Genomic DNA, 144,179 nt, shown 5'->3' on the forward strand with positions numbered 1-144,179 from the left:
GAACGTACCAACCTTAGACACACCTTTCCATATGAGCGATGAAATAACACTTACACTTTTCACCAACTGCTTCCTTCAAGAACTCGACAATAACATTCCTATACCATTGAATTTCAACTATCTGACCCCTCTCAAGTCATACCAGCAATTATCCAACACGTTACATTCCGCTTTTGCTGCACTCTTTTGATTACTCATTACAATCATCATTACTAATTAGATTTCTCAGTTTTATCCAATTCCAACTCTCTTTACTCATTCATTCCAGAATCCTTCTTCATCATACATGGTACTAATCTACCATTTAGCAACACTTACTCGCACTAAAAAACAAAGTCCTGATTTACTTCCTCTATTTAAACATTCTAACCATCAGAACGAGTACACACAAGTAATTATAATCACACTCATCAGCCTTAATATACCATTGCTTACAAAATAGCTCAAACCGAGTCTCGCTCTTCTCTAAAAATTAAATCAACTTCGTTCTTCATAGAGTATAATTCCTCATTATATCTGGAAATCTACAATAATACCCTACAACAGTACAAAATTATTATAGCATCATATAGTATACACTCATCGCCTTAACTTCGCTGAATACATACTCGTTAACTAAGTACATCCACAATAACATACTCATCATCTCGGCAATTATTCAAAAGAGTTCTAATTCTCTAGCACGACATCCTTGCATCCACTAGATTCTAAATCTATCATATAGATCAATTCATGTTCTCTACGTAGGCTCCCGGCATATTAATTCCTCACTGCCCACGAGTAGTACTCGTACACTACTCCTCATCACACTTTCGCTGTGCGACTCTGATTACCCGTCTTAACTCACCGTCCAATATGTTGCACTCTTTCATATTCACTTCTTCATAAATTCACACAACATGGTGAGTGATTATTCTCACGGCTTAGTATTCATCATATCCTAAACCATTAAGGTAACAAACAAGCTCATCCTATCTATATGATTCCGTCTACTATCAACAAGAGATTAAGGGTGATCAAGTCCTCAATTTGTCAATAGATAGCCGACAACCATATTTAAGCATAAACCGTCGTTACTACATAATAGTGTCCTTTTCCGAGTTTGCACTCAAACTCATTAACATCGTCATAGTCCAATAGTTCACTCTGAGTCGTTACAGCTCGCACACTTCCCTCTCAGTGTATCTTGTCAGTGAGATACCAACATTCAAACATTTTACATAATTTGCTTCATGGTCACTTAGCATCACACACCTGTTAAGTACTCCCAACTTCATAATCACTAATATACTCGTACTTTTCTAATTATCTCGTTCTGAATCAAAATCCTCATCTAGCAAAAGACCGTGATAACATTCATAACTCGTGGTTCCACTCTAAATCCCATGACATCTTTTGCGTCCAAGTATCATTCCACTCGGAATCTCAACAATTCTTCCTCTATACATGTCGTTACTTTGGTATCACAAATACGACTTCAAATGTTCCCGAAGTTTGTTCCACCTTTCCTACTAATTCACTCCTCACTAAAATCCATCGGCACTCAAATCATCTTTATTACCGAACATCTCATCAACTTATTCCTCAACAACATATTATACTCAATTTTGTTTCAAATAATCACGGTAGTAGGCATTCCTAATCAACAAGTTTCACGCTTCCTTAACCGACTTCAGAATATCTCCTCATAGGATCAATCTACTGTATTTATAACTCTCTTATAAGTTATAACATAATCTCTCCTCTTTGTAGGTTTAAACGGCACGTTAATCCGACACTCAGAACTCAAGATATGAATTTTCCAATCGTTGTCCGAAATTGTAACACTGACGCCATGCAGCGACGCCTTAAATGATATTTCCAAAACTCCTCAAATGGTACACTTAATTCCTAAAATTGCTTCTCAACAAACCTTTTAATTATTTCTTCAATCCGCTCAACTCTGATACTGATATCCCGTGTAGTACCAACAAACAAGTTTAGTTCTAAGAGCACGCATAACCGCAACTTCACCTCTTTCCAACATCATCCTCTCACAATTAAATATGTTACAGCTGCTGCAACCATTTTTATAACAAAGTTCATCTCTTTAGCTTTCCGACGCTTCAAACGAAACTCAAATCGGATGTCCAGAATTCCAATTATGAATTTTCGAAGTTCTGCAGCTATTCAGCAATTTTCCGGCGTTTTGCTTATGAAAATTTCACTCCAAAACTCATTCTCTTCAACTCGATCATATTCCAAACAGCCCCTTATCATATCTCCTCACTTCCAAACATTCTTATAACTTGAGCAACACACCCCATTGCCGAAGTGCGATTTCTGAAACATTACGACAACAATCCTCTTTGCAAACTTGCAACTGAACCTCTTCCGATACGCACGACTACTCAACTGACAACTTTGCAGCCCATCAGCAGAGCTGATACATTACAACTTCTTAATTTCCTCTCCTACAAATAATCATCAATTACATCTAATCATCCTCCTTCAAGATACTCCAACTTAATTACCAGTCAAGTCTTAATTCCAAGTCACCTTCGATTCGGGAAATAACAACTCCAACAACGCTTGCACTGTTGCCAACAACATCCTACTGAACCAATCATCTAACAACCGAAGCATAATCGGGAAGTGAAGCTTCTTCCCCACTTGTTTCGAACCAACTCCCGCAACAAACAACCAAATACCGACAGTGATTCACTCACATGTCGCATACCAAGGGATAATATGCGGACAGTATTCAACTGTCGTGCAACTCAACTGACTCTACAATTGGCCAGAAGGACCGACCTGCTCTGATACCACTATTGTAACACCCTTCTAAAACCCCTACGAAAAATATAATAAAGATCAGAGTAATTATACAACAAGGATGTTACAATTAATATAATAAAGAAACTCCAAGTCGTTTGTCATGCTTTATTAAGAATAATCCAAAAATATCAAAACACATGTCCAGCACAACGGAAACTCATTCAACAGTGTTAAAAAAAAACATATTCAACAAAATCAATGGTACACAATCCAATAATGGCAAAACAGTGTATCACAAGCAACTCTAAGACTATCGATCCTAGTGTTACAAATCAGAGCATGACCGACACGACCCAACATAACCGGATAAACTCTACGAGTCATCCTCACCGATCGCTTAAGCCGCTACTTCAATTTGAAATCATCAAAGTAAGGGTGAGACTACATCATAATTAAATAGCATTATAAATCATCAGATATAGAATTCATAAGCAATTATCCACCCTACTTAGCATATTCAGATTTATCAATTCATACCAATCACAAACACAAGTCAAAATTATGCACCAATAACACCACACAATCATAACACCGGATTTCATCCTGACATGTCACAATTTATACAAAGACCATGCAGACTCTTATGCATGTGGTACCATACATGGGCTAAACCCATCCAACTGGTCTTTTTCATCACCAAGATACAGTCCAACCAGCACAAATTCCTGACAATGGGAATTATGCCCACCATTTTGATCCACTTTCATCACCGAGATCCATCACCAAAATGCGTATGAATGAATGCACACATATGACATACTTACAACATCACCAATCCGATGAACAACATCGTCTCACATAACTCAACGTAGTTATCACCAATAAGTATTTACATGTTTTAGCATTCATACAATATATCACATGCATACATGTAAGACATCACCCAATAAATATTATAAACACGATACAAAACTCGGACCTTACGTCCATATCACCTATTCATCATATATAATTCACACCACATATAACGTCAAATCACAGTTATATCATTACAACATCACCACATTGTCACATTAACCAAATCATGCACACAATGTACAAAACACGCCATAAACGAAATAAATCAAGATTTTCAAAATAAAATCAAGTTATTGTTGTTTTCTTTACTTTATATCGTAGAGTATTTAATTTAAGAAACAACGTCCAAAACGGCGTTACGGTTCAAAAATTAGAAGCTTTTAAAGTTAGAATAGTTTTCAAAACGTGCTGCTGGAAATTGGTACTGGAACCCGGTTCCTCCCACATGGAAACCGGTTCCTGGACCCAAAAATGCTGTTTTTAACGCTCTAACACAGTGGAACCCGGTTCCTCCCACATGGGAACCGGTTCCCACGAACCTAGTAGCTGAAAAACATGATTTTTAAGGCTTTTATGCATCCCAAACACATACCAACTCATACCATTACGAAATTGATCATCAATAACATCAAAATACTCCAAATACATGATTCTAACGCACAGACAACATACCAAAACACCATGTAACAATACTACATCATCAATTGCAGTCAATTCATCAAATCATGCATGTCAGTGTTGGTATTTCACAAAACCTAACATCCCAAATAGAGATTCTAATTCCTTAATTCAATTCTAACATCATCAAAATCATAATACCATATAATTAGAATAATCACCCCTTACCTTAGCCAAAGATTCTTGATTAGTCTTCTTCCTCTTTGTTCCTCTTCACGTATCAGCTTCCCAATCTCTCGTCTCTTCTGTTCTGCTTTTCACGTTCCTTTTTCCTTTTTCTCCCCAATTGGTTCTTTTCTTATTTTATGAAAATAAAATAAAAATGAATATAACTTAGTAAAATGCCTAACCAATTAGCATCCCTCTTTTACTAACATCACACCACAAGCCCAATAGCTCTTATTCCATCATTCTCCAATTAAATTCAAACAAAATACTAAAATTCCAATTATTTAATTTAAATCCAAATTAAATTAATAAACTGAAATTATGGGGTGTTACAATGTGCTTTTAAGAAAAAGTGTATTGTGTTTAATTGGAAGTGTGTTCTTCTATTTTTGGTCTTTTGTTATTATCATTGAGGTGATTGCAGGAAGTGAGAGGGGACTCTCATATCTATGAGGTTCCTAGTTGGGGTATACATGGATAGATTTGAGTTGAATTTAGCCAAAACCAAAACACAACCCGTACATGATACACTGGTTTGGGTGAGGTAAAATAACCACCCACAATATCATTGGGTCAATTTGGATAAAACAATAAATTTATGGGTTGGATTGGGTTGGGTAGTGAGTTACCCAATTTTCTTTCTTCCTTATATAATTAGTAATGATGTGTCACATTTTTTCTTAATAAATAGTTTAACATATTACCGTTATTTTTTAAACATCAAATGTCTAAATGCAAGATAAAATTTATCATAAACATATTTGCAAAAACCAAAGTTACATTACAGTAATACCGATAATTGCAAAATACTTTCAACTTACAAGAATTAGCATCAAAATAATCAAAGTGTCACATCCTAAATAAGTTAAAATCATTACTTACAAAATAAAAGATGTTCAAAAGGTCGAAATTGAAGCAACCAAGATTAAAAATATCAATTATAAAAAATAGCTAAAAAATAGTCACTCAATAAACCATGGGTTTTGTGAGTTAGGTGTGAGTTTACCCATAACCCAATTATTTAGAATGAGTTTTCATTTTTAAAAAACGTATTCACATAATAACTCGACCAACTCACTTTTTTGGGTGGGTTTGGATGGGTTTTAATGGGTTTATTGGGTTTACCCAAGCCATGTACACCCTTAGTTCCTAGGTAGAAGTTACATAGGTAGTGATAAGTTGTAAGTTAGGGTTGTTTAGCTTTGAACTAATACTATCTTAGTGGATTTTCTTCCTGGCTTGGATGCCCCCAAAGTAGGTAATGTTGCAGTGAACTGTGTTAACAATTGACTGTGTCTTTTACCTTCTGCAATTTACTTCTACATAATTTATTGTTTGGTAAAATTATTATGTCAGCCAGATGATGTCTTGACATTTGTATTGACACTGTGGTTTGGTGTTGTGACATCAATCTCAACATTTATTTGAAAGTGCCAAAATTTCAATTCGTTATCATTTTAGCATGCATAAAACAATGGTTAGGTTTGAATTTGATCAAGAGGTTTTTAGTCATTTGCATTAGTCGGTGGAATATGAACTTTACATGTTTTTTATTTGAAGTAAGTGAAATATAAAATCTCAAAGTACTTTTGAAAACATAAAAAATTGAGATTTTACATGTTTGATTCAAATCATGAGAATCAAACCCATTTTATGATTCAAATCAAACACATTTTCTCGTGAGGAATTTCATGTTCATTTGTGAATTTATGTGAAATCATCTCTCTCACTTTGAAAAGCCCAAATTTATTGCGCTTAAATCTTTTTCTTCTCCAACCTCAGTTCGTGTTTCATATCTTATTCATGAGAGATCTATGATTGATTAGGGAGGACGTTGTCTTGAAACTAATCATTGTTGGATATTGTTTAGGTCGTTGCAAGATTGAGAAGTTGTCACTGGTGCTGACAAATTCCGATGAAAAGAAGAAAGTTCTTCTCTTTAGATTGCCTTAGTAGTAACTGTGTGGAAGGCTACATATAAGGCGGAGTTCTTTTCAGATCTTCAAACAATTCAATGCTTAAGGAATCAGTAGGATAAATGATTGATTGCTCCAAACAAAGGCTTGGAGAAAAATGGTGATATTGGAAGATTCTTGAAGAGTCAATCTAGTAAAGATTGCACAAAAGAGTTTAGCATGGAGCCGCATACACGTCAAGATACAGAACTGAAGTTTTATTTTCTTCACCATTATTGTGGATAACAGATTGTATAAACACTTTGAATATTTGTCAAACTAATTGAATTATGCATGTACTTTCAAAAGTGCACGCAGACTCACGCGAGAACGGTAGAGTTGAAGCATCTTTGTGTCATCTCTCTACATTCTACTCTTGTTGAGTTAAAAATTTGAATATTGATTCATTGTATAATCATCTATGGTGAATTGTATTGTGGTATCAATTGAAAACCTAGTGTATCGTCATTAATTCAAATTTGTGTTTGTTTTACATTGAATACACGTTTATGTGTATTAGTTTCTATTCAAGTATATTCACTATATTTTGCTCTAAACTTCCGCGCGCATACTCTAAAAAACCTCATATATTTCTTTGTCAAAAAATTGGTTGATTTGATTTTGAAAAGTATATCCGCCCCCTCTAGATTGTTATCTTACACCATGTTCTCACCCAACACGACTATCCCACAACTTTGTATACCATGGATCAAGTTTAACACTGCGGTATGTGATCATCATGCTGATACTATAAAAGATCCACTAGTCTCTATCGATCTAGTCGCTCGACACATATCATAATTCTACGATCTTATTCAAGGTTAGATGAATTATAACTAGCCTGAAATATAATCTACGACACCCTACATATTTATTCACCTAAATTGCCTCATAGCGTAGTTCTATGACTTAGGCATGCTGGAATAAATAAGGGAATACAATAGCCAATTCTATAACTTAGTACATATGATTTTCCCGAATTGGACCTCACGCTCAGGTTTTTCCTATCAATACTTAGTTTCTGATACACCACGGGTAAGTGTAGAATTTAAGATGATTGGAGAACTGTTAAACTTTCACTCACCAAGTCTAGTATAAGGGGTCTATGATTCCAATTAGTACATGGTAAGACTTGTGTCATTTTATGGTCATAGTGTAGGAGTCATAACATTTACTAACGTTGTCGACCCTTTACAAGGCCATCTTCGTCAATTAGAATACGATCTGATAGAGTCAGAACCTAACTCCTCCTCTATTCAGGAATATCAGGTGAACCAAAAAGTCTGGTCTTTCTACCTCGACACTCGACAACTTTTTATTTGACCAACATACCCCTCCAATTATTATCCATAATTGGTAACAAATATTAGATAAGGGATCTTAACCGATTCAGAACTGAGTCTCTTAATGAGATCCTCTCACAAACACCTTTTTTATTATTCGCTTAGGACAATTCCTTGCCAAGTGACTTGATTTTTGGAAGTAGAACATTTCGACCATTCAGTCTTATACCTCAAAGTGTTCTTATTTCTAACAAATTCATTTTCCAGATTGACCATATGAAGATTCACCTCATCCCAATGGAAATTCTTGAAAGATCCCAGTTCATCGACTCTTGACGTGTAGTCTGAGGCCGTTGACTACTTCGTGTCTGATGCACTACTCATGCCCTGAAAATTCTCAAAATTCCTTTACTTAAGTGGTATTTTAGTGAACTTAAGTTTCCTTCGATCTCACGCGTCTTCATGGAGGTCTTGTCGCGATTCTGCCTATCACGTATGCAATCAATGAGTTGATCAAGATCAACAATTGACTACCATGACACTAGAATCAGGCTAACAATAAACACTTATGAGGAATAAGATAATTGCAAGTGATGTATCATGGCATGGTCGTATCGAACGACACCCATTCAATCAGTAGGGAAACATCATTCAATATGGTTTATGAGGCTGACACCATGTTTCTAGTGGAGTTTCACACGCCTACCTAGAACATGAAGATTTCAATAAGGAAGAGAATGAAACATGAGTAAAAATTACTTTTGACATGATTGATGAAGCCAGACAGATCACACATATCCACGAGTTCGTAAAAAAAAGAAAATAGTCGTTAAGTGATACATCTCCAAGATTGCCTAGTTGCCATTGTTAGTTATATTTGCGCCATGGAAACATACAAACAAACCTACAGTGGGACAAATATTTGAATCCTGCAAAGTTTCAAATGCCCTGATAAAGGCCCATTCATTGAGCGTCAATTAAGACAGGGGCAACATCGATAGTTTTGAGCATCTATGACTCAAACACGGTGAATATAATTAACACCCACAAATACTAAATTATAGGAAGGTACAGGTAGAAGAAGTCTCCATCAAAATCACTAAATGGCGCCATGTGGATCCTTTCATATTTAGAGTAAAGACTTTAAGATGATGTCCTCCTCATCCCTTTAGTCGGACAAATTCAAGCCCTTACGAAAAGGAGTTAACCTTCCCTTGCTTGGTATACAATGTATCATAATCTTGACCCCTAATCTTTTAGATTAGCTAGACACCAACCAAAATCTTGAAATTTCTAAGAAAGTAGAAAGAAAAAAAAGAGTCATTATCACTAATATAATTGAAGGTAATCTTATAGATCCCAAACATCCTTGTTTTGAAAAGCCATTAATCAACCATCACATTATCACGCCTAGAGTTTTTTATACAATATTCCCACATCTGTGTGAGCTTTTTACTAATGAATGTTTCAATTATATTGCCACTTTCATCGAAATCTCTTATAATGACCATAACTATAAAAGGGAATGCGAGGATGAAGGAAAAAAAGGAAATAATATAATACTTGAGTTTGAGTGGAAGAGGGAGGAAGACGCGATCAAGTATGGGAGAAATTTCTAAGGAAAATTCTTGATGGGAAGACGTAGAGGGGTTTAAAAGTGACATGAAAAAGTATGACGTGTAATATGAAGAAAATTCCTATGTCACGTAGGCAATAATTGCCCTAACGTAGGTGTGCTCCAGCAGTGAGAGGGCTCAAACATCAACAATTGTGTATGTCTGCATGGATTTGACTAATAATTCACAACGATCGCGCCTTCTCGAGACTATATCCAACGTGCCTAAGCATTAAAAGTTGCACACACCACAAGCAACTTATAAGGGACTCTCCCCAAGCATCGCTTGAGGGATTCACTCTAAGCACCACCCGAGGGAATCACTTATAGCAATTATTGAAGTCATATCAATAAGATTGCCACCCGTGTTAAGTTACTAACTTCGTCATTTCTAGGTCTTTTGTTGGAAGAAATATGGACTGAGATAATTTTATTGGGACTAAAAAAGGGCAACCCAAACCAAGTATAACATTACTAGGCGGGTGCACTTTAGGTCGTCTGATTGGGCTTGGGCCACTGAGCCAAAATCAAGATCCATGTTTCACCTTTAATCACATTACGCCTATGAGTTGTCCAAGGAATAACGATTTGAAGGATTGTAGTCAAAAGGGAAAACGTATTCTCCATGATTTAAGGAGGAACCCGTCTTCCCTTATTTCCACGCCTTCATGGGAAAACTATGGAAAAACCATTATTCTCTTTCTTATCCGACCCAAGGAATCCACCATAAATGCTCGAACCTCGAACCTCGAACCTCAGGACTTTAAGATGAATTCACTTTCCATCAATTTGTTGCTATCTACATGTGAGCTGACTCTCATCAACCCTTATTGTATGTACAATTTTAATTTCAAATAAGATTGATCCTCTCTCATTTTTTTGGCACTAAAAGTCGATGAAATACCAATTTATTAACATATTTTTTTATCTATAAAGTTATACAAAATATTTCTATACGACAATTTGATATGTTTCACATGTGACCCATTATTTAAAAATTGACACATAATCACTTTTTAATATAAAAAGAGAATAACGGTTTAAATCCCGTAAAATATCACAACAAAAAATGTATTTAAATCAATAATTTTTTATTAAAAAATAAATAATTACATGTTAAATTCTTATAATTAAGTATATAATTTGATTTAATAAACCTAGACTAAAAGTATAAATTAAGTTTTTATAATACCACAAAAAAATGTATTTAAATCAATACATTTTTATTAAAAAATAAAATAAATTACATATTAAATTCTTATAATTAAGTATATAATTTTATCTATCAATGATATTTGTTTGAGTATAAAAAAATTGGAACATTGGTATGAAATAAAAGATCTAAAACTTTATTGTAATAGAGAAATCAAAATAATGTTCAATTAAGTATAGGATATAATAATATTATTTAAAGAAACTTGAAAAAGAAAGAGGCAATTCACGAAACAAGTAGAAAAAAAAGTTAAAAATCATTGGCTTCGCCCGGGTTCGAACCGGAGACCTTCAGTGTGTTAGACTGATGTGATAACCAACTACACCACGAAACCACCATGCAAATCATTTTCCGAAATTAAATATAATTTTTAAATATTTTCCAATCTTTTCTATCCCTCTATATTTTACTTATCTCGTGTCTTCTTCTTTCGCTTCACCGAAACCCTAATCTTTCACGTTTGTTCCATTCAGTCTCAGATTCTTCCTCTTCCTCACTCCCTCTCGTTGAACTCTCACCACACTCCAAAATGTCTGCAGCTCTTGATATGACACTCGACGACATCATCAAGAACAACAAAAAATCTGGATCCGGAAACTCCAGAGGCCGATCCAGACCAGCACCGGGTCCTGGACCCGCTCGCCGGGCTCCTAACCGTATCTCCAACCGTTCCACACCGTACTCCGCCTCTAAGGTAACTTGCTTTCGTATATTCTTTCAACAAAAATTGAATTTTTTCTCGGCTTGGATTTTTCAAAACCCTAATTTTTTTAATTTGGATTTTAATTTTCTCGGTTTTAGGCGCCAGAGACGACGTGGCAACATGATTTGTATGGAGATCAGCATGCGGCTGCGGGTTTTCCCGCTCAAGGTGGTCGTGCACCTTCCATAGAAACTGGAACCAAGCTCTATATCTCTAATTTGGAATACGGCGTTTCCAATGATGATATTAAGGTATTCCAATCCCTCTCTTTTGCAGTGTTTTTTTTTTTAATTGAATTAGTGAATTTGTATCTGGAATTTTGTTAGGGAATTTGGTCTTATGATTTTACTAGGGTTCATAGATTCAGAGATCCATTTTTAAATTAAAGGGTATTTCAAAAAAACAATGTTGGGAAAAGGTATTAAATAAAAATCACAGCTTTATATTAAGGTTTTCACTTTTTTTTTCTTTCTTTTCCAGAGCTATTTATTTATGTATTAATATCAGTGATTAGTGAAGAAATATCTGGAATTATGTTATGGCACCTGTCTTGTTTTGTGAAATTGCATGAGATTATGTGAGGAGAGTGGGAGTGAGAGCATGTTAGAGAGTTTTTCTTTGTGAGTTGAGAGTTGGTTTTTAAATCAATCTGGTTGAAAGTTGGTAAAATCAATCTGGATGTGCTTAATATCATAACTTTTCTGTTGTTGTACGCCCAACATTTTGCTTATTTGCTTGTGAAATTAAAAAAAGATTTTTATGCAGCTGTAGCTTATAACATTGTTTTTGCATGTGAAATTTGATTTCTAATTAGATTTTCTTTCTTATCTTGTAAAAAAAAAAGTTTAGAAATATCAGCTTATATTTGTCATTACCGGCATCAAAACACTATTTAGTACAAAATTTCTCAAATAGCTACTATAGACTATAGTACTATTTTTTGCATAGAGAAATTTTAACCACCTGGTATTTTCTGCTATCTGCTATCTGCAATTGGCAACACTGGCTTATGTTCAATGTTGTCAATTGCGGATCGCAAAAACTAGTAGTTTGTTCAATTTCCACTATGGCACCTAGCCTGAGGGCCTTAAGCACACCGTTTACTACACTGATCTTTCTTCCTTCTACCCAGAACTAAAACTTAACATGCTAGTTTTACAGGCTCTGAATTTTACAATTAATGGTTAGATTTCAATTTTCTTATTATGCAGGAATTGTTTTCTGAAGTTGGTGACTTGAAACGACACGGCGTTCATTACGACAGGAGTGGCAGATCAAAGGTATCTTGTCCAGTTGCTTAGCTTGGTCATTCTGATCATTTCTTTGTCATGCTATAGTTAAGAAAAAAACTTCTTTTTCATAGGGTACTGCAGAAGTAGTCTTCTCACGGCGACAGGATGCTGTTGCTGCTGTAAAGAGATACAACAATGTTCAACTAGATGGGAAACCAATGAAGATAGAGATTGTCGGAACAAACATTTCTACACCTGGCGCAGCTCCTGCTTTAAATGCCGCTATTGGAAATTTTAATGGAATTCCCTCAAGGTATTCACTGGCTTGACTGTGCTATAATGATTATCTATTTAATCTGTTCTTTAAGAGTGAACTTTTCGTACTGTCCACTTGCTTCTCATCTGGCTACTAATTTGTGGACACTTGAATAGTGATTTTGGGGGTGCACACATGTGTGATTTAGTTTTGCTGCTATACTGGATTAAGTCATGCTTTATGATGATTGCAATCAGTTGATATCTATTATTAGTTGTCCTTGTTACCAGGAATTTTCAATCTTTAAAATGCTTGAAAGCTTTTGAATTCAATTTTCCGAGCCAGTTTTTTTTCCTCATCCTTTGACTTATTGAAGTCTCAACTTTTTTTCCCATCCTCGCAAATTAATTCTGGTTGCTAGTTAGTTCTAAATATTCGATAAATATGGATGGTGAGTGTATCATGTTTATTTGTTCTTAATGCTGTGTTTCCTTTTTGGAGCTTGCTTTTGAGATTTTGAGTTGAAGATTTTTGACATATGATATGAGGAAACCATCTGTGGTTAATGAAGAACTTTTGTTTGATCAAATTGTTAAGTTAGTATTATTTCTTGCATTAAAGATGACTGTAATTTATGTCTCGAGCAGCGGTCAAGGAAGAGTTGGAGATTTTCGAGGGCAGGGAGGAAGAGGTCAAGGCATTCGAAGAAATCGAGGACGTGGAAGAGGTAGCGGTGGAGGTCGTGGTGGTGGTCGCGGTGCCGGACGCGGTAGAGGTCGCGATGAAAAGGTATCTGCAGAAGATCTTGATGCTGAGCTGGAGAAGTATCATGCAGAGGCCATGCAAATAAATTAAAGGAGCTATCTTGTTCTGTTTTCTTGCTTTTACATCTATGGTTATTAGGGGGGCATTGTGATGGATAGCCACATGTTTATGTATTTGGAGCACTATGTTTTAGAGAAGGGAAAAAATTACTCGAGTGAAAACTGTTGCTTCATATAATGGAGTTTGGGCTTCTGTTGTCTAAAATATTCGTATTACTCAGGAATGTATGAACTATGAGTTAACAGAAGTCAGCTTGTGCATTCTAGGTTGCTTTCATTGACTTTAATAATTTATGGATTAAGGAAGTGGGAGGTGGGAACCATGCTGTCGTCTATCAATGCACAGAAAAATCTCTGGCTGCAAAACGTGGGATCCTGCAGATTTTACTCACCGCCGCTTTGTTTTGATTAAACATTTACAGTGGAATCTTCAAATAAGGTAGATTCCCAGCTACTCCTCCCACAATCCTAACTCAAAAGAAGTGATGTTTTATCTTTTGCTATTTAATTTTACCTTGGCCTATGCATGTTTGATATAATCTTTTATAATAAGTTCAGTGTTATCTCGAGCTGTTCATATTTGTTATAGGGGAGTACATCTTTCATGACTGGTAATTTTTGGCATACATTATTTAGCAAGATGGAATCTATCAACTGTTCTGTTACGCAGACTGAGTGTGCTGTTCAAGATTCAGGTCTACTAAAGGGGATAACACTCCCAGCTATGGAATCCCAAAATATAGTTTGATTAAGATTGAATAGTCTATATTTCAATGTAGATATTTATTTTAAAATATAATTTAAAATGAGTTCAAAATATAAATAAAACATTTTATGGTTGAATGCTTGGATTCACAACATTGTTGACTTATTTAATTTTGGAAGGGACTTGGAGATGACTTGATTGAGGCTGGATTTGTAGTAATCAGAGATTGTTTTAGCTATGTTTAAATGCAGTTTAATTCGAAGACAACACAAATACTATTGATTACTCGCTAGGGAGGGTAGCTAAAGCTTGGTTAGTTTCGACATTTGTATTGCTTATCTCTCTTTCTCCAGCCTTAATTATTAACAAAATCAACTTTCATATTTATAAACAAAATCAACTTTCACATTTTTAAGAGTGGTAGTAGTTTTGAAATCAGCGCATGGCCAATCTATTTGAACGATAATAACGCATTAGATTCTTCCCTTCCCCAATCTCTTAAAAAATCTTGCAAGATTTTAATAATATTTGTTGGATTTTAGAATTTTAAACATTTATAAGTTTTGAATTTTAAAATTCAAATATTCTTAATGTACAATATTTTCTGGACTAATCGAATAAAAATGTCACAATCCATTTGCCTAACCCAACAAGGCACCTGATTAGCCGACTAATAGGCGAACTTTCACTACATGACCCTGTTCTCTTCTCAACCGTTGATATAATTAAACAGTCACTCGACATTTCATGCTGATCAATTGAGAACGTTTATGATCTTATACAATTATGATTCCGATCTGAGTTATGCCCAAATATTCAATCACTTAGATTTGCGACACTTTTGTCTCTCAAATATTATTTTGAATGTTGTAATGTGAACTTTACAAACACCTCTCTAATCACCAGGGGTTACAATTACCGTATCAAAAGCCTTTTCGCAGTTGTCGTCTTTAGCATGAAATACAACATGTTATAAATTAGGGTTTACATTTCATTTTGTTCTCTCTTTAAAACTCAAACATCTAATTTATTAAGATGACGAAATTAAGAGAAATGTATGAAGCGTGTTCCATTTTTAAATTCAAATATTTCGTTTGTTTTATTTATTGTTTATCTCATTATTTGCTTTTGTTAATTCAATCGCTTTTACTTTATTTCTTGTGTTATTTGCATTAGAAATTCTTTCAACATCATGCCATTCTCTCAACTTTTTTATTCAAAGTATCGTCTAAATTTTTTCCGAGTTTAATCCTACAAAATTAAAACTCATGATTATTTACTAAAAACATCCATAAACACCCTCTAATTAAAATCAGACTCTTTCCACAATTTGCTCTACATATCACATAAGTGCGTAACCATTCTTTGAATTTAAAGAGTATGCGCACAGTTAAAAATAATCAATAAACAGAAGTCGTAGTTATGCGCACAGCCACCACGATAGCGAATAACATAACTCTTCTTCTCCAATGTTCACCCTTACCCTTACCTCAATTGTTCCTACGCGTGCGCCATCATTCATCTACCAAATTGTTCGTCGCAGGTTTCCTCTTCTCCAACAAGTTTCATTTCTTGTTTTTTTTTTTTTTTATGTGATTCCAGATTTTCAAATTTAGTTTTTGGTTTTGTTTGGGACAAAGGGCTTTCGTATAACACAAATGAAACGGTCCTAAGAGACACATTTGAACAACATGGGGAAATCATTGAAGGTAAAACTAAGAATCATTTTTCAGCTGTTTTAGATCCTAAATTTGTTATGTTGCAACTATCTAATAATGTTTCTGTGTAGTTAAAGTAATATGTGACCACAAAACTGGGGAGTCAAAAGAGTATGGATTTGTTAGGTTCAATTCTGAAACTGCAGCTGCCACGGCTCGCAAAGAATTGCACGGAAAAGTACTTTTGCTACAAATTTTGCTTTTGCTTTCATTTTTATTTTCACACTATGATATGTTATGAATCTTGTTCTGTTCTTGATGGTTTCACAGATAGTGGACGGCAGAAGAATTCGAGTGGGTTATGCGCACAAAGGGTGACCACCAAGTTTATCAAACAATTCATAATACTCCCAGAGCTACAACAAATTTAAACTCTAATTTGATACTCTGATTCTGTTTTAGTTTATTATTGTATACGAACATCTGGGTAATTATTATACAAAAATCAGAAACTCGTCTTTAAACTTATTTGTCAAGGCATGATTCAAAATCATAGAGAAATAGTCTCTCTTGCAATATTTAAAGATTGGACTTGTGAAGTTATATTTAGTTTTAACATAGAATTTTTCTGTATTTTAACAGAAAATACAGTACTGAAAATATATTTGATTAGATTTAAGCATATAAAAAAGTGAATTGAAAAACTGTCTTCTAACATATCCTATTGAGCCTATTCGCAACTCTCAATTGAAGAGACAATATAGTTGACTTATACTCATAGCAGAAGTCCGGATTCAGACACTTCCCATTCGTGGTGATTCTCTTATGAACAAACTGAAATGACGGATTATAAGTGACGTAGAGGATCTAATAATGAGGTGACAGACAGAGTTACTATGATAAACTTTATCCTCGCTAATCTACCTGTTTATTATTTATCATTTTTTAAAGCTCCAGCTAAAGTGATTTTGGAAATTACTAGTATCTATTTGTAAGGATAAAAAAGAGGTGGAATAGGAATCAAGGATGTGGCTAGCTTCAACATAGCATTGTTCAGCAAATGAATTTGGAGGTTCATCAAGGAAGATAGGGCAATTTAGGTGGGGATTTTGCAGGAGAAATATGGAAAGCTACACAGAAGATTGTGGTTTAATGAAGGACCAAGAAAAATAAAATAAAAGAATCACTGATAGAGAGACTTGATGAAGTTTGAAGGCTTTAATGTGGCTGATGGGATTATGCACATGTTAACATGCAGGCTACGTGATGGGGAGAGTATTTCATTCTGGTCTACTAAATATTTGGGACAAACTTCCTTGGCAAATCAGTTCCCAAACTTGTATCAAGTCTGTACTAACAAAGTAGGCAGTGTGAAGAGCACGGGTGAGTGGAGTGGTGGTCATTGGCAGTGGAGAATAGGCCGGAGCATATCAGAGGAGGGACCTGTTAGAGAAGGAGAAGAGGCAGAAAAAGAAAAATCGCTAGAAATTTTATTAGAGATCACTCCTAGTAATCAAGGAGACTTGGTGGTACGGTCATATGGAAATGAAAATACATTCTCGGTTAAATCCTGCTATGTTAAAATTATGCAGGGGCCACGAAGCGCCCAAGGAATTGCGACTGCTCGATACCGGCCGATTCCTGATTGAAAGGTATTTGGATGGAGATTTTTCCATGACAGATTCCCAACAAGGATGCAGCTATCTAGAAGGGGGAATACTTATAGTTCTCATGAAAAAGTATATGATAAAGTATGTGTGCTCTGTTTCAGACAGAAGGAAAATATTGATCATGTAATGTTAAATTACCCTATGGTGAAAAAAATGTCGGATAAGATTCAGATTTATCTGGGTAGACATTGCTGATGAAAAAGATTGTTGCAAAAAAATGTCGGATAAGAGTCACTTCTTGAAGGTTGTTATGATTGTTATGATGTTGAAAGGGCTACGTAACAGAAGGGTGGAAGTCATATTCAAAGTAGTAGGAAATTCAGAAGAAATTGCAATAGGCTAACTCAATTGTAATTTTTATGAGTGGGGTAAAAATCCACTTGATTATCTTAAATTGTATTAAAAATTTCCTTGAATGTATGATTCATTATGCGTTAAGAGTACCCTTAGTATCTTCTATAAATACAAAATTTATGACAAAAAATCAGAAGATTAAAATCATTCACAACTATTGAGACAATCACACAGTAGCTATGGCAGATAACAAATGTACAATCTTAAAATCATACACAATCTTACTCTCAAAAGCATTGTAGAATAGTGTATACGAATCGCAGTTCCTTGTTTAGGTGTTTTCAGTGGTCTTTTCACGTTATATTATATTACTTGGATTTGTAAACCTATTCTAAGCCATAGTGAACAAATTGAACAAAATATACATTGCATTAACAAGCTTGCTTTATACACATCACATTGGGTGAAAAAAGGAAATATCAGAGGGTCAAAAAGCAAGGCATTCGTGCTGGTTGGCAAAGATGACTCGGATTCTGAATTCTATGCATGTACTCCAATACCCTTGGAACATATGGACATTTATTGGGTTTTTGGCTTGGCAAATTTTTCCCACGTAGAAAATAATAACCCCAGTAAGGAGTAAAAGATAGCCCGAATGCACGAAACCACAAAGTTCCAACAAGAGGATGGCCAATACCATGGATAAAGCAACCTGAAGAACAGACTTATGAGATGCCGAGGGTATTGCCCAACCTGCATCATAGCAGAAAAACAACATCAATATTTGTTTATCGGACAAGTACTTGGTGCATGCATGAAGCTCGTGCTTATGAATTAAGGTGTTACACATGTTTACCAATAGGGCTATATTGTGATCTTAACTATGAACTATATGGCATATACATTAATATAGGGCTATATTGTGATCTTAACTATAAACTATATGGCTAAGTAGAAAAAGCTAAAAGGGAAAAATGTGTCATCTGTGTGCAGATTCTATGATGTCATTTAAAAAACCCATCAATGTTTCCCTTCGTCTATTGGAAATTTAAACAATTTAATAGTCATATAATCCCACCTTTTAAAGCATAAAAAGCTTTTAATAGAAGTCAAGTATTTAACAATGATCGGACCGAGAAATATTTACTAATGTGAAAGAAATGTTATTTAGGACTGGAAAGGACAATGTTCTTGTAATTTGTTATAATTTGGTTTGGATACTAATTATTATGCAAAAATAATACTAACCGGAAAAAGAAAATCTAGTGCTTCCCAGGCAGCATGACGAACAGCTCTGGTTGGGTACATTGGACCACCAGGAGAAGTAAAACTATACAAACAAGTTTTCAATCTCGTACTTGTCGTCATTCTCAATTCCAAACCTGAGCAATTAACATAAACAAAAGAATGACTTAGCTGAGTCAGGTTGAGAGAAGAATATTCCATGTCCAACTATTGCACCTGAATGGTTGGTGTAGTACCCTGAAGGACCTTGATTTCTGAAAGATAATGCAGCAGGACAGGTTCCACCTTAAGCTTTTGAAGCTGTTAAAAAAAATCAACAATTAAAGGTAAGTAACATAATTTCTTTAAATAAAACAGAGGATATGGCTATCAATTGTGAAAAAAGGTGATTCAGATGTACCTGATCCGTGAGTTCATTCACAAATATATCTGCAGGACTGCCAACTAAGAAGGCAGTTTGAAAAACAGGGCATTGTTTCAAGAAGCTGTCGATTTTGCCAGCTGCAAAGAGGGTAATATTAGATTTATAAAGACTATTGCATCACTATTTATAGGCTAATAACTTCTCTGAATGGCTACCTGAATTGTAAAATAGAATGAACCTTGAGAGCAAAAGATACATATCTCGCTGAGCCTGATAGTTTAATAAAATGTAAAGAATTTCAGAATGCAATTGCTAGCAACAAAAGTAGACTAGCTAAATGTCCTAAAAAAACTGTAGGCCACATTTATAAAATACAGCCAAATACTAAAACTGATAGGGTATACCTGAAGAGGAATCTTATTCAATCTACTGTGGTGTAATGCAACATCATCCAAGAGGTACTGAATTTCAGGGAAACACATGGAATATGCAAAAGAATTGGGAAAAAAACATTAATTATAATATTATTCAGATGATACATATCAGTCAAACTAAATACAGGATCCAACTAGAACCCTTACTCGGAATATAGACTGGAAACGCTTTGTATTTGTCTGAATGTCGATCCTGTACATGGCACCAAAAATGATTAGTGCAATTCTCAGATTGATTTTCCAAATATGGTATAACATCCACTCTATCATAGTAGAGATTCTAGCCCATGAAGAAACTTTTACTAACATTTTCCAAAATTGCCATTGCTTTCTGTTTTGTTATTAAAGAATAGGATAAGGTCAAATGGATTGCTATTAATGACTATGGATAAAATCTGGTAACGAAGACAAATATTTTTTTAAAAGAAAGATGATAAAGAGAGTCCACACACATTCTTCTTCCTATTTAGGAGTGGAGTGGAGCATGATATGAAGTTCATATCTTTTCAGAGCATGGTTTTTGAAAGTGAATATATTTTTAACTTACAAATGCCAATCAATCCAAATCCACCTGGTCTTTTTGCAAGTTAAATCCAATTAAGTAATATTTTAATATATAACAGCTTGTATTCATACCAGAAAACATTTGTGGCACCTTGAACCAGGGCAGATGAATACCGAAGGAGCACTTCTGGATTATCAAGATGAACTTCAAACATCTGCATCAGGGTACTAAATAGTTATTCACAACAAAACAGGAAGCTACTGGAAATATGTTTTACGATATACCCCAATTAAAACTAAATAAAAGAGATTTCAGTGGTTCTTAAATGTTAATTAGAAAACAGGAACTTGAATTTCTTTAGGAAATACGGAGATTAACTCCTTACAACAGAGGAAAGTTTCTGCAACCCCTCAAAAACAGAAGGGAAATAACCGAAATGAAATATACCCAAGAGGCAAAAAAAAACATCCCATCTCATTCTCAAATCAGTACTAGTAAAAAGCAAAAACACAAAATTCTTATAACCAATTTTAGATCATGCTTAGCTCAAAATTTATTAAGATGTAATATACATTAGTTTATGATTAACTATAATATATAAATCTCAGCACTCTTCTCATTTATACATAATAGTATCATACATTATATATGTCACTCACGTTATAAAAATGAAATAATTATACTATATACTATGTCACTTATCTTACACACTACATATTTACAATAGTATGTATTGGGTTCCTAAGGATTAAATGTAAAACCTATTTCAAGCATTTGACAAAATAGGTGCTATGTAGACAGAAATTTTGGACCAGTATCATGAAAAGCATGAGTTTTAAAAACCCTTGATGAAGATTCTAAATACTTATAAGCATTTCAAAATTTGAATAAATAAGAAGAAATGGTAGAACATTAATCAGACAAGGGATGTATATCAAAAGGTTAAACATATTGTGAGTCAAGTGAAATGGGGAATTGCCACCCACTCTATAACCAGCTAAGAGAAAAAGGGAGTTGCGAGCTACTCCATATATAGCCATAACCAGGTTCAGAGATAATGTACATGCCTCATAATATCATTAATCAATTTGAGGATATTCATATTTGTCAATGTATCCATGTCATTAAGAGCGACTCACTTTTTTTGAATTGTAAATGTTCAAATTCAAAACCAGTAATGAATGACCATACTAATACTATCAAACTAAGTAAAACCTCCCTCAAGTGAGGGAAAGACAATATGGCAAAGACAAGGTTACATACCCATTTGTGAAACAAGAGGCTAAAAATATGCGAAGCAAATGACTGGCTCCAAAGTTGGACAATCAAGTCAAGGACGGGCTTCCCACTTTCAGGCACACTTACAAAGTAATCAGCAAGCACATCATAGAAACACAGCGGACCATCAATGACGTCATTTGCGGGAGAAATGATATCTTCTTCCTTGTGGAAAATTACATCTGTCATTGTGAAAAAGAAAATCTACATTTGGTAACTTGTTTTCTAAATAAAAAAGAGAAAAGACACTATTCCCCATCACACCTATGAAGAAAAATAGGTTATGACCCCCTTATTCATATTTAAATACACATTTTGTCAGTTGTGAATTCCATTGTTTGCAATGATTATCAAATTGAGATTCAAATCCTAAATCAAAAGAACTATTTTCCAAATCGCGAATGAAATCTTATTATGGAACATTACCAATAAAAACATGGCATTTCTAAGTAAAAATCAAGTGACATAGAAAAATTAAGTTGATACTACCATATACAAACATCACAGACAAGCTAATTACAACTAATTATGTTTGGCAAGAAAAGAGAGGCAATCCTATACACGTTCTTCATAAAGGATAGTTATCCTTACATGAAAATATCATTTTCGCCAAAATTATTATCATCTTCCAAAAATGAACTAAAAACCATAAGCATGCAAACAAGATAAACCACCCGCTTGAAGCACAAGTTGCCATCTGAATCATTAAACTCAATTTTCTTCTGAGAATGAATCTTAGTACTATTGAATCAATAGATATACAAATAAAATCAAATTCAAAAGCTAAAGTTACCTTTGGCTCGATCATCAACCTCTAAAGCAATATCAGCAAAGAGCTCCTGCAACAAATTACGCCTCTGCGAGGAACTAGCCAGCGCCTGCAGCATCAAAGACCAAAAAACAAAAATTAATCAAGTAAAAACAGAATGCATTTTTCTCGCTATCATAACAGAGAAAAACAATTGAGAAGAAAACTCACCCTCTGAAGCTTCTTGTGGATCGCTTGAGAGAGAGCATCGAGATAACCGGAGGTTCGAGGTGGCGAATTGGTTTCGGACATTTCCGATCGGAATCTGAATCAGCCAAAACCCTAAAGTCCTAATCCCGATCCAGAAACGCCTTAATCATTTTCTAGAATCTTCGAAATTGAGATTTAAATTCAAATTTAGATCGAAACGAAATTATTAAAGTGTATGAAAAACGGTTAATAAGGTTATTTCTTTCAATTCTGCTGCAGTTTTGTGTTCTTAACCGAACGGAACCGCTAACTTTTTCTTCTTCCTTTTTGATGTTATTTTCTTTTACGGTAAGGGATAGATGGATTGCGTAGAAACGTGAAAAATCATAAAGTGGTGGTTGAATTGTTGTTGGGATGAAGCGTGGCCGTTAGATAGAGTGACACGCTCCGACTAAAGGATGCGGTGGCGCGGTAGTGTGATTTGGTATTTGGATATGGATAATGAAAATGTGGTGACGTGGCAGTGCGTGGAATTTATGACCCTACACTTGACTTTGTTTTATCGGGTATTTGTTTGGTGTGTTGTGAATTTCACTGTAATTGTGAATTGATGAATGAATGAGACATATGTAACCGACAGGATGATCGAATGATTAGAACGGGAAATAACAGAGCACTTGATGTTGAATTTACGAGAAGAAAGCGAAATGCACCGGCTGGGTAGGGCTTTTTAGGAAATGGTTAAGTTGATTCGGGTTAAAAGGTGGTAAAATGGGACCAATTTGTTGGATATGACCGTTTGATTGACCTACACTTAGTGTGGGGCGCATTAAAGATTTTAACTCCCGTCTTCTAATGAGTTTGTCTCGTCCCGTTACATTTTTTCAGGCTTTTAAGTATGAACATTAACATAAATTTTATATTTTTAGGTTTAATAAGTGTAATGTCAGCAGGCCCACGCCTTCACTTTTAGTGCAGATCAGTGAGGTAAGGTTTTAGATTCACACCTTTAACTATGTCCGTTATGGCGTCATCCTTATTTTTTTTGCGGGACAAACTTGAGATGGATATGCCTATTTGCCACCTTAGTTATATATTGAATCAGATTATATAAAAGCGTATAAGTAGGGATGAAAATAGGTCAGATCAAGTCAGACCTTCTACTTTTAAGACCCGAGTCTCTCTATGTTCTATTATAGGCTATTTTTGTCGGCTTGTTTGCCTTTTTTTAAAAGTCTGGTCTCACATGAAAACTTACCTAAAAGTTTGTTTCAAATAGTTTATTTTATCTTTTTATTTATTTATTTTTACATATACAATAAGTAGGGATGACAATGGGTAGGATTTGGAGAGAGTACTATAGTACCCGTCTTCATACCCGCAATTAAAAAAAGTTCTCATACCCAAGTCCATATCCGCATGGACACTAACATTTGTACCCATATTAGTATCTTATGGGTACCTAAGTATCCTTTAACATATTCATATTTTTAATTAAATAATCAATTAATTATAATTTATTTGAAAAATATTCAATAATGATATTGTTGAGTTGAGAAATAAATAAAAGTTTATATTAAAGTGTGTACAAGTTTAATAGTGATGTATTTAATAAAATCAATAAACTAACATGTGTACATAACAATACAATTACACATATATAAATATATATTATGCGGCTTTGAGACAAGGTGGATACTAAAGTACATATACATATGTCCATACCCGCTTAATTTCACGGGTAAATGTCTATGCTCGTATCCATTTTGTGAGTTTTTAAACTATCTGTTGCGGGTAACTTTTGCGGATACCCAATAGAGATGAGTCTAGTTATCATCCCTAACAACAAGATATTTTTTTATATTATTTAACCTATTTTCTAATTGATATACATGTATAGGTCGACTTATAAGATTTCAAAGGCTTTCTCAATAGCATAAGCATGACCTATTTAATAAAATAAATTTTAAGAAAAGTTTAAGCCTAACATTTTTGTTAAAAAGGTCAGGTCATACAAAACATAAATATGTCAGACTATATGTCCATGTAGCCCGGGCTGCCCTATTCCAATTTATTGGTATAAGTAGGGGTGGAAATAGGTTAGGCTAGACTTTAGAAGGCCTGAGTCTGACCTACGATACACTTAAAATGCCTGAGTCTGTCCTATGGTCTATTATATGTTTTTTTTGCTTGGCCTGATCTTTTTAAAAGTCTGGTCTGGTCTGAAAGCCTATTTAAAAGACTGTTTCTCATTAAAGTTTCCAATTAATTCATATTACTTAATAAGCCTTATAGGCCGACCTATATATGCATATATATCCGACATATTTAGCTTTTGTTCTAATATATATGCATATATAGGTCGACATATTTAGCCTTTTTTTTCTAATATATATGCATATATAGGTTAGCCTATTGTTAATTTCTTTAAAAATATAGAACGTCCTATAAGATTTCATAGAGTTTTTTTAATAGTCTAAGCCTCGCATATTTAATTAAATAGGCTTTTAAAAGTCTAAGTCTGACCTTTTTATTAAATTGGATTGGTTTGACCTAACCTTAAATAGGTTAGGTTATAGACCCCTATTGGTCGGCCTGACCTATTTCCACCCATATGTATAAGCATGTCTATTTGATTGTATTTGGATAATAATTTTGGGTTTATCGAAAACGAATCCGACTGAAGTTATGGCATATATTGGGGATTACTTTTTTCACCTTTAGTGGTAGACAGTCACTATGTTGTTAATAGCGGCTGTAGCGGCCGATATCGCGGCGCGATGCGAATTTTCCGGTGTTACCAGTACAGCGCGATATGAAGAAGCGGCTTGAGCGGCCGCGAAATTGGGTCTCGGAGCGGTTCGGATGCGGCCCGAACCGGTCGCTTTTCCTATTTTCGCAAAAAAGCCCAAAATTATGTATTGGGCCGTGTCGGTTAAAAAATTAGGTTAAAACGTAAAAAAAAAATCCTAAATTTTGTATCGCTCTCCATCGTCCATCGCTCACACGCCTCTCTTCTTCTCCTTCGCACATCATCATCATCTCCACGCAGCTCTCCATCGCCCATCATCATCATCGATCTCCATCTTTCTCTTCTCTCCATCCCACATCATTAGCTTCAGGTATTTTGGTTTTGCACCATAATATCTTTATTTCTACTTCTTTTATTTTGATTTTTCTTCTGTTATATGATTTCTGCCTCTACGAACAGCCATGTCAACTCCTCCTACTACTAATTCTACTCAACCATCATCATCCAAGAAGAACACAAAAGGAAGGCAAACAAACTTGAAGGCAAGCATAGCTCATTTCTTTTATCGGAATGGAATTGATTTCGACGTTGCAAATTCAAGAAGTTTCAAAATGATGGTTGAAGCTATTGGTATGTATGGTGCAGATTTGAAGTACAATCAAATGTTGCAAGAGTTGGTTATAAAGTATAATCAAACTTTGAAAGAGCGGTTTGAAAGTGATGTTTTGATTGATCTTGTGGTCATGGATGGTGATATTGATAACAATAACCCATGGTTGTGTGGAGGTGAAGATCAAGAGGATGAAGATGATGAAGTTATAGATGCTTAAGTGTTTGTTTTCTTGAATTTTATTGTTATTTGAAAGTATGTTTCAATGTTTTGCTTAAGACATATGCTAATATGTATTTGGAAGTATTTAATTTCTAAGACTTAATGAAATTTGAGTTTTTTTTTTGGATATTTGCTAGTATGCTAATATATATTTGTAGTATGTTTTCAGCTGAAATAGTGCCTGCTCCGCCTCCCCGCTTCCGCGCCGCTCCCATTTTTGGGTTGACCGCGCCGCGCCGCTTTCCAAGATTAACAACATAGGACAGTCACCAGTCACCCTTATAAAGTCCCAAAATGTCATTCATTTGTCTGGATTTTAAAATTTATACACATCATCTATTACACACCACGTCATCATCGATAAAAAAACCCACTATTTGTCCAAAAATAGTTTACCAATATCCAAAACACCAAGTGAAAAATTTAATACAACACCAAACGTGTATGTATCATATCATCATTCTTGTAAATTCTACAAAAATCTCTAAGCTTATCTTTGTGATTATGCAAAAATCACGGTACCATGCACCTTAGCAGCTTCACAAGAACATGGTGAAAAGTGCTTTGAACGTACGGTAGCGGTGAGTGACCGCTTTCCCAAACAAAGACATTTTAATCTGAAAAAACTTTTAAAATGAAGATGAAAAAAAAAAAAAAAAAACTAAAATCACAACTACGACGCAAACGCATTTTCTCTCAATCTAGAATTAACCTATCTTCCAAAAATCAAACGTTAAAGTTGCAATGAGTTGATCATCTAAATATTAGAACACAGAATGTACTCTAAGATTTTTTCTTTGCATTCATATGTAAGCAGATGGATACACACGTTTTCCCATATGGAAGATATATCAATCTAAGTGAGAGTAAACTTCCACACACAAAAAACAACTTGAATTTACAAATTAATGGTCAAAATGAAAGTAAAATAATCTCAACTACTTTTCTAAATAAAATAATAGGAATTAAACTTGATAGTCTAGAGTTTACATTACTCGTGCATACCAACCATTTGTGTTTTATCAGATAATAGTCTCAACAATTTATCTGTAGCAAAAGGTCAATGTTAACTTTTCCTAATGAGGCTTATGTAGAATGAAAACACGATGATGCCCAACACGAGTCTCATTAAAACGGCCAAGGTGTCGAAGAACCTGCAGAACGGAAAAGAAGAACTTGATATGTCTACAAATCCTTCACAACAAAATCCACAAGGAAAAACTCATTCGTTCAACCAGCGTGAGAATTCAAACTTTAAATCAAATATATAGGAAAGACAGAGGGTAAGGTTCCAACAGATAACTAAAGCATCTGTGCTCTTATTTAAGAGATAGACCAACGCTTAATATCTATGGATAATAACTAATATCCATAATCATAGCTGAAGGATAGTCCTAGCTCCTAAGTCTTACTGGACCTAATTCAACTCTAAAAGCCATTTTTACGATGATAATTGATCAATACGAGGTTTGAGTTTTCTCAATACAGGTCCCTCATGCTCAGCAGCACTATCGAGCCTAGTTCAAGGATATGATAAGTGTTTGAATAACCTAAAAACAGATCTAGAATAGACTTTAATTTCATTGTAACTCAACTCCCCAAAATCAATTTGTATTGTGAGAATTTAACAAACTTTATAAGCTCTATTTTAGGTCATATCAGTAACCAATGAAGTACTTGTGTTTTTCCAAGAAAGTTAGATCCAAATCATTATCCATGCTTTATTTAAATGAAATATGTTTCTTTTTTATAGTATTAAAGCCATACAACTTATTTATTGCAAAAACTAACTAGTAAAAATCAATAACACAGTAGGCATTGGTTATAAATGCTTTGTATTCAAATGCCAAATCTAGATGAAAGGAAACAAAGAAATTGTAATGGACTTGGGCATCTAGTATAACTACATAAGTTTAGATACTTGCTGTGACAACTAATTCATGAACAAGTTTAGCTTCCTCAAAATAATGTGAGTTGAAAGACAAGAATACTTACTGTCAATATTGCCTTTCCAGTGTTGTCAAGTTTAAGTGCTGGACCTTTTATATCAGCTTCAAGGAAAAAGTGTTTTCCTTTAATCCCTTCCATTGTTGCAATATCTCTTATTTCCTACGTTATGAAATCAAGTGACAATCTTTTCTGTTATTAGCCATCCTTTTTTTTTTGTTGAGAACTTAGTTGTTTAAGTGAAAATAGAGATTTCACTCACCAGAGCTTTTTCCCAAAGATTTTCTGCCAACTTCATGATCAAACAAAAACAACTGTCAAGAAAAAAGGAAACTCTTACCAATGTAATGTATACTTTAAGAAGAAAATGTTCAGTTACCTTCTTTTTGGGAGCTGCGATAAGCTGAGTATTAGCTTCCGCATAAGACGCCATATCTGTGATTGCTGCATTCACCTTCTCTAAAGTAAGTCTACCCCTCATATATCTGTAATATCAAACCTACTGTCAAGCAGTGATATATACATAATAGAGTCGGAAGTTTTAACTCTCTTGTCTTTAACTCAGGTCGAGATGAATTTCATAACCAAAGAAGTGAAAATGGAAGTTATTGAAACTCCTGTCAATGTCTTAATGATAAAATCAACATCTCTTGAAACATTTCAAATGATACACTTGCTTGCAAATTTTATAGATTTCCCAAACATGTTCTAATTTGAGCAAAATTTGCTAGAAAAATTAAAGGAACCAGAGCTACGGGTACAATAGAATGAAAACACAATTTTGAAACAACCTGAATCTGTGAATGTTTTGTTGACAATATGTGTTTTATAACCATTTGAATATGACCTAGCTGAACTCAGTAATATTTAACAAAGAAAATAAAAAAATTATTCATAGTTACTTACGATGACAAGGAATCTAGTTCACTTCCGGTGACATACCATGTTGGTGGGGGACCACGGCCTTTTTTCTCCTAAAAATGAAAGCAGAAGACATTTAGGGATCATATTTTAACAATGCATCTACTGAGGTTAAGAAAATAGCTACGCTTCATTGAGACCAGGGTAAAAATTCTCAAGAGGGTTACAGATTGAAGAGAAACGAAAGATAGAAACATGCAAGAAAATAGAATAACTCTAAACTCTCACCACTTGGGAAAGATTGGGGAGATAACATCAAGAAAAAGTTTAGCGTAGCCTTATCCAATTATGTAATGCAAAAAAGTATCAACATAATTCAAGAAAATTTTACAGCGATCAAGTGTAAAAAGGATCACTGCCAAGTTTATTACTAGTGTTTATCAGTCAATTTCAGTGCTTCATTAGGTACTCAGGCTTTGAGTATTGCAATTAGAGGGACAAAGATCTTGTTAGACATGGAACAAAACAGCAATTGAAAACATATTTAGATTACCTTAGGCAATGCAACAGGCTCCACATCAAGTTTTGAAGCCTCAAATGATCCAGAGTCTAGTCCAGAAAATTCAGGAAACAAACTGAATACCAACAACAATAAAGCAATATGATATCAGTCAACACTCATTAAAAACCAAGCACAAAACAGGACTAAAGCAAATGTAGTTACACTCTACTGGTTTCTGAATTTGACAGTGTAGTTTTATCAGCCATTTGGGAAGGAATGTAAAGAGACATATTCTGCAGTTTCTTTTGCTGCTGCATGCATGCATCGATACATTTCTGCAACAACGTCAAAAAACTAATGGTCATCCATCATCAATTAAAAATTTCCTAACCAATCATTCAAATTTCCCCAAACAGTAAAAATCAAATTATGTTTGAAAGTTTGAATTTCCCCTCCCAAAAACAAATTAACAAAAATCCATCAATTATTTTCTAACATATCATGAATGAATGAATGAATGACCTAATTGACAGATTATTTGAATAATTTTAGGGTTTGGTTAATTTCATGAATCAAATTCCACAAACAATTGATTCACCAAATTTAAACCAGCAAAAACATGGAGAATACCTTTGCTTTAGGAATAGCTTCCATCTCATTGCGAAAGGAGTCCTTAATGGTTTGCACCTGAAGCTCCAAAGCACTCACAGCAGCATCAACATCCGAAAGATCTGGAATACTGCTCGCTGGATACACTGCAAAACACAGATACAGATTCATATAAATTGAATTCGGTATATAGAATATAGAGAAGAAATGGAAAGGTGAAGGGTTGATAGAAAAACTCACTGTTTCTAGCGATTACGAGTTGTTGAAGCTCTAGAATGCGAGCATTGAAGGAAGTCATCAATGCATCCAGTGATGAACCAGCGTTCTTCGGGTTCGACGAATTCATCTCTATGTTTCTGAAATGGAAAGTGGTTTTTCGTGTTTGCGAAAACTTTTGATCTGAATTTTTGAAAAAGATAGTGTTTGAAACTTGTTTTGGCGGCAATTTTTGAAGCTACACCGCGTTTTTATATTTCATTTTGGCGAAATAGCATTTTGGATGCAAACTAAACTAGTAGTATTAGTTACTTATCTTATGGTTTTTAATTTCGGTGAATCTATAATATAAGAAAATTATATGATCTGGAAAATATTTTTTTAATTTTTTGTTTTTGTTCGCCACTTTATCATTTTAGTAGAGGTGTTTGCGGACCGGTTTGGTTTTGAGAGAATCTGATATCCAAACCGATTAAAATTAAATGGATTGGTTTGGATTGGATTTACAAATTTTTGCGATAAAGCCCAAACCGAACCGATCCGAGAAACAACGGATTGGTTTGGGTTGGATTGATCGGGTAGATAAAAAATACAAAAAAAAATTTAAAAAATAACTTATTTACAAAAATTAATTTTTCATAATATTATAAAAAATATAATATTAATAGTGTTCAAATTTAAATATTATACTAGAAATTTTTCTCTAATAGATCCAAAAATATCTAACAAGAAAAATATTTAAGATTAAGACTTTTGAATCTATAACTAGTCACTTGAATTAATATGATAATGAATGTGTTTCATAACTTTATATTCATTTATGATATTACACTATCAATTTTCTAATAACAAATTAAAATAGCATAACTTGTCCACACACAACAATTTATTTTTTTCTTATTGAAGTTGAATGCTTCGTAGTAAATTTTATGATAATTAATTATGGTTGGTTTGGGTTGGGCTTGCGGGTAAAAAATTGAAAATCCGATGCCCGAACCGATTGTCATTGGATTTCATTGGTTTGGTTCGGTTCTTGCCCGAACTGAAAAAACATCCAACCCAAACACTATGGTTTGGTTCGGATTCTGGTTTGGTTCGGATTTACCCGAACCAATGAACACCCCTACATTTTAGAGATATTTTGTGTCTAAAATTTACTTTTTTAACTAAATTGTACTTTTGATTCTAAATTGTACTTTTGCAACTAAATTGTACTTCTGATTCTAAATTTTACTTTTGCAAATAAATTGTATTTTTTGTTCTAAATTATACTTTTGCAACTAAATTGTACTATTTTAGAGGTATTTTGTGTCTAAAATTTACTTTTTGTATGTGTAAAATAATTATACACTTTCGATGCATGATCATTATTCTCTTTTTTTAATTCACAAGTAAATTAGTTTTTAAAATATATGCTATTAGTCTAATTATGTGTCAAATGTTTGTTATAGGTCAAAGTCAAATTCTATTATCAATCTAAATATTTCTACAAATGATGCCTACAAAAAATAATATTTGTGTACGGGATAAAATATATTTGATCCATGTATTTTTATAAACGGTGTTATTTTTATATAAGGAAAAAATCAATTATTGATCCAAATATTTTTATATACGAAAATTTACTATTGATCCATATATTTTTGTAAATGATACCTAAACATCAGGGCTAACCCAATCAATCCAGAGACCCTATTCGAATAAAAAAAATGGACCTTATAAAAATATTTACACTGCGGATATATCGACTATGAAGTAAAAAACACATCTTATTCATAAATAAGATTACTTACAATCCGATTTAATTTAGGATAATTAGATAAAAAAGAAAGTTCTATTCAATTTCATAAAATTTAATTTAAATTAGCTTTCGTAATTTATTTGGATATGTTTGACACCCCTAATTATATTGTATATTACTTATAACAGTTAGTTTGTTTTAGATTTATAGTTCTACTGTTTGCACTTTTTCCAAATAAGTTCTACTGTTTGCACTTTTTCCAAATAAAATGTATACTTTTTAAATTATATATACTCCGGAAGTATATCATAAATATTACATACTTTTGAAATTTTAAAAAAAATTGTATACAATTAATATAAGAAGTTTTCTTAAATATTGGAATATTAATTTTCTTAAATGTAGCTTTAGAAATATTTGGTGAAGTTCCCTTTTTGATATATTTTTTTTTTATAACAACATACTTATACTTATATCAGTTCTTATATATGATAGTAACAAGGCTTTTTTTATTATACTATTAATAATATTAACAATATAGCAAATATAATATATTTATGTTATAAATAAAAAATTTAACTCTAATATTATTTTTTAATATTCTAACCTTATTTTATTTATTTTTAATTATAAAAATTGTTTTATTGGGTTAGATGAATCATAAGATCAGATAATGGTTTGATTTGCATTGAAGATATATAGTTCAACTAATGTGTGTTGTTGTTTACGGTTATATTATGGTTTATGAATGAACAAGTTTTTATTTGGTGAAATTTACTCAATACTATTGTTATTTAGAATTATTTTTACTAAGCACAAATAATAATATTATAAGGATAAAAAGGTAAATTGATTTTAAAATTCCTCCCCTCCCCTTGTGAACCCAACATACTTGTTGTTAAAAATCCCTCCTCTTCTCTTCTTTGAACCAAACATATATTTAGTTAAATTCCCTCCCCTCCGTTGAACCAAACGGACCCTAAAACAAAACAAAACAAAACAAAATAAATAATCAAACAAATAATTAAATAAATAATGAGTTTAATGAATATGCACGGACATTAACAGTGCAAAGTAGTTTTATATTATTGCTTAATAAAAAATATACAATCATATTATTAAAACAAATTTAAAATAAAAATATGATGTGACAAAGTTCATGGTCTCCATTAGTTGACAATGTAACATTAATTTACACGGTCAATGCATCATTTTTCCCACAAATAAATAAATAAAACAATTATTGTTTCTTACATCATATATCGTGGATGTCAAATGGTTGTATACAAATGTATACAAATTAAAGGGTGTATCAAGATCCCTATAATTATTTACTAAGATATTTATATCTACTTTAGTTTTTAAACTAACGGAATACCGGCGCGTTTGTACGGGTATTGATGTAGTACGCATGCTTTTGTTTTTAAAATACAATAAAAAATATAACTAAGAAAAACAAAATTATTTTACTAAAAAAGTTAATTATTTTTAAAAAGAAGATATATTTATAAAATAAAAACAAATTGTTTTTCATGAATAAAATATATTTCAATTTTCCATATATTATTTTAAATAATATTATATCTTAATAAAAAATAATTTTATAATAAAATTAGTAGTAACATAAATAATTAAAAAAAATATATTTTTCTCATGTTTGGATTCATATATTATTTTTTTATTCTTTATTAAATATATTTTAATTATATACTTGTGTTAGTTGCTCCATAACTTCATTTCCTGTTACTAAAAATAATTGTTTTGTGTATTATTTTATTTTATAAAATAAATAAAAAATTATCTTTTATAAATATAGATTAATTACTATCATAATAATTTTTCTTTTTATAAGTATGCATTTAAATGACACAATTAAATGTTAAATAGTACCCTACATACTATTATTACTTTAGTTGATTTGACTTAGGCTAAGGTTAAATGGGAGGATTTTGAGTTTCTAAAGAATTTAGTCGATTTCTCATTAACACAATAATAAAGTTCAAAAATTCAAATAATTAATTTTAAAATACTATGATAAATTTTTAAAAAAAACTTAATTTTAACAAATTACTATTATTTTGTTAAGAAAATATTGTATCTTAAATTAAAACAACTATAATATCTTTGATAAAATATATTTTTTTTTAAGAAAAACTTAATTTTAACAAATTAATATTATTTTGTTAAAAATATTGCATCTTAAATTAAAACAACTATAATATCTTTGATAAAATGTACTTACTTTTTTTCTCGTGTTTGAATTTATAAATTGTTTTTAATATGTTTAATTTCATTTTATTTAATTGCACAAAATTATATTAACATTGTATACAAGTTTAAAATTCAATACCAATTATTATGTTTTAATGATTTAAGCAAAATAATAATATCTAAATAGTTATTATTTTTAAGTTTAATACAACTAAGTTATTTTAAATGACACATTTAATTGCTTTAAATGGTAGTAATATATAAAATCAACTTTTTAAAATGTAATTCCTTACCGGACTAAACATATCATTTAAACATCCTTTTTCAATATTAGTTTTATTTTCTTAGTAATACAATTATAATATAATATATAATTAATTGGAATATATTAATAAAACAACTATAATATCTCTCATAAAATATACTTATTTTTTTCCGATTGGATTTATACATTGTTTAAATATATTTTATTTTATTGTACAATTTAAGGTAGGGTGGGTTTGTTAAGGTTTCAAATTATATTCCTTTGAATAGTATTTGGTAGAAATTAAGGTTTTCTAGAAATAATTGTAAATTTGTTTAATTTAAAATTATAAAAAAAGTAAAAAATAAAAATAAATGTGAGTAGTAGTGGAAAGTTATAGTTGGTTGAAATTATTCCCACCCTTTAAACCTTGGAATAAAAATAAAAGAATCATATGTAGATAAGATTTTTTGGAATAAAAAATTCCTTGGAATAATTTTTTTAAACTTGAATCAAAGGAATCTTAGAATTCCCATAGTCCTATTCCTGAGAATATTTTTTCTTACCTTGAAACAAACAAACCCTTATATTAACATTGTACACAGTTTTAAAATTTAATACTAATTATTATGATTTAAGCAAAAACAACAATATCTAAATAGTTATTATTTGTAAGGTTTAATACACCTAAATCATTTTAAATAAACATTTAATTGCTTTAAAATGTAGTAATATATAGAATTCAACTTTTTAAAATGTAGTTCCTAAAAGTATTTTTAAATATATAATTTATTAGTAGTTTTAACTTTTTTGAAACTGTAAAAAGTTATTGTAAAAATATAATTTTTTTAATTTTATAATTGTAATAGTTGATCCATAAGTTCATGTTCTCGTTACGACAAACAATTGTTTTATATTCAAATCAATGATACATTATTATTTCAATAAATTTCTTCACGAATTTAAAATTTTTAAATTTTATTATAAAATATTAAGAAAGAAGAGAAAAACTATATTGTTTAGTAAAAATTCAGAGATATCATAAATAATAAAAAATTATTCCTCAAGCCAAAGTCAAGTTTGTGTATTATTTTATTTTATAAAATAAAAAAAAATATCTTTTATAATTATAGATTAATTAGTATCATAGTTTTTTTAAATATTTTTACAGTTTTAATTTAGATCTACAACCTGAGAAAATTATGTTTTTATCTTTGTTCCAATAGATTTACATCCTGAAAAAATAAAATAAGTGAAAAAATGTTAAGAAGATGAAAAAGAGAAAACTTTTATGTTAAAACTTTCACTTTTAATATATATCTTCAACCTGAAAAAGTTATGTGTTGGTCTTTATTTCAATAGATTTACAACCTAAGAAAATAAAAGAAGTGAAAAAGTGTTAAAAAGATATAAAAGAGAAAATATTTATGTTAAAGTTTACACTTTTAATATAGATCTACAACCACCTTAGAAAACTATGTGTTCGTCTTTGTTAGATATACAAACTGAAAAAATAAAAGTGAAAAAAACATTAAGATAAAAATGAGAAAACTTTTATGTTAAAGCTAACACTTATATTATAGATCTATAAATTGAGAAAACTAAAAACAATAAAACTTACACTTTTAATATTGTTTTAAACAAAAAAGAATAAGAGAATGAAGAAAAATGAAGAAGAAAATAACAGAGAAGAATGAAAAAGATGCCGTAAATAAAGAGAGAGAGATGGAATACCCATGATGGAGAAGGAAACATAGAGAAGAAATAAATATATGAATTTTTTTTTGGGCATTATACACATTTCTTTCACATGAATGCATAAACATGAATAATTTGTATTTGTAACAACCCATGAATGCATAAGGAACATGCAACGTTACAGGAAGAAAATAAATGAATGAATGAAGGGAAACAGGAAGGTGGAGTCCAAATAAGAAATTGGAATGAAGAGACACGTGACATAGTTTTGGAATAGCAACGTGGATGGACGTGGAAAGAGTAGAATGAATTTTCTTATATGATAGATTGCAATTTAGAATTTTAAGTTTGACTTCTTAAATTATTATTATGGCGTATTTTAGAAAAATATACATGGTTAAATAATATTTTCTAAGGTGGTAAGTTAAATCTTTATAAAAACTCTAGTTAACATACTTAAGTTAAATATGCGTATAAGTTTTGATTAAGGTTATTGAACCGAGCATGTGTAAAAGTTGTGGTTGTTAGTAGAAAGTTTAAAGTTATTTTGTAAGATTGTTGAGTTGATCATGTTCAAAAATTCAAGTTTGTTTTACTAGAAATCTAAAAAAAAAAAACTCTTGAGAATTGAAGTGAATCAAGCGATTTAAGTAGAACCAAAATAATTTTTTAGTATGATATTTCTACTCTTATCTCTTTTAATTTTGATATTCTATTTCTCTATTCATTCTCTTTATATTATTATGTTATTTTATCCTTGTCTTCCCATCTCTTCTAACATAAATGATCATAAATAGTTTTAAATCAAAATATTTTTATAAATTGATTTTTTAAAAATTTGAATATCATGATTCCCATTTCTCTTGCATTTAAACACTTATTATATCAGTCCATTAAACTATTTGATAAAAAAAAAAAAAAAAACTATCAACCCAATTACATCTATCATATCATTCTTTCTGTTTGTTTTTTTTCTCTTAAAAGTGTAGAATGGTCTTTGGTGTCTGAAAAACTATTTTTCTTTGATGTTTCTATGTACAAAAACCAAGTTGAGGGAACGACAAAGCAACATGAGAGTAGGGTAATAAAACGGACTTAACTTTGTCATTTAACCCATTATTTTTGACATGATAAATATAGAGAGATAAATGCTTAATGTTAACCATTGGAGCAAAGGCATACTGGGGCACAGTGGGAATGATTTAATAGTGAGATAAGAACTCAAATTGGATCGTTTAAATCCTGACCATTAGAAATATCATAAATGAAATGGTTTAAGTTTTATAAAATGAAGTTCAGAAAATCACATAAAACTATAAAGAGAAACATAAAGCAGAAGCCTTTTAGATAAATGTAATCTGAACAATAATTCCACAAGCAAAAATTGAACAGACGTGCTGTATTCTTGTCAAACAAGAGCTAGCACGTCTCTGATACTCTTGGAAGCTAAAACTTTAGGCACCCCAACTTCCTCAGTACCATAATTATGTAAAGTAAAAAAAATATTAAAACGAGAGCAATCCATCCCACTTATTATCTATTGACATGTAATAAAAAGAACTCATACAACTTAGATGTTCTTCTCAACTCCAAGCCTCAAACGGAAATCTCCTTCCATAAGAGGAAGACCTTCGCTCAGCTTGACCTTTGGTTCCCAGCCAAGCAATTCCTGTGCTTTGGTTATGTCTGGTTTTCTCTGTCTTGGATCATCAGGAGTGTTTTCCACTATCTTTATCTCCACATTTGGATTAATAAGCTGCAAATCAAAGACAAGGTATGCTTTTAAGAATATCTCCTAAGTTTAGTTTTAGATAACGCTTAACTTAGTTATTCGTAATTTTACACGAGTGTAAGCGAAACTATGAGAGGGCAATTGCTCTTTAAAAAGGATAAAAGATTTAAACTGACCTCCTTCACTGTCTCAGCAAGTTCAAGCATAGTGAATTCACCTGAAAAGGCAAAGAGGCTCAAGTGATCAAATACGTGAAAAGAGAGTAAAGATATTATTATAACAATTCGAAAAGCAAAGAAACTCGTGTGTAGAAAGCTAACCCGGGTTTCCAAGATTGATTGGACCGGTGTCTGATCCTCCCATGAGACGGATAAGGCCATCAACCTAGGGGATATCAGAATGTGCAAAATCAGCGTACCACTAGTAATTCGATGAAAAACAAAAAACAACAAATTGAATGGGAGATATTACCAGGTCAGAGACATAGCAGAAACTGCGAGTTTGCGTTCCTGGAGATTGGACTGTCAAGGATTCACCACTAAAACACACCAACAGTTGCATCAGAAAAGACGATTGTTGAACTGATAAGCATCACTTTAGAAATGTGGAGAGCATAGAAGAAAAAATGTTAGTTTAATTACCGCAACGCTTGAGCAATGAAGTTGCTGACAACACGTCCATCATCGATATTCATGCGCGGCCCATATGTGTTGAAGATTCTTGCAACTCGTATTTCTATGTTGGAAACAATATAAGCTTGGTTAAATTATTAAGGAAGACATCTACAGGCTATATCTTACTCTTACAGAGAATGAAAGGAAATTAAAAGGAAAGGAAGACCGGGAATCACCTATTCCATGCTGTCTATGATAATCAAACATCAAAGTCTCAGCCACACGTTTCCCCTCATCATAGCAGCTACGAACTCCTGTTATGGACAAAATTAAGTTCTTAAACAGGTCTTCAAGGTTTATTTTGTACAGGTATCTTTCAAAATCGCAGCAACATATATAATTTCATTTAAGGCCAATATACAGGTTAGAATGACATAAAAGCACATACCAATAGGGTTAACATTGCCCCAATAGGTTTCAGGTTGAGGATGCTCAAGAGGATCCCCATATACCTCGGAAGTTGATGTAAGCAAAATCCTGTCAATAAAATAAGAACTAAGACTCCGCCAAGAAAAAAAACAAAGACCAGCTGATGGTGGAAGCTGAAGTTATTAATCTTATTCCCAAGAAAAATTCCTAACCTTGCTCCAACTCGTTTTGCAAGCCCAAGCATGTTCAGAGTGCCTATCACATTTGTCTTGATTGTCTGTAAATCATTTATTTCCTTACACATTAGATAATTTCTCAAGGATTATTAGAAAAGAGAGACCTATGAATCGGTGGTGCAGCATATATAAACATACTGCAGATTGCAGAATGTGGCGTTATGCATGTGGGTTTTATGCACTTTTGTATGAAACATCCAATTTAGTGACAGTACAATGAATGGATGATTAAAGTAATATTTGCAATTGTTGATACGACTGTGTCTACTTGCTAAGTAAACAGTATGATTAAAGACAAAATGAGACACTGTCATACCTTCACGGGATTATATTTGTAGAAAATAGGCGATGCGGGACATGCAAGATGGTAGATCTGATCCACCTCAAGCATCAAAGGCTCAGTGACATCTATAAAGGGATCAGAATGACAATTTCATCAGCATTACTGAGTTACTAACTGAATTGAAGGCACGCCGAACATTATATACTAAGAGCACAATTTATATTGTCACAATTTTCAGCTTTTATAATGCCAGCTGATCAAAATTGCGATTCATATAGAAACAGATTTTGTATCCTTTTAATTTAAGGGAAACCATTTTACAACCTCGACACAAGTCTTCAGAGATATACTACTAAATAGAACAAAAAATATATTACCATTCAATGTGATACATCAACAAAAAATTCTATACATAGATTGTTGAATAATAAATAAAGATAGACTTTACCATGACGGATAAGCTCAAATCTTGGGTGACCAATCCATTTTTTGAGGTTGTCCTTTGATCCAGTGAAGTAGTTATCAGCAACAATGACCTGATTAAAGATGTTGATATTAACAAAGTTGATCAGATCACACTGTATTATGTATATTTTATCAAATTTAGGGTGATAATGTTGCGTAAGAAGAGCAGAGACAATGAAAGAAACAATACAATAACTCCAAAATCATAAGAAAATCGAGCCGACCTCATTCTTTTCATTTTCCATCAATCTATCGACAAGGTGAGAACCAATGAACCCAGCTCCTCCAGTAACCAAGATTCTCATGTTAGACTATTGTCAAAAAAATGAAAGAAAAGTTAGTTAATCAAGGCATCGAAACAAAACAAAAAAATGTTATGCGGACTAAATGATTCTGACAAGGCCACAATCATAATCATGTAACAAATTTCAGCAAACAGTTGGATTTGGATTCCCTGCTGTAATAATACCACACAATTACACTCGGCAACCTATCTCGATTGTTGATTTGAGATTGGACGAACCAGACTACACACTCGCCAAATCAATTTTAAAAGATCTCCACCATTGATTTAGATTGGACTGTCAGATCAATAACTACATCACACAGTTACCAAAAACTACATCACACAGTTACCGCAACAAATCTGTTTTCAGATAGCTAAACGGGAAAAACTCAGTCATCATCCCCCAGGGATAATAAATATGATGCATTCAAGGATATAAGTTATAACAATACGGTTGTAGTAAGTAGTAAGCTTTGACGGTTCAATCTTTTGAAGCTTTGACACTAACTTGCAAGCACTAAAGAACAAACTCATAAATAATGATAAGTATTCATAGTACTTTTTCTTATCATAATTTAACAAACTCAAAAAGTCAAAGCTTATGTAACATCGAAACTTCAGATTGAAGACGTGTCTAGTGTCCACTAACTAGATACCAACACATGTGCCTACATACAATCACTTCAATTAGTGCTACTTATTACAAAACTAAGGGAGGGAAAATGAGAACAAAAATAATTAAATTAACACAGTTTCAAATCAGATGATCTAGAAAACAAAAGAGAACAACAATGTGGCAGAAAATTCATTTGACCTGAAAGAACTTGGAGAAACGCAAGGGAGATGGCAATGGAGGTTGCTTAGCTGTTGTTTGATGATCTCCATTAGACGAATTCGCAGCCATTGCAAGAACCTCTGAAAAAATTCAATTCCTGCATCAATTTCACAGCGATATCAAAATCAATTCACCGATCAGAAAAATCAAAATTCTCACAAACCAAAATCAAGTTAAGCTAAAATTGGGAAGATAGAATGAACCTGATCGCGAGATTGAAAACAAAACCCTACCCACTCTTGTGACCTAATAACACTGTGATTAGAGACCAATTTATATATAGAAGACAGAAAAGGAATTAGATCCAGTGAGAGAATTTTTAAATCATTCACCAAACGTTTATTCTATAAAAGTTTTTAAAAACTAATATAAAAAAGAAGGGAATTAAAAAAATAAATTTAATTTGGAAGGCTTGAAAGTCACGTAAAGTTGAAGGAAGTAATGAAAGCTCCTGGGTAACGAACGAGAAGAGTAATGAATGGATCACACCAAACAGAACATGTAAGAGAAGAAGAGAATGAAATTGGATTAAGTTAAGTAATTAATTACCTAACTTATTGATTATTGATGTGGATGGAATGGGTCCAAGTTGGAAGTGGATTTTGAAGGTTGAGTAAATTTGGGAATGAAATTGATAGAGATAGATGATTAATAATAATACAGATAATAATGTATATATGTTTGTTAGAGATTGAATTTAATATGTGAAAGATAAAATTCACGTGAAAGATAAAATATAAAATATTATAATGTCTCTCGAGGTGAAGTGGAGAATAAGGAGGATTGGTGAGCTTGTTTGGGACGATACCGAATATGCTGGCGCTCGTGTATGAGATTACCAATCATGGAGTGACACGTGTTGTATGAAGAATTGCATGTTGAATTTAAGTTGGATGGACAAAAAAGACAGACAAGAGTGTGTTGCAATCAATGTAATCTAACTAACGTAAATGTAACCCAAACGCTTTCATTATCTAATGCTATGTTTACTTATGTGATAAATAACTAAATCTTATTCTTTGAATTTGTAAATAATGAAAGGAGCATAAATAATTATAAATAATTATGATAAGTTCATTCCTTTTTATTTGGACTATCAAATTACCATTTAATTTATTATAGTCGTACGAATTAAAGGATGTTCGAAACTCAACCGGCTCAATAGAAAATTGTTAATCAGGTTGAATTAAATCAACAATTATAAAAAATTATATTTGGTCTGGATGTATGTTAGCCTGAATTTTCGACATCATTGTGTTCGACATATGAGAAGGGAATCTAGAGAAATATTTAGCGAAATCGGGGTATATTAAGGAACATTTTGACATAGATATTTTTTGACTCAAGAGATCGAAAGAGGAGGTCGAAGTCATGGTTGTAAGGTGGAAGAGAGGACTTGGTATTTTTCTCACAAATGATATATGTTGGACTTGCTTCAAGCAAGTTAAGGGCAAATAACTTTCTTTTGGTCTTATCCATACCAAGGAGACACATGGAAGCAAGTCTGAAGGCGTGAAGCATGCAGCAAAATACGTGTCGATTTCCATGGAGAAATTCGTTGTAGAGAGTTAATCTTCTATTAGTATAAATAAGGGTTATAGCGTTAAAATTCAGAGGTGTCGAAATTCTTTATAAAAAACTCATATACTCAAAGCACCCAAGCGAAAAGTGAAAAACGAGTTACCTGAGCAAAAATGTATGATTCTAAACACTATTTTCTTTACATTTAAGCAAAACATCTTCTACTTTAACTTGTCTTGTTTTCCAGCAATTTCCTTTATCTTTTACATTCTTATTTACCAAGATTTTTTACTACGTCGAAATACTTTATTTTTTGCAACTTTACAATTTCAATCGTCATAGGAATTAGAGTGGATTTCTATCTCATACCATACATTCAAATAAAATTACAAGAGTTTATGCACATATGTTCCAGAATTAACTAGTCGATTCTGCAAGTAACCTTTTTAAAGACTATCGTTTGTTTGCTAAAATTCACGGTAAATGAATTGGCACGCTCAGTAGGACCTTTTTGTGCTAAACTATCAAAACTTTATTTTTTTTTTATCATTGTGTGTTTCTTTGTGAACTGTTCTTCGTGCATAAAATATTCTTAATATTTGTATATGCATGCGTTTAAGAAGTGGAAAATCTTTACCTAAAATGACACGTCCAAATATGGATAACTCAACTTCTAACCCACAGAACAATCCTCAAAATTCAGTGGAACCACTGGTCGCGTCATTGACTAGAAATGCGGTTGTTTTGTCCCATGTTCGAACAACTGCACCTGCAGTCGATGACAACGATATCGTCAATTCCCCCCACAACAACCACGGGACTGAAGGGAAATTGCAATCTAATGCGCAGCGAAAAACAAAAATTTTCCTTTAGTGATCATTATGAATGAGCATGATCAGTAATAGAAATGGTTACCTCTTGTGGCGATTAAAATCTTTGGCGTAGAATCGAATGAGAGATCACAAGCATTAAATGAAGAACAACGCCTCTACTCAGTCCGCACTAACAGAGTGCCTTCAGTCTTAGTACTAGCTATTACGATTGAAGTTTTGAGTGAGAAAGAGAAAGAAAATACGGGTAGGGTTTTACAGACCAAAATTTCATCAAGTAAGAATGCTTCTGCACAAGGGTTCTAGTTATAGAACCACTTGTGTGGGTTGTAAGTTAAAAAACCCACTTAAGTGCACATGCACCATACCTTATGGTGTACCATATATCACTTAAGCATGTGGTATCTTACCAAATTCCATATTCTACTTAAGTGCATTGTACCTTATGGTGTTCTACAATTCACTTAAGTGCACCATACCTTACGGTATTCCTTATTTACTCAATCTCTCATTAATTTGTCCTTATGTGTGTGACTCGGTAGGTTCCCATAACGTTGGCAATTATATAAATCACGCATTTAACATAATAAATAGCGAGCGGTATCTAGCAACACATCACTTCTACCCAAGTCACGAAAATGTCATATGACATGACAAAACTTTTTCCGCGATATGAACACAAGGCATGAACCGTGTCGCCCTTGTCCAGTTCAATAGTGAGCCCTTATACATTTATCCAGTTATCCTGTTACGCATGATGGGAAAATTCCATCTAGGTCACTGATAAGTGCCAAACTATAGTTACTTTTGTATATAGTTTTGCGATACTTATCGATTCTATTTCCTCAACTTCTGCGTAAATGTGTAAGTTTTCGTTATATTTGTACATATTGTGCTTTATTTGAGTTTTGATTCGTTTATGTACCATTTGAACATTTTTTATTCATTTTATAGGTATTGGTGCATATTGGAGCTTCGAGCAATAAAGTGTCGAAGACACGACTTCAAATTCGCAATTTTGGAGAGAATAAGGTCTGAGCCCGTTAATACTTTTCTAGCAAAGGTTGAGCCAGCTTTCGAAGTCCGCTTAGCACGGTCACTTTTACTCATCCAGATATTTTCCAGAGGCGGTTTAATGTGTTAAATAAAGCCAGCCTGCTAAGCTCGATGAGCCCACTTAGCGCGACTGCGAGAATTTTGTTTATATCTTTCTCATTTCAACATAGTTTAGGTCATGGTTTCAGGGGTTTTTTGTCCCAATTCCATCAATCTCATTCTTAGGTTAGATTAGCTAAGAAAACAATAATCGGGTCTTGCATGTGGATGATCGGAGGTGGATTTCTCATCAATCGAAACTGACAACCCGTGAGATGTTTGATTTATTTCTCTTCTTATTTGTGTATTTCTCTTTTATTGGGTTTTGTTTGTATATTTACTCTGAACATATGTATATTTTTTATCATGGTGTTGTATAAAATCTGCTTTACAAAACAATATTGTTGCTTTCCTTGATCTTTTTGTATTTATGTTTGGATTTGGGATGTTATAGAAATAGACATCACAAGTCTCGATTAGGGAAGGAAATATGTTAGTTTCTCGATTCTAGAGATAGGGTCAGAGCTAACAATCACTTTTGTATTGAAGCTTAATGCTTTCGTGTTTGAGTTTCGTGCGAGAGATCGCCGACGCAAGAATACAGTTGTTCTGGAAACTTTGTGTTAGACATAAACTTGGTTGTGACACGTCTCGTAGGTGTTGCGGAAATGGGCACTGATGTGAGAGATACACAATGATTTTGACAAATATTGTAGGTTGAGTGCAACTGATTGATAGGTTTAAGTTTGTGACGATATATATTCATGCCTGATAAGTCATTCTCTCCGAAGAATATATTTATTTTCCTGTATATACTTTTTACTTTTAATTCATTTTAACCCAAGCTCAGAAACGCGAAAATCGTTGAATGACATTCTTTCCCTTGCATCGTTCTCTATGGACAAGATAAATCCCAAAATACTTCCAATCTTTCGCTTGCCGCTTTACTACGTCAACAGTCACTCATGTCCCTCATCATGCTTTGTGGAGTACCCATCAACTGTCTTTATGGTCATCTAGTTACGAACAATGTTTGATCAACAATAAAGTACTCGACTCTACATCTAGGGTCCATAGTGGTTTCAAGTTGAAGGGAGGTATACACCAATATCACCATGAAAATAACTTATGACATTTTGCATAACATTATATGTAATACTCTCATATCGGGTCAATCCAATATAAATATCAGTCCTACTATTGATACCTACGTTAAGAACTGATAACTCCTTATCCATGATCCATAAGATGTGATAATCAGTCTATATCCATAATAGTCTTAATGCTTTAATGTTATCTCACTGCCCAATAAAGCTCGATTAGAGATACTTTAAGCATAATGTCCTTATGTTTAATGGAATCTCACGATTAAGTCATACTTAACATTTCATTAAATGGACTAGCTATTCTAGGGAATTTATCATTTTGGAAAAACAAACATAATAAAGAAATGTCTTTTATTATTAATAAATAATTTGATACAAGTACAAAAAGTATTGGCCTCTCGGGCTTACTCCAACAGGAACCTCCCTGTCAATCATGCAGTTACGAGACCTATTTTGAGCGAACCCAGGTCACCATTTCCTCTTGGTTTTTCAATGCCAACGGATAGCAAAGAATACATTGTTAGTTCCATGGTTTTGTGTTGGCATTAATTTTGCTAAAACATGGTTCTCAACTAATGTTGAGCAAGATGTTGAAACATTTTGACCAACTGTCATAACAGTTTCAACTGTTATGTGTTTTGACAAATGTTCTGCCAATTGTTGTGACATCCTATACCAAAACATTCTGACAGTTCAGACTGGATTTTAATCCTTAAAGATTTGATTAAAAAATATGAGATTCTGGAAGATTCATAAAGTCTTTAAAAAAAATTTAAGTACCACAACAATGACATACTATAAATATAATATTATATTTTTAAGCAAAATAAATTTCATAATAAATTAAAGAACATATAAACAAAAATAATTAATAAAAAATAAAGAAAAATCTAGACCAAAAATATATATTTAAAAGAATGATTAAAATTTAAATATATAATTTTTTTAAAGAGGACATAATGTTCTTTTTATATTTAATTTGTTTTATTTAAAGATTACTTTCGTCTTTTTACAAAGATATGTGTCTTTCTTTTCTTTGAGTTTTTCTCCTACAAAACAACTTAAAAATCATAAATTTTTTCTAGAATAACCTACTTTTTCGAATTAATTATCCAAATAACTAACTTTTCCATTTATTTACCCAAATAACCATGCTTGAAAACAAGTTATAGTGTCGGCGTCACCCCACATGGCTCCTATGTACCTTTTTTTATGTATACGCCATCTCAGGTGGCGTCTATGTACAAGTGAAAAGCAAGACGTCATCCCATGTAGCTCTTATGTGCAATTTTTCTGAAAATGAGCCATGAGTTGCTCCTATGTGCATTTTTTTAAATAATATTAAAAATTAACAAAAAAAAAACATACTACTATTTAAATAAAAAAACATTACTATTGGAGAATACACACCACGAGAAACACATGACTTCAACACACCACGAGAAACATGGACTCTTTTCCAACCCGCTCCCAACGATCATATGTCTTCAATACACCACGAGAAACATTGCTTCTTTTCCAACCCGATTCAACTGACCAGTACTGCCGATCAACCTTCGATCACCCACCACCCCCACCACGACAAAGCTTTGATGGCATGGGCAACCGACTTTTTGAGAGCGGGTTTTCGAGACAATATGGTGACGTGATGGATTACATTGACGCTTAGCGCATTGATGTATCACAAGTAGGGGTGGCAAAGCGGACGGCCCTCCCCGTTTAGGCATGTGCCGTTTGATCCAGTCCAAAAGTGGGGCGGGCCAACTTAGACGTCTGAGCTCAAAAGTCAAGCACGTCTCGTTTACTAACGAGTTGACGGACCTGCCCGCCAATTTTTATTTTACAATTTGATTTACTACATAACTTACAATTTTTTTTAATTAATACCAAAGAGGTTGAGAAAATATTTTTGTTTAACAACAAATAATAGAACTTCAACATGTCTTAAGTCCAAACAATTCAAAAAAATAAATAAGTAAAGACCAATTACAACAAAAAGTAATGAAATAAACTCAAGCACAATAAAAAAAAGTATTAAAATAAATAAATTATACATATCATTCAAATTCTATTTAAAAACTAGCTATTAAAAGAACACAATTAAGAATTTACACCAGATAAACAATGATAACCATTACACTGCATAAAATATCACAGTTAGGGATGGCAATGGGCAGGGTTTGGGCAGGGTACTATAGTACCCGTCCCCATACCCGCAGTTTAAAAAAATCCCCGTACCCGAGCCCAAACCCGCGTGGGTATCAATATTCATGCCCGTACCCGTACCCTGTGGGTACCTCAATGCCCATACCCGTACCCGTTTACCCGCATTTATAGTAAAATTAAATCGTTTAATTACAAAATATCATATAATTTAAGTCTTTTTAACAATATTAAAAAAATTATGTATGTTATTGTTGAGTTAAGAAACAAATAAACACTTTTATTAAAATGTGTAATGATTTAATAGCGATATATTTAAAAAAAAAATTAGAATCATACATTTTTATATAATAATATAAATGACATTAGAGAAATATGTAGTGTGGGTATGGGGCGGGTTGGGTAGTAAAGTACCCGTGCCCGCACCCATACCCGCATATTTTAATGGGTAATTACCCGTGCCCGTGCCCATACCCATTTTTATGGGTATTTACCCTACCCGATATGGAGTTTTTTGTGGGTACCCACTGGGGATGGGCCAAATTGCCATCCCTAATCACAGTGCATAAAATATCAACACCTTAATTTTCCACTGTATACATCATAAAGATTCATTCTTATATTGACTGATTCTTTAATAGTTAAATTTTAAATTTGTCATACGTATGCACTAATCAAATTCTTCGTTTTCTAAAAAGCAACCTCTATTTCTAAAGAAAACATGTGAGCTAATGTATTAACAACTTAATAATTCTGTATGCCATACAATTGTTCTTTTATTTCAAACTTTACAATCAACACATGTATTAGAAAGAACGTTACAATTATAATTCAAGTTGCCTGTATAATAATTTAGAATACTATTCAATTAACATAATTCTAAGAGAAGAGTGTCATTTTTATAGTTAAAGTTGTTTTAATTTTAAGTAAAAAAAATGTTTTACCAAAAAACCCGCAGACAAAATCTGCAACGCCCCGCCTCGGCCAGTTTTTTTAAGCGGATTAGGCGGGGCGGACCAGCTTAAGGTACCGAGCCAAAAATTCATCCCAACCCGACAAAAATGGCGGGTCAAACAGGAGGACCTGACCCATTTCACCCCTAATTACAAGGACCATCGACCCATACACAAGAGGAACTTCAAAGGATTGCAGGTCAACGAGTTAGGAGAGTGCCATTGATCCAGACACAACAGGAAACTCAAAGGGTTGTAGGTCAACGAGTTAGGAGAACACCGCGGCGTGGAACTGTGGCCGTTATAGTGATCCTGGACATTAAAATATATAATTTCTTTATTCTCCAATTGGAATGGTTTTTTATTTAAATAATAGTTTTTTTTGTTAATGTTTAACATTATTTGTTAATTTTTAATATTAAAAAAAAAACAAAAAAAATACACATAGGAGCCATTCCCGTATAGAAGCCACATGAGGTGGCGCTTTGCTTTTCACTTGTACATATGAGCCACATGGAGTGACGCCTACAATATAATCAGTTTCCAAACATGGTTATTTGCGTAAATAATTTGAAAACTTGGTTATTTGAGTAATTAATTCGAAAAACTTGGTTATTCCAATTTTTTTTCTAAAAATCATCTCATTTTTCATTCACTTTCATTCCTTTAATATTCTTTCCTCTTATTTTCTTGCCTTCTATTTTCTCTTATCGTCCAAACAAAGTAAAGTAAGAGTAGAGACATTGATATCTACACTACACTTGTCCCAAGTTCGCCCGATTAGTAAAAATACTCTTTATAAACACATATTTGTTCACTTATTTAATATTTAACTGTATACTATAAATTAAATTTTTTTAATTAAATAATTAAATTTTAATATACTTTTATTTCATCATTGTTTAATAATAATGATCTTACCGGTCGATCAGAATAGATGGATGGCCGACAGCACATCCGTAGACTTGAACAATCAACGGAGGAATGGAGTGTACCTGCAGACACTCCGGTGCTTAAGTCAGTTCGGATAGAGAGGTAAATGAGAAAGGGTAAAAAATTGAATACATGACCCTCATGCAGGGATGGTATTTATAATCTTCCAACGCTTAGCCAATGATCTCCATTATGGACTGAATGTTCAGGCCCAAAATTAATTACTGCCAGGATTCCTACGTGAAAGTAAGGATGAGCAACACGTGCTCATCGTATTGGGTCACCTGCCCCGCAATTCCCAGATCCTAGATGAACTTGCCCGTTATGAAGGACAAGACGGTTTCGCCAGTCACGCGAAACGAGAGGCAGTTGGTGACATGTCCTCGAGTGAGGAGCACATGGGGAGCGCGTTCTCTACTGGTCCCAACGGATTAGACCAGCACTTTGGACCGTCCTCGACATAGAAATGGGTCAGGTTGTGCTCGACGGTGGATCAGCCATAGGTCCAGTCCAAAACAAATAACTATTTTATTATATTAATTGTAAAAATATATACAGTAATCCCATCAAAATACTAAATAACATCTAATCTAGTAATTTAGGATAAGATTATATATAGTAGAAGCAATTTCCTGATGTAGTATAATTTTAAAGTGAAATAAAATTATAAAACCATCAAACGCGCCCTTTTTATTGCTGCTGTGCCAAATCTGGAGATCTTTTATCCATAGAATTTGAAACATTGCCAACTCTCCTAATTCACAAAGACAAAACACACTAGAGCTTTTCTCTACAGATTTATTTCAACTAGGGGAAATAAAACTAATTTGGCTAACTACGTGGTAACAAACCAGGTCCATATATTCCAGCACTACCGAGAGCTATGGCAACCCAAAATGCCAGAACACTTATGATAGCAGTTCTCAAAAACTTCTCATAGCTTTGACGGTCATCTAATTCAATAGATGGATGCAGACACAGTGATGGCAAATCCTCGTTGTCACTGACATCGTCCTCCCTAACAACCCTACTGCTGCTGGTCTCAGCTTCATGAAGTTGCACCATATTCCGCTTGCCCATTTTAGAACAAGTCACGCATGTGCAGTCGCCTCCAAGATACGATGGTATGGTCGGTAGATTGTCATAAAGAACCTTCTTGTACATGTCTCCTTCTAATTTCAACTTTTTCTTTGTAACTGGCTTTATAACCTATGATCCAAATGCTTAAATTAGTACATTTAAGAAAGCACAAATTTCCATGTGATAGTTTCATAACCAAACAAAGAAATCTGTTCTGTGTTTGAAGCACCATAAGGATAAGTGAAATTGCATTCAGCCAAACAATTTATGGAATAGCCCATACACTTCATGATCAACAACTTCACGAATAAATTCCATCTGTTTTTTTCAGAGACTATGTTCCATTTTTTATGCTAATTAAATGGAAAGAGCTTACCTGTAAAAAAGTATGGGCAATAACACGAACAAATGCTGGAAGTCGTATGACAAACAAACAACCAAGCCGATTAGGAAAATGATCTTGCAGAATGTAAGAACAAGATCTCAGAATTTGCATAGGAACTTTCAATGGGGATAACCCTTCACAGTCCACCAATACTGTAATTTGAGGGTTGTCTCTATCAACTAAGTGCAAGACTCCATATTCTACCTGTGATACTGAAGAAAAAAACCATTGGTTATGCATTACACTAAAGCATGAAAAGCTATAAAGCACGAACCCGTGATACAAGCCGGACACTACAAAAGGAAAAAATATAAGACATTGACACCGTTGCATATTTATTGATTTATTATAATTATATAAAATATTAATATTGCTGTTTAAAAATATAAATTGAACAGTTTATTTATATATCTACTAAAAAAAAAAACTAAAAATGTTATAATCAAATTTAATGCATTTAGCTCTTCTTTTTTTTTTTTTAAATTGTTGATTTGTAAGTATCAACAACTTGTTTATATTATTAATTAATACATTAAGACAAATACAAAGAAATATTGTTGTCAGCAAATGAAAGCTACCCACCCACTCGTTTAGCTCATCAAGAAAAACATACCAATTGCCCGAGCAAATTGAGGTCTGTCTTGGGATGCCAATGAGCTGCAAGCCATCCCAAGCCTTACAATGAGACAAGGTCTGTGCAACAAATCAGATCCATGCCAGAACACCATATTTGACCACATTTCCAGCTCTTCAACAGAAAGGATTTTATAATACTCCCGCCAATGTATTGTCTTCTTGATTGAGGTAAGGAAGCATGAAAAGTCATTATTAGAAGCTTCGTAAAATCTGTGGAGCTCATCATCATTGATTCTGCACAAATACCACTAAATCATGGTCCACTGCAACAGGAGAAACCAAGAAATATGCAAGTAAATATGCTATTGCTATCTAGTAAGGAACCTCAGGCCAAGATTTTGAAACGCCTCAAGAAAGGCAACAATACAAACTGGGAATAAGAATATATAGGACATTGGCAAAAAAAAATTCAATGATTAGTAATAGCTGGACTATCTACCACTCTACAATTGCATAAGTACTTAATCCCTGAGTTGATGATGAATAAAGTGATTTTAAAAAAAAAAATTAATATACAGCAAACAAGCTACCGCCACAAAAAGAGGATGCTCAAATTATTTCAATATTATAATTTTAAATTTATAAAAAGGATGTAATGGATAAAAGCTACATAAAATAAGTAGAGAGTAATGATAAACTTAGTTAATTGATATTTAAAATATTCATCAAGTCAACATCCATATATACGAATCTCACGAAGATATCTATGTAAAAGTAGAGAGAAACTGAATATTATCTCTAATACTTATCAAAATTTCTCTTTATCTCACAACTATTTCTTTAACCATATCATCTTTAAACATATCTTCATCCTCTTTAACTTTTCTTTTTCAATTGAAATACTCTAATGCAATTATACCTTAGTTCAATATTTTTTCTCCAAAGTAAACTAAAATTATTTTAAAATTTTATTTTAATGGGTCAGCCCGAAACCCGCTTGGCCCGCCCGACCCATGAAAAACATAAGCCCGTTGGACTGGCCCAAAAAAATAGGGTTGTATTTTTAAAGATTTTTGCAGCCCGGCCCACGATAAAATATAGGGCTCGTGGGCCGGCCCAATGGGCCGAGCCCATTTTGATAGTTCTAGTCAGATACAGCAAACAAACAAAAACAACATCAAAGAGATGAATAACAACCCCAACCAAACCATGTTACAAGAGAAGAAGTAGCAATGAAAGATAACACCAGTCACAGAGGAATAAAGGTTAGATCTCAGTCGCTCGGAACCACCATCAACAGAAAACAAGGAACCCTAGAAAGCACCAATAACACTCCGGCAAAGTAGCCGGCAAAGACTCTCAAACCACTACTGTCTCAAGCAGAGAATAGATGAATAAAGTGATTACGTTGAATGTGATGAATATTCTAAGAGATTATATAGAATGATACCCGCTCAATGAAAATAATTAACACACTCAATTGTGAAAGGAAACTAGATACTATTGCAAATAAGTTATAATTTTCTGCTTTTCTTCCTTTCCAAACAAGGAGCCAGGAGGAGTAAATCTACATTACCAATAAAAAATACAAAATGAGTATAATTGTATGAAAATCCAGTAGCTTAGTTTTAAATAGAATTATGACAGTATCATGTCAGGGCATTTTTTCGGAATAGCACAATTAAGCACAAAACCATCAACTACCAGTACCTTTCAGGTAAACTAATCCCTTGATTTTCCAGCTCTTGATCGAGTTGAGTCAACCATTTTTCATATTCTAAAACTTCAGGAGCTTTCTCGAGTTCACTGAAAAAGGAGAGAAAAGTATTAGCAAGAACAAAAGAAGCATGCAAAGAGAGCTCTTGACAAGCCCTATACAACAATCACAAACTCAACCTTAACACTAAATCAAGAGGTGAGGATTATCCAAGCCTTATAAGGACTATCTTGGGCATATCTCTAGTTGATATGGGATCTCAACAGAAGTCATTACTTGAGATTGACTGATATTTATAGTGCAAACAAGCACCAACACCAAAAGACTAAGGTTGATTTGGGGTCAGTCCTGTACATTATTGGCTCAATAAACACCAGCGTTCTACATTACTTTTGGAGAAATACATCACAAGCCTCCATTCTTTCAAATATAAAGGGACGCATATTTTGTTTTTATCAATTGGTATTTTTATTGAAAAACTTTATGTTGAAACACGTGGAATGTACATATCCCAAATGTCATATGTAAATAAAAAGACAAACTTCTCATAATAGAAGGGTTTTTGGTTCATGTGTGTTTAATTATATGAAACCAGAATTCCCAAAATGGAAGCCACAAATAAATCAGATTACACACTTGTTTCATTCTTAATTGATGTTTGAATTCTAGGTAGGAGATATTATGAGAGATTTAGGCATTTTGATTTTCTAAATGATATGCAAAACAACAAGACTCAGCTACACTCTAAATCCTGCAAACTGCACCAAGTTTGAAATAATGCACAAAATTTCATTCTCAGGAAAACTTGTAGAAACTGGTTCGGTATGGCCAATCAGTAATTATAGATTTTGCACCATATCTGTTTTCAGATTCAGTACTTGGTCAACACTTGGATCAATTGGAGAGTTGAGTAACAGAATACAAAATTTTGTTAGAGTTCAGTTCAGGACATAACTCAAGTAAAATTAACCAGTTCTGTAATCAGTTAAATTACTTCACTATGAATTTCATGCTATAGTTTCTCTTGTATTCAGAGTTTTAGCTTATGAAATATACAAAAAAGGTTTATCTTACTTTTTCTCTGAACGGTATGTTCTTCAATTTCTCAAATGTTGTGATTCTTATTTTTTATAATGTTCATTCAAAGAAATTTCAGAAACAGGGATTCAAGTAAATTAATTAGAAACATAAGAACCTGAAAGAATCCTTCCAAACATAAAGATAATAGTTTTCCATTAACTCTAATTTCACTCAAAAAATTGTTTGGAAACAGAAACTCAAGCGGCATTTCAAATCTTCTTAATATGGGATGGTCCAAGGTTCAGTTTGGTTGTTGCATGTCAGGTTTTTATGATGCGAAATTTATCAATTCCCTGCCAGGTTAATGTCAAATGATCCTCAATTAGACAAGTAACCCTCTAGCAACTATAGTCCAAGAGTTTTTTATAATAACTTGATAAGCAAATGTTAATCTACTCATCATAGTTCTTACGTGGAAAATTATGTTATTCTAAGCTCAAAAAGAAAGTCTTTAAAATCACATCATAACAATTATAAATTGCATGTGTAAATCTTAGTAAGAAGCCTCAAATCATACCTAGTATTCAAATTATCCTGCACAGGAGATGGTTCTGCTGCAGATATTTCTGAATCACGAGAGTCAGCATTATAGTCTGAGGTTCCATCACTACATTCTAGTTGATCAGTAAAGGCTGTTGCAATGGAAAGGACAATTAATGGTTTTGATAGTACCTGGTAACAAAGAGAGTATTAACTATCTGCTTCATAAACATAGCTGAGTTTGGGATATTAGAAGGAGAAAATACAGTGAACAACTTGACAGAAAAGGGAGCTTGTTAATCAATCTTATTCTCCACTCCATAACCTTAACAGGAAATGAGCTCTAGGGAAATATAATATCATAATTGCATATCTTATGATAAAGATGAAATAACACTGTAGGCAAAAATAGCTCTTAAAAACAGTCTCCTTGGTCGATACAAAGGGAATTGCAATCTTTTCCATATATAACAAAAATGATGAAAAGGAAAAAGAATCAATTTACGACAAGTTCAATAAAAATGCACAATACATAAAAATAACAAACATAAAACTTTCTGGAACAAAAATGGTCGAGAAGCAACTTTTTCAATTATGGATAGTGGAAAATAGCAGTTTGCTCAAATCCCGTTATGCTGCAGAGTTACAGTGACGCAAAAGCCACTATTTGACCATATTTTGTACTCAATAGCATAAGCAGAACAATAGTGATTTGGTCAAGTTCAGCTAATGGTGCTATAGAGACGATATAGTTGCTATTTGACAATACTGTCTAGAAGTACACAATTATCAGTGACATAGCAATTTTTACAACTTCTAAAATGATGCTACTCTGAAATAATGCAATTTTATAGCATATAGTTTTCCTGAGATAACATATTGAGACCTTGTGATATTGATAATGACAAACCTGCATGCTTTTGACCAAACCCCTGAATCCAGCCCACCTCTGAAACCATTGAACTGGTGTGTAGGCAAGGATTTGTAGCCCCTGCAGGCCTTGCCACAGACACGGGCATCTACTCTTGGAGAACCTCCTTACAGTCTCCAAAGCAGCAACTTTAACTAAAAATAATGCAGCACACCCTGCAGTAGTCCTAAAGTCACCATGCCTCAATGAAACAAGGGGTTCATAACATCTTTGTGCAAATCCTTTAGGACGCGATGCAACAAGCTGTTTTTCGTACGATTTTTTCCCAGTGATAGCATTGTTTTGTTTAGAATTAGAACTCATGCTTGATTTAGACATATCCACCCTCTCTCCCATGTAAACTGAAGGAAATTCAGTTTCTCTGCCAAGCAGCACATCAACAACAACAACAACAACAAACAAAAAAAGTAATTTTTCATCAAGTTACAACAATCAATTATACCTACAAAACATGGTTTTAAACTGCATGATCTTTGAAAATGCTAAAAATTGATAAAATTTGGAAACAGATTGATCAAATAGTATTAACTATAATTGGTTTCGATCAATATAATTGGGATCGATGAAGATCTGAATGAAAAGTTAACCTGATTTATGGAGAAAGATGAATTGAAAATGTGAGCGATTTGAGTTAATCTTCGTTAGTCGCCGATTCCACCTGGATGCTTCTTCGCTTTCAGTTTCCGAGTTAAGTCGGAGTTGTATAGTGGCATCATTTAATTAGAGAACTATAGTAGCTGTTATATGATTACGTGGACGGTGGAGATCTGTTGATTGAAACGTTGATGGATAGGAAAGAGAATTAAATGTGTTGTTAAATTAGTTGGACCATTCCAAATTATTTGTCTTATTATTAAGAGGATTTTATTCATATAAAAAGGGTTTTGATCAAAAAAGGAAACATTGAATATTCCACTTTATCTAAAATTATTTCTAAAAAATTATATGTGGGTGTGACTTTTTTCTTTTTTTTTTTGGGTTAAAGCAAGGATTTAATAATAGAGTAATAGGGATACTCTAACCCGATTACAAAAGACGAGATATAATTTGAGAAACAGGAAAAATTTCAATCCAAATGAAACTTAAACTAAATAACACAAAGGAGCTTTGCAAAACTCATAAAGATTATATTTGGAGAAAGAAATTTCATCGATAAAATGTCACTTCTAAACCAAAAACTTAATGTTTCAAACGATATTCGAGACCACACCCGCGTCATTGTTAAAAACAATGGAGTTCCTCGTCTACCACAACGACCAACACACCGCCGACCACACCAAATTAGCTTTCCGATTTCTAACCTTCTTAAACTTAAAAAATCTATCCAAGATAGAAAGTTGCCCCTAATAGAATCCCATGGACAAAACGAAAAATAAACCCAATCCGACACAATTTTCCAAACAGAAACCAAAATAGCGCAATACAAAAGCAAGTGAGGTAAGGTTTCCTCAACATTAGAACAAAGAACACAAAGAGGATTATGAGGAAGAGAAAGAATACCTCTGCGAAATAAATTATCCTTCGATGCCACCCTATTATGTAGAGACTTCAAACCGAAAGCCTTGATCCGAAAGGGAACTTTCGATTTCTAAAGAAAAGAGAACGCGATGTCGAAAGAAGGGACTGCAAGATCACGATACGGTGAAGAAATGATGGAATCATATCCACTTTTAACCGAGTATTATTTAAGACCGTTAGGCCTCCAAAAAACGGAATCCGCAACTTTTGCTATCGGCGAAACCTGATCTAAAACAGCCCGAAGGGCATACTGATATGCCCTAAACTTGGTAGATAACAGGCCTTCCAAACCTAAGTCTCCCCAAAACCAACGATTCAAAGAAAACCCACCCATTTCCGCAACTGTCGCGTACTTATAGGAACTGGAAGCAAACATGGCCAGAAATAACTCCTTCAACGACTGGTTCTGCACTCAAACAGAAAACCAAAAAACATAGCAGTCCCACTGCCAAGAGAAACACCGCAATTCCAAATGAAAACCTCGGGACAATTCTTCCTTTCTAGAACCACCAAATCCTTCCACCAAGAAGAAAACTTTGGCCCTCTCCCCGACGCTCCCGCTCCAGTAAAAATAACAGATAGAAAACCATTGTATCTTGCTCTAAGAATGTCCTTCTACATAGAATTATCTTCTGTCAAAATTCTCCACTTCCATTTTAAAAGCAATGCCAAATTGAATTCCTCAATATTCTTCAAACCCAAGCCACCCTTAACGAACGACGAACAAACTTTCTCCCACCGAATCCAATGAATACACCTTTTGTCTTCCAATCCTCCCCACATAAAATTGCTTTGGATTTTCGTAATCTTCTTACAAACTGAAACCGACTCTTTGAAAAAGGAGAGCTGAAAAAGAGACAAACTACACAACACAGATTTCAATAGAGTTATTCTCCCCCAAATTTAAAAATCGACCTGTCCAACAAGAAATACGCACCTTCATCCTGTCAATCAAACTCCGCCAAGAGGAAATATGACGCGGGTTTGCACCAATCTGAATACCAAGGAATAGAAAAAAAACTTCCTTCTATTTTACAAGAAAGAAAATTCGCTAGAGCATATAGAAGACGAGAGCTAATGTTTACACTTATCAATTTGCTTTTGTGATAATTTACCCCTAAACATGAAACAAACTCGAAGCCTCTAAGCACCTATTTAAGGGCCCATATATGCTTTTACCCGCCATTTTCCACCATCAAAGTGTCATCCGCAAATTGTAGAAAGTATACCTTGCACGAACTCTTAACGTTGAAACAGGAAAACTCACCCAACTCCTTAGTCCTTCTTGCCGATCTAGTTAAACCTTCAGCCGCAAGCACAAACAAGAAAGGGGAGATTGGATCGCCTTGCCTCAGACCCCTTCCCACCACAAATTCTTTAGTCGGGATGCCATTCACCAAAACAGACATATGACTTTAGAAAACCGTTGTGTCCATCCAACTTAATCATTTATCCCTGAATCCTATTCTGACCAAGACGTATTTAAGATAATAACAACTTACTTTGTCATAAGATTTTTTGAAATCAACCTTATATAACAAATAACTTTTCTTCTCCTTCAAAGCAAAATCCACCTCCGCATTAGCCACGAGAACATCGTCCAACAAATGCCTACCCAGAACAAATGCACTTTGACAATGAGACACCAACTTTGCCAACACAACGTATTTGAGCCTAATCCCTAAAAGTTTAGTAAGAGCCTTATATAAACATCCTACCAAGAAAATAATTCTATAGTCATCGAGATTTGAGGGATTATACTTTTTAGGAATGAGCGTCAAGAAAGAAGAGATGGTCGCTTTGAAAAAAACATCGGATCCTCCATGAAAGTCATTGAAAAACTTATAAAAATCCTTTTTGAGGAACTTCCAACACTTCCGAATGAAAAAGAAATTATATTTGTTTGGCCCCGAGCTATTAGATCCTTCAAAACTCCACACAACTTCCTTGATTTCAACATCCAAGAAAGATGCCTCTAACAACTCCTTATCCACAACAGTCATAGAATTAAAATTGATACCATCAAGAGTTGGCTTATCAAAGTCAGTTTCCACAAACTCGTCTGAAAATAACCTCCTAACCTCCTCCTTAACCCCTTCTTCCGAGTTCACTGTCCCGTAAGGCGGCGGTAAAGAATCAATACAATTTTTGCGTCTCCTTTCCTTCATGACACGGTGATAAAATTTGCTACTGGAGTCTCTGAAATTATTCATATAAAACCTTTAATTCTTTAAGGTGTATCCAAATTAATTTCAAATTACTTACCATTTGAATTATTTACCAAGTATTGAGTTTTTTATTTCAATTTATTGAGTGATTAATTTGTATCATTGGACACAAAAGATATTTCGTTCTTACCAAAATATAATTCAAAATAATAAATATGGAGTTCAAGTTTTGAGTAAAACTTAGTAAAATATTGAGTTCAAGTTCTATGAATGTAAGAAAATACACTTAGAAATAAGGGGTGTACTAGTAAATATTGTGGCAATTAACATAGTGATCTAATTGAGAGAGAGAGAGAGGGAGAGAGAGAGAGAGAGAGATTTTAAGATCTAGAGAATGTGTATGAGTCATGAGTTTTCCTTTATAAAGGTTAAAACATGATTGGAAAGATATCCTCGAAAACAAGGGAATTTCCTAATCTATTCTCGAAAATATATTTTCGAACGCACCTTTTATATCACACACCAACGAGCAACAATGGTTTCTCTGGAACATAGTGACAAATAAATTGTCAACTGACCATTCTAGGGACTTATACGGAGATGCATATCTAAACACTTAAAGCGGGAATTTAGAAATCTGTAACCGGGATGTCCTAGATTGGTCGGACAAGCCATTCAAGAACCAAAGTCGAGACTTGGTCGAACACATTTCTTAAAAGGATGCAAGAGTTCACCAAATTAAGCAAAATTGAAAGAGAAACAAATAAATAAAAGTCAAATGGGGTAGCACCAATAGTTGTAAATTTGGTCGGCGACAAGTCTTTCGGTTCATTTTAGTATTCATTTATCAAATTATTGTAAGTGACATTATATTAACGTGTTATGGACTCTAATATAAACATTTTGATGTTTGTCAAATAAAAACTTTGCATTTATTACATGTTCTGTTTCTATTTCTGTTTTGTTCTTCCAAGGAAGGTTCCGGAAATACATTTCCAAATAAATGGTGGTTCCGTAGATACATTTTCGGAACCTGCCCTAGTACAAGATAGAATTATTAAGGTCAACATTAGTCTACAACTACTATAAATATAAGGCACTTGTCATTTTGTTTCATACCACAACACAATACACTAGAATGAACATCATTTGGCATGTTGAAAATATTCATTTTAATGGCGTTACACCCTTAAGAGAATTTAAGATCATTGAGTACACCCATATTGAAGATCTCTAACACACACTATAGGAGTTTTTACGATTTGGTGACAATTGAAAAATTGTGAAGATCGAGTACCGCTTTCCATACATTGACAAAGAAGGGAAGCTCAAGTTCAATAAATTTGAGCTGAAGACGGTCGTTGAGAATATTTTTCTGTTAGAATCAAAATTTCGGATCGAGTTGGATGCGAGTGTTTTGAGATTGTTCAATGATATTATCAAGATGTTAACGTCCACCTGGATATTGAAATGTAATGTTTGATTTATGTTAAAATCCCTTCTATTGCTGATTTCATGATATCAATGTTAATTTTATTTTGTCAACATGTTGTTATTCGATTTTATTTTTCTGCTTCTGCTTCATAACATTCTGGAAGTATACCTCCGAAAGTTTTACGAATATACATCTCTAGAATAATTGTCTCATCAGTAAACGTTTTGTTCGTCTGGAGATGCATCTGTGGAACTTGGGGGCATTATTGTATTTTTGCGATGTGCACTAGAAAGGGATAGGGTGCATTAAGAAATTCCCGAAAACAATTATAAACATATTATGATATGATCCTTATCATAAATTTCTGATTGTGTCTTCAGACTTGCTTAGTTGTGCGTCTAGAACATGTCCATAGTATAGTATATATTAGGACACTTCTTGGTGGAGATTTGTTATGGGTTGGCTTGGCCCAATCTAGAACAATTACCCCACTAGCCTTTAATTGAAGGAGTTATATGATGACTTGATATCAAATAATACATTGTATATATAATTGAATGTATAGTTAAATATGTTTATGTTTCTATAAATAACTTAAATTCAGTTGTAGTCCCTATAAAACTTTTCTTCGAATAATGGTCCTCCTAAAACTTTCCATTCACACTTTTGGTCCCTCCTACTAAAACCGTCGCTAAAACCTTCACTAATTCAGTCGCTAAGTTGTAAAAATCGTTGCTAAGTTGCAGGAGAGACCAAAAGTGTGGATGACAGTGTTTAGGAAGATTATTCTTTGAAGAATTTTTTTTAAGTGACTTAAAGTGAAATATGAGATATTTAGGACGACCACAAACATATTTAACCCTTGAATGTAATAGTTTTAGGGCCAAAATTGAGGGATGATAGTTACCTTGACGAGGAAGCTATTGAAGACTCCTATTGAGATTGTTCTCATTTATAAAAGAATCTTTGTGTTTAGGGTAAATTTCACTTATTTGGGCCAAAACTTTTAAGGTTTTTTTACTTTTCCTCAATCAAATGTTCTTCGTGTGTTTCAAAATTATTATGGTGGTGAATTTGAAATGTATTCAAGTCCAAATTTTGAGTTAGAATTTAAATCTAACTAGTTCCAAATGACCTTGACACATGATGGACGATTTATAATGATGTGAGGTGAGTGTTGGTTTTCCCTCTTTATGGCACATGAGTCGCCTATATTTTTTACTTGACTGACCTAGGATCCCCTAGGCATTGATAGTTTGCATCATTCATTTTTAAATCAAAATCATTGGATGTATTTTTTTTATTATCTTATAATATGAGGTGTTGTTGATCTATAAAAGAGGGAAAACTCTTTCAATTCCATTTCTTTGTCTTATTGAGATCTTGAGAGAAGAAAAAAGTTTCAGAGAAATTAGGTTTTATAGTATTATTATTGTTGTGTGCATTCTAACTCTTTTATAACTCTCTTAACTTCTTTGACGAGCTTTTATTCCCTTTCCTTTCAATATTTCTTTCTTGTTTTCTATGTTTACCTTTAATGTTTCATATTCTAATGTTTTTGGGTTCCTGTGTTATTTATTGCATGGTTGGTGGTGTGTGGATAGTGTTTCTCCTATTGTAATTGAGTGTGGTGGTCTTCTCTATTCCATAGTGGCGGTTTATCTCTAACGTGTTCATTTCACTTTAGGCTATTTGAGAGGTAATTTATTTTCCATTTCACACAGAGATGAAAAGAATGGATTGTTAGAGTTTCGTTATGATTTTCTCTTTTTCTTTTGTGTGTTAATAATATAATAGGAAAAATAATTATTTTATCTCCCAAATGAGCTTGGAACTTCCCTAAAATTGGATGCCTTCTTGTTTCTTTATGGGGATATCTTGGGGACTCTGTCCATTTACTATGATTACTGGAAGATGTTCAATTCTTCAGAGACACATGGTAAAGTTGAACCTAATAAAAAGAAATATAGATAAATTATATTTCAATAATCAAACCCCGACTCTAAAGCCTTGCAAGTTTTTATTCTTGGGATTATCAACAGTATTACCATTGAATCCCCCACTAGAACCAGGTAATGCAACCACTTAACGGGAAAGTTAACCAATTTGCATCTCCAAATTTTTATGGATGCATCATGATTCTTACTCATGGGTTCATGTTATTTTCTTACCTGTTCAAAGCTACTTTGAGTTGCTTGAATGAACTTCTATAGAATCTTTTTCGGAGGTGACAGTTTCCTCTAAGTTGGAGCTTGTTGAGTATTCTGGTTTGTAGTTGGTGTTTGATTATTGCTCCACTTGAAGTTTATGTGATCTTTCCAACCTGGATTGTATGTGTTGAAATATGGATTATTCCTCTGAAAATTTGCAAATCGCGCTTCTTCACTAGAGCCCTCTGTGGTACGCATTCTGTTTGCATGTCTTTCCCTGCAGAAATCACATTTTAATGCTTGTACCTGACTCGTGTTAGCTTGATTCAGGATGCTTTCAAATAACCTTTTATTTAATAAATTAATTTGAGCTAATAAAGCAGTATAAGCGTATAAAGTTATTATACCTTTCGTTGTACCTATAGCTTCAGTCTTAATAACTCTTTCACTTTTTGAGTGGTGTTCATTCAAACACATTTTTTCAATTAAATCTCTTACATGAGGTTCAATCATTATTCTGATTGTGCCTCCCGCGAAAGCATCTAACAACATACGTGTTTGACTCCTGAGCCCTTTAATAAAGTTATTGATCCATGCTGCTAAGGTCTTGATTTGGGCACCTGCATAATAACAATTGAAATCTCTCCCATGAATCATAAATAGACGTTGTCTCTTGTTGCTTAAAATTTATGATTTCAACTTTCCTTTCCGTGAACTGCGTGGTGGTGAAGAATCTTTCCAGCAATTTGTCCTCTAGCTCTTTCCAAGTTCCGATGGTACCATTAGGAAGGCACGATAACCAATCCTTGGCCCTTACTATCAACGAGAACTCAAACAACCTCAACTTTACCAAATCTCAGTGGCATTAGTTGGTCTGCACATGAAGGTTGTTTCATGAAAGCAAGCAAGATGCTCGCAAAGATCCTGAATTGCATTGCCACCAAAATGATTGTCTTGTAAACTTGAAAGTACATAATTTTAAAAATTAGACCTAATAAAAAGAAATATAGATAAACTAAATAGTAGTATTTTATTGAAATAATAAATAACATTATAAATTAGATAAAATAAGTAAATTATATATAAATATTTCAAATAAAATTTAATAATAAATTAGTTTGTTGTGCGATGGATCTTCAATTATTTATTTATAATCAATAAATATTATCCAAAATTTACTTATTTTTAAAATATACGAATTAATCATTAATGGGTAGATAGTTGACCATTGCGTTGTTTGACCTATATTCGAATTTTTATTCTAATTTTTGTTGAACAAGTAATATATATATATATATATATATATATATATATATATATATATATATATATATATATATATATATATATATATATATATATATATATATATATATATATATATATATATATATATATATAAGGTTTATAGTTTATAAAAATATCGAGGTCTCTCATTTTTGAAGGTTGTGTAACATATTAAGTTGCACGAGTACAAATCTGACTCAATAAATATTATGTTCTTCTTTATTTTAGAAATCAAATTATTAAATGTAATACTCTTTAAATTAAATGACAAGTATATGAAGGATAGAAAAACACTTAGAAAGGGGGGGTTTGAATAAGTGTAGCTTTAAAAACTTGACCGATAAAAATAAATTGCACAGTTATTTTTATCCTGGTTCGTTGTTAACTAAACTACTCCAGTCCACCCCCGCAGAGATGATTTACCTCAACTGAGGATTTAATCCACTAATCGCACGGATTACAATGGTTCTCCACTTAGTCAGCAACTAAGTCTTCCAGAGTCTTCTGATCACACACTGATCACTCCAGGAACAACTGCTTAGATACCCTCTAAGACTTTCTAGAGTATTCTGATCCACACGATCACTCTAGTTACAACCTGCTTAGATAACCTCTAAGACTTCCTAGAGTATTCTGATCCACACGATCACTCTAGTTCCTTACAACTTAATGTAATCAATTCTAAGAGTATTACAATTGCTTCTTAAAAGCTATAATCACAAACTGTGATATTTCTCTTAACGTTTAAGCTTATTCTCACTAATATATTACAACAGCAATGTAGTGAGCTTTGATGAAGATGAAGATTCTGAGCTTCGAATAGAACAGTGTTTCAGCAAGTTAATATGAGTTGTTTTGTTCAGAATCGTTAACCTTGCTTCTCATCAGAACTTCATATTTATAGGCGTTGGAGAAGATGACCGTTGAGTGCATTTAATGCTTTGCGTGTTCCGTACAGCATCGCATTTAATGTTATACGTTTTTGTCAACTACCTCGAGCCTTGTTCACGCTGTGTCTACTGACGTTGCCTTTAATAGCTTCAAACGTTCCTTTTGTCAGTCAGCGTAGCCTGCCACATGTACTTCCTTCTGATCTGATGTTTGTGAATACAACGTTTGAATATCATCAGAGTCAAACAGCTTGGTGCAAAGCATCTTCTGATCTTCTGACCTTGAAGTGCTTCTGAGCGTGATACCATCAGAACTTCAGTGCTTCTGATCTCATGTTCTTCTGATGCTTCCATAGACCCATGTTCTGATTCTGCTTCGACCATCTTCTGATGTCTTGCCAGACCATGTTCTGATGTTGCATGCTGAACCCTTTGAGACAAAGCTTTTGAGCGCTGAATTATGCATACTCTTTATATATTTCCTGAAAAGGAAATTGCATTGGATTAGAGTACCATATTACCTTAAGCAAAATTCATATTATTGTTATCATCAAAACTAAGATAATTGATCAGAACAAATCTTGTTCTAACAATCTCCCCCTTTTTGATGATGACAAAAACATATATAAATGATATGAATTTGCGATCAGAAAGAGCAGTCGGCAAAAGACAAATTACACAGCTATAGCATAAGCATGTGAATATGTCTCCCCCTGAGATTAACAATCTCCCCCTGAGATAAATAATCTCCCCCTGAAATAAATACTCGAAGAACTTTAATAAAAGACTTCCCTGATTATTTCGGTAGAGACGATCACATAAGCTTCTGTCTTCAGAGAATTCAAAGCTTCTGACTTCTGCTTCCATTGGACAGCTTCAGAACTTGAATTTCTTTAGATCCCTAGAACACTCATAGCTTCTGATTCCTGCTTCCATTTAGGACAGCTTCAGAACTTGAATTTCTTTGATCATCAGAACATTCACAACTTCTGATTCCTGCTTCCATCTAGGACAGCTTCAGAACTTGAATTTCTTTGATCTTCAGAACATTCAAAGCTTCTAATTTCTGATTCCATTTAGGACAGCTTCAGAACTTGAGTTTTCTGGATCTTTAGAACATTCACAGCTTCTGATTTCTGCTTCCCTCGGATAGCTTCAGAGCTTTGAATTTCTACCAACATCACTTCATGCTAGATTTGTATCAGAACATTGTTGAATGTACCAGAGCATCATCAGAGCATCTCTACATCCTGAAATGTTACAGAACAAAAACTAAACGACAAAAGTCAGCATGAACGAGTCAGAACATAAAATGTATATTAGAACACATGATATGTATCAGAGCCATATAGGCTAAATTAATGTATCAGAGCAAATAGAATTTTGTCAGAGCAAATAGACAAATATGGATCAAATTCTATTATCAGTGCTTCTGATTCTGAAGCTTGACAGCACTCAGCTTGCTTCAGTTTCCATAAGCTTATTCTTTTTACAGAATAACGCTTCTTATGGTTTTGCTTCTTGTGTGCTTTGAAGATTCTCTTCACTTCTTTATACCTGCAAAACACTTAAACCATATAGAACTTGCAGTTCTTGTTAGTGAAAGCAACTGATTAAATCAAATCATTTATCACATATTTCTCCCCCTTTTTGTCATATCATCAAAAAACAGAAAAGATTCAGAGACAAACAAAAAGAAACACACGGAGGAAGAAGATGATTTCATTGAAGTTCAAACATCAGGTACAGAAGTACATGAAGATAAGTAAGATCAGATGCACAAAAACAGATGCAACGAAAAGAAAGAAACAACACAGACTCAATCTAAGATGGCCCTAGCCTTGACAGGATCTTGGCCAGCATCTCTTGAACCTCATTGTTGTGTCCATCTTGCCTCACCATGAAAGCTATAAACTCAGCATTGAGTGAGCTTTGCTCATCCTGTCTCTTCTGAATTTCTTCCAGAGTCCTTGCAAGACGAGAAGATTCATCAGAAGAAGCTTCACCGCTTTCAACCACAGGAATAGCAACTTGATCTGTAGCTTCCATGGATAGATCATTTGCAGGGATTTCCTCAACAGGATCTGATTCAGCAACATGATCTTCAACATCTGCTTCTTGCATAGAAGCATCTCCATATTCTGCAGCAGGAATTTCCGAGTCTCCATTCTCAAGTGCCTGAAGAATGGCAGCTAGATTCCTGGGAGCAGAAGGACCTTCAACTTCTGGTGGGTCAAAAACTTCTGGAATGACCAAGCTTGGGTCTTTCTCAGAAGGGTTTTCCCTCAGATAGTTAAAAAGAGTCTTGAAGTCTCCGAGCAGAACAGGATAATCAGGAATAAAGATAACAATATCCCTGCATATATTTGCTTCCATTTCAGCAGCCAGTCTTAATTGTTCCATCTCATCCAAGAAGGGCTTCTCTTCCAACAGATGTCTTCCTTTGAGACTAGCAAACCAGAAGTCTTCATAATTCCTCAGAATTCCACGAGGCCGTGGGGCAGCAGCCACTAGTCTTTTCTGTACTCCCATTGCTTCTTCTTGAAACACCTTGCGAAATCTTTTCCAGATATTTCTTGTAGAAACATCATTCAGACCATTTAGGAAGGCTTCCTTCAGAAGGTCTAAGCCATTGATTACCTCATATCTGAAAAGTTCCAGGTAGGTAGAGAGTTCAGGTTCAGGCGGATTGAGGGTGAATTTGTAGTCCGGGTAGAGAGGACAAAAGGGTTTTGATTTTCTGGTAGGTAAGGGATGGGATACAGAAGGTGGAGGTGCGGTGGATGAGGAGGAGGGAATAACTGAGAGAATGATTGATGAGGATGGATTATTTGTAAAGGGAATTGGTGAGAAAGTCTTATCAGAAGGAGTTGGGGGAAGAATATTTAGAGGAGTGGGATTTAGAATGGGAGAGGAGGAGGTTGATGGAGAAGGATTTGGTAAGGTGAAGTTTATTTTTGGTTCAGATGGAGGTGATTGGAAGGATGGTTTAGGGACAGAGGGAGGTGGAGTAAAAACCTGCCTGGAGATTTGCACAGAAGAAGAAGATCTGGTTCTGCGAAAGGAATCTCTAATCCTTTTCTCCCTTCGTTCTTCAGAGTCCACCTTGTCAGGATCAAAGGTGACTCTCAACTTCTTGGCTTCCTTAGCCTCATCTTCTCGGGCTTTTCTTTTAAACCTAGCCTTTTGTTCCTTTTGATCCTTCTTCAAAAGGTCAGCCTTGGACGGAAGTACTCTGCCACGGATCCAAGCAGAATCAATATCTGATTGCTTCCTAACACAATCTTCCAGGTAAGACTTGACAACCTGATGCAGTTCTTCTTGAAACAAGGAGGCAAAACCTTCAACAGTAACTCTTCTTGAGAGAATGTCAGGAAAGCTTGAGCACACAGAAGGTACATTTTGAATGAGTTCTAATCTGAACAAATCCACACCATTGAAAATGGGACCTTGAACTACTCCAAGCAAATGGGATGCATTGAGTTTTCTGATGGAGTCCAGCACTTTGCTTTCAATAAGAATGTCTGAAATCATTCTTCCAAACAGAATAGTCGTTCTTGAAAGATGAGGGTACTTCGCCCTTTCCTCTTCTCTTGACTCAAAGATTGAAGTCTTCAGATTCTCAAACAGAATATGAGAAATGTTGATCTCAGTCTTTTTGCCAATGCAGAAAAGAGTGTGCTTGTGATCTGGACTGATGTAAGAAGAGGAGAGCATCCTTTTTCTGTGGTGAAGAGAACCCAGAATAATTTCAGCCCATACTCTATAAAATGGCCTCAAGGTGCCTGTGTTATTCGAGTCAATCCCAGAAGACTGAGAGATTTGTTTTTCAACTATCGACCAATCAACAGATGCATGTCGAAAACCAGACCAACCTTCTTCATCATTCAGATTGTATAGCTTCCTGATCAGTTTTTCAGAGATAACCACTTCATGCCCTAGCACGAATGAAATGATGGCCGTTGGGGTAACCGTTGCATGTACCCAGAAATCCTTCACAAGATCAGGATAAATTGGACCAACCAATCTATTAAGGTACTTGGACCATCCTTGCTCAAGGATTCTTGCATCACACTTAAAGCCATTCGCTTTAAGATTGTTTAAGTCCACAGCAGTTTCACATAAAACCTCCAAGTCCTTCGTGGGTATCAAGCAAGTTTTCAAAGGAGCATATTCATAATTTCGTAGAAGGATTTGTGAAGAAGTAAGTCTTTCTTTTGAGGAAGATGAACAAGAGGAAGAGTTCATGATGATTATGCCGTAAGATCAGAACAAAGACTAGGGTTTGTAAAAAAAAAAAACAGATGCAGCGAAAAGAAGATGTAGAACAAAATAGAGAGAAGGAGAAAAGAATGAAGTTGAAGCGGACTATTTAAAAGATTTGAAAATAATTAAATCATTTTGCATTAAATGAGAAATGACATTAGGAGAGATAGCATGGTAAATGAAATGATTTAATACAGTTACCTAGGTCGGCGTCTTTTCAACTGCACGCTTCGTACTGACCGTAGAGACACGTGTTCATCATCAGATAATGGATGACAGGTGTGAAATATTCAATAGGCTTTACGCCTTCTGATTCCGATCACTGCTTCTGAATTGATCAAGTTTCTCTTCTGGAAACACTCCTTCTGAAGTGTGCTGATGTAAATCTGAGTGATCTTCTGATCCATTACTTCTGATATACACAGCTTCTGGAGATTCACTTCTTTGTTCTGCAGCTTCTGATAAGACAAAACTGTATCTGCAGAAATTCTTAAGCTGCTTTGTTTCATCGGAACCAAGTTTATCATCAAACCAGATATTGATTGATTCTTCTACAATCAATGTTTCAATATTGTATATTCTGTAGCATTTAGAGCATTCAGAATAATCAAGAACGAAACACCATTGCTTTAGAAACAAACAAAACAGATGGTTCCAAGACTAATAAACTTTCTTTTCTGATCTCCTACGAACATAGTTTCTTCAACAGATTTAAGTACCAGAACTTGGAAGACAGTCCTTCTTCCCTTCAAGTGTTGAGACCAACTTGAGTCCAGGTGACATGACATGTTGACTTTTATCTTCTTTGTCGCCAAGAGAATCTGCAAAAGAAATAGTCTTTTTCTTTGGTACCCACATCTTCTTGGGTCCTTTCTTGTTAGTTCTCCTCAAGTTCTGATTGAACTTGGGTTTAACACTGTAAGCAGAAGGAGGAACAGCATGATAATTCTTAATATGAGTTTCATGATATTTCCTAGGTTGTGTCACATGCTTCTTAGTGTGTGTAATGTGAAAACTTTGAGCATGTGAAGTGTGCCTAATATCATGTGAGTGGCCATACTTGAACTGATCATACAATGGCTTGTATGTGATTTTCATCTTATCAACAGGTTCAAGTTTGTATGGGGTTTCACCCTCAAAACCAATGCCAACTCTACTGTTTCCAGACACAGCATATATCATAGAAGCTAGCTGACTTCTGCCAATACTTCTAGATAAGAACTTCCTGAAACTTAAATCATATTCTTTCAGAATATGGTTTAGACTAGGAGTGGATTTTTCTGAATTGGAAGGAGATCCAACATTATTGGATAATTTTAAAACTTTTTCTTTTAATTCAGAATTTTCCAACTCAAGCTTCTTCGTTTCAAATTCAAATAGCTTTTTCAGCTTTTTGTATTTGAGACTAATCTGAGACTTGAATTCCAGAAGTTCTGTTAGACTGGAAACTAACTCATCTCTAGTAAGTTCAGAAAATACCTCTTCAGAATCTGATTCTGATGTAGATTCTGATCCGTCATCTTCTGTCGCCATCAGCGCACAGTTAGCCTGCTCATCTTCAGAGTCTGAATCATCTTCTGACTCATCCCAGGTTGCCATAAGACCTTTCTTCTTATGAAACTTCTTCTTGGGATTTTCCTTCTGAAGTTTTGGACATTCATTCTTGAAGTGTCCAGGCTCATTGCATTCATAGCACATGACCTTCTTCTTGTCAAATCTTCTGTCATCAGAAGATTCTCCACGTTCAAATTTCTTTGAACTTCTGACGCCTCTGAACTTCCTTTGCTTGTTCTTCCAGAGTTGATTTAGCCTTCTGGAGATCAAGGACAGTTCATCTTCTTCTTCAGATTCTGATTCTTCAGGATCTTCTTCTCTAGCCTGAAAAGCGTTAGTGCATTTCTTGATATTGGATTTTAATGTAATAGACTTACCTTTCTTTTGAGGCTCGTTTGCATCCAGTTCAATTTCATGACTCCTCAGGGCACTGATCAGCTCTTCCAAAGAGACTTCATTTAGATTCTTCGCAATCTTAAATGCAGTCACCATAGGACCCCATCTTCTGGGTAAGCTTCTGATGATCTTCTTTACGTGATCAGCCTTGGTGTATCCCTTGTCAAGAACTCTCAATCCAGCAGTAAGAGTTTGAAATCTTGAAAACATCTTTTCAATGTCTTCATCATCTTCCATCTTGAAGGCTTCATACTTCTGGATTAAAGCGAGAGCTTTAGTCTCCTTGACTTGAGCATTTCCTTCATGAGTCATTTTCAAGGACTCATATATGTCATAGGCCGTTTCCCTGTTAGATATCTTCTCATACTCAGCATGAGAGATAGCATTCAGCAAAACAGTTCTGCATTTATGATGATTCCTGAAAAGCTTCTTCTGATCATCGCTCATTTCTTGCCTTGTCAGCTTTACGCCACTGGCATTTACCGGATGTTTGTAACCATCCATCAGAAGATCCCATAAATCACCATCTAGACCAAGAAAGTAACTTTCCAGTTTATCTTTCCAGTATTCAAAGTTTTCACCATCAAATACCGGCGGTCTAGTATAACCATTGTTACCGTTGTGTTGCTCAGCTGAGCCAGATGTAGATGTAGACTTTGCAGTTTCATCAGCCATCTTTTACTGAAGCGTTTTTCTCTTCCTGAATCTTTTCTAAACACGGTTAAGTGCTTGCACCTTAGAACCAGGCTCTGATACCAATTGAAGGATAGAAAAACACTTAGAAAGGGGGGGTTTGAATAAGTGTAGCTTTAAAAACTTGACCGATAAAAATAAATTGCACAGTTATTTTTATCCTGGTTCGTTGTTAACTAAACTACTCCAGTCCACCCCCGCAGAGATGATTTACCTCAACTGAGGATTTAATCCACTAATCGCACGGATTACAATGGTTCTCCACTTAGTCAACAACTAAGTCTTCCAGAGTCTTCTGATCACACACTGATCACTCCAGGAACAACTGCTTAGATACCCTCTAAGACTTTCTAGAGTATTCTGATCCACACGATCACTCTAGTTACAACCTGCTTAGATAACCTCTAAGACTTCCTAGAGTATTCTGATCCACACGATCACTCTAGTTCTTTACAACTTAATGTAATCAATTCTAAGAGTATTACAATTGCTTCTTAAAAGCTATAATCACAAACTGTGATATTTCTCTTAACGTTTAAGCTTATTCTCACTAATATATTACAACAGCAATGTAGTGAGCTTTGATGAAGATGAAGATTCTGAGCTTCGAATAGAACAGTGTTTCAGCAAGTTAATATGAGTTGTTTTGTTCAGAATCGTTAACCTTGCTTCTCATCAGAACTTCATATTTATAGGCGTTGGAGAAGATGACCGTTGAGTGCATTTAATGCTTTGCGTGTTCCGTACAGCATCGCATTTAATGTTATACGCTTTTGTCAACTACCTCGAGCCTTGTTCACGCTGTGTCTACTGACGTTGCCTTTAATAGCTTCTAACGTTCCTTTTGTCAGTCAGCGTAGCCTGCCACATGTACTTCCTTCTGATCTGATGTTTGTGAATACAACGTTTGAATATCATCAGAGTCAAACAGCTTGGTGCAAAGCATCTTCTGATCTTCTGACCTTGAAGTGCTTCTGAGCGTGATACCATCAGAACTTCAGTGCTTCTGATCTCATGTTCTTCTGATGCTTCCATAGACCCATGTTCTGATTCTGCTTCGACCATCTTCTGATGTCTTGCCAGACCATGTTCTGATGTTGCATGCTGAACCCTTTGAGACAAAGCTTCTGAGCGCTGAATTATGCATACTCTTTATATATTTCCTGAAAAGGAAATTGCATTGGATTAGAGTACCATATTATCTTAAGCAAAATTCATATTATTGTTATCATCAAAACTAAGATAATTGATCAGAACAAATCTTGTTCTAACAGTATAAAAAAAATTTATTGAAATAATAAATTTATGATGCTTAAGGCAGAAAAATATATAACATCATTATGAATATATGAGTAAAAAATAATTACTATACTTATAATAATCATAATAATAATAATAATTAAAAAATAATTACTATTGTAGCGGTAAAAATGTGACTCGACGCGCTTTCGCGCTTTCGAAGTACAACAGAGTCGCCACCGAACTTTATTTATTCCAAAAGGGAAAAGGAAAATATCGATAAAACCCACAAATTAAAAAGAAATGGATAAGAGGGTCATCGTAACCAAATTTAGGGTTCGGGAGTCGGTTAAGCAAGGGGAAGGTATTAGCACCCCTCACCTCCATCGTACTCGATGGGACCCATTTAGTTATTCTTGTGATTGATTGTTAGCTTATTATCTACTTGCGTTATTTATTAGGTTGGAAAGAAGAAAGAAACAAAAAAAAGTTTTTTATTATTGTGCTCGTCAAGACATTTGTATCTTGTGCCTACGTATTCCCTAGTGCAATGGGAAAGTCAGAGCAATCGTAGTTCGGGCTAAAACGCCGAATTTGTTGGTTGATTTTAGCGAGAGGTACTCGATCGTATTCAAACAATACTATGCGCACATGGATAATAGATTGTTTGCATCACTACAAGAATGGATGACTAAATCGCAGTTAAAACAGGATTTTGGCCATCATCGCATTCGAGTGGAAAACATTCGTGCTTCACATGTGGAAGTATAATTGCATTTGAATTTTGACTAAGTGTCTCGTTTATAAAAAGGGTTTTAAAATTAAAAGGTGTGAATTAATTTGAAGTTGTTTGTTAAGAGAAATCAAACATTTAAACAAAGGCTTAACGGCCATCGCCTAAATGCTTGAAAGAGAAAATTGTACAAGTACGGACAACCCCCTTGTAGGTGATGAAAAAAAGGATGATTTGATGAGTTGAAATTGTTGTGAAAGGAGGGATGAATTAGGTTTGAAAGATCTTTTTATGGAATTCAAGCGTTCAAACAAAAGCTTAACGGCCATCGCCTAAACGCTTGAAAGAGTATTAGCTAGATTGAATTTTATGAAGTCTTTAATGGAGTCTAAACATCCAAACAATGGCTTAACGGCCATCGCCTAAACATTTAAAGAACAACTTGTACAAGTACGTACAAACCCTTCTTCTCCAATTAAAACTCAAAACTCGATTCGATTGTAAAGTATATTTTTGAAGTTTAAAAGGGAATATAGGAAAATAGGCACTTGGTGTTGACCAAGATTTATTGTGAAAATAATTTGAAGTGGAAAAAAGAGATTAATTTGAAAATATGGCATATGCTTTTATTTTGAATAAAATGTAGGGTGTAGAAAACAATGGTCCATGAACCAAAATGAATCCAAAAAAAATGTTTAAAGCCCAATAGAAAAAATAAAACAAACTTAGGGATATGGTACTGGTTGGGTCGGGTCGGGTCAGAGTGATCTGAGACCCATCTTTCATTCAAACCGGATTGGTGAAAACCCAGAGGCAGCGCCTCTTTTTTTCCGAAACGTGAAACTTTTTCTCTCTTCTCTCGCGGCCGCTCTCTCGTCCTCTCAATCTCTCTGCAAAATCTCTCTCGATTCCTCTCTCACCCCTCACTGATATCTTACGGCTCACTCTGTTCTTATGTTTATAGCAACAACACTTTTCCAATCTCTCGTTCTCGACTTCATCTCTCCGGCAATCAAGCAAACAACAGTGACGAGTCAAAAACAAAAACCTAAGCCCCAATTGCAACCCGATACCCCGATTTCATTATGATGATTTACATATTACAAGATACGAAATAAATGGGACAACAAAACAAAATAAAAAAAATGGAGAGAAACCAGGTACTTCACTTTGTCGCTGATTCTCCTTTGCCTTTTTCTTCTTTTGATTCAACTCTGTTCTTTGTCTCCTTCTACAATCTGCTTCAGTTTGTTGGTGTGTATGGTGCGGTTTCGAGGAAGGTTGAATGAAAATTCGGTGTGTGGTATTTGCGTGAGAGTTTGAGCAGAGTGTTAGGTTAGGTTTGATGGTTATGAGTTGAGAAAGTATTGTGAGTTTTTGGTGAGGTTGCAAGTGTGTTGTTTGAGCAAGATTGATTCGAGTAAAAGTAATGGTGTTGGTTGCAAGTGTGTTGTGAAGAGATTTGAGTGGTATGAAGGTGTAGAGTTTTCTGGGCTGATTTCAAAATGTGTAAGGTTCGGTTACTGTGAACAGAGGTTTTGAGAGTAATTGTGTTTATCAAAATGTTCCCCCCTATGTGTGCTGTGAATCTCTCTTCTTATAGATAGAATTGGTGAATTTTGGGGGGAAATTGGGTGTGTTTTCAAACAATTATGGTAAGTCTGTTTGTTGCTTTTTGATGCAGGATTTTGTCTTGCTATTTTGATGCAATCCTTGGCATGCTGTGTGCAGCAAGTAGGTTGTGCAAGAAGACAACTTTGGTGGACTGATTTGCACAGTTTGAGCAGCAAGGGTGCAGTCTTTTTTTGGACAAATCAAAGAGAGTGGCGTGGGATAGAGAAAACAAAACACACTTTTTTTTGTATTGTCTAAAAAAACTGTAATAATAAAAAAAAGGACCTTAGTGTGAAATGGGCCTAACCCAAATACACACTTTTTGTTATACATTTTTGACTAATGATGACAAAAAAAACTAAAATAATGTGAATACTAATTAAATTATTAAACTAAATGAACTAAATTGAACTTAAGTTTTTTTTTTTAACAATTTTAATTAAAAGAAAACAAATACTATTTACAAATGCTAATTTAATTATTAAAAGAAAAATTAATCTCAATACTAACTTGACTATTAATTTAATATGATACAAAAAAACAAATATGTAAGGTGCAAAAGTCGATCACAACTCAGATGCGACGAGATTAGTAAAATAACTGAGCCAGTGGATTTCACGAACAGTCAATTATTAATCAGAACACAACCAACACAAATGAATTGTAAAAAAAGTAAAAAAGACTAGGTCAAAAATTGGGGTACGACAGATGCCCCTATTTAATTATCTCGAGCCAGATGACATGAAAGACTTATGTCTTCGTGGTATCAAATGGCGAAGGATAATTAAATACAAAAGACCCAAATTTTTGTCCTTATGCAAATGAAATGCAATGCATGGACTATTTTTTGTTATTTTGAATGCAATATGATATGAGACATATGTTGAACTCTGTGGGGAATATAGTGCCACAAAGGACAAACTATCAGTGGAATGTGGCATCCAAGAATAGCATTGGACAAAAACAAGGACCAATATCAGTCAGTGTACCGATGAAAGCAAAGGAGAACATTAACATCAGCTAATGTACTGATGAACAAAAGGATATATATTATCAGCTAATGTACTGACTAAAGACAAAAAGGATACACGACTCCAATTAATGTACTGAAGCGGAAAAAAGGATGATATCATCAGTTAATGTACAGATGATGTAAAACAAATCGACCTGCATCAGCCAATGTACTGATGAGGGAAACAAGAGGAAACTATCATCAGCTAATGTACTGACGAAAATGACTCATGTGCCAGCTAATGTACTGATAGGGAAGGAGGAAATAGGCCAACGTCAGTTAATGTACTGACGAAGAGAAGTCCTATACCAGCTAGTGTATTGATAAGGATGAAATAACCATGACCAATCATTAGCTAATGTACTGATGAAGGGAAACAGGAGAAAACTAATATCAGCTAATGTACTGATGAAAATCCTGCATTAGCTTTGATACCAATGAGGGGAAACAAAAGTGCATATTGTCAGTTAATGTACTGATGATAGCAACAAAGGGTGAACAATATCAGCTAATGTACTGATGGATATAATATAGCGTTGACATTATCAGTTAATGTACTGATGAATGCAAGACGAAACTGCTTTGGTAAATGCCAAGTGAGTTGGACTTAGATCTCAAGGTGAGATGTTGATAACAACGGGACCTTGAAAGAAAATGAATGAGTATGAATTTTGTTTAGATGCATGATTTTGTTTCGATACATGATATATGAATGATTGATGTAATGCAATTGGTTATGACAACTGAGGTAGACTCTTTTATGAGGGGAGAATGGGATTCTGATTCCTCAACACGAGTAACACTGCCAAATCTATTATGGTTAAACATGGTCTTGTCACACTGATGATCCTTTTTGGGAAGGACTGATAAACTGCTTGGGGATCGCTGAAGAAAACTTCCTCTGATTGACTGATTGTTACCTGATCGTTGCTTCAGTGCTTGAAATGAATGTCGGGAACACATGCCCTGGTATAACTCTTGAATAACAGGATCTTGAAGTAACATGCCCCTGATAGGATCACTGGTCAAGTTTCTCAACTGTTTCAACTTCTTGAAAGATGAGTATTTGCTTGCAAATAAGATGTTCATTCAAAAATGGCAATTTTAATGCAATGCTCAAAGCATATTTTGAAATCAAAGTCATTTATTGAAAACGTGTTATTAATGTAAAGCAAATGAATCAAAGGTCTAAACACAAGGGTCTAAACGTTCAAAGTGACGGATAAAGCAAAAGGTATGGTAAAATAAACAAATTGCAAAAATCTTTAGGAGTCAGGTTAACGCAACCTTGTTGTAGTATGCTTTTAAAATAAACCTTGCTTCAATTAGGTCTTTTGAAGGTTGTAACGTGGTTCGGTTCATGGTTTCAGAAACAAAGGATATAGGCTCAAACTATATTTGTACCCACCCCATCCTTCGCGATGAACTTCAATCCTACGCTCAGCTAATTCAAACTATACATTCAGGTTCCAAAAAGCTTTTGGAATTGCACCTATGATAATGATGATGGTTTAAAGGCCAAGGGAATCTTTGAGATGACAGTCACTTCTTCCTTTCGTTAATAACAACGTTTTATTGTTGTTCAAGAAATTTATTGACTTCTCTTTCTTTTTTTATCTATTTTGATATCCCTAACTTTTGCCTGAACTTTCTTTATTTGAAATTACAGTCAGCGGGATGCCCCAGTTTTGCCTAAGTCTCCTTCGTAGGTTTTGACTTAGCGGGCTTTTTTCTTTGAATTTTTTTTTGTATTCGAAAGATAGTGACTGCCTTGATAATGATTAATGATAAACATCTTGGTCACTTTTGATTGAAACCCTTATTGAAAGGTGAGTGGAATGATTCTCTTGAAATTGAATGCACAACCAAAATAACTGAGAACTACCCTGCCCCAGGTTAAAATTGCGGGTTTTTTCGTTTAAAAAGAAACTCCAACTTCAAAGGCTCAAAGGGGTTGACTAGGGATTAACTTCCTTATTTCTCCAGTGTTTGGGAATTGAAACAATGCCTGTACATCATTAGCAAAGTCTTACTTGAAAGCATACAATTGAACAACTTGGGTTTTTTTATTTTCATCATCCTCCCTCCAATCTTTGCATAAAACACAAGTTTGATAAAGAAAGTGAACAAGAGATATATATTTTTTTATTTTTTTAGAAAGATAAAACATAGAGATAAACACAATGGATGTAAATGAATTGACTCAAATATGTAATGCTCATTTCATTAAAATTAACATTCAAGAACAAACAAAATTCAAATGCGGTACACAAGATAAAACAAGGAAATTGCAAACAGAAGGAAACAAGGCCTAGTGATTAATCAGTGACGAGGAGGAGCTATCCTGTCTGAAACACTTGGCTTTAGGGAAGAGTGACTTGGCTTGCTTTTGTCCTCAGCCACTCTGTTTTGGCAAAGGATTGTTTACAACATTGGGATTGGTATCCTTGAAAGATATCATCTTCTTATCAATTAGATCTTGAACCTTTTCTTTCAAAATTCTGCAATCTTCAATTGAATGACCCACTACCCCACCATGGAAGTCACATTTGACATTCGGGTTGTACCCAGGAGGGAATGGAGCTATTCTCGGCTGAGTAGGTCTAGGTGTCACCAATGACTTCTGAATCAAAGTTGGATACAACTCAGCATAAGTCATAGGAATAGGATCAAAGTGAGTCCTATCGCGATTCTGATTGTGATTAGCAGCTTGAGGTTGAGGAGCTTGAACTTGCGGAACTTTGGTCGTAGGAGCAACTACAATTGGTTGGTCATAGTTATTAGTCCTTTGACGAGGTCTTCTTCCTTCATCACTCACAGCATTTGTTTCTCCATCCTTTTTCTTGTGGAAGTTTCCATAGAACATTCTTGCACCATTAGAAGGTTCAGCAGCATTGGCAACCTTGCCATTCTTGATTCCCTCTTCTAGCCTTTGACCAATGGTCACCAAGTCGGTAAAGTTGGAGGACACACTTCCAATCATCTTCTCCCAGTAGATAGGCGAGAGAGTGTCCATAAACATTCCAATTAATTCCTTCTCAGCTAAAGGAGGTTCAACTTGAGAAGCTAACTCTCTCCAGCGTTGAGCATACTCTTTGAAGGATTCTCTTTCTTTCTGAGACATGTTTTGTAGTTGACGGCGATCAGGAGCCATGTCTAGATTGTACTTGTATTGCTTCATGAAAGCATCGTTCAGATCTTGGAAACAATGAATACGGCTCTTCTCAAGTCCCATATACCATTTCAAGGAAGCATCAGTCAAGCTATCCTGAAAGCAGTGAATCAGCAATTTGTCGTTCTTGGTATAAGCAGCCATCTTGCGGTAGTACATGGTCAAATGACTTCTTGGACAAGTGTACCCTTTGTACTTTTCAAACTCAGGAGTTTTGAACTTGGCAGGTATGACCAAATCAGAAACTAAGCACATGTTTTCAGCAGCGACCCCAAAGTAATCAGCGCCTTCCATAGCTCTTAGTCTTTTTTCCAGGATTTGGTACTGTTCTTTGACTTCATTAATGTTACCAGCTTCTCTTTGACTTTCACTTTGATGATCTCCAGCATGGTACTCAAAGAGAGGATTTTCATAAGTGGTTTGGGCAGCAGCGTGCACAATTGGCGGAGACTCAGTCATGATTGGAGCTTGGAACATTGGTCGTGAAGGTTGGCCCAACATAGCAGCAGTGGCGTGAGGTGGAGAATAATCCGGAGGTAAACCAAACTCAGGCCAAGTAGTGGCTGGCCTTTGAACGGGAATGGGGTCTTCAACATCATCGGCGACCTCTTGAATAACAGTCCTTTGAGGTGGTTCTCCTCTAGCAATCAGAACTTGCAACATCTCAGTGAGCTTAGTCATTCCTGACTTCAAATCTTCAATCTCCATTCTGACTTCAGCATTGTGTTGCTCTTGATCTGCCATTCTTCGTCTGACGTTGGCTCTAGTCTCGTACTCGTGTGGAGGAACCAGCTTGACGGTGAACGGAAGACTGTTGAAGATGAATACAGACGACATGAGTTTGACAACTCGAATGAATATGGATGCATGAAATTTTTGTTATTTTTATGCAAAGATGTATGCCATGTTATGTATGTAATGGATTACACATAATGGATTTCAAATTATATGGAGCAAAACATTCTGATTTCTCAGCACAAAGTGGCACACAATAGGATAGTTCTAAGGTTCTTTCCAACAAGGTTCTAGACACGGTTCTCAGAGTTACGAGCTACTTTTGAAAACTTGATCATCTAGCAAATAACTTCCCATACAACCATGTTTTCAAATGAAGCCTATTCTGAGTGTGGTTTTCGCACTTACCCACGGTAATAGTTACGTTACGCAAGTTGGGTGCGAAACCACCATTTCCTAAAAAGTCATGGTTTAAGGGTTTTTCTAAAGGTCCCTAGAGTTAACGACCCAAATTGAAAACATCATCGCTCAAGTAAATAACTTAATTAACCAATGACATCTTCTCAAAGGACCTACTCTAGGCGGGGTATTAGTACCTCCCACTCGACACTACGTCAAGCAAGTTTAATACTAAACCACCATCTTATCTTATGTGTTTCTTGAGCTCGGGTGTAGAGCTTTGTCCATAAGGTGCCAATAATCAAAATATTCCAACCATACAATAAGAAATCAAACAATAAAGGAAATAAATAAGCAAATAAATAAAGCTAACAATAATACAAGAAAAAAACTAAACTAGGGTTGACTCTCTTAGGTATTCCCCAGCAGAGTCGCCACTTTCTGTAGCGGTAAAAATGTGACTCGACGCGCTTTCGCGCTTTCGAAGTACAACAGAGTCGCCACCGAACTTTATTTATTCCAAAAGGGAAAAGGAAAATATCGATAAAACCCACAAATTAAAAAGAAATGGATAAGAGGGTCATCGTAACCAAATTTAGGGTTCGGGAGTCGGTTAAGCAAGGGGAAGGTATTAGCACCCCTCACCTCCATCGTACTCGATGGGACCCATTTAGTTATTCTTGTGATTGATTGTTAGCTTATTATCTACTTGCGTTATTTATTAGGTTGGAAAGAAGAAAGAAACAAAAAAAAGTTTTTTATTATTGTGCTCGCCAAGACATTTGTATCTTGTGCCTACGTATTCCCTAGTGCAATGGGAAAGTCAGAGCAATCGTAGTTCGGACTAAAACGCCGAATTTGTTGGTTGATTTTAGCGAGAGGTACTCGATCGCATTCAAACAATACTATGCGCACATGGATAATAGATTGTTTGCATCACTACAAGAATGGATGACTAAATCGCAGTTAAAACAGGATTTTGGCCATCATCGCATTCGAGTGGAAAACATTCGTGCTTCACATGTGGAAGTATAATTGCATTTGAATTTTGACTAAGTGTCTCGTTTATAAAAAGGGTTTTAAAATTAAAAGGTGTGAATTAATTTGAAGTTGTTTGTTAAGAGAAATCAAACATTTAAACAAAGGCTTAACGGCCATCGCCTAAATGCTTGAAAGAGAAAATTGTACAAGTACGGACAACCCCCTTGTAGGTGATGAAAAAAAAGGATGATTTGATGAGTTGAAATTGTTGTGAAAGGAGGGATGAATTAGGTTTGAAAGATCTTTTTATGGAATTCAAGCGTTCAAACAAAAGCTTAACGGTCATCGCCTAAACGCTTGAAAGAGTATTAGCTAGATTGAATTTTATGAAGTCTTTAATGGAGTCTAAACATCCAAACAATGGCTTAACGGCCATCGCCTAAACATTTAAAGAACAACTTGTACAAGTACGTACAAACCCTTCTTCTCCAATTAAAACTCAAAACTCGATTCGATTGTAAAGTATATTTTTGAAGTTTAAAAGGGAATATAGGAAAATAGGCACTTGGTGTTGACCAAGATTTATTGTGAAAATAATTTGAAGTGGAAAAAAGAGATTAATTTGAAAATATGGCATATGCTTTTATTTTGAATAAAATGTAGGGTGTAGAAAACAATGGTCCATGAACCAAAATGAATCCAAAAAAAATGTTTAAAGCCCAATAGAAAAAATAAAACAAACTTAGGGATATGGTACTGGTTGGGTCGGGTCGGGTCAGAGTGATCTGAGACCCATCTTTCATTCAAACCGGATTGGTGAAAACCCAGAGGCAGCGCCTCTTTTTTTCCGAAACGTGAAACTTTTTCTCTCTTCTCTCGCGGCCGCTCTCTCGTCCTCTCAATCTCTCTGCAAAATCTCTCTCGATTCCTCTCTCACCCCTCACTGATATCTTACGGCTCACTCTGTTCTTATGTTTATAGCAACAACACTTTTCCAATCTCTCGTTCTCGACTTCATCTCTCCGGCAATCAAGCAAACAACAGTGACGAGTCAAAAACAAAAACCTAAGCCCCAATTGCAACCCGATACCCCGATTTCATTATGATGATTTACATATTACAAGATACGAAATAAATGGGACAACAAAACAAAATAAAAAAAATGGAGAGAAACCAGGTACTTCACTTTGTCGCTGATTCTCCTTTGCCTTTTTCTTCTTTTGATTCAACTCTGTTCTTTGTCTCCTTCTACAATCTGCTTCAGTTTGTTGGTGTGTATGGTGCGGTTTCGAGGAAGGTTGAATGAAAATTCGGTGTGTGGTATTTGCGTGAGAGTTTGAGCAGAGTGTTAGGTTAGGTTTGATGGTTATGAGTTGAGAAAGTATTGTGAGTTTTTGGTGAGGTTGCAAGTGTGTTGTTTGAGCAAGATTGATTCGAGTAAAAGTAATGGTGTTGGTTGCAAGTGTGTTGTGAAGAGATTTGAGTGGTATGAAGGTGTAGAGTTTTCTGGGCTGATTTCAAAATGTGTAAGGTTCGGTTACTGTGAACAGAGGTTTTGAGAGTAATTGTGTTTATCAAAATGTTCCCCCCTATGTGTGCTGTGAATCTCTCTTCTTATAGATAGAATTGGTGAATTTTGGGGGGAAATTGGGTGTGTTTTCAAACAATTATGGTAAGTCTGTTTGTTGCTTTTTGATGCAGGATTTTGTCTTGCTATTTTGATGCAATCCTTGGCATGCTGTGTGCAGCAAGTAGGTTGTGCAAGAAGACAACTTTGGTGGACTGATTTGCACAGTTTGAGCAGCAAGGGTGCAGTCTTTTTTTGGACAAATCAAAGAGAGTGGCGTGGGATAGAGAAAACAAAACACACTTTTTTTTGTATTGTCTAAAAAAACTGTAATAATAAAAAAAAGGACCTTAGTGTGAAATGGGCCTAACCCAAATACACACTTTTTGTTATACATTTTTGACTAATGATGACAAAAAAAACTAAAATAATGTGAATACTAATTAAATTATTAAACTAAATGAACTAAATTGAACTTAAGTTTTTTTTTTTAACAATTTTAATTAAAAGAAAACAAATACTATTTACAAATGCTAATTTAATTATTAAAAGAAAAATTAATCTCAATACTAACTTGACTATTAATTTAATATGATACAAAAAAACAAATATGTAAGGTGCAAAAGTCGATCACAACTCAGATGCGACGAGATTAGTAAAATAACTGAGCCAGTGGATTTCACGAACAGTCAATTATTAATCAGAACACAACCAACACAAATGAATTGTAAAAAAAGTAAAAAAGACTAGGTCAAAAATTGGGGTACGACAGATGCCCCTATTTAATTATCTCGAGCCAGATGACATGAAAGACTTATGTCTTCGTGGTATCAAATGGCGAAGGATAATTAAATACAAAAGACCCAAATTTTTGTCCTTATGCAAATGAAATGCAATGCATGGACTATTTTTTGTTATTTTGAATGCAATATGATATGAGACATATGTTGAACTCTGTGGGGAATATAGTGCCACAAAGGACAAACTATCAGTGGAATGTGGCATCCAAGAATAGCATTGGACAAAAACAAGGACCAATATCAGTCAGTGTACCGATGAAAGCAAAGGAGAACATTAACATCAGCTAATGTACTGATGAACAAAAGGATATATATTATCAGCTAATGTACTGACTAAAGACAAAAAGGATACACGACTCCAATTAATGTACTGAAGCGGAAAAAAGGATGATATCATCAGTTAATGTACAGATGATGTAAAACAAATCGACCTGCATCAGCCAATGTACTGATGAGGGAAACAAGAGGAAACTATCATCAGCTAATGTACTGACGAAAATGACTCATGTGCCAGCTAATGTACTGATAGGGAAGGAGGAAATAGGCCAACGTCAGTTAATGTACTGACGAAGAGAAGTCCTATACCAGCTAGTGTATTGATAAGGATGAAATAACCATGACCAATCATTAGCTAATGTACTGATGAAGGGAAACAGGAGAAAACTAATATCAGCTAATGTACTGATGAAAATCCTGCATTAGCTTTGATACCAATGAGGGGAAACAAAAGTGCATATTGTCAGTTAATGTACTGATGATAGCAACAAAGGGTGAACAATATCAGCTAATGTACTGATGGATATAATATAGCGTTGACATTATCAGTTAATGTACTGATGAATGCAAGACGAAACTGCTTTGGTAAATGCCAAGTGAGTTGGACTTAGATCTCAAGGTGAGATGTTGATAACAACGGGACCTTGAAAGAAAATGAATGAGTATGAATTTTGTTTAGATGCATGATTTTGTTTCGATACATGATATATGAATGATTGATGTAATGCAATTGGTTATGACAACTGAGGTAGACTCTTTTATGAGGGGAGAATGGGATTCTGATTCCTCAACACGAGTAACACTGCCAAATCTATTATGGTTAAACATGGTCTTGTCACACTGATGATCCTTTTTGGGAAGGACTGATAAACTGCTTGGGGATCGCTGAAGAAAACTTCCTCTGATTGACTGATTGTTACCTGATCGTTGCTTCAGTGCTTGAAATGAATGTCGGGAACACATGCCCTGGTATAACTCTTGAATAACAGGATCTTGAAGTAACATGCCCCTGATAGGATCACTGGTCAAGTTTCTCAACTGTTTCAACTTCTTGAAAGATGAGTATTTGCTTGCAAATAAGATGTTCATTCAAAAATGGCAATTTTAATGCAATGCTCAAAGCATATTTTGAAATCAAAGTCATTTATTGAAAACGTGTTATTAATGTAAAGCAAATGAATCAAAGGTCTAAACACAAGGGTCTAAACGTTCAAAGTGACGGATAAAGCAAAAGGTATGGTAAAATAAACAAATTGCAAAAATCTTTAGGAGTCAGGTTAACGCAACCTTGTTGTAGTATGCTTTTAAAATAAACCTTGCTTCAATTAGGTCTTTTGAAGGTTGTAACGTGGTTCGGTTCATGGTTTCAGAAACAAAGGATATAGGCTCAAACTATATTTGTACCCACCCCATCCTTCGCGATGAACTTCAATCCTACGCTCAGCTAATTCAAACTATACATTCAGGTTCCAAAAAGCTTTTGGAATTGCACCTATGATAATGATGATGGTTTAAAGGCCAAGGGAATCTTTGAGATGACAGTCACTTCTTCCTTTCGTTAATAACAACGTTTTATTGTTGTTCAAGAAATTTATTGACTTCTCTTTCTTTTTTTATCTATTTTGATATCCCTAACTTTTGCCTGAACTTTCTTTATTTGAAATTACAGTCAGCGGGATGCCCCAGTTTTGCCTAAGTCTCCTTCGTAGGTTTTGACTTAGCGGGCTTTTTTCTTTGAATTTTTTTTTGTATTCGAAAGATAGTGACTGCCTTGATAATGATTAATGATAAACATCTTGGTCACTTTTGATTGAAACCCTTATTGAAAGGTGAGTGGAATGATTCTCTTGAAATTGAATGCACAACCAAAATAACTGAGAACTACCCTGCCCCAGGTTAAAATTGCGGGTTTTTTCGTTTAAAAAGAAACTCCAACTTCAAAGGCTCAAAGGGGTTGACTAGGGATTAACTTCCTTATTTCTCCAGTGTTTGGGAATTGAAACAATGCCTGTACATCATTAGCAAAGTCTTACTTGAAAGCATACAATTGAACAACTTGGGTTTTTTTATTTTCATCATCCTCCCTCCAATCTTTGCATAAAACACAAGTTTGATAAAGAAAGTGAACAAGAGATATATATTTTTTTATTTTTTTAGAAAGATAAAACATAGAGATAAACACAATGGATGTAAATGAATTGACTCAAATATGTAATGCTCATTTCATTAAAATTAACATTCAAGAACAAACAAAATTCAAATGCGGTACACAAGATAAAACAAGGAAATTGCAAACAGAAGGAAACAAGGCCTAGTGATTAATCAGTGACGAGGAGGAGCTATCCTGTCTGAAACACTTGGCTTTAGGGAAGAGTGACTTGGCTTGCTTTTGTCCTCAGCCACTCTGTTTTGGCAAAGGATTGTTTACAACATTGGGATTGGTATCCTTGAAAGATATCATCTTCTTATCAATTAGATCTTGAACCTTTTCTTTCAAAATTCTGCAATCTTCAATTGAATGACCCACTACCCCACCATGGAAGTCACATTTGACATTCGGGTTGTACCCAGGAGGGAATGGAGCTATTCTCGGCTGAGTAGGTCTAGGTGTCACCAATGACTTCTGAATCAAAGTTGGATACAACTCAGCATAAGTCATAGGAATAGGATCAAAGTGAGTCCTATCGCGATTCTGATTGTGATTAGCAGCTTGAGGTTGAGGAGCTTGAACTTGCGGAACTTTGGTCGTAGGAGCAACTACAATTGGTTGGTCATAGTTATTAGTCCTTTGACGAGGTCTTCTTCCTTCATCACTCACAGCATTTGTTTCTCCATCCTTTTTCTTGTGGAAGTTTCCATAGAACATTCTTGCACCATTAGAAGGTTCAGCAGCATTGGCAACCTTGCCATTCTTGATTCCCTCTTCTAGCCTTTGACCAATGGTCACCAAGTCGGTAAAGTTGGAGGACACACTTCCAATCATCTTCTCCCAGTAGATAGGCGAGAGAGTGTCCATAAACATTCCAATTAATTCCTTCTCAGCTAAAGGAGGTTCAACTTGAGAAGCTAACTCTCTCCAGCGTTGAGCATACTCTTTGAAGGATTCTCTTTCTTTCTGAGACATGTTTTGTAGTTGACGGCGATCAGGAGCCATGTCTAGATTGTACTTGTATTGCTTCATGAAAGCATCGTTCAGATCTTGGAAACAATGAATACGGCTCTTCTCAAGTCCCATATACCATTTCAAGGAAGCATCAGTCAAGCTATCCTGAAAGCAGTGAATCAGCAATTTGTCGTTCTTGGTATAAGCAGCCATCTTGCGGTAGTACATGGTCAAATGACTTCTTGGACAAGTGTACCCTTTGTACTTTTCAAACTCAGGAGTTTTGAACTTGGCAGGTATGACCAAATCAGAAACTAAGCACATGTTTTCAGCAGCGACCCCAAAGTAATCAGCGCCTTCCATAGCTCTTAGTCTTTTTTCCAGGATTTGGTACTGTTCTTTGACTTCATTAATGTTACCAGCTTCTCTTTGACTTTCACTTTGATGATCTCCAGCATGGTACTCAAAGAGAGGATTTTCATAAGTGGTTTGGGCAGCAGCGTGCACAATTGGCGGAGACTCAGTCATGATTGGAGCTTGGAACATTGGTCGTGAAGGTTGGCCCAACATAGCAGCAGTGGCGTGAGGTGGAGAATAATCCGGAGGTAAACCAAACTCAGGCCAAGTAGTGGCTGGCCTTTGAACGGGTTAAAGAAAGAGATGTAGGCTTTAGTGTATCATCAACCATGCCACAAATGTACAACGAGTTTGAATATGATCATAGTAATACTAATACAGATGTGGAAGATGTTGTGAACAAAGATACACACCAGGAACAAGAGATCATTGTTGAAGTCGCTAAGTCCTACAAAGATTCTGTCCTAGGAAGGGATACTGGGAAACATCTGGAGGAAGGAAGTAAAGATGAAGATGAAGGGTTCGGGTTACCATTAGAACTTGCAGGCATGGTTGTCAAACTCGCGGGTGGACTCGTAAACTCATGCGAGTTTAGGAAGAAAAAATGAGTAGACTTACTACGTATAGAATCATTTTTTGATAGACTTGAGTAGACTCTGGTAGACTCGTACAGACTCGCGAATCTATGGAGAGTTTATGAGTCTTTAAGTTCTTTTTTTTTTGAATTTTTTAAATCCAAAAAAGGCCTAAATTCCCTAAAAGATTTTATTTTGTTAAAAAAACCCTTATTTTTTTCTTGTACAAAAATTAGAAAGTCTCTATCTCAGTCTCTTATTTCATCAAAGTTTCTTCCTCCCTTCATCGACGGCGTGCGTTTGTTTTGTCTCTTGCTTTATTCACGTTTGTTGTCATAAATCAATCCTTCGTTGCGTAAGTATTTTCTTATATGTTTCACTTGAATGCTTCTCTTGTATATTCTATTATGTATATGTGATGCCCCATTATTCTATCAGATCAACTGATCTAAAAAAAGGGTTTAGAAAAATTATGATTTATAACAAAAAAAATGTTTTTGTTTGTTTTGAAATAATATATTGCTACAGTTTTGACAAAATTGTAATTTACGAGTTATGACAAAATGCATTGCTCACAGTTTTGAAATAATGAAAACTTGCTACAAAACCTAAAAGTGTTGTAAATTGTGGAACCTGCGAATAATTCTGAATTTGTTATAAATTTCTTTGTTGATACATACAAAGAGAAGAAATTGGTTGAATAAAAAAAAGATGAATAGCTTGGTTTACGTCATGTACAATTTTAAGTTGAAAAGTAGAAAAGAAAAAAATGTTGTTCTTCCATTTGAAGATATTCATTCAGATGATGAAGGATAATTGATGAACCTAATAAAGAAAATGTGCAAACTGAAGATAATATAGAGCAGGATGATGTTATTGTTAACAATATTATGGAAGTTTGTGCTTTTGTTACTAATGTTATGCAAAGTGGTGGTCGTGGCAATGTTGAATTAGGTGGAAATGGAACTTCAAGCATTCCAACTTTGGTTAATGATGAAGAAGGTTTTTCATATGGGGCAGAGTTTTATGATGATACTCAAGATACCGATGAAGATAATGGTGATGATATTGGTGGTGATTATTTCACTAGAGCTTTTGATGTCTAAAGCCATTACCATATTTGTTTTATGATTTTTTTTGCTTTATGTAGTAGCCAATTAAGAAGAAAACAATACTTTAAGTCTTTAGCCACATACTTTGCTATTTTGTTTTTTTATTATCGAGTTTTTTATTAAGAAATTTTGTATGGAGTATGCAATTTAAATTTTTATGTTAATTGGTGAAATTCTGGTATGACAGAACCTGGATGTCGTATATGATGTCGAGACATCTGGTCTGTTATAAACGATGCAATGATAGAATAGGATGATCTTCAATTTTGGTTCAACACTAGTATGCTAAAATATCATAAGAATATTGGAACCATTTATGCATAATGATAGATCAATTATCACAAACAGGTTTTGATCTGGGGTGGTTTTGTAAAAGCACAAGCTATGGAAGTATTCCCTGATGTCGTATTAGATGTTACGACATCTTATACCAGATTAATAAACCAGTGCAGAAAATAAATAACACACAGAATTGTTAACCGAGTTCGGTTCAACCAACCTATATCTGGGGGCTATCAAGCCAGGAAGAAGACTCCACTATCAGTAGTATTATTGTATGTAAACAACCTCCGATTTATAAGCAACAACCTCCGACTACCTAATCACTACCCAACGAAACCTTTACCTTAAAAACCCATCTAAGATAAGAGAACCTCTGCTCACTTCCTAGTGGTACCTAAACCTGCTGCTCACTCCTGCAACATACAAACCAGTTTGGAAAACATCACTCCAAACCCAAAACAGTCAAAAACTCTTTGACACAAATAAACTTGGAATTGCTTCACAGCTTCTTCCAAGGACACAACTCCACTCATTGCTTCACAGCTTCTAAGTGAGTAAAATAAACCTCTTTCCTACAGGCTTCGGGGCACAAATCAGTGACCATCCCACAATCCGGGTGGTTCACTTATATGGCTAACCCTAAAGACTACATCTTTCTAAAACCGGCTAGCTCGCTCAACTAGGTTACAAAGCTTCCTATTTATAACCTATTCCCAACTGGACTTAGGCCTTTAATCACAACCTTTTTTGCTGTTACAAATTAGCAAAAAACTTCTGCTAAAAGAAAGGTCTTCAATCATAAGTTTCCTAAATTATCTCTATAATTAGAAATTGCCTAACCATCAATATTCTGACTTGATTCTCTTGACCTTTAAACCTACGCCACATAGGATTGCATAATATTCCATAGAATATTCTGCATCTGTTGAGTACATATCGAATCTTCATATTCCAGTTCAACAGGCGCGATATCATGAGTTTCTGCATATGACATCTCATAAGACATGTTGTCACAGAACATGTCTCAACATTCCATTGAACATCTTGCAGTTGTACCTGTTTTGTACCTGTTTATATTTGCAAGTTCTATACATCCTATTACATATTACTGCTACTACATTTTAGTCAAACATAATTGACAATCACATAATTCAGAGAATCAACAATTGGTGTTCTATTGTATATATTTGTGTATTATATGAGGCATTTACAAGTTCAAAAATATATGTGTGTGTCATGTATGTGTCAGTTACAAGTTTTTGAAAGTCATGTTTAATTTTCCATAGACACGTGCGAGTTTGCAAGTTGAGTCTGCGAGTCGAGTCTACGGACCCTTTTCGAGTTTAAGTAGACTCGCGAGTTTGACAACCTTGCTTGCAGGGGTAAAAATTAAAGAGAACAGGGTGGGAAAATATGAATCTCCGACCTTGGTTTTCTCAAGCTATGAAGAGAAACGCATTTATAGACCTTGGAGGAGAGACGTCATAATCAAGTTGTTGGGGAGGAAAATAGGCTACAAGGCTCTTGAAACTCGCTTGAAACAAATATGGGTGAGGAGGGGGTTATAAGAATAATTTATCTGGGTAATGACTATTATCTTGTGGCTTTTTATCATGAAGAGGACAAGATTGTAGCACTGGCTGACGGTCCTTTGTTCATTTATGATCACTACTTAATAGTCAAGGATTGGTCTCCAAACTTTCAGTTGGATCGGGATACTATAGAAGATGTGGCGGTATGGATACGAATTGTTGCGCTTCCAATTGAATACTATGATGCTAAGGTCTTATCAGCTATAGGAAATAGAATTGGTAAAATTGTGAAAGTGGATAAGAACACAATGCAAATGGAGTGGATGAAGTACACACACACACACACACACACACACACACACACACATATATATATATATATATATATATATATATATATATATATATATATATATATATATATATATATGTGTGTGGAGGTGAACCTCACTAAACCTTCATTGGCCATGTTCACCATTAAAGGAAGGATGTTCAAGATAAAGTATGAAAGGCTCCATATGTTATGCTTAACGTGTGGCACATTTGGGCACTACAAGGAAGGATGTCATGTGAAGAAACCAGTGCAAGTTGAAGACAATAATGTGGTTAGCAACAGTGTAATTCAGAGGAATACTATCATGGAAGTAGGAGAATCAAGTGACGGTCCGTGAAGTATAGTCCAAAATCAAAGGAGAGGAAGGAAGGCAGTGATCAGACCAAAAAGTCATGCTTCGATGAATACTAACGACGACCAAAATTCGGTAGGATCCTGCTTCACGATGTTGAGTGAAGAAAATATTGTAACTAATGACACAATAATTACTAATAATGAGGCATTAAAAAGCAATAAAAATTCAGATATGGAAAAAAGGAAACATAATAGAATTGGAAATAAATTAGACACAATCATTGCTAGATAATCACAAAAGTATCAATGAGGAGACAAGTAATAATGAGGGGATTTCAAGAAAAGAGGTGGTAGTTGATCATTTGCATGCAATGAAGGCAATTATTAAAAGAAGGAGTGGTGCAAAAGTGGCGCAAGATTTAAGGATCTCTATTTGTGGTAAGAATAAAAAATAATATTGGAAGTTTCAATTTACCAACAAGTGGAAACAATAGAAACGCCACCTAATCGACACCACGTGGGAAAAATATTTTTAAAGGAAAATTTAGTGGTGGGACCAGGGCAGTGAAGGGTATTTTGAGTGGAAAAGAAAAAATAGTTCCAACATGTCTCTTCAATTTGTAGAGCCAAGGAAGTGACTTGAGGAATATTCCTCCCCATGTAAAACGTAATAACAAATGATTGTTAGAATAATAAAATTGGTGAAGTCGATTAGACCAACGGAGGACCCAATCCTGCAAATTAACACAATCAGAAGGACCCAATCAAGCAAACTCAAGTAGTGGAGGATGGTTAAACATAAGTAACAAATGGAAGTTGAAAGAGTCCTTGAGACTCTAAATAAGGTTTAAGCTTATGCTGCAGAAAGTTTCGTTCTATTTCCTTTTTTTTTCATGATGATACAAAATAATATATTGGTTTGGAATTGTAGAGGAGCAGCGAATAAGGCTTTTTTCAGGTACTGCAACCAATATGTGGCTTTGCATAAACCCTTTACAAGTATTGTTATGAAGACAAGGTGTGATCCTACTAAGTTATCAAATTCTCTCAAAAGCATGGGATTTGACTGTAATGTGAAAGTAGAGAATAATGGCTATGCTGGGGAAATTATAATAGTATGGAATAACTCTCAGGTAAGTATTGACTTGTTGTCTAAAGATAGGAGGAAAGTTCTTTGGGAGTTGTTGTTTAATATATCTAAGACACTAGCCAATCCTTGGTTGATTGCTGGCGACTTTAATGATATTGTTAACATATCTGAGAAGAAAGGTGGTGCTCAAGTGTCAGCTAGAAAATGCAAATTATTTAGGGATTGTGTTAATAACTGCAAGCATATAAATATAGGAACAACTTGACCTAAATTCACGTGAAGAGGGTCAGTTTTTCATGGAGGACAAAGGATTTATGAGAAACTAGATTGCGCTCTATGTAATGAGGACTGGCGATTGGAGTTTCTGGATGCTAAAGCTAAAGTGTTAACAAGAGTTAATTTTCCGGATCACCATCCCCTCCTGATTATGCTAGACAGTCAGCAAAATTATGGTGCAAAAAAACACTTCAAGTTTGAGAGCGAAGACTGGTCATCGAATTCACATCGGAATGAGAGGGATCTTGAGGTTGTGCATGTATGGAACTGCATGGCTGAAGGAAATCTTATAAGGGTTAATTGGTACTACTACCTATACCAACAAGATGCATCTTCTTTTTGGTATCCCTTTCAATAAGAACTCCACAGTTAAGCGTGCTTGACTTGGAGCAAATTTAGGACGAGTGATCTTCTGGGAAGTTTCCCAGAAAGCGTGTGAGTGAGGACAAATTATGCTGAAAAGACCCGTGTTGGTTTGTGGGGTCAGTTGGTAATCCTAAAAGTATTCTGGGCGTTATAAATGGTATCAGATCAGACCTCTCCCAGTACGATGTGGTTCGAGGACGAGCCAAGCGAAAACTGGTGGGCATGTAACACCCGAGGCCAAAGTGGACGAAGAGTGGTCACCGAATTCACATCGGAATGAGAGGGATATTGAGATTGTGCATGTATGTGGTTGTATGGCTGAAGGAAGGATTATAAGGATTCATTGGTACTACCTATACCAACAAGATGCATCTTCTTTTTGACAGCCCGTTCCATCAAAACTCCACAATTAAGCATGCTTGACTTGGAGCAATTTTGGGATGGTTGATCTTCTTGGAAGTTTCCCGGAAAGCACGTGAGTGAGGACAAATCATGCTGAAAAGACCCGTATTGGTTTGTGGGGTCAGTCGATAATTTTGAAAGTAGTCTTAGGCATTACACTTGAATAGAATTAATAGTCAAAAAAGCTAACAAGCATGCACATTGATTCCCTTCTATGTAAAAATGAGACAAGTAAAATCTAAAAGGCATAATTTTAGCTAAACAATTGAGTCAAATGGTCCTAATATTCTAAAGAACAAGTTTAGGCTCATGAGCAGCCAACACCACAAAAGATGAATATGTTTCTAACCAAAGACTATTCCAGCTGAATTGAAAAGCAAAATTAATGGCTTTAATAATCTTAAAAAACTGAGGATAAATAGAGGAAGCACAATTCAACTTTTCCGCAAAGCCGAAAACAAAATCTCCCGAAGAGTTTTTGAACAAACCTCCACAAGAAGCTGAATTCGTAGAAAAAGGCTCATTAGTGTTGCATTTCAATCAACCATTCGTATGGTGTTTCTAAATTACTTTAATGATTTTTGAAGTCTTAGAAGAATGAAGATTGACACATTAATAACTTTAATGATAGTGAACTCATGAATTAAAGACACAAGTTATTTTGACTATTAATAAAAAAATTAATATTCCAGAATTGAAATGCTTATGTTTTTTTTTTGAATAGGTTTTAGTTTTTAATTTTTAAAGATTTTGTAAACTATTTTAAAAAATAGTTTTGACAAAAAAAATGTTTAATAATTTTATTTTTAAAAATTATTTTAAAATTACACAAAGTTACAAACTTATCATTAATAAAAACTGTATCACTTTTTTTTTTTCTTTTTCTTTTCAATTATAAAAGCTAAAAATCAAAATATCTAAATTATATTTTAGTTTTTTAATTTTTAAAACTATTTTAAGAAAATAATTTTGTAAAATTAGACCCTCAAACAAATTTTATTATTTTTAAATTTAAAAAATAAAAAATTATTATGCAAAACCAAATAAAATACCCCCTTAATTTTTTTTGTTACAATTTGAATCATTTAACAAAATCCTATAATATATTTAAAATTTAGTTGATTTCATAACAAACCTAAACTAACCTTAATAATAGCCATTCAAATCTAAACTAACAACACTTCAAATTTATACTAACCCACAATTTATTTTGATTCAAATTATTTTCACAAGATAAAAATTAATTAATTAACGAAAATAACCTAATAAAAATGAAACCTATTATAATTTAAAAATCTATATAACTAATTAGGATTTGGCATTGCAGAACCCAAACCCACAAAGAACTTAAGAGTCACAGAGAAGCCAACCATCTTTCTCTTAATTCCATTCGTATAAATACTCCATCAAACTGTCGGTTCTCAAACATTCTTGATTTCATGGCGTCCCAAGCCAGCCTTCTCCTTCAAAAACAGCTCAAAGGTAAATATAATAACAACCCTTTTCTCTCTTCTTTCGATTCTTTTTCTGCGATCTTGTTATTAATTAATTAACCCCTTTTTTGTTCTCAGATCTTTGCAAACACCCTGTCGATGGCTTTTCTGCTGGTTTGGTCGATGAAAGCAATATTTTTGAATGGAGTGTCACCATAATTGGACCCCCTGATACTCTCTAGTATAACAACCCCTCTCAATCTCTCACTAATTGTTTGGATTTTGGGTTTTGGTTTTTTTCTTGTTGTTATAGATCACGTATTTGAATACTTCTTTTAGGTTTTTTTTTATAAATTTTATTTAATGATGATCATGAAAATTCGTTAAGGCTGTTTCTTCTTATTTAGTTGTTGTTGTTCTTGTAGAATATGATGTTTTCCTAACTTGCTTGTTGTTTTGTTTATGCTGTTAACTATTTGGATCGGTCTATGTCTTGGTTTCAATATCACTGCCCACCAACTATTTGTGATATTGTTTGTGTTGATTTGATTACAATAGATTGTTATTGTACTAATTCTTAGGTTTCTGAAAATGTACTTGCATAGGTTTTGCTAATTATTAGTTTTTTGTTTGTTTTGTTTTGTTTTCTATGTAGCACTTGAATTTTACTGACTTATTATCTCTGTTGTTTTGTTTGTCAATTAGCGAGGGAGGGTTTTTCAATGCTATAATGAGCTTTCCTTCCAATTATCCAAATAGTCCACCATCAGTGAAATTCACCTCAGACATATGGCATCCTAATGGTTGGTTTTTTTATTTATTTGTGATTTTGGTTTGATTTTATTAACCACGCGAAACTGTGAAACTGAAGTTTTTCTGTTTAATTTGCAGTATATCCTGATGGTCGGGTTTGCATATCAATCCTCCATCCTCCTGGTGATGATCCTAATGGTTACGAGCTTGCAAGCGAGCGCTGGACACCTGTTCATACGGTATGTGATATTGTACAATTATATATGCTGTTTTGTATCTTTTCTTGAATTTTACTCTTCGTTGTTAAACCTATTAGTATAGTAAGTTTATCTTCAATACCTTTAAGTTTGAATGTGTTACTGTTTCATAATTCCTTAATGTCAAGTAAAGTGTAACTTGGAAGTTGCAGATTCTGCGAGGAAGTACTATAAGCCTCATATTCTATCTTTTCATTGCATGAATGGATACAGTTCATGTTAGAAGTTATAATTTACTACTAATGTTGAAAACTAGTGTTATAAGATTAATAGCAATACACACGGAGCTATCGATAATAAAGTTATCCGAAGGAAATAAATATTGTCGAGCTACTATGAATTATAAGTCCAATTTGCTAAACCTAAACTTTCATGTCGGAACTATATCTTTTCTAGTTACTATTACTCTTAAAATGTAAGTAGAGTGAAAGGCTCGGTCATCAGTTGTTTTTCAATGAAAAACTACAGAGCGAAAGACCAAAGTTGGATCAAGAGTTTTCCAGCTTAATGTATAGAATGAAATAGATTGAAAATGTTTGTGATGACTTCAAATGTTATGTCTAGAAAGTTAAAACTAAATTGGAGTGTTGAAAATTTTCTGGCTTTCCATTTTACTTGCTGTATGTCCTAGGAAAATGACATGCCACTTTATGTCTGCCAATTGTGATTTCATGTACTTTCTGCTTGTGAAACTTAACTTATTCAAATCTTTTATGTACTAAATAATCATCTGTTATCTTGCAGGTAGAGAGCATAGTATTGAGTATCATCTCAATGCTTTCCGGTCCTAATGACGAATCTCCTGCAAATGTTGAAGCTGCAGTAAGTTCGATAATCTTTTTTATTTACCTGATTGTTTTATTGCAACCAACATTCTCTCTTGTCATAGATTACTTATTTGTATCTTAGAGAACATAAAGGCACCTTAACAGTTGGTGTTTAAAATCAAAACATATTTTGAAGCTTTCTAGTGGCAGTTAGTAGGCTGATAAAGAAATATTGCATTGCATAATACCATCTCTGCTTATATAATACATCCCCAATTTGTTGACAGAATTGATCAAGAAGTTCTTTTCGATATTGATGATTTCCACAAATTGCTAAATGTAGTGGCATAATGTTATGGTTTAGTTGTAGTGTCTTCCACATTAATAATTAGTTTATGAAGGACTATTCGTTTGGGATGTATCAGCTTCAAGCTATTTTCTAACCTTGTTTTACATACCATAAAAGTTTATTATATAGGTACTTATGTATGAGCTATTCTATAACAAAAGAAAACTATTTTCATATAAAAGCTAGGAGTTTGTCATAAGCTATCATTTGCGAGTTTATGTAAATAAATTGAAAACTACTCATGGTTGTGTCGTAAGTTGTTAATGTAACAGTCTTACCAGTGCCTAAGTCAAATAAGCTCAAATAAAGTACTCCAAACATGCTTTTAATTTTAACATAAAATTATATTGTTTGTTCTGGGAATCCTTGCTTTCTAATATATATTCACACTGGTTTTCCGAATAATTGCTCTTATTAAACCTGTATTTGATTCAATTTGCAGAAGGAGTGGAGAGATAGCAGAGATGAATTCAGGAAGAAGGTTGGCCGATGTGTAAGGAAGTCACAAGAAATGTTGTGATTTGTCGCGTGCGCATCATGGTGCTTTTGTGAACCAGAGAAAGAATGGCTTTTTTGGAAGTTGGCCACACTACACTTATATTTTCTTCAGTTCCATATGTTAGGAATTGGAAACAAACTGTATTCTAAGTGCTTTGGCCTGGTGGTTTGACATGGGAAATTTACTTTGTTCATTTGCATAAACTTTTTTGTTTTGTTTAGTTTTAATGAGTTGAAAATAGGTGCTTTGTTTTGTCTTTCTGCTTAATATTGTGATTTTTGGATTCTTAATTGCGAGGTTGTGTTGATTGCTTGATTTCATTTCATTTTTTTGCAACATGGGGAATGTTAAATCTGTTTTTTTTTTTAATCAGGATGACACTTCACTGCTTAACCTTTTTAATCTTTCAGATCATGATCATGTCAACAAGGGTGGGTTCCAAGTACATTAACTAAAGAAATTAAAAATAAGAGTTTTATATAAAAATGACAATATTTAAATTTCTAAATAATTGAATACACCAATTTTTCATACCACATTTTTATTTAAGTTTCTTAAAAATACGAGTTAATAAGTATCATAGTATTTACTAATTTATAATTTCAGTTAACACTGTTGGGATAGTCATTTCTTGAGTTTATATAACTTATAAGTTGATACGAAAGGAAAATATGTCTTTTTATTATAAGTTTATAGTTTATTTTATTAGTTTACTTTTGTTAGATGTTATTTTAAATGCTGTTTTAACTTATAACTTTGTTATTTTTCCTTTCTCTTTTAATGTTATTATTTTAACTAAAATTTATTGTTATTCTTTATAATTTATTTTAATCTAAATTAAATTAAATTAATTGTCGTTTTTTATAATTTATTTTAATTTAAAATAAAATAATTAAATATTAAATATTAAATTTCTTTTATATCATATTAATTTATTAAATAATTAAATTATTAATTTTACCAAATATTTTAATTAATTTAAGTGCTTGCTTGTATGTCAGTTAATCATAACTTTTAAATTTTAAAATTAAAATTATGTTGTTCAATTTTTTTTTTTAAAATCACACTTAAATGGTTGTATGCACCAATGATTTTTTATAATGAAAATATCACATTTAAATGGTTGTATGATGATGTAAAATTTTAATATGTTTGAATTTTTTTAATTACATTTAAAATATTACATTTAAATTATTATGTATACATACTAATTAATCTAAATTATTATATGCATACATACTAATTAATCTCTTTAATAAACTGAAATGACAATTAACCCGCCCTGCCGGCCCGACGCATACATACTAATTAATCTCTTTAATAAACTGAAATGATCATTCAATTAAAATCTAATGATTTAATAAACCCGCCCATATACATACTAATTAATCTCTTTAATAAACTGAAATGATCATCTTTAATAAACTGAAATGACAATTAACCCGCCCTGCCGGCCCGACGCATACATACTAATTAATCTCTTTAATAAACTGAAATGATCATTCAATTAAAATCTAATGATTTAATAAACCCGCCCATATACATACTAATTAATCTCTTTAATAAGATCATTCAATTAACCCGCCCCCGCCCTGCCGGGCCTGTCCCCGCCCCAAATTTAGAAAAAAAATCGAGTTTAATCAGGGACTGGTGCGAATAGGAGAAAATTCGATTTTTATTTACGAATCGGAGAAAATTCGATTTTTATTTACGGGTACAAGTGATGCTAGTATCCACCTTACACCCACCAACTAAGTTTAATTTATTTTTAATAATTATTAATAATTTCCACTTTTTAATATTATCATATTTATTAAAATTATTATTTATTTAAAAAATACAATTTAAATAAAAATATTAAAAATACTTCTAAAATAATCAATTATTTAATTTAATTATTTATTTAAAAAATACAATTTAAATAAAAATATTAAAAATACTTCTAAAATAATCAATTATTTAATTTAATTATTAATTTTTATTCTTATTAAAAAAATATGAATTTTAAAAAACAAAAATTTTATTCAGACGGTGCAGGTACAGGAAAACGCGTTTCTTGCGGGTTTGGGGCAGAGGCAGATTTGAGTCTGGGTCGTGGGTGCGGGTCTCGGTGTGATTAAAACGCGTTTCTGGGAGGCAGAGGCGGATTTGAGTCTGGATTCGGGTGCAGGTCTCGGTGTGATTAAAACGCGTTTCTTGGAGGCAGAGGCGGATTTGAGTCTGGATTCGGGTGCAGGTCTCGGTGTGATTAAATCACACCGCTTTTCTTGCGGATTTGGAGGCAGAGGCGGATTTGAGTCTGGGTCGCAGGTGCGGGTCTCGGTGTGATTAAATCCGCCCCGACCTGCCCCATCCCTATTTTAATCCAACATGTGTGAATATGTATAGTTTGCTGCCTGTAGAAGAACTCAGCCCATAAAATAGCAATTGGAAAATTCATATATTATTGTAGTAACTTATATAGTGGTTTGTTTATACATATACAGAAAACAAACAAGCAAACATAATAGTAGAATATTTTGGCAATTGCTGCTATGCTATGTCGAGCTTTATTAATCTAATTTTGCTGGCTTCACGTGACTTCCCATTCTGATCACAATACCATCAATATCTCTCACGTACCCAACCTTCTGTCCCCACTCCTTCACCTCCGGCACGCTCACCGACACCGCCCCATTCTCCACCGCCCTCTGTTTCATTAAATACAAAATCAATCAATCAACCAATAAATCATTTATTAAATTCTAAACCATTTAATGGTAATTACTACTGTTATTAAACATGCGATTAACCTACCTTATAGGCAGCATCAACGTCTGGGTAAACAAAACAAACTTCAACCGGTGGTCGTTCTTGTTTAGATCTAGTGGCGTGGACGGCAGCAGTGAGATCATCGGTCTCGTGCTGGTGGATTGGAGTGAAAGCGATCGTTGTGGCGCCGCTTTCCAACTCGCCCCATCTGAGATACAAAATTCACAATTAATTAGTTAAATTATGAAGCTCAACCCCAGAAACACGACTCAGACAAACACTCATACAAACATTTTTTTCAGAATGATCGGTGCTACAAAGATCAAGAAAGAAATGAGAATCTGTACCTGTGGGATTCGTCTAAGCGGCGAACGGAATAACCGAAGGCTTTGGCGTAGAAAGCTACGGATTCAGCAACGTCTTTCACGTAAAGAACCGTGTATGCATACGCTGGGCTGTGATTCGACGACGCCATTGATTGGTAATTTTAATTTGATTGTTGTCTTTGTTTGTTCTTCGTCTTGGATCATTCACGTATTGCAGTTTACATATTCTGATTTGTTATAGCGTGTCAATTTTCAAGGAAGATCGTGTACGTGGAGATTCATCCGGAATCACACGTGGAGTTCATGCACGTTGGCACTTGTTCTACAATTTTCTCTTCATAGTAATATTTTACACCTAGTTTCTATTCAACTTTGATTTTTGATCCTTTTAAAAATAAATATTTTTTTTCTTAAAACAACGATTTTTTTAGAAAACAGCAAATACATAAAGATTTTTGTTTGAGGTTAACTGTTATTTATGAACATCAAGTTATTATAGACACTCATTTGTTGTGGTACTTTATAAATGATTTTTAGACTTTCATTACAAGTTAATTAAATTTTTTATTTTCTTTAAAAATAAACTATCAAACAACGGCTTATAATTAAAAAACCTAACTTAAATATGAAATGATATAAATACATATTATATTTAATTTTTTTTATAAAATTAAATTAAATTTTCTTAAAGTGAAACTAACTTAATATAATCAATTTTTTAAAGTAATCGATAAATATGAATTAATAATTTTATTTTTTATTTAATTTTTTTTAAATTATAGGCTTAAATACAGTTTTAACTAGGGGTGATCAAAACCAAACCAACCCAATAGAAAACCGCAAACCAAACCAAACCAAACCGAAACCGCAAAAAACCGCATTTGGTTCGGATTAGTTTGGGTCATCTTTTAACAAAACCGCATGGTTCGGTTTGGTTTGCGGTTTGTATTTTATAAACCAAACCAAACCGAATCAAACCGCATTATGTTACAACCTAACTTTTACTTAACTCACATCCAACCCAAACTTAAATCTATAATACCTTAACCTTATGATTACGAACAATTTTCTCATCCTTACACATGATTTTAGTCCCGATATTCTCAAATCTCTAATAGCATTATTGCGTCTTCTTTGCTACATACATCTTCCATCTTTTTCTGTAATCTCTACTCTCTTATATTCTTTCTTTTTCACCTTCTCACTTTTATGCAAATGTTCCCTATTTTAGTTTCGTTTTTATCGCACATCTTCTTCTCTGATCTCTCAACTCTTTTGTTTTTTCTTTTTCACCTTCACTAATCTCTCGTATATTCTATTTATTTGTTTCATTTTAATAATTTTTATATTTTTTTATACTATTATTTATGTTTACTATTCCACTTTTGTCTAATTTAATTTTTACATAATAAATAGAAAGTTATTGTCAAAATATGACGGGTTTTGTTGTTATTTGATAGTGTATGAATGCCTAAATACAAAGTTATGTTATCATCTATATGTATATGAATGGTTCAATAAAATATTTCTAAAAAACCGAACCAACCGCACTGAACCAAACCGCATTAGGTTGGTTTGGTTTGGTTCAGATTTTTTTTTAAAAGTCAACCGAACCAAACCAAACCGCACGATTTTTTCTCTTGCGGTTCGGATGATTTTTTTCGTCAAAACCGCCCAAACCGCACCGCGAGCACCCCTAACGAGTTTGTTGGTTAATTTTATGAAGGATGCTTATTGTTTTGGTTCAAAGGATCAAAGGTATTCAAGAGGTGTACACCCCTTGTCACTTAATCACTTTGATTTAATTAAGAAAGATTTTTAATATTTGATTCAAAGGATCAAAAGTATTCAAGAGGTGTGCACCCCTTGTCACTTGATCACTTCGATTTAATTAAGAAAGATTTTTAATATTGATTCAAAGGTATTCAAGAGGTGTGCACCCCTTGTCACTTAATCACTTCGGTTTAATTAAGAAAGATTTTTAATATTGATTCAAAGGTATTCAAGAGGTGTGCACCCCTTGTCACTTAATCACTTCGGTTTAATTAAGAGAGATTTTTAATATTTGATTCAAAGGATCAAAGGTATTCAAGAGGTGGGCACCCCTTGTCACTCGATCACTTCGATTTAATTAAGAAAGATTTTTAATATTGATTCAAAGGATCAAAGGTATTCAAGAGGTGTGCACCCCTTGTCACTCGATCACCTCGATTTAATTAAGAGAGAATTTTAATATTTGATTCAAAGGATCAAAGGTATTCAAGAGGTGTGCACCCCTTGTCACTCGATCACTTCGATTTAATTAAGAAAGATTTTTAATATTGATTCAAAGGATCAAAGGTATTCAAGAGGTGTGCACCCCTTGTCACTCGATCACCTCGATTTAATTAAGAAAGAATTTTAATATTGATTCAAAGGATCAAAGGTATTCAAGAGGTGTGCGCCCCTTGTCACTCGATCACTTCGATTTAATTAAGAAAGAATTTTAATATTGATTCAAAGGATCAAAGGTATTCAAGAGGTGTGCACCCCTTGTCACTCGATCACCTCAATTTAATTAAGAAAGAATTTTAATATTGATTCAAAGGATCAAAGGTATTCAAGAGGTGTGCGCCCCTTGTCACTCAATCACTTCGATTTAATTAAGAAAGAATTTTAATATTGATTCAAAGGATCAAAGGTATTCAAGAGGTGTGCACCCCTTGTCACTCGATCACTTCGATTTAATTAAGAAAGAATTTTTAAGTTTGATTCAAAGGATCAAAGGTATTCAAGAGGTGTGCACCCCTTGTCACTCGATCACTTCGATATGATTAAGAAAGGAGATTTTTGTGATAAGATTTAAGATGGACTCGACATTGGATCGAGAAATTATTTATTTAAACGAAAACTCATTCTTTTGGGTTTATAAAAAATAAAAATGAGATCTAAACATAAAACATATTTTTTTTTATTTTTAGTTAACATTGGAAATTAAAACAAACATTATAACAAAATCTAAGATTAACAAAATAAGAAGGATTAAAGAAGAAAGAAAATAGAACATGGGGGGTGCATTTGAAAATCGGTGGAGGTAATGTAATTTAAAAAAAAACGCATGGGGTTCAAATGGTTTGAGCCCAAAACTGGAGGCTGGCCCTAAGACTAAGAGCTGTTGGGTCGGGTCTGACCCGTATCTCAACCAAAACCGGGTTTTGCCAAAGAGAAACCTTAAATTTCAAGAACGTTCCTCTTTGTATCACGTTGTTCTTCCACCTCTATTTTCTTATGATGAAACGAACAATAACAGAAAAAAAACTCTCCTATGCATCTCTCGGTTTCGTTTTCGTACAAAGTTCTATCTCTCTCCGATTCTCTTGGTCACGCAAGCAAAACACAGAGCCACAAAATCAAACACACCATGAACCCTAACCCTCAAATTGGACCAAAATCGACCTCAATCAAATATTCTCATTGCTTGTTTCGAAGAGCAGAAAAAGGAAATCAACGAAAAATTCGGATTTTTTCCATCAATGAAGCCGACTCAACTCGGTTCTTAACTGAAAATCTTCATCGGTTCTTGCTTTTATTCAAGGGTAATAACAACAATCTGACTCTTCTTCTTATTTCTTTCTATTAAGTTATCAATTGCCTTTGGGTTGATTTGCTCTTAAACATGTTATCGGTTTTAATTTCAAACTTTCCTCTTTAAGTGATACATCTGGTTATTGCAGGGAGAATAGAAAGCTAATAAAGAGCAAGACAATATCAGTAACTTTAACAAATCAACAGCACAACATCACCTTAGCACCATGGGATTTTAGCTGAAAAAAGCTTTTCCCTTTTGTGCTTTTCATTGGTGAATCGGTTAAGTTCAAATATGGCATCAGATGGACACAAAATACATCGGCAGAAGCACATAAAAGTGGCAATCAGGTACAAAGTATTATCAACATTGCAGAGTTTATGTATACGTTTGAACAAATACCTTAATCTGAGAATAGGAGTGATAGAGTTTGTATATAAGCTTTCTCTATGTCAAGAGCTCTTCTTCTATAAGTCTGAACTGTGATTAAGTGGCTTAGTTGTTTGCAGGGAGGCTGTGCTCAAATATCTCAGAGTTTCAATGTGAAAACTCTGAGTATTTCTTGGTATATTCTTGAGCTTTTAGTGATAGGTTAGGTTTTTTTGTTAAAGTGAAGATGGGGGCTGCCGAATCCCTTGTTGGTGGTTATTTCTGTTCTTATATAGAGCTAGAGATTAGTGTTTGAGAGGGAACTTTTGAAATGTAACCCTTGCTTGCTAAGTTTCATTATGCCCATTCTGATGTACTGAATTCTCACATTTTTGATGCAGGTTATGGAGTTGTCCATTTTGGTGCTAAGTTTGGACTGTTGTGAGAAGTAGGGCACCAGCAAGGTTGGTGTTGCAAAGCAACAGAAAAGTGCAGGTTTTGGCAGCATGGGGCAGCAATTTTGGACTGTTTCTACTGCATTTTTCGGTCCTTTGGGGCAGCAAACTTTGGGCCCTTGGAGCTTAGGTTTAGGGACATTGTATGTAACATCTTGTACACTTATTTGTAACCATTTCAAATGACTAAGAACTTTAGCAAAAAGTCTTGTAATTTCTTGTAACTTTTCAAATGAAATTTTAAATGAAGATTCTACCTTTTTGTAAGAAGTAATTGCAATTGAATGCAAATTATTTTTGAAGTGTTCAAATGGAAATTAAAATGAGATCTCTCTTTTCTTCTTGTAAGATGTAAAGCTATTGGAAATTGAATGGAATGAAACCTCATGATTTTTGAATGAATATGGCTTCATGTTTTGATTCATGGACCTTAGGATTTAAATGACAAATATCTTCGTAACATAAGAAATCATCTTATAATATTGTCAAAAACTACATGAACTTTATCTTTTGAATTCTTGAATCAAGCATTTGCAAATTTGACACTTATTCTTGTATTCTCAATGCAAAGAAACACAAACTCACTCAAGACCAACGATTATGACCAAAATGATTATTGAATTGATAATTGGATCACCATATCAATGAAATAGAAAACCCTAATTTATTTCCACTAGAACCAACATTTGAATCACGCTTAATTGATATACCCAGCTTAAACCATGCAAAAACCCTGATTTTGTACAAAATGCCGATTATTTGAACTCATATCTTAGTGAATGAATGAATGATATGCAAACGATCTAGTGGACCGAAATGTATGGTCAAAAATTGGGGTATGACAGATGCCCCTATTTAAGTGTCTTCAATCTAGAGATATGAAGATTGAAATCTTCGTCTCGACGTGATTGAAGGGACTTAAATACAAAAATACACAATTTTTGGCCTTAAGAACTGCAAATATGCATGTTGATATGATATGTATGAATGCAAATGAGGAAACTTAATGGTACAAGGTGTCACAAGAGACAAACTACTACTAGAGAAACAAAGTAAAAGACAAATGAATTCCACAAGGGAATATCGACAAGGCGACCCAACAAGGGAAGGGATTACAACAAAGAGATATCCAAGTCCACTAGGAAATGGAATCCAACTACATTTGAGAAGAGATTACAAATCTACAGGGGAAAATACCTCACTGGTAGAGAAACAAAGGATACACCGACGTTTACTGAAGGTGAACTACCGACTTTTATTGAAGGTAGAGAAACAAGAGATACACCGACGTTTACTGAAGGTGAACTACCAACTTTTACTGAAGGTAGAGAAACAAAAGGATCACCGACGTTTACTGAAGGTGAACTACCAACTTTTACTGAAGGTAGATAAACAAAAGGATCACCGACGTTTACTGAAGGTGAACTACCAACTTTTACTGAAGGTAGAGAAAGAAAAGATACACCGATGTTTACTGAAGGTGAACTACCAACTTTTACTGAAGGTAGAGAAACAAAAGGATCACCGACGTTTACTGAAGGTGAACTACCAACTTTTACTGAAGGTAGAGAAAGAAAAGATACACCGACGTTTACTGAAGGTGAACTACCAACTTTTACTGAAGGTAGAGAAACAAAAGGATCACCGACGTTTACTGAAGGTGAACTACCAACTTTTACTGAAGGTAGAAAAACAAAAGGATCACCGACGTTTACTGAAGGTGAACTACCAACTTTTACTGAAGGTAGAGAAAGAAAAGATACACCGACGTTTACTGAAGGTGAACTACCAACTTTTACTGAAGGTAGAGAAACAAAAGGATCACCGACGTTTACTGAAGGTGAACTACCAACTTTTACTGAAGGTAGAGAAAGAAAAGATACACCGACGTTTACTGAAGGTGAACTACCGACTTTTACTGAAGGTAGAGAAACAAAGGATACACCAACGTTTGCTGATGGTGAACTACCAACTTTTACTGAAGGTAGAGAAACAAAAGAATCACCGACGTTTACTGAAGGTGAACTACCAACTTTTACTGAAGGTAGAGAAACAAAATAATCACCGACGTTTCTAACTCCGACTTGAACGTTCCAACAACTTCCACAACTTTTCCAATCTCTTGCCAAGGATCCCTTGACAAGGTCTACCGTAATTCGTCGCTTAATAATTATTCTTACGTCAACATCCTACGCAACGGTTACTTAAACTGATAACTTCACAGTCCACCAATAATGCTGAATATGACAACTTCCTAAATTCCATCTTATAACAATTGTCCTTATTCCAAGACGTTCCGACTTGTTAAACAACCAACATCTTAAATCCATGTTACCTTCGAATTCGGAAACCAACAAACTTCTACATTGCTTGCTCTGTCTCCTTAAGAAATATATTGCACCAAAAACTTACAACTGAAACATATCCAAGAAGCACAGCTTCTTCCCTACTTCGCTCAAACTAACCCCGCAACAAAACGAACAAGTACCAACAGTGTTTCACACACACGTCGCGTACTAAGGAATAAAACACTAACATCATTCAACTGTCACACAACTCAACTGACTCGACAACATGGCCGGACGGACCAAAAAGGCTCTGATACCACTAATGTAACACCCCAAATTCTACCCAAAAATATAATGCGAGAAATCAGAGTATTTTAAAAACTATCAACAATGCATTTGGGATATCACATTTACTTCCTATAAACAACTCATAAACAGATACATAGCACTTTAATCTCAGAGAAGCACAAAACAACCTATAACAGCTCTTAGACAAACCAACTTCATTTTAATATGCAGCGGAATCATAACATTCGAATTTATAAACAAATCATCTTATTTAATCGGAAACAACTTCAAACATCATAGTACTTCTCATTATCCAATTTGGAACTCAACAACTAAAACATGAACAACATATAAACAACAATATAGACAACCCTCGAGTGCTACGTATCAGAGCGACACACCAACCAGACACGGTGAATCTACAAACTTCCACAGCTATACTTGAGTACCTGCCCATTTCCCATGGTAGGGGAAACATCAGCAGAAGGGGTGAGATATCAAACATTATAAAGGAAAGTATGATAATACATATAGCAAAGATAAAATCATACACAATTCACCACTTCTCAATATAAGCAATTTGCATCACAACAATAATGTTAACTATCAACTATAACAATGTATTCAAGTTTACAAGTATGTCATTCAAGCACATAATAACATATACTTCATAATCACAACGTAAATTAATACAACTATCAACAATGGCAAAACATGGTTTATATATTCCATATATATACATATATCATTAATGCATATATATATTTGCATTCTCATCATATACGTTTCATTTACATATATCACCAAAATCATGTATCAAACATCACCAAATTTAATTATCACATCTCATGCACACATAACAATCACCTAATCACATAATTACATATATTCAAACATCACATAACTCCAATGTAACTCAATGCAAGACATGTGACTCTATGCATGTGGTACCCAATATGGACCCAAAGTTCCACCGCTTCCGATTCATATAGAATCTAGCCACGCTTCAGATCCGGACAAGACCAAAGCCACCAAATGTAAACATATAGTTTACCGCTTTCTGATTCACTCTAGAATCCAAGCCACGCTTGTGTTTCAAAGCAATTCCACCTATGTTTCAAGGCACGCTATGATATGAATGTATGTACAATCTCACAAATATATGCAATTAAGATCATCTCTACCATCTTAACTTTCCACATATCACAACAATTCAACTCTATGAATTATCCACCAATTGTACACAACATTCACAACACACACACATCATTCACATATGAGAGGCCAATTAATCAATTACGATTCACACAATCCAATTAACACTAGTAATCATACTATCTCATGTTAATTCTCATTTTTGTCAATTATACATGAACACACATTTTCAACATCAAGCAATTAGTCATTAGAATTAATGCTAACCAACTAACCATAAAGAATCAATATCAAAACAACATCATTGGCATGACAATATATATTTCTCAACATACATATTCAAGCCAAAACACAATTACAAACAATTTCTCAAAATACCGTAATTTACCGATAAACCGAATAATTGGTCCAAGTTCAAGTATATTCCAATCACATAGACTTATTGGAATCAATTCAACTAATAATTTAACTATCCAATTAATAATTAAACTATATTAATTTCAATTCAACTATTATATTTCTATTCCATTATTTCCAATTCTATAACAAAACCCATTATTTCACTATCAATGGTTTACTCACAACAAACATAACAATCTAATACACATAGATTATCAATTGCACACAACTTATCACATTTATATCATCACATTCCAACAATCATCAAATACCCAAAATTGCAACATAGAAGAACATGGATATCAAAGTATAGAATTAAACCAACTATAACATACTATCATACAACCCTTTAGCATGAAAGAACCCCACCCTTACCTTGGCAAATATGAAATCTTTCACCATAGCTCTAAGCTTTTCTCCAAAATAAATCCTTCAAACATAATTTGGAGACACACCTAAAAACCAGTTCGAAAATCAGCTTATCAGACGAACTTAAAATCCTCAAAATCAAAATCGCTCCGGTCAGAACTTACCTCTATGAGTCAGGAACGTTGTTTCAAAACCACGCGACGATCCAACGGTTGGATTGAGAGATACATCCGTTTTGCTAAGGTGACTCAATGCTGAAACTTGCTGCGAAAATGAGGTTTCTTCTAGCTTTTCTCTTCCACCATTGTTCTCTTCCCTTTTGCCTCTTTTCTCTTCTTCCTATCTTTTCCCCCAAATGAAAATAGTAACCTCTAAAACCCTAACCTTCTCTTACTATCTCACTTATGTCAATTGGGCTTAACCCACCAATCCATCCATTATGTTTCTATCACTTAGGCCCATTTAGTTATATCTCTCTAATAACTCAATTAAGTCAAACAACACAAACACTCACATAATTAAATACTTAAATAATTATTATATCACATAATAACTAAATAAATAAGTTATTATTAAAAACACCAAACAATATAATTACTAATATAATTAATAAAAATATTAATAAAAATCGGGATGTTACATGAACTACCAACTTTTACTGAAGGTAGAGAAACAAAAGGATCACCGACGTTTACTGAAGGTGAACTACCAACTTTTACTCAAGGTAGAGAAAGAAAAGATACACCGACGTTTACTGAAGGTGAACTACCAACTTTTACTGAAGGTAGAGAAACAAAAGGATCATCGACGTTTACTGAAGGTGAACTACCAACTTTTACTGAAGGTAGAAAAACAAAAGGATCACCGACGTTTACTGAAGGTGAACTACCAACTTTTACTGAAGGTAGAGAAAGAAAAGATACACCGACGTTTACTGAAGGTGAACTACCAACTTTTACTGAAGGTAGAGAAACAAAAGGATCACCGACGTTTACTGAAGGTGAACTACCAACTTTTACTGAAGGTAGAGAAAGAAAAGATACACCGACGTTTACTGAAGGTGAACTACCGACTTTTACTGAAGGTAGAGAAACAAAGGATACACCAACGTTTGCTGATGGTGAACTACCAACTTTTACTGAAGGTAGAGAAACAAAAGAATCACCGACGTTTACTGAAGGTGAACTACCAACTTTTACTGAAGGTAGAGAAACAAAATAATCACCGACGTTTACTGAAGGTGAACTACCGACTTTTACTGAAGGTAGAGAAATGAAAGATACACCGACGTTTACTGAAGGTGAACTACCGACTTTTACTGAAGGTAGAGAAACAAAAGAATCACCAACGTTTACTGAAGGTGAACTACCGACTTTTACTGAAGGTAGAGAAACAGGAGAATCACCGACGTTTACTGAAGGTGAACTACCAACTTTTACTGAAGGTAGAGAAACAAAATAATCACCGACGTTTACTGAAGGTGAACTACCGACTTTTACTGAAGGTAGAGAAATGAAAGATACACCGACGTTTACTGAAGGTGAACTACCGACTTTTACTGAAGGTAGAGAAATGAAAGATACACCAACGTTTACTGATGGTGAACTACCGACTTTTACTGAAGGTAGAGAAATAAAAGATACACCATCGTTTACTGATGGTGAACTACCGACTTTTACTGAAGGTAGAGAAATAAAAGATACACTGACGTTTACTGAAGGTGAGCTACCAACTTTTACTGAAGGTAGAGAAACAAAGGATACACCAACGTTTACTGATGGTGAACTACCGACTTTTACTGAAGGTAGGGGAATCTTCATCCGAACATCAACCTTTTACTTTAAGATGCATTAATCCTTCATCAAAGGTGTAAAATAAATACACTCTTGATCCAAATTTCATTAATTTGAGATGTCTAAATGATTAGAAGCAAGAATCAATCCAGGAACAAACGGGAGAGAAACGGTCAACCAAGACTCATCCTAGTGAGGAATAAGCTCATCCAAGGATTTATCCTATCCAAAATGGAAGGGAAAGCTAAAGCAAACACTCCCACGAGGGATAAACTCAGCGGGGAATTTAGAAAGGATATACACTTTTCTTCTTAGGGCTGACACTCTATTGGAGAGAGGGAATACATTACTTAGTGATAAACACAACCAAAATGGATTTGGGATCATTAGAAAATGCAAATGTGGATGAAAGGTGTGAGTATGAATGTATAAATGCCATGCTTATGCTGACAAAATGAACCAAACAGATAAACTGGAGATCTTCAAAACATCATATAACAACGGGATACTCGACTAAAATCTCAATTGGATGGAGACTTCTACATAGAGCCTGTCTTTTATAACATCTTCTTGAAGAAATAAATTTATGCTGGAGATGAGAAAAATTTGATGGGAATAACATCCATTAGGGAAATAAACCCTAGAGGGAAACCACGCTTGTCAGAGAATCTTACTAGCAGCGGAACCACGCTTACTAGAATAACCCAAAGCGAAACTGCAAACATCAATTGTCGGAGAAACTTCAGAATTGCTTGGGGAATCAGGACCACCACTTAGGAGAAAACAGAATCCACTTACTCTATTGGAGAAATCAAAGATCAACTGGATAACCCCCCAAAACTTCTTAAGGTTCCAAACACTCCAAATACTGCAGCAAATAAATCGGCCGGAGGAGAACCACCATTAACCAAACAGACCATGATTCACAAATCACTGAAGAATCTTATGCACTATTGTAAATGAGGACTTGAGATCTTACGCCCCTATGCTTGGCACTTGGAAGGAGATTTCCCCTAAATGATGAGCCCTTTAAGTAACTGGCCTTATTATTTCAGTAATGTAACATGCCCTAGTGTGAGCCTTTGAGAGACTTTGTCTCGAGGTAACTGCCCCAGATCAACTGGATATTGAAATAACTTTCCTTAAGCTGACTATGCTTGGGAAGAATGTGCCCCTGATTGAATCACTTGCAGATGCCTAATTTCACATATTTGCAATTCCTTTAATGCTAAGTGCTGACTTGCAAATAAAACAATTTATTCAAAATGGTAATTTTAATGCAACGTATATGGAAATTTCGAAAACAAATCATTTATTGGATGATAAAGGTATAACAAAAGGTGGATCCTTATGAGGATTTTTTTTTGAAATTCAATTTGTGAAAGATAACGTGACAGCATGATGTCAACACAAATGATTAGCAAATAAATTAGGAGTCAGGTTAACACAACCTTGAAGTAGTATGCTTTCAAAAGAAACCTTGCTTCAATTAGGTCTTTTAAGGGTTGTAATGTGGTCTGGTGGCACGGTTTATGAAACAAAGGATATAGGCTCAAATTTTAATTTTAACCCACCCATTCTTCGTGATGTACTTCAGTCCTATGTTCAGTTATTTGACACATATATTCAACTTCCAAGAGGATTTGCAAATATTGGTTTAAGAATCAATTACCTTTGAGGCGACAATCACCTATTCTTCTTTGGAAATCACACAAGCTTATTCTTGATTTTCTTTTGGCAATGATCTTTTATGATCTTTCAATCCAACGGAATGCCATAACTTTTGCCTAAGTCTCCTTTTTAGGTTTTGACTTAGCGGGCCTTTCTATTTTTTCTTCTTTTTTAATTCTATTATTTTTTTTTTTGAACAACTTGTGTGACGTTTGTCCATTTGATTAGATTGTCTGCTACTTTGATGGTTCAAGAGAGCATAACCTTCAAAAGCTTTGGATTTTCATTACTTCTTCGACATCATGTACGAAGAGAGGACACAGTTGAACCTCTTTTGGGATGGTTACTTAAAAAATGCATGATTCTCTTGGAAATGAATTAGTCATTGTAACTGAATAACTACCATGCCCCAGGTTCAAGATTAAGGTTTTTAATTTCTTGTAGAAGTAAGCTCCAACTCCTAGGCTCAAAGGGGTTAACGAGGGATTATCTTCCTTATAACTCCAGTGTTTGGGGATTTGAAACAATGTCTGTACATCGTCAGCAAAGTTTTATTCGAAAGCATACTATTTCAATTGGGGTATTTTGTTTTCATCATTCTCCCTCCAATACTTGCCTTAACAAAAATATGATAAAGAAAAAGGAAGAAGGGAGAAACAAAAACATTTTTTTTGTTTTTTTAAAGAAGAAAGAAAAAATATAGAGTGAAACGAATGGATAAATTCAAAACTTGCATTCATTTCATTAATATTACCATTAAGATTAACAATGTTTTTAAAAGCAAATAAACACTTAGCAATCAAGGAACAAACTACAAATGCAAATGATAAAATTGGCTCAATGATCTTCTTTGATCCATTGGGTTTAGGGATGTTATTGGTGTCTCAGCACTAATTATGGCATAGGACCAATATTCTTGAAAGAGAGTATCTTATTGTCAACCAGATCTTGAACTATTTCCTTCAAGACATTGCAATCTTCAATGGAGTGACCTGATATCCCACTATGAAAATCACACTTGATGTTTGGATTGTACTTTTTGGAAAATTGAAACTTTGCAGGTTGAGTTTTCCTGAGAGCTATAGCCATCCTCTCAATCAGATACGGCCACAATTGAGTATAGTTCCTTGGAATTTGATCAATGGGGGATCCCCTTTCTGCTGATTCCTTGAAGATTTGTTTTATTTCTTATCTTGCAGATGTCATTTTTACCTTGTCGAGGGACAAGTGTAGATTGTTGTTCAGGAAGCTTCAAAAACAAAAGTTGAGGAAGTTCCTCGGGAGACGAGCCACTGGAGTACTCGCTAGATAATATTTTCCTTGGACAGGAGTATGATCATAACAAGATACGTGAGTATCCACTGCTGTTGTAGTGATTGGTGTATGGTAACCCTTTTTAAAACAAAGCCTACAAGACCTCCATGACCAAGCTCATCTAACTTTTAAGTTGATCTACTTTCTTTCTCAACAACTTCTGACTTTGATGAAGTTCTTCCACAGCTCTTGAGACATGCTTCAATTTCTAGGCGTGTGTCGGGTAATAAATTTGATTTCCCAAACAAGAGAGATGAAATGAGTCTTTGATGAGATGCACGTTGATGCATGCAAAAATGTAATGCAATGCAATGCTTAGGCACAAATCACAAGTAACAATTCTCATATCACAGGTTGAAGGTTACAGGATGGCCAGATTGACTACTACCCAACAATTCCCCTCACTGGGTTAGTTCTAAAGTTTTTTGATATAGTGGTTCCCAAAGGCATCCAAGCATAGTCAGAATATCGCCATGCGACAGGCGAGCCATCTTATGAAAAATTCATGAATATGCATCCTCTAGGCGAGGTTATTGTACCAATCATACAAGGAGTGCACCTTGGGGATCAATACATAACCTCTATAGATGAAACGGGTTCTAAAAGTCCTTGGAGTTAACGGCCAAATCAGATTTTCGCCATGCGACGGGCGAACCGTCTTATGACAAATCTCATGAATGGGCCTCCTCCAAGTGGGGTTTTCGTATTAGCCATTCAAGGTGTTCACCCTGGGGACTAGCACTACACAACCACCTCCTAACTTATGTTTTTTCTCTTGTTTTTCAAAAGCTCGGGTTGAGAGCTTCACTCAAGCATCATTCCCATTCCCACAGATGAATATATATAGCAATATAAATACAAGCAATAAAGCAAGAGTAAAGAAACATAAATAATACAACAGTAAACATAAATAACACACGAGCACAAGAATAAGCATAAAGAACATAAGAATAAACATAAAGAACACAAGAGTAAACAAACAAAGGCAAACACTTAAACATAAAACAAACTAAACTAGGGTTGACTCTCTTAATATTTCTAACGTCCCCAGCAGAGTCGCCAATTCTGTAGCGCTAAAAAATACTCGAGGTATCTACACACTCGAAAAAGAACAGAGTCGTCACCGATCTTTATTTGTTCCAAAAAGGAAAGGGAAAATATCGAATAAAACCCATGAATAAAAACAAATGGATGAGACGGCCATCGCAACCAAATTTAGGGTTCGGGAGTCGGTTATGTGAAGGGAAGGTATTAGCACCCCTCACATCCATCGTACTCGATGGTACCCATTTAGTTAGTTTTATGAATGAGTGTTTGCGTAATGTTTGCGTTCTTTAATTTATTAATCGATAAAAGAAAAAGGATTTTTATTTTTTATTACTGTGCTCGCCAAGACGTTTGTATCTTGTGCCTACGTATTCCCTCGTGCAATGGGAAAGTCAGAGCGATCGTAGTTCGGATAGAAAACTACGAGTTTGTTGGTTAATTTTATGAAGGATGCTTATTGTTTTGGTTCAAAGGATCAAAGGTATTCAAGAGGTGTACACCCCTTGTCACTTAATCACTTTGATTTAATTAAGAAAGATTTTTAATATTTGATTCAAAGGATCAAAGGTATTCAAGAGGTGTGCACCCCTTGTCACTTAATCACTTTGATTTAATTAAGAGAGATTTTTAATATTTGATTCAAAGGATCAAAGGTATTCAAGAGGTGTGCACCCCTTGTCACTTAATCACTTTGATTTAATTAAGAAAGATTTTTAATATGTTTGATTCGAAGGATCAAAGGTATTCAAGAGGTGTGCACCCCTTGTCACTTAATCACTTCGGTTTAATTAAGAGAGATTTTTAATATTTGATTCAAAGGATCAAAGGTATTCAAGAGGTGTGCACCCCTTGTCACTCGATCACTTCGATTTAATTAAGAAAGATTTTTAATATTGATTCAAAGGATCAAAGGTATTCAAGAGGTGTGCACCCCTTGTCACTTAATCACTTCGGTTTAATTAAGAGAGATTTTTAATATTTGATTCAAAGGATCAAAGGTATTCAAGAGGTGTGCACCCCTTGTCACTCGATCACTTCGATTTAATTAAGAAAGATCTTTAATATTGATTCAAAGGATCAAAGGTATTCAAGAGGTGTGCACCCCTTGTCACTTAATCACTTCGGTTTAATTAAGACAGATTTTTAATATTTGATTCAAAGGATCAAAGGTATTCAAGAGGTGTGCACCCCTTGTCACTCGATCACTTCGATTTAATTAAGAAAGATCTTTAATATTGATTCAAAGGATCAAAGGTATTCAAGAGGTGTGCACCCCTTGTCACTCGATCACCTCGATTTAATTAAGAGAGAATTTTAATATTTGATTCAAAGGATCAAAGGTATTCAAGAGGTGTGCACCCCTTGTCACTCGATCACTTCGATTTAATTAAGAAAGATTTTTAATATTTATTCAAAGGATCAAAGGTATTCAAGAGGTGTGCACCCCTTGTCACTCGATCACCTCGATTTAATTAAGAAAGAATTTTAATATTGATTCAAAGGATCAAAGGTATTCAAGAGGTGTGCGCCCCTTGTCACTCGATCACTTCGATTTAATTAAGAAAGAATTTTAATATTGATTCAAAGGATCAAAGGTATTCAAGAGGTGTGCACCCCTTGTCACTCGATCACCTCGATTTAATTAAGAAAGAATTTTAATATTGATTCAAAGGATCAAAGGTATTCAAGAGGTGTGCGCCCCTTGTCACTCGATCACTTCGATTTAATTAAGAAAGAATTTTAATATTGATTCAAAGGATCAAAGGTATTCAAGAGGTGTGCACCCCTTGTCACTCGATCACTTCGATTTAATTAAGAAAGAATTTTTAAGTTTGATTCAAAGGATCAAAGGTATTCAAGAGGTGTGCACCCCTTGTCACTCGATCACTTCGATATGATTAAGAAAGGAGATTTTTGTGATAAGATTTAAGATGGACTCGACATTGGATCGAGAAATTATTTATTTAAACGAAAACTCATTCTTTTGGGTTTATAAAAAATAAAAATGAGATCTAAACATAAAACATATTTTTTATATTTTTAGTTAACATTGGAAATTAAAACAAACATTATAACAAAATCTAAGATTAACAAAATAAGAAGGATTAAAGAAGAAAGAAAATAGAACATGGGGGGTGCATTTGAAAATCGGTGGAGGTAATGTAATTTAAAAAAAAACGCATGGGGTTCAAATGGTTTGAGCCCAAAACTGGAGGCTGGCCCTAAGACTAAGAGCTGTTGGGTCGGGTCTGACCCGTATCTCAACCAAAACCGGGTTTTTCCAAAGAGAAACCTTAAGTTTCAAGAACGTTCCTCTTTGTATCACGTTGTTCTTCCACCTCTATTTTCTTACGATGAAACGAACAATAACAGAAAAAAAACTCTCCTATGCATCTCTCGGTTTCATTTTCGTACAAAGTTCTGTCTCTCTCCGATTCTCTTGGTCACGCAAGCAAAACACAGAGCCACAAAATCAAACACACCATGAACCCTAACCCTCAAATTGGACCAAAATCGACCTCAATCAAATATTCTCATTGCTTGTTTCGAAGAGCAGAAAAAGGAAATCAACGAAAAATTCGGATTTTTTCCATCAATGAAGCCGACTCAACTCGGTTCTTAACTGAAAATCTTCATCGGCTCTTGCTTTTATTCAAGGGTAATAACAACAATCTGACTCTTCTTCTTATTTCTTTCTATTAAGTTATCAATTGACTTTGGGTTGATTTGCTCTTAAACATGTTATCGGTTTTAATTTCAAACTTTCCTCTTTAAGTGATACATCTGGTTATTGCAGGGAGAATAGAAAGCTAATAAAGAGCAAGACAATATCAGTAACTTTAACAAATCAACAGCACAACATCACCTCAGCACCATGGGATTTCAGATGAAAAAAGCTTTTCCCTTTTGTGCTTTTCATTGGTGAATCGGTTAAGTTCAAATATGGCATCAGATGGACACAAAATACATCGGCAGAAGCACATAAAAGTGGCAATCAGGTACAAAGTATTATCAACATTGCAGAGTTTATGTATACGTTTGAACAAATACCTTAATCTGAGAATAGGAGTGATAGAGTTTGTATATAAGCTTTCTCTATGTCAAGAGCTCTTCTTCTATAAGTCTGAACTATGATTAAGTGGCTTAGTTGTTTGCAGGGAGGCTGTGCTCAAATATCTCAGAGTTTCAATGTGAAAACTCTGAGTATTTCTTGGTATATTCTTGAGCTTTTAGTGATAGGTTAGGTTTTTTTGTTAAAGTGAAGATGGGGGCTGCAGAATCCCTTGTTGGTGGTTATTTCTGTTCTTATATAGAGCTAGAGATTGGTGTTTGAGAGGGAACTTTTGAAATGTAACCCTTGCTTGCTAAGTTTCATTATGCCCATTCTAATGTACTGAATTCTCACATTTTTGATGCAGGTTATGGAGTTGTCCATTTTGGTGCTAAGTTTGGACTGTTGTGAGAAGTAGGGCACCAGCAAGGTTGGTGTTGCAAAGCAACAGAAAAGTGCAGGTTTTGGCAGCATGGGGCAGCAATTTTGGACTGTTTCTACTGCATTTTTCGGTCCTTTGGGGCAGCAAACTTTGGGCCCTTGGAGCTTAGGTTTAGGGACATTGTATGTAACATCTTGTACACTTATTTGTAACCATTTCAAATGACTAAGAACTTTAGCAAAAAGTCTTGTAAATTCTTGTAACTTTTCAAATGAAATTTTAAATGAAGATTCTACCTTTTTGTAAGAAGTAATTGCAATTGAATGCAAATTATTTTTGAAGTGTTCAAATGGAAATTAAAATGAGATCTCTCTTTTCTTCTTGTAAGATGTAAAGCTATTGGAAATTGAATGGAATGAAACCTCATGATTTTTGAATGAATATGGCTTCATGTTTTGATTCATGGACCTTAGGATTTAAATGACAAATATCTTCGTAACATAAGAAATCATCTTATAATATTGTCAAAAACTACATGAACTTTATCTTTTGAATTCTTGAATCAAGCATTTGCAAATTTGACACTTATTCTTGTATTCTCAATGCAAAGAAACACAAACTCACTCAAGACCAACGATTATGACCAAAATGATTATTGAATTGATAATTGGATCACCATATCAATGAAATAGAAAACCCTAATTTATTTCCACTAGAACCAACATTTGAATCACGCTTAATTGATATACCCAGCTTAAACCATGCAAAAACCCTGATTTTGTACAAAATGCCGATTATTTGAACTCATATCTTAGTGAATGAATGAATGATATGCAAACGATCTAGTGGACCGAAATGTATGGTCAAAAATTGGGGTATGACAGATGCCCCTATTTAAGTGTCTTCAATCTAGAGATATGAAGATTGAAATCTTTGTCTCGACGTGATTGAAGGGACTTAAATACAAAAATACACAATTTTTGGCCTTAAGAACTGCAAATATGCATGTTGATATGATATGTATGAATGCAAATGAGGAAACTTAATGGTACAAGGTGTCACAAGAGACAAACTACCACTAGAGAAACAAAGTAAAAGACAAATGAATTCCACAAGGGAATATCGACAAGGCGACCCAACAAGGGAAGGGATTACAACAAAGAGATATCCAAGTCCACTAGGAAATGGAATCCAACTACATTTGAGAAGAGATTACAAATCTACAGGGGAAAATACCTCACTGGTAGAGAAACAAAGGATACACCGACGTTTACTGAAGGTGAACTACCGACTTTTATTGAAGGTAGAGAAACAAGAGATACACCGACGTTTACTGAAGGTGAACTACCAACTTTTACTGAAGGTAGAGAAACAAAAGGATCACCGACGTTTACTGAAGGTGAACTACCAACTTTTACTGAAGGTAGATAAACAAAAGGATCACCGACGTTTATTGAAGGTGAACTACCAACTTTTACTGAAGGTAGAGAAAGAAAAGATACACCGATGTTTACTGAAGGTGAACTACCAACTTTTACTGAAGGTAGAGAAACAAAAGGATCACCGACGTTTACTGAAGGTGAACTACCAACTTTTACTGAAGGTAGAGAAAGAAAAGATACACCGACGTTTACTGAAGGTGAACTACCAACTTTTACTGAAGGTAGAGAAACAAAAGGATCACCGACGTTTACTGAAGGTGAACTACCAACTTTTACTGAAGGTAGAAAAACAAAAGGATCACCGACGTTTACTGAAGGTGAACTACCAACTTTTACTGAAGGTAGAGAAAGAAAAGATACACCGACGTTTACTGAAGGTGAACTACCAACTTTTACTGAAGGTAGAGAAACAAAAGGATCACCGACGTTTACTGAAGGTGAACTACCAACTTTTACTGAAGGTAGAGAAAGAAAAGATACACCGACGTTTACTGAAGGTGAACTACCGACTTTTACTGAAGGTAGAGAAACAAAGGATACACCAACGTTTGCTGATGGTGAACTACCAACTTTTACTGAAGGTAGAGAAACAAAAGAATCACCGACGTTTACTGAAGGTGAACTACCAACTTTTACTGAAGGTAGAGAAACAAAATAATCACCGACGTTTACTGAAGGTGAACTACCGACTTTTACTGAAGGTAGAGAAATGAAAGATACACCGACGTTTACTGAAGGTGAACTACCGACTTTTACTGAAGGTAGAGAAACAAAAGAATCACCAACGTTTACTGAAGGTGAACTACCGACTTTTACTGAAGGTAGAGAAACAGGAGAATCACCGACGTTTACTGTAGGTGAACTACCAACTTTTACTGAAGGTAGAGAAACAAAATAATCACCGACGTTTACTGAAGGTGAACTACCGACTTTTACTGAAGGTAGAGAAATGAAAGATACACCGACGTTTACTAAAGGTGAACTACCGACTTTTACTGAAGGTAGAGAAATGAAAGATACACCAACGTTTACTGATGGTGAACTACCGACTTTTACTGAAGGTAGAGAAATAAAAGATACACCAACGTTTACTGATGGTGAACTACCGACTTTTACTGAAGGTAGAGAAATAAAAGATACACCGACGTTTACTGAAGGTGAGCTACCAACTTTTACTGAAGGTAGAGAAACAAAGGATACACCAACGTTTACTGATGGTGAACTACCGACTTTTACTGAAGGTAGGGGAATCTTCATCCGAACATCAACCTTTTACTTTAAGATGCATTAATCCTTCATCAAAGGTGTAAAATAAATACACTCTTGATCCAAATTTCATTAATTTGAGATGTCTAAATGATTAGAAGCAAGAATCAATCCAGGAACAAACGGGAGAGAAACGGTCAACCAAGACTCATCCTAGTGAGGAATAAGCTCATCCAAGGATTTATCCTATCCAAAATGGAAAGGAAAGCTAAAGCAAACACTCCCAGCTATTGAACTAGACCAATTACCTGGCCGATTCCTGGTTCGGCCGGTCCGGTTTTTAAAACACTGCAAATTTGCATTAAGAAATAAAAATTGTATATTACATCAAAAATAAAATGACACAAAACAACCTACAATTTACACATCATTACATCAAATAGTAGTTACTATCTTGGTGTCTTGTCACTTGGTGTTTTGACTTTAAACATCTATAATTTCAAATAGTAATAGTTGTTAGTAAATAAACTTAAAAATTATAACTTTAAATAAATTATGAATAAAGAATAAAAAAACACTTGTTAATTTTCTCATACGCCTTCTTCATGATCGTTACGAATAACATGGACATCATCTCTATCAACTTTTTCATACGAAGTAGGCACTTATTTAGCGATTTACACCGGTTTTGACCGATTCACATCGGTTCAATGACATTCCCGATCCAGCTATTGAACTAGACCGATTACCTGGCCGATTCCCGGTTCGGCCGGTCCGACCGGCTGGTCCGGTTTTTAAAACACTGCAAAATTGCATTAAGAAATAAAAATTGTATATTACATCAAAAATAAAATGACACAAAACAACCTACAATTTACACATCATTACATCAAATAGTAGTTACTATCTTGGTGTCTTGTCACTTGGTGTTTTGACTTTAAACATCTATAATTTCAAATAGTAATAGTTGTTAGTAAATAAACTTAAAAATTATAACTTTAAATAAATTACGAATAAAGAATAAAAAAACACTTGTTAATTTTCCCATACGCCTTCTTCATGATCGTTACGAATAACATGGACATCATCTCTATCAACTTTTTCATACGAAGTAGGCACTTATATTGCGTAAGAAGAAGTCGAAGGAATATCAAAATTTTTATCACTATGAGGAATGTATTTTTCTCGGAGAACAATTGACCATCTCCTCGATAAGTCCGAAGGGTCTATCACATAAAAAAACTTATTTCGCTTGAGTAGCCATGATGGATGGTTCGGTCATATAAGTTGTCTTGCCAATGTCAACCCGTGTGAATCCTAACTTATCAGTTTGTATGTAACACCTTATTTCCCAACACATGATTAAAATTAAATTAGATATTTTTTAAAACATCTTCACATAGGATGACACACAATATAAAACATGACCTGCTTCGTAACACGGGTTACAACAAAATATTTTAATGCACACACTTGCATTTGGGATGTTTACACGACATTAATTCATTTGATCTATACTCGGGCTGTTTACAAGACATTCAACTCATTTGGTATCATTGCAGTGGAATCATATTTAATAAGTTTCGACTCATAAGTCTTCTCCAAATGCTTATCACTCCAAAACAAAAGAATGCGAGAGCATACATTGTCTCTCAAAATCTCAACATAAAACAAAGAAATGAAATTTCTCCCCAGTATTACATATCAGAGCATAATCAATTCTAAAACAATGAAACTAAAAGAAACAGCTCTAGGAGCTAGCTTCCACTTACAGTAGTGTATCTACTCTTGAGTATCTGCACGATGCCCATGTAAAGGCAACATTTAAACAAAAGGGATGAGAAATCACATTCAATGTTAATAGGCATACACTGCAAGGTAGGATATCAACACATTGCATATTGTACACAATCTCAATCACAGTACATCAATTATATTCTCACAACCAACTCATTAATCAATCACAACTCAACGAATATAACTCAATAAATGTACATATAACTCGTTATGCAATGAAACTCACTATGCAACAATGTGTGTGTGTGTGTGTGTGTGTGTGTGTGTGTGTGTGTGTGTGTGTGTGTGTATATATATATATATATATATATATATATATATATATATGAGGAGGGATATTCTTACTCCAGGAGTAAGTTATCAAGACTTACTCCTCATCATGATCATTGATTCTTCTCAATCTAATGGTTAAAATCAATGAGGATTATTTTTCTCTCTCCACATTTAATTACTTATTAATTTTATCCATTAGATTGAAAAAAATCAATGGTCATGATGAGGAGTAAGTCTTGATAACTTACTCCCGGAGTAAGAATATCCCTCCTCCTCTCTCTCTCTCTCTCTCTATATATATATATATATATATAGAGAGAGAGAGAGAGGGTGAGTATCTAAAATGCATTAATCAACTAATACAGTCATTAGTCAAAAGTTACATTATATGAAGGTATTTATACAAAACAAATTGGGATCTAAAATAATCCACAAAACTTCCTAAAAGCCCAAAACTCGGGTTGGTAACCGGTTACCACAAAAGTAGTAACCGATTACTCCTGAAGCATAACAAAAAATATAACAAAACATCCCAGGTGTAACCGGTTACCAGTTTTATGGTAATGAGTTACATTAACCCCAAAACAACTTATCAGGTACCAGAAGCACTTTTTTCCGACCTGTAACCGGTTACAACACTTGATTTATTAGAAATTCACCAAACTCACAACCTTAATTCAAGTGCTTCAAGTTCTTCATGCTCATGTTTGTCTTAAACCTATTGAATACATCATTTGTGACTCCCTTAGTCCGCAAGTCAGCATCTTAATCCTCACTTCTACAATATCCCAATTTTAGCTTGCCTTCACTAACAAGTTCCCTCAAATAATGAAACCTCAACTTTATATACTTGCTCCTTCCATGCGTAATTGGATTTTTAGCAAGATTAATTGCAGAAACATTATCAATAAGGAGTGTAACACCCTCAGCCTTACTGCTTCCCAGCTCCTTCAGCATATTCATTAGCCATATTTCTTAACACTGGCATAACAAAGCGACAATATACTCGACCTCACAAGATGAGAGTGCAACTATCGGTTCCTTCTTCGAACACCATGAGATTGGTGCTCCTCCGAACATAAAGATGTATCCAGGTGTAGACTTACGATCATCTTTATCTCTGCACCAATTAAAATCAGTAAAACCAAGCAAATTGCATTTTTTGTCTGTATCCACTGCGAGAAATAGAATTCCATCGTCAACACCTTCGGTCTCTCCATGAATATACTAGCAATACCAACACTAAATGCCAAATGTGGTCGCGTATTGCACAAGTAACATAATGATCCAATCAACCTTCTATATTGAGTAGAATCCACATTCCGCTTCTCTTCACTTTTCGATAGTTGTAACCTTGGTTCAGCTGATGTAGTGGCAACATTACGATGCTCGATATCATACCTCTTAAATATTTTAAGGGCATATTTTTTGTGATGCATTAGAAATACAATTTTTTATTGTGAAACTCTATGCCAAGGAAGTATGTCATAATACTAAGGTCACTCATCTTAAATTCTTTCATAAGTTCACTCTTGAACTTAGAAATACTCATCTCATTGATGCCCGTGATCAATAAATCATCCATGTATTGACAAAGTATGATCACATTTTTACTTGTATTTGTCTTCACATTAACTCCATGCTCGGACACACACTTCTTGAAGCCAACATCAACTAGGAAACCATCTATCCATTTTTCCAGGCCATCAGAGCTTGCTTCAAATCATATACTTCTCTTCTCAACTTGTAGACCATTTTCCTCTTGATTTGTCACAAAAAACTAGGGTATGTCTTACATATAATTCTTCTTTAAGCGGACTGTTCAAAAACGCGGATTTCACATCTATTTGATAGATAGGTCAATTTTTGCAATTCGCAATGCCAACTACTAGCCTTATGGTTTCAATTCTAGCAAATGGTGCAAACACCTCATCAAAGTCTATACCTTCTCTTTGCAAGAATCCCTTGGCAACTAATCAATCCTTATGCTTGATTATTTCACCTTTGGGATATTCTTTCACTCTATAGACTCATCTTACACTGATTGGCTTCTTTCCTTCCGCTAGATCAACCAACTCCAAAGTATTATTTTTCTCAATCGATTCTAACTCCTCTTTCATTGCACACACCCACTTTGGATCACTTAATACCTCTTCCGTGTTAACTGGTTCAGATTCGGCCATAAGTGAAAAGTGGACAAAATCACCATTATTATTGACTTCGTTATCATGTAGTATCTCATAATCTTTGAGTCTTTGAGGCAAACCTCTTTTCCTAATTGGTCGTCTAACATTTTGCTCCATTCTAACTTCTACGCGTGGATGTTCAGTAGCTTTAATTTCCTTAGAATCTAGAAAATCGTGTGTGTAACCAGTTACTACTTTCCTATAACGGGTTATATGCTGCAGGAACCGGTTACCCTCTACAGGTAACCGGTTACCACCTATTCAGCATGCTTCATCTCGTCAACTATTACACCGCGGTTGATCACGATCTTCCTGTTTTTGACATCAAACTGCTTATAACCTCAAGTAGGATGATGAACAAGAAGTAACATCACCTCATCCTTGTCATCCAACTTCTTTCTAAGTAGATATGGAACATGTCGATATGTCGTGGAGCCGAAAATTCTCAAATGGTTTAGATTCGGTTTGAATCCAGGCCATGCCTCTTCTGGAGTTATCTTGTCCAGCTTATTTGTAGGACACCTATTCAACAAATAGGCGGTTGTGGATACCGCTTTTCTCCATAGCTCTTTTGGCAAGTTTTCCCTTTTAACATGTTTCTCACCATGTTCATAATCGATCAATTTTTCCTCTCGGCAACACCATTTTGCTGTGGTGTATAGGGTGGTACTACCTTATGTACTATGCCTTATTCATCATAATACTTCCCAAAGTCATTAGAGACATACTCGCTTCCACCATCCATTTTGAGAACTTTGAGCTTGTGACTACTTTGCAGCTCAACCATGGAATTAAACTGATTAAACACTTCGAATGCCTCATCCTTCCTCTTGATTAGGCATGTCCATAATTTCTTATTGAAATTATCAATAAAAATGACAAAGTACCTATTGCCACCACACGAATCAACTTGTATCGGCCCACATACATCCAAATACACCACCTCAAGGCGATGCTTGATCCTACAATCTGTATCCTTGATGAAGTTATTCTTGTGATACTTCCCCTGCACACATTCTTCATAAATCTCAACTGGAATATTAATGGATGGTATCTTGGTTACCATACCATTCCTTTGCAATGCGTTAAGATCTCGAAATTTGAGATGCCCAAGACAGTAATGCCACAACCAATTATCTTGACTTGCCGCTGTAGAAAGACACCTGTGCTCCATCACCTTCAACTCAATCTTGAAAGTTCTATTGGCAGCCATAAGAGCTTTAAGGACCAAAACCCCGTTTCCGTCCAAAAGGCGCAAAATCTTATCTTCCATGTGAATCTTGTAATCCTTCTCAAGCAATTGGCCAATATTTAAAATGTTACATTTGATTCCAGGAATATAAAATACATCTTTGATCAAGGAACGACCACCATCCCTTCTCATGATCAAAACATAATCAATTCTGTCGGTCGATAAAGTGGTGTCATCCGCAAATTTCACTTTATTCTTCGTGAATTTATTGATTTTGACAAACCAATCCTTTCTACATGTCATATGGGTAGAGAAACTAGAATCCAAGTACCATTCTTTGTTGAATTAGCACAATCTCTCATAGTCATCATAACATTCTCTTCTGCACATGTTTCTGCAGCGTTCCTGGAACTTATGTTGTTGCTGCTGCTGCCCGGCATCCCATTGCTACTGCAATTACCTTCTGTAATCATGACTAAGAGTGTATTCTCTTCATCCAACTCTTGTCTAGCAAACTTGGCTTCACCCCCTTGATGTTCCATATGTTTTGCACTGCAATCTCTTGCAAATTGACCAATTTTTTTGACAATTAAAGCATTGTGCTTTATTCTTGTCAAACTTCTTGGTATAGTTGCCATGGCTACCATTTATGCAGTTTCTCTCACCCTTTTGATTCATCGAATTCCTTGAATTTTGTTAATCGTTTCCACCAAAATTCTAAAAATTTCCTTTGTTCTTCACTGGCCATTTTCCTTTCGATTTCTTGTTCTTTTCATTGAATAGTGCTTGCAAAGCAACCTTCCCCTCCTGTCATGCATCCTTTGTTCATAAGCCTCAAGAGAGCTTTCAAGCTTCTCTTTGCTCAACGTCAGAAGATCCTCCGACTCTTCAATCGCCACTACAATGTTGTCAAATCTTGGTGTCAACGAAAGCAAAATTTTCAACACAACATTCTGCTCTGAAATAGCTTATTTATAAGACTTGATTTGATTCACTAATCGCGTGATTCACAATACATAATCGTTGATTATTTTCTTTTCCTCCATTTGAATCAATTCAAGTTGTCGTTTGTGAGTTTGTATCCTCGCCACCTTTACTTTATCAGCCCCTACATAAGCCTTTTCCAAGATCTCCTAAGCTTGCTTTGCCGATTTGCAATCGCCAACCTTCTCAAATTTGTCACCATCCTCACAAGAATGAATCAAGAAAAACACATTGTAATCCTTCTTCTTTTCTTCCTTATGTGATGCCTTTTGTGCATTCGTAGCATCTACGACGAGTGGATTAACCCCATTCTTGATCACTTCAAGAACATCTTGATACCCAAATAACACTTTCATTTGTTTGGACCATTTGTCATAATTCTTCGCATCTAGGGTTGGTAGATTTGTGGGAACTCTATCATTGGAAACGGTGTTCATGTTTGCACATCAGATTGTGAATCAGAACCAAAGCTCTTGATGCCAAATGTTAGAACATACAATTATACTTTGTAAATTAATGGAGGTTTTTTATGTTTATGGAGAAGAAGATAGTGATAGATGAAGAGAAATGAGAGAGAGAGAGAGAGAGAGAGAGAGAGAGAGAGAGAGAGAAAGGGGGTGAGTATTTAAATTGCATTAATCAACTAATACAATCATTAGCTAAATGTTATATTATATAAGGGTATTTATACGAAGCAAATTGGGACCCAAAATAAACCATAAAATTGCCTAAAAGCCCAAAAGTCAGGTTGTAACCAGTTACCATAGAAACAGTAATTAGTTATCACTGAAGCATAACCAGAAGTAAAACAAAACATCTCAGGTGTAATTGGATACCACTTTTATTATAATCGGTTACATCAACTCCAGAACATCTTCTCAGATATCAAAAACACTTGAATTGTCGGGTATAAAAAACACTTGAATTATTGAAAATTCATCCAACATTTTTTTGCAAATAAATAAATAAATAAAGTTTTGATTGTGAAACATTGATCATTAACTTTTAGCTTTAGGGTATTATGGCGTGCCTTGTAGATTTTTCTTAGGAGACTAACCTTCAATATTTCTTTGAATTAATTTCAATTCAAATACAGTTTCATTTTCCGACTTTTACTAAAAAAATTCAAATGGTTTAGCTCATAAAAAATACTTGCATGGAAACGAACCTAAATCCATATATTTAGGAACAACCAACTAAAATTTAATTTCCTTTTTAATTAACAACATGATATGATTGTGATAATGAAGGAAAGAGACATTTTTATTTTTATCATTTAATTAATAAAAAATTGTGATTGATTGTGTGTAAGTCCAAGTGGTTTTGTCCATCTAAGTATTTTTTTCTTACCTCATGGTAGTTGTGGTCTAAAAGCTTATGGATCCATACAAAACCATTAAGCTATAAATATGGGAGGGTTTATATGTAATATTGACAATTCTTCCGTTTTCAATGTTTAATTCATTGGAACTATGTTTTGGTTGAATTTTCGTTTTATTAATCACTACACATTTTTTCTATTATGATTTTCTCTCTAGTTTTGCTTATGAGACTAAAAACAAATCTTGAACACAAGTTTCTTCCCAAGTTTTTGTTTAATTTCTTCCTTCTATTTATTGCATTAATTAAAAGATGCAAATGATAATAATATGCCAAACTTAGTTAAAAACTACTTCTTCCATGTTTCTTTACACCATAGAAGATATACAAAAGAAAGACAGGATGCCTCGTCATCTTTACTTACGGTCAACCAAAAAGAGAAGTAGTAGGACATACAAAACAAAAACGATGATGACAACTTCCAAAAAGGAATCGGTGGAGGACCATAAAGATTTCCTTGTTCGTGTAATTATTTACTCGGATTTATCAAAAGTTAAAAAGAAAAAGTAGAAACTATAAACCACGTGACGAGCCCAGCACTGCACTCATAATAATACTACTAGTACTATATTGAGAAAAGATTCGAATTTCGAAATTGGAGCCAAAGAGGTGGATTGGTCCTTATCACTATGACACTGTCGAATGTCCGTAAGACTATTTACAATAGAGGTGTTGAATTTTTTTTTCAATAGTTGAATTGGTACAATGGTGTGTTGAATCATATGTTGAAAGTGATGTGGATTATTTAGTGTTGAAAACATTCAACATGTTGTTGAATGAGAAATTAGTGGGGGCCACATAATATTTTGCCAAATTATTATTGGTTATTGTGAGTGTTTATATTTTTATTTCATGATAATTATTTAATGTCATTTATTTTATAGTAATAAATTTTTTATTTATTTTTATTTTCACCAAAATTCATCATTTTTTTTTTGTCTATAAATAGAGACTTGGTTCATTTGATTTGGACACACCAAAAAATTCCACTTTTTTCATAATTTTTCATAATTTCAATTGATAATAATATTAATATATAATTAATAATATTAAAATTCATCATTTTTCATAATTTCAATTGATAATAATATTAATATATAATTAATTTTAATATATAATCATAAAACAAAAATATAAAAGAAAATAAGAATATGAAATAAAAGTAGTGGGGTAGGGTGTTGAATTTTATTAAATAAAACTATTGTAGTAAGTAAAAGTTGAATGTGTGTTTAATTATTAGGTGGAAGAGAGAGAAGATGATGTGTGTGGAGTATAAAAAGTGAAAAAGTAGGGTGTTGAATTTGGAAACCATTGTAAATAGTTTAATAAGATCACCCCACTGTAATACTTTGATTTTGAGAAAAACTTTATGAATACGCACATAAATCATTAGTATGGATACGCACATAAATCATTAGTGTTAGGAACAACTAATAAAAAAAAATTTTAAATTTATTTAAAATTTAATTTCTTTTTTAATTGAATTCATGGAGTGGTTGTGATTGAGTAGGAAAGAGAAAAAAAATATTTTTGTTTTTAAATTAACAAAAATTTGTAATTGGTTGTTTGTAAAGCCATTTGTTATGTTTTTGTTATTTTTGTGTTCATGTAAGTAATTTTCTTTGTTTTTGCATAATTATAGTTCATACACAATTAAGAGTAAGCTTAGCCAAATTTAAATCTTACTAACAAACACACATTAAAATGACATTTTTGTCTAATAATGAACCACACAAATTACACAAAACAACCATGAAGCATCTCATACTACTACACTACAGAAATGTAAATTACAAAGACGAAAAACATAGATTCTCTACTAATTTTATTATTTCCCTCAACCACTAGCAGGAACAGGGTCACTAAACAATAACCCAACCTAGGTACACATTTTGTCGTAAACTTTTTCAGTGACAAAAGATAACCTTAAGTTCACGAGGAGAAGAACACTGATGAGTCAAAGAAGGAGTATCATGCGCGTAGGTAAAAGTCTCCGGACACGCGTGTTTGAAGAAATTGGTATACACAGTAGGCTTACAAGTCTGAGGGTTGTTGAAATGGTTCCTACAACAGAACTCGTCCGTGTGAAAAGCTTCACAGCCACTCTTACACGCCACAACAGGACCATGAACAGCAGGAACACGGTGCTGCAAAACATCAGGACATGTAGCAACGAGATTTGATTTACAACCAACCACGGGACACTGACCTTTACCCTCGTGCGGTGTGACTGTCAGAGGGGTGTTGAAACCGTCGACGAGGCTGACGCTGTAAGAGGAGAAGTCGTTGTTGCCGTGATGTACGTCGAACTGGACTAGTGTGGCGGGTAGTGAACCGCCAGCTCCGTTGCATTCGAGGCGGTTTGCGCAGTCTCCGGTGAGACAGGAGAATTTGTTGTTGGTGGTGGAGCAGCCGGTTCTGGCCCAGGCACGGCCGGCCCAGTGGGTGTCGGGGACGTTGATGGAGCGGTGGGTGAAGGTGCGGAGCTCGAAGCCGCCGCTGGCGAGGTTGGGATGGCCTTCGTTGGGTAGGATAGCTGGCCAGACAGTGTAGGGGCAGTTGTTAACAAAGGTGAAGAAAAGAGCGTGGGAGGACGAGAAGATGGTGAGGAAGAGGAAGGTGGAGATGAGGAGAGAGTTGGTTAAGGAGGAAGAAGATGAAGAAGAAGCCATTGGAGCTGTTACTGTGCTTTCTGTGATGTGAGGAAGCTTAGAATGTGTTGTGTTCTTATAGGCAGAAAGATGAAGAGGAGAATGAACGGTGTGTGATGATGGTTGATGAACGGCTAGTTTTATTTTTTATATGACTAGAATGCCCTTTCTCTGTCGTTTTTGAAAATGAAGTGTTGTATTGATTTTTTAAAATTGGTAAAGGGTAAAATAGATATAAGTGGAGGTAGCAGATATGGACTACTTTTTCTGAGCTATTTTGGCTTTTCATTGAATTCTGCAAAAGGTGGTACGAAAGACTGAACCGTGGACAGGACTAGTCGGTAATGAAGTTTCTATTTTTGACGTTCGGTAGAAAAGTGACTACTACTGTTACTGTGAACCAGAATGGTGAAAACTATTTACTCACTTGTTTATAATGAGGGAAATTCTTATATATTCACTAAAAAATTGGGTAAAATTACCCAAGTAAAGTGTATTTCACTCTCTTGTTATTAAATTGAAAAATTAAGACTATGAACAATGATTTATAAATTTAACTTCCTTCTTTTTTATTTTTTATATTCCACATCATCTTCTCTTTCTTCCACTTAATAATTCAACACATGTTCAATTTTTACTCACTACATTGGTTTTGTTTAATAAAATTCAACACCATACTCCATCACCATTCACAACACACTAAAAATCTAAATATTCACAAAAACCAATAAGAATTTGCAAAATATGTTATATGGTCTCACCCCCTTCTCATTCAACATGTTGAATATTTTCAACACCAATTAATCTACCTCACTTTCAACACTCAATTCAACACCTCATTGTAAGCATTCAATTATTGAAAAAATTATTCAACACCTCCACTGTACATAGCCTAATAGTTTATTTTAATGTAATTGCAATTTAACCATTGAACAATATTGATAACTTTCTAGGAGATGACCGGAGGAAGTCGTAGTAAGATGATGGTTTTAGTGTCTAAAGATCGATTAATTGAATCGTTTTCATGGTAATTATGGTGATGGACCCCTTGTCGTTTTGGAGTCATAAAAGGCATCGAATGTTGTGGATACTTATGCTTTTACATTTAATGGTGGACTTAATGTGGACGTCTTGGATGGGCATGGGCTTTATGTCTATGGACTTCTCGGGGGTTATTCGGGATATACATCCTAGATGCGTATTGGCGACTTGGTAACTTATCCAGGATATATATCCCATACGTATAAGTCCCCAAGCGTGAAACCTGGTAAGGGCGAAGCGTTTGAGTTATTTGGCAATTTGGAATGAACTCTGAAATTAACCTCTTGATGAGTTATTCGGGATGTACACCCCGGATGCATATTGTTGACTTGGTGATTTACCCAGGATATACATCCTAGACGTTCATAAGCAGCCAAACGTGAGGCCTGGTAAGGGAGAAACGCTTAAGTTTACTTGGCGTTTTGGGAAGCGCATTCGATTGGGTAGTGGAAATTAATACGATGGTGAGGGTTTCTCTTTCTGCCATGTGTTCATTGTCATTTCGTTGGGACGTTTCACTGTTCTGAAATGTTTTTCGTAATGATTATTGTTATTGAGATGCATGTATCATCATTTAAGCCTAGGGATTTGGTGACTGTTCACCTAGTTGTAGCTTAAATGTTTTTTTCAAGCTACCTTTTCTCAGCAAAAAATAATTCATTCTATCAAAGTTTCTCTACTCTTTCTTTCTTCCAGCTACATACTCTCGCTACCCACAAAACTCATTTTCTTTGAATTTTCTCAAGTAACTTCATCCTTTCTATTTTATTTGCTTAATCTTTTTGTTGTTTACATTACTATGATGGTTGTCTGTGAGTGTGATGAAACGAGTAAGGTAGTGGCTCATGCAATTGTCTTTGAGAGGCGTCTTTTGTGGGGTGTATATGTAAAAACTTTTAGGTCAAAAATGGGTAATACTGATTAGGGGGTTTTAAATAGGGAAATATATGGTGATTTCATCGACCTTCATTTCTCTAGTAAGACTGACTCAGTGTCTTCTTCCTCAAGTTTGGTTAAGGTCACCATGGAGCTTACTCGTGCTTCCTTTAGTCTGACTGTCTAGAAGTTCAAATTTGTGTGTTTAGGTGAACAATACGTCAAATCATTTAGGGAAGGCCTCTTCATTTCTAACATCGGTGAAGAGAGTGACTTCATCCTGGAGTCGTGCGTTCTAGGAGAGAAAGTCAGTATGTATCGCCCACTGGGTCTCATGATGAGTTCTTCTATTTTTACGAGGACGTGATAGAAACTTTCTTGGTAGGTATTCCTTTTACTGAGTTTGAGGTGGACATAGTAACTGCTCTGAATATCGCTCCTTCTCAACTTTAGCACAATAGTTGGGGATTTATAAGAGCATTTGAGATAGTGTGTGGTGCTCTTGGCATCACTCTTACACTGGGCGTACATTTCTCTTTTTACGAAGTTAAAGGTGTCGGGAGTGGGGCCTGAATATCCTTGCCGGGTACCCCCGGTCAGGGTTTGTTTCAAGTATATGCTTCCAACTTTAAGAATTTTAAAGATAAGTTTCTGAGGGTGAGAGGGAGTGATAATTGTCCATAAGTGTTGTATAAGGAGGACGAGTCGTATCCTTTTCCTATTTGCTGGACTCAGGATCTTGTACCTATTAGAGGTTTTGAGGTCACCAAACAGGGTGAAACAAAAAAGGAGCTAGTGGAAATTTTGGATGCCTTTGGGGTCATGATGGTGCGTGATCTCTAAATCTACAAAGAAGGCATAATGAGTCTTTGGAGTTTTTTAGGTTAAGGTTTTTCCTTTGATCGCGACTAATCCTCTTCTGCAATTACTATGTGTCTTGTTGCTCATAATATGTTTTTGATTTTGCAGAAAAAATGGCAAGTTTGAACCTCAAGGAAAGAACGTTGTTATTGGCGAGGCTAAATGTCTTTGTGGAGAAGCCCAAGATGTCGAGAAGAGTGATCCGTCTGGGATCCAGGTATGCACTCAAAAGAAGAAGAGAAAGACGGGGGTGGAAGAGGTGTTTTCTCAAGGTGCTCTGATCTCTACTGAAGCTCATGTCCTCCCCTTCAAAAGAAGAAGAAAATTAACCATGGGAAAGTCATTTGCGTCGAGGTGTCACAAATGATTTAGGACGACGAGCTAGATGGTTTTTGGATGGTTCTTCTTCTGGCACTATTGCCGGGGACTCTACTTCTCATCCTTCTGATTTTAGGTTCTAGGACTCCTCTTTTGATGGCTTACAATTTTTGCACGACCATCTTAATGATGATGGAGACATCGAGAAGGTTAAATCAGTAGGTGCCCAAAAGTTAATTCAACACATTGGTACTCACTTGATGAATACCATCGTGTTGTGTCAGGATTTATTTAAGGTGTCTGATTCTTTCGAGTAAAATAAGGTCGAATTAAAGAAGAGGTTTAAAGAAGTGTAAGAGTCCTAGGAGCTGGAGGACGCTCTGGTGGCCAGCTTAACATTTTATTTTTCTAAATCAGAAAGTTTGATTTTATAGATGTTATTTTTCCTTTTACAACTGAAAAATAAAGAGCAATCCTTTTGACTCACTTCTTTGCAATCCTCTTATCAACCCAGTGTCTTTGTGCATAATAGATATCATGTGTGACCATAAGTGAAATGAGAATAAAGAGCGTTTGGTTTTATCAACATTTCTTTTGGTTGAGAATCAGACATAGAGTTCCTTGGTGGAATATAACCAATACCTTTTCTTCCATTTATACTTACTTCATATATCATGAAAGCCATCTTGCTTCTATCTACGTTTCTTGTCAGAAATTGTTGAAAAGATGTTTCATATTTCTTTGAAACACATTCAGAATCCATAGGAGCTTCTAAAAGAATTTCTTTTTCAATTTTTTCACTCATGCTTTTGAGAGCGAATTTTTCTTTTTCCAAACAATTAATTTTCTCTTTTAAAATATAATTTTCTTTTATCATCTCATTATGGGCTTCAGAATCAACTACATGAATCTGTTTCAGATTCTTGTATCTTTTCTGGAGTCTCTGACTCTTTTCGAGAATTTCAGCTAAAGATAATTCAAGTTCAAAACGAGTTAGATGAGAAAATACCTCTTCAGTGTCTGAATCTGATTTTGGTTCAAAGGCTTCAGGGTTGGCCATAAATGCCATGTTAGCTTGTTCTTCTTCATAGTCATATTCAAAAAGATTGCAAGTCATCATATGTTTCCATCATAACCTTTTTCTTCTTTTTGAAGAATTTCTTTTTAGGCTTTTATTTGTTGAGTTTGGGACACTCATTTTTGTAATGGGCAGGCTCTTTGCACTCATAGCAGATGACCTCCTTGTCAGCTCCAGATTTCTTCTATCCAAATGTTAACTCAAAACATCCATCTATCCTTTTATAGCCTCTGACTTATTCTCTCTTTGCTTCCAGAGTCGGTTGACCCTTCTCGATATTAGAGACAACTCGTCCTCTTCATCAGAACTTTCTTCAGACTCTTCTTCTTCAGCTTGAAGAGCTTTAACCTTTTCAAGTTTTCCTTTAGACTTCAGATCCACATACCTCTCACTCCTGTAAGGATCATCCTCTTCCAACTCAATCTCATGACTCCTTAGAGAGCTTAAAATCTCTTCCGGAGTTATGATATTAAGATCTTTTAACACCTTGAGTGTTGTCACCATTGGCCTCCATTTTTTTGGCAGGCTTCTGATGATTTTCTTTACATGTTTTGCAGTGGTGTAGCCCTTGTTTAAAACTTTCAAACCAGCAATAAGAGTTTGAAACCTTGAGAACATATCCTCAATAGTTTCATCTTCTTCTATTTTGAAAGCTTCATATTTCTAGATCAAGGCTAGAGCCTTGATTTCCTTTACTTGCTCATTTCCTTCATGAGTCATCCTCAAAGAATCAAATATAGACTTAGTTGAGTATTTATTTGTAATCTTCTCATACTCATTATAAATAATAGCATTCAACAAAATTGTTTTCGATCTATGATGATTTTTATTATCCTTCTTTTGTTGATCATTCATCTTGCTTCGTTCAAGCTTTGTACCATTTGAATCCATAGGATGTAAGTAACCTTTCATTACCATTTCCCATAGATCTGCATCATATCCAAGAAAGAAAATTTCAATTATATCCTTCCAGAAGTCAAATTTTTCTACATCAAATATTGGAGGTTTAACAGAATAATGATCTTAATCATTGTTGCTAGAGGATGCCATATTGTGTTTAAAAAAATGGATCTTTATCTAACACGATTAAGTGTTGGACACAATACAGTCAATATTAGAATCGGAGTTGTGATGCCAATTGAAGGTTCAAGAAACACAAGAAAGGGAGGTTGAATTAGGTTTCTAATATGATAACTTTTTGCGGACCCGAAGACAAACTCAACAGTCATAAAAAATACTCAAGGATTTTTATATTGGTTCACTGTTAACTAAGTTAATATAGTCTACTCCTCAAAGTGATATCGTCTTCTCAATAAGGACTTAATTCACTAATCAATCAGATTACAACTCAAATACCAACCGTCAATGACTTAACGAGGCTATGGACTACACTTAGTCCCTCAAGGAATACAAACTCAAAAACAAAATGTAAATGGCTTCTTGAGGCTACAAACTAAAGCTAGTCCCTCAGGAAATTCAATCAGAGTTACAATACAAATATTGTGTGTTTACAATTATGCTTCTAAACAAGAGAATACACAATGTGAATTTCAAACATTACACTTAAAAAAAATACAATGAAAAACTCTAAGTGTAGTGATTGATGTGTTTGTTGTTTATCTTCTTGTTCTGTTTGCTTCTTCTCGTTTCACACAGAGATTTTATTTTTCAATTCTCTTTGCAATGTTGTCTATTTGATTCTTTTTGTTCAAATTTCCTTGTCCTCTTTGAATAGATGATGAATATTATCGTTGGAGGATGAAATTGGAAGATGATTAATAGTACCTTTGGAGAGATGAAATGAAAACTTCATCAATTTCACAGTTGTAGTAGTGGTGTTAGGGGTGTTTGCGGGCCGGTTTGGTTCGGTTTTGAGAGAATTGGATGCCCAAACCAATAAAAAATATATGAATTGATTTAGATCGGATTTTCATATTTTTGCGGTAAAGCCCAAACTGAACAAAATCGAAAAATAATGGGTTAGTTTGGGTTAGATTAATCGGATACACTAAAAACAAATATGCACAAGTATTTTTAAAAATATCTAATTTATATCAACTAAATTTCAATAATAATATAAAATCCCTAATTTTTTCGTTTCTCCATATAGATTGTGAATATCACAAATGGAATTTTATTTTTTCTTCTTGAAGTTGAATACTTTATACTAGTTTCCATGATATTTATGATGTAAATTATACAAATTAGTTATGGTTGGTTCTGATAGACAGGCTCACGGATAAAGTTTTGGAAATTTGATGCCCTAACCATTTAACATTGGGTTTCGTTGGTTTGGTTCGATTTTTGCCTGAACTAAAAAAAAAATACCCGAACCAAATACAATGGTTTAGTTTGGATTCCGATTTGGTTCGGATTTGCCCGAACCAATGAACACCCCTAAGTGGTGTGAGCTTGAGCCGCAAAATATGGAGATTCGTTGGTAGTAAAATCCTTTAAGAATACTAGGATATTTGTCCTTTTTAAGGAATATTTGATTTTTCCGCTTAAATGTACTATCTCCAAGAATATTCTTTCAATTATTGTTCTCTCAATCATTGGCTTCGTATTTGAGATGATTTTGAAACTTGATCAGAGTTTAGAGCCACGTAGATTTAGACTTCAGAGTCTAAAGAAAATGAACCTTGAGTTATCAGAGTGAATATGGATTGTTTCATGCAGAGGCGTTGTCTTGATTATCCAGATGATTGACTATCATATGCACAATTTTTCGTATTTCAACTTTGATTGTCTAGAGTTCAGTGTCTTTGTGTTCAGAGTCCAGAACATGCTTTATCCAGATTTGTCCATATTCATATTCTACTTTTTTTCTTAGTCTAATTTGTTCGGGGTCTGCTTTGTTCTTATTCAAATTCTGCTTTGTTCAAAGTTTGCTTCGTTTAGAGTCTGATTTGTTCATCTAAAAATTCTGCACACTTAATGAAACAATTAGTGTACAAAATTATTCTTTATAATTTATTATCATCAAAACTTAAGGATTGTAGATGTAGAACAAACTTGTTTCAAAACTCCTAAGAAGTTTAAACCAACACAGAGTGACAATTCAAGAAAGCGGACTCCTTCCTATTAAGAACATGTTCACACACATTTTTTGAATTCTCTAACTTCAAAATCTAAAAAAAATATTTTCAAAGGTGCTCATGTTAGCAAACCATCTCCTTCACCACCTTTACCAAAAATCAAACACATAGAAGAGATGTCGATTTGTATGCACAAATACATTGAACAGGTTGTAGATATTAAGGGTGATGGTAAATGTTGTTATCGTGTTGTTTCAGCTTTGCTCGGTAAAATAAATAAGATTTATACACTTGTCCACCAACAACTACTCAAAAAGTTGAAGACGCAAAATGAATCATACATAACATTATCCAGGAAAAAAGAACATATCGATGCAATTCTTGCATCTCTTATTCCTTGTGTTAGTAGTCTGACACCGAAGAAAAAAAGGTGTAATTCCCTAAAATGGGTTATCTTATAGCAAGTGCATATAATAGGGTGTGTATTGATTTCACAGGATATGGCTTCTCAAAAACATTTTTCACCTAGGAGTGGTCCACCTCAAAATCCAACCGGACGCATTATATGTATTGGGTGACTTTAAAAATCACTACATTTTGTTTAAGTTTTTTGAAACTGAAATTTGATTGGACAAATTTTTTTATGGAATTGAAGAATTCTCCAAGTGAAGCAAGATCGAAAGAGAATAAAATAAGCAAAGGTGAAAGGCATAACCGCCCATAGATATAGATTTAGTTTGTGACACATGTTTGGATGCATTTTAGTCTTTATCTAATAATATATTTGAGTTGAAGGGAAGAGAAGATATTGTTCGGCAAGTTTGAGCTGAAGACAGATGAATATTTAACTATTATGAGAAGTGCATTTCACTGTTATGAAACAAAAAGTCCAACCGATGTGGATATGACAATAGAAAGATCGATCGAAGATATTCTAAAGATGATGAAATGTCCTCAACCATCTCTAGATGATGAAATATAATGTTAAGTTTACATTAACAATAATCTATGTAATGTTACACCTTTTATATATGTCATGACAAAGATTTATGTTAACTTATTTTGTTCTTCCTTTCTGCAATTGTTTCTGGTGCAGAGAATTCCGAAAATTAACTTCCATACAAAATATGAAAAATAACCTCCAGTTTGTTTCAGCTCTTTTCCTTGGCCTGAGTCTAAAGTTTAACTTTCAAATTTTAGGTACTGTATTGATTTTTCCCTAGGGTTGATGAGTAATCCCTTTAAAATTTCTCCCTTTATTTGAATAATAAAACATACCCTTAGCCATGTTATACATCAGATTAACCTATCATCATCTATAATACTTCACCATAAATAATGACCATTTGAGGCACTACATAACCAAGCCACCCACATTCCTTGATCTCGAAATCTTTAATTGCTTCTTTTACCTTTTAAATTAGACCCTCGAGCTAGCGGATGTATATTGGCTGGCAGGTTTCAAACATAGTCGTACAAAAGATTACCGTTTACTTGATCTACATACCAGAGAAATATCCATCCCAAGATGCAAGGTAAACGTACACTCATGTCAAGCTTCCAAATTTGTTTTCAATTGATAATTTTCATTAGTGTTATATGTTTCCATCAAGAAATCCTTGATAGTAAGAAAGTAGGAATGTGTTAAAGGACAATGTTATTTTGCTAATAGGTGGAACTTAAATGAAACAAAAGATATTTTGCATAATTAAATAACATATTCAATAAAATTGTCAACCCAAAAATGGTACAAACTGTTGACATATACAAAACTTACTATAAACTACAAACAATTGTATGAGGTCCACTATCATGCAACAGGCTTCCGCTTTGAACGCTTACTTCTTCTTTCCCTAGAAAAACTTTGAGCCTCTTTGCTAATTTTAGAAGTGTTCGAGTCTTCTGTAACTTCTTGTTCCTGTATAAAGTTTGATTAGCTTGGTGTTCTTCGGTAGAGTATACAATTTGTGACCAGGAAACTTTTGAAGTTGAATATTTACCTTGTTGTTTTCTACATCTGAGACATCATTGGAAGCAGATGCAGGCGCCAAAGGCTGAACTTCCTCCACTGGGAGTGCCTTAAGTAGCTTTTTCTTCTTCTCCTCTTCTTTTAACTGTGCAAACCTGTGGATCACCAATTTGTGGTAAGCATAAGAGGGATTGAAAGACCGAGGCTGCAACTTGTACCATAAGACACTGACCTTTCACCACCCTTTTCTGGCTTAGAAGCTGATCTCTTAGCTCGTCCAGCAGTAATAATTCCACCAGCATTTTCATCAACAGCGGGCTTTGCACCTCCTAGTTTGCGCAACCATATTTGTTGAGCTGTGCTAAGGACATTATTTGTAAACCTAGCAAAAGGAATGGAAAATCAATCAGCAACTAAATTGTTTTTTTTTTCTCAGCATACAGACAATGTTGTTGTAGCTGATATACATATTAGGCAGTCATATCAAAGAAATGGTTTCTGAAACAAAGAAGAGTTAATTGTATGGATACTTAAAGTAGACTTTCTGACCAAATTTGAATTGCTTATAGAATAGAAGATAAATATAATTCTTACCCATTATAAAACACAGAATGTATGAAGTTGTAGCAAAAATAAGAAAAGTAAAAAATAGGAACTTAATAACTAGAAAGGAGTCCATTGATATATAGTTGGTAAAATACTAACCAGTAAATTGTTAGTCCTGATGGGACAGATAATGAGAAGTAGCCGATCATGAGTGGGAGAAACTTGAAAATAAGAAGTGTATTCTTTTGATTAGGATCATTTGTCTGTCAAAAAAAAGCAAGTTAGGACTGCCTTGTAAGAATAAAATTGAAAGAGAAGGATAACCGACATGCTCACCTGAGGGGGTTTCATAATTTCCATCGAAACATATTGAGAAACAATAAGAAGAATAGGTAAAACAAGATATGCTGCAGTGTCTTGCCAACCCAAAGGTGGATGGCCATCCTGCATAACAATTAACAGTTGTTTGTTATGATATTGTATAACAGCAAAAAAGCATAAAATCAACTTACAAAGTTTACCACCTATTTCCTCTTGATAAATGACTGCAGTAGCAGAGCAATTTTCATCTATAACATTACCATCATTACTCCATTTTGTGCATTAATTTATGTTATCATGATTTACGAACAATAAATGCTATTATCCATGCAGATATAAAGATGGAAGTGAAAGCTAACACCCCCACCAACCACAAAAAAAAAATGAAAAGAAAACTTTTTTCTTGAAAAAAGAAAGAAAGGGGGAAAAGAGCATCAATCAAAGAGAAGAAGTACTAAAGACATAATGTTGTTTTCCAAGTTCCTAAAACTAATAAACACCGAGCTCCATTTGCATTTGGATGGTAGAAACAACTTATACATAGCTCAAATATGACAAGTGTTTGTGAATAAATGTTTAATTAAGTAGTTTACCTAAATGCTCCCTTAGAGCATACTGGTACATGTTCTGGTGAATAGAGCAAAATGCAAATATAACTATTTCGCTTATGAACAAAGGATAACTTACTTACCACAAACGGAAAAAGCCAAGAAATTCCGGATCCACTTTGTCTAGCAGCAATGCTAGTGGGACCACCCAGAGAAGGGATCCATAAGAAACCTTCTGTTAACAGTCCCTTCAAATTAAAAGTTTTCAATAGTTAGGGAAAATTATGTATTTGAAATTTGTCTATCAAAATCTCAAATTACAATAGTTTATTCCATTAATTACCTCATTTGCCACATTAGATAAAGCTTGGTATAGACCAATCCAGACTGGAATAGTAGCCAAAGTTGGTAAACAACCTATACAAAATGATGAAATCATCTTCTATAAGCACATTCCAGTTACAATAATGCAGGTGTTTTGGAATCATATTATCACATGTCAAAGCATTATTATACAGAACCAGTATTGAGAAGAAGAAAATGATAAAGACGACAGTAAGATAAAAATGTACCTGCCAACGGGTT

The 144,179-nt window shown here is 34.4% G+C and overlaps 12 protein-coding genes, 1 long non-coding RNA gene and 1 other non-coding gene across 20 annotated transcripts in view; 4 read left to right on the forward strand and 10 right to left on the reverse strand.

Moving 5' to 3' along the window:
- Positions 1-10,787: 10,787 nt before the first annotated feature.
- Positions 10,788-10,861, reverse strand: TRNAV-AAC (transfer RNA valine (anticodon AAC)). The gene has a single exon. It is a non-coding gene; the product is annotated as a tRNA-Val (tRNA).
- Positions 10,862-10,949: 88 nt separating this feature from the next.
- On the forward strand, positions 10,950-13,790 carry LOC131601977 (THO complex subunit 4A-like). The gene is made up of 5 exons (XM_058873914.1): positions 10,950-11,221; positions 11,329-11,481; positions 12,442-12,510; positions 12,594-12,775; positions 13,366-13,790. Exons 1-5 carry the CDS (start codon positions 11,057-11,059, stop codon positions 13,571-13,573), a joined length of 777 nt encoding a protein of 258 aa, XP_058729897.1. The 5' UTR covers positions 10,950-11,056; the 3' UTR covers positions 13,574-13,790.
- A 1,792-nt stretch (positions 13,791-15,582) lies between these two features.
- LOC131601979 (glycine-rich RNA-binding protein 2, mitochondrial-like) lies at positions 15,583-16,434 on the forward strand. Its single transcript, XM_058873916.1, has 4 exons — positions 15,583-15,791; positions 15,889-15,957; positions 16,038-16,144; positions 16,237-16,434. The coding sequence occupies exons 1-4, from the start codon at positions 15,671-15,673 to the stop codon at positions 16,282-16,284; spliced, it is 345 nt and encodes a 114-aa protein (XP_058729899.1). The 5' UTR covers positions 15,583-15,670; the 3' UTR covers positions 16,285-16,434.
- A 1,717-nt stretch (positions 16,435-18,151) lies between these two features.
- Positions 18,152-23,188, reverse strand: LOC131601978 (uncharacterized). 2 transcript variants are annotated; one of them, XM_058873915.1, is made up of 11 exons: positions 22,676-23,173; positions 22,490-22,574; positions 21,682-21,878; positions 20,550-20,632; positions 20,061-20,106; positions 19,884-19,940; positions 19,695-19,749; positions 19,516-19,616; positions 19,352-19,415; positions 19,119-19,252; positions 18,152-18,623 (listed from the first exon to the last, which is right to left on the reverse strand). In XM_058873915.1, exons 1-11 carry the CDS (start codon positions 22,754-22,756, stop codon positions 18,450-18,452), a joined length of 1,077 nt encoding a protein of 358 aa, XP_058729898.1. In that variant the 5' UTR covers positions 22,757-23,173; the 3' UTR covers positions 18,152-18,449. The 2 variants fall into 2 exon arrangements, 1 of the variants encoding a protein (XP_058729898.1); XR_009283900.1 differs by having other exon boundaries at positions 18,483-18,623; positions 19,332-19,415; positions 22,676-23,188.
- Positions 23,189-27,025: 3,837 nt separating this feature from the next.
- On the reverse strand, positions 27,026-30,600 carry LOC131607014 (spindle and kinetochore-associated protein 1 homolog). 2 transcript variants are annotated; one of them, XR_009285161.1, is made up of 9 exons: positions 30,398-30,600; positions 30,179-30,303; positions 29,771-29,883; positions 29,600-29,681; positions 29,092-29,159; positions 28,565-28,670; positions 28,448-28,499; positions 28,234-28,347; positions 27,026-27,392 (listed from the first exon to the last, which is right to left on the reverse strand). XR_009285161.1 is itself a non-coding variant. In XM_058879079.1 (9 exons), the coding sequence occupies exons 1-9, from the start codon at positions 30,501-30,503 to the stop codon at positions 27,315-27,317; spliced, it is 822 nt and encodes a 273-aa protein (XP_058735062.1). In that variant the 5' UTR covers positions 30,504-30,594; the 3' UTR covers positions 27,026-27,314. The 2 variants fall into 2 exon arrangements, 1 of the variants encoding a protein (XP_058735062.1); XM_058879079.1 differs by having other exon boundaries at positions 28,448-28,477; positions 30,398-30,594.
- Positions 30,601-37,583: 6,983 nt separating this feature from the next.
- Positions 37,584-41,835, reverse strand: LOC131601982 (UDP-glucuronic acid decarboxylase 5). 4 transcript variants are annotated; one of them, XM_058873920.1, is made up of 14 exons: positions 41,697-41,821; positions 41,351-41,393; positions 41,127-41,244; positions 40,251-40,337; positions 40,010-40,097; positions 39,595-39,686; positions 39,255-39,319; positions 39,062-39,150; positions 38,850-38,927; positions 38,641-38,734; positions 38,471-38,537; positions 38,320-38,383; positions 38,176-38,216; positions 37,584-38,023 (listed from the first exon to the last, which is right to left on the reverse strand). In XM_058873920.1, the coding sequence occupies exons 3-14, from the start codon at positions 41,214-41,216 to the stop codon at positions 37,838-37,840; spliced, it is 1,041 nt and encodes a 346-aa protein (XP_058729903.1). In that variant the 5' UTR covers positions 41,217-41,244; positions 41,351-41,393; positions 41,697-41,821; the 3' UTR covers positions 37,584-37,837. The 4 variants fall into 4 exon arrangements, with proteins under 4 accessions (XP_058729903.1, XP_058729902.1, XP_058729904.1 ...); XM_058873919.1 differs by having other exon boundaries at positions 41,351-41,402; positions 41,697-41,818; XM_058873921.1 differs by lacking the exon at positions 41,351-41,393 and having other exon boundaries at positions 41,697-41,835.
- Positions 41,836-50,412: 8,577 nt separating this feature from the next.
- On the reverse strand, positions 50,413-56,737 carry LOC131601980 (uncharacterized). The gene is made up of 7 exons (XM_058873917.1): positions 56,585-56,737; positions 55,977-56,358; positions 55,104-55,258; positions 53,500-53,595; positions 51,827-52,083; positions 51,205-51,425; positions 50,413-50,957 (listed from the first exon to the last, which is right to left on the reverse strand). Exons 2-7 carry the CDS (start codon positions 56,331-56,333, stop codon positions 50,580-50,582), a joined length of 1,464 nt encoding a protein of 487 aa, XP_058729900.1. The 5' UTR covers positions 56,334-56,358; positions 56,585-56,737; the 3' UTR covers positions 50,413-50,579.
- A 941-nt stretch (positions 56,738-57,678) lies between these two features.
- Positions 57,679-58,924, reverse strand: LOC131605138 (uncharacterized). The gene is made up of 4 exons (XM_058877531.1): positions 58,695-58,924; positions 58,214-58,361; positions 57,996-58,130; positions 57,679-57,921 (listed from the first exon to the last, which is right to left on the reverse strand). The coding sequence occupies exons 1-4, from the start codon at positions 58,922-58,924 to the stop codon at positions 57,679-57,681; spliced, it is 756 nt and encodes a 251-aa protein (XP_058733514.1).
- A 36-nt stretch (positions 58,925-58,960) lies between these two features.
- On the reverse strand, positions 58,961-59,683 carry LOC131605139 (uncharacterized). Its single transcript, XM_058877532.1, has one exon. The coding sequence runs from the start codon at positions 59,681-59,683 to the stop codon at positions 58,961-58,963; it is 723 nt and encodes a 240-aa protein (XP_058733515.1).
- A 36,243-nt stretch (positions 59,684-95,926) lies between these two features.
- Positions 95,927-98,983, forward strand: LOC131601983 (ubiquitin-conjugating enzyme E2 7-like). Its single transcript, XM_058873924.1, has 6 exons — positions 95,927-96,087; positions 96,177-96,279; positions 96,744-96,841; positions 96,930-97,030; positions 97,793-97,870; positions 98,607-98,983. The coding sequence occupies exons 1-6, from the start codon at positions 96,045-96,047 to the stop codon at positions 98,682-98,684; spliced, it is 501 nt and encodes a 166-aa protein (XP_058729907.1). The 5' UTR covers positions 95,927-96,044; the 3' UTR covers positions 98,685-98,983.
- Positions 98,984-101,079: 2,096 nt separating this feature from the next.
- LOC131607015 (uncharacterized) lies at positions 101,080-101,955 on the reverse strand. The gene is made up of 3 exons (XM_058879080.1): positions 101,762-101,955; positions 101,460-101,622; positions 101,080-101,353 (listed from the first exon to the last, which is right to left on the reverse strand). Exons 1-3 carry the CDS (start codon positions 101,887-101,889, stop codon positions 101,216-101,218), a joined length of 429 nt encoding a protein of 142 aa, XP_058735063.1. The 5' UTR covers positions 101,890-101,955; the 3' UTR covers positions 101,080-101,215.
- Positions 101,956-105,020: 3,065 nt separating this feature from the next.
- LOC131607016 (uncharacterized) lies at positions 105,021-106,201 on the forward strand. Its single transcript, XR_009285162.1, has 3 exons — positions 105,021-105,315; positions 105,454-105,655; positions 106,076-106,201. It is a non-coding gene; the product is annotated as an uncharacterized LOC131607016 (long non-coding RNA).
- A 25,845-nt stretch (positions 106,202-132,046) lies between these two features.
- LOC131607017 (osmotin-like protein) lies at positions 132,047-133,067 on the reverse strand. Its single transcript, XM_058879081.1, has one exon. The coding sequence runs from the start codon at positions 133,017-133,019 to the stop codon at positions 132,255-132,257; it is 765 nt and encodes a 254-aa protein (XP_058735064.1). The 5' UTR covers positions 133,020-133,067; the 3' UTR covers positions 132,047-132,254.
- An 8,827-nt stretch (positions 133,068-141,894) lies between these two features.
- The window catches only part of LOC131601984 (inner membrane protein PPF-1, chloroplastic), a 4,771-nt gene continuing 2,486 nt past the window's right edge, over positions 141,895-144,179 (reverse strand). Inside the window, exons 4-11 of one of the 2 annotated variants that reach the window (XM_058873926.1) lie at positions 144,167-144,179; positions 143,938-144,011; positions 143,738-143,842; positions 143,062-143,169; positions 142,885-142,988; positions 142,412-142,561; positions 142,215-142,334; positions 141,895-142,129 (exon numbers count right to left, since the gene is read on the reverse strand). The exon at positions 144,167-144,179 is cut by the window's right edge and continues 48 nt beyond it. In XM_058873926.1, the coding sequence (XP_058729909.1) occupies positions 142,021-142,129; positions 142,215-142,334; positions 142,412-142,561; positions 142,885-142,988; positions 143,062-143,169; positions 143,738-143,842; positions 143,938-144,011; positions 144,167-144,179 (783 nt within the window). In that variant the 3' untranslated portion in view covers positions 141,895-142,020. Of the gene's footprint in view, positions 142,130-142,210; positions 142,335-142,411; positions 142,562-142,884; positions 142,989-143,061; positions 143,170-143,737; positions 143,843-143,937; positions 144,012-144,166 lie in introns of both variants that reach the window. The other variant, XM_058873925.1, reaches the window with a different exon arrangement.

This window comes from Vicia villosa, linkage group LG5, assembly GCF_029867415.1.
Source record: "Vicia villosa cultivar HV-30 ecotype Madison, WI linkage group LG5, Vvil1.0, whole genome shotgun sequence".
Lineage (NCBI taxonomy): Eukaryota > Viridiplantae > Streptophyta > Magnoliopsida > Fabales > Fabaceae > Vicia > Vicia villosa.

Excerpts from the sequence above, each read along its gene's own strand:
- LOC131605138 (XM_058877531.1), bottom strand. The coding sequence starts at position 58,924 with ATGTCTGTTTTGGTGAATGGCATCCCGACTAAAGAATTTGTGGTGGGA. Across the intron at positions 58,362-58,694 it reads TTGATGGTGGAAAATGGCGG|CTCTCCTTTTTCAAAGAGTC; the intron begins GTAAAAGCATAT and ends TCTCTTTTTCAG. Across the intron at positions 57,922-57,995 it reads AAAGGAAGAATTGTCCCGAG|AACCAGTCGTTGAAGGAGTT; the intron begins GTTTTCATTTGG and ends GTTTGAGTGCAG.
- LOC131607017 (XM_058879081.1), bottom strand. The coding sequence starts at position 133,019 with ATGGCTTCTTCTTCATCTTCTTCCTCCTTAACCAACTCTCTCCTCATC.
- LOC131601978 (XM_058873915.1), bottom strand. The coding sequence starts at position 22,756 with ATGTCCGAAACCAATTCGCCACCTCGAACCTCCGGTTATCTCGATGCT. Across the intron at positions 21,879-22,489 it reads GGTTGATGATCGAGCCAAAG|ATGTAATTTTCCACAAGGAA; the intron begins GTAACTTTAGCT and ends TCACAATGACAG. Across the intron at positions 19,750-19,883 it reads TGAATAAGATTCCTCTTCAG|GCTCAGCGAGATATGTATCT; the intron begins GTATACCCTATC and ends TTAAACTATCAG.
- LOC131601982 (XM_058873921.1), bottom strand. The coding sequence starts at position 41,216 with ATGGCTGCGAATTCGTCTAATGGAGATCATCAAACAACAGCTAAGCAA. Across the intron at positions 40,098-40,250 it reads TGGAAAATGAAAAGAATGAG|GTCATTGTTGCTGATAACTA; the intron begins GTCGGCTCGATT and ends ATCTTTAATCAG. Across the intron at positions 39,320-39,594 it reads ACAAATATAATCCCGTGAAG|ACAATCAAGACAAATGTGAT; the intron begins GTATGACAGTGT and ends AATGATTTACAG.
- LOC131607015 (XM_058879080.1), bottom strand. The coding sequence starts at position 101,889 with ATGGCGTCGTCGAATCACAGCCCAGCGTATGCATACACGGTTCTTTAC. Across the intron at positions 101,623-101,761 it reads CGCTTAGACGAATCCCACAG|ATGGGGCGAGTTGGAAAGCG; the intron begins GTACAGATTCTC and ends TTTGTATCTCAG. Across the intron at positions 101,354-101,459 it reads ACGTTGATGCTGCCTATAAG|AGGGCGGTGGAGAATGGGGC; the intron begins GTAGGTTAATCG and ends TTAATGAAACAG.
- LOC131601983 (XM_058873924.1), top strand. The coding sequence starts at position 96,045 with ATGGCGTCCCAAGCCAGCCTTCTCCTTCAAAAACAGCTCAAAG. Across the intron at positions 96,088-96,176 it reads CCTTCAAAAACAGCTCAAAG|ATCTTTGCAAACACCCTGTC; the intron begins GTAAATATAATA and ends TTTTGTTCTCAG. Across the intron at positions 96,842-96,929 it reads AGACATATGGCATCCTAATG|TATATCCTGATGGTCGGGTT; the intron begins GTTGGTTTTTTT and ends TTTAATTTGCAG.
- LOC131605139 (XM_058877532.1), bottom strand. The coding sequence starts at position 59,683 with ATGAAGGAAAGGAGACGCAAAAATTGTATTGATTCTTTACCGCCGCCT.
- LOC131601980 (XM_058873917.1), bottom strand. The coding sequence starts at position 56,333 with ATGGGAGAGAGGGTGGATATGTCTAAATCAAGCATGAGTTCTAATTCT. Across the intron at positions 53,596-55,103 it reads CAGGATAATTTGAATACTAG|TGAACTCGAGAAAGCTCCTG; the intron begins GTATGATTTGAG and ends CTCCTTTTTCAG. Across the intron at positions 51,426-51,826 it reads TCAATTTGCTCGGGCAATTG|TATCACAGGTAGAATATGGA; the intron begins GTATGTTTTTCT and ends TTTTTTCTTCAG.
- LOC131607014 (XM_058879079.1), bottom strand. The coding sequence starts at position 30,503 with ATGAATTCGTCGAACCCGAAGAACGCTGGTTCATCACTGGATGCATTG. Across the intron at positions 29,160-29,599 it reads AGCCTGTTGCATTGCCTAAG|GAGAAAAAAGGCCGTGGTCC; the intron begins GTAATCTAAATA and ends TTTCATTTTTAG. Across the intron at positions 27,393-28,233 it reads CTGGAAAGGCAATATTGACA|GTTCTTCGACACCTTGGCCG; the intron begins GTAAGTATTCTT and ends TCCGTTCTGCAG.
- LOC131601977 (XM_058873914.1), top strand. The coding sequence starts at position 11,057 with ATGTCTGCAGCTCTTGATATGACACTCGACGACATCATCAAGAACAAC. Across the intron at positions 11,222-11,328 it reads CACCGTACTCCGCCTCTAAG|GCGCCAGAGACGACGTGGCA; the intron begins GTAACTTGCTTT and ends TCTCGGTTTTAG. Across the intron at positions 12,511-12,593 it reads ACAGGAGTGGCAGATCAAAG|GGTACTGCAGAAGTAGTCTT; the intron begins GTATCTTGTCCA and ends TCTTTTTCATAG.
- LOC131601979 (XM_058873916.1), top strand. The coding sequence starts at position 15,671 with ATGCGCACAGCCACCACGATAGCGAATAACATAACTCTTCTTCTCCAA. Across the intron at positions 15,792-15,888 it reads TACCAAATTGTTCGTCGCAG|GGCTTTCGTATAACACAAAT; the intron begins GTTTCCTCTTCT and ends TTTGGGACAAAG. Across the intron at positions 15,958-16,037 it reads ACATGGGGAAATCATTGAAG|TTAAAGTAATATGTGACCAC; the intron begins GTAAAACTAAGA and ends GTTTCTGTGTAG.